The sequence below is a fragment of the Emys orbicularis genome, chromosome 2, assembly GCF_028017835.1.
Source record: "Emys orbicularis isolate rEmyOrb1 chromosome 2, rEmyOrb1.hap1, whole genome shotgun sequence".
NCBI classification, from domain to species: Eukaryota; Metazoa; Chordata; order Testudines; family Emydidae; genus Emys; species Emys orbicularis.
This window is the reverse complement of record NC_088684.1, coordinates 2,529,287-2,651,182: the sequence shown is the minus strand read 5'-3', so window position 1 is coordinate 2,651,182 and position 121,896 is coordinate 2,529,287. Positions and strand designations below refer to the sequence as shown.

Genomic DNA, 121,896 nt, shown 5'->3' with positions numbered 1-121,896 from the left:
TGACTGTCCCGTCTCCAGGGCCGGGGCTGGAACCGTGTTGGGCAATAGCCTCGAAGCAGGTCCTGCCTGCTCATTTCCTCCCGGCGGGGGCAGCTCTGCTGACGATGCTGGAGCGGGCACGGCCTCTGCTCTCCTGGCAGAGCAGAGCCCCGCCACTCCCCGGCGGGACAATGGGCTGGGCTGGGTAACTCGGAGCCACCTTGCCCTGCCCCTATCGCAGGAGGATCTGCAGAGCTGGACGGGTTCTGTGGAATGGTTAACCCGAGGCAATCTCACCCTGAGCCAATCACAGGCGGCAGCAGCAAATACCTGCAGGATTAGAGCCACTGCTCCCCACAGCTCTGGCTCTCTGGCCCCGGGGAGCCTGGCCGGAGCCAGCGTGGGCCTCGAGGACACTGCCATGGCGCTCCTGGTGCCCCTGGTTCTGCTCTGCCTGGGGGGGGCTGTGTGCCCGGGGCGAGGGGCGCCGGCGCCCAGCCAGGAGCAGGTGCTGCAGAGCGTGTGGGCCCTGCTGGCGTCGGGAGAAGGCTCTCTGCCCCACGCTGCCCTGGACTCCCTCTTAAGTATCCTGGCGGCCCGTGTGCAGTGCCCAGCAGTGCCGTGTGAAAAGGTAACGCCGCAGCCAGGCGCGGTCCGCTCCCCTCCTTCCTCTGCGGGTCGGGAGCAAAGACTGGGTCAAACTCCAGCCCGGGCGGGAGGGGCCGAGGCAGCAGGAACGGCAGGTTCCCAGCCGGGGCATCGCGGCCAGGCCGCGGCAGGAGCGCCCCGTCCGGGGGGGAGGACGCGGGGGTGCGACGCAAGGGGGAGATGTTAAGGGAGGGGGCGTGCGGGGATGGCTCCGGCCGGAGGAGCATCTCCCCGAGGGATGGGGGAGCCCTGGCGTAGCCGGTGCATTCAGAACTGGCGCTAGCATGTGCCGGGCAGGGGTGGGAGGGTCTCCTGGCTGCCCCGGCTGGTGGCTGGGATCCAGGCCAGCTCCGGCACTCACACCGGGAGGGGCAGGGAGGCAGCTCCTTTGTTCCTGACAGTTTGCCATCACTTAACCCCGTACTCCCCTGCCGTAAACACAGGGCGTCTCTCCCCAGACACAGAACCGGCCCCTCGGCCCCCGTTTCCCTGGCAGGTTCCTCCCCGGGGCCCCCCCTGCACCAGCCCAGTGTTCGCTAGGAGCAGGCAGGTCAAGCCCCTTGTGAGCAGAATCAGCCCAGACTGGCCGTGGCCGTTCTGCAGGGGTGGGGTGGAGCTGGGGACCTGCACAGGGGGCTGGGGCAAGCGCCAAGGGGCTGCCAGGGCAGAGCCAGCCTGTGGCCTCGATTCTATTGCGAACATCTCAGTGCGCCCGCTGGGCTCTGGCTGTTGTCCAGGGCTGCAGTTACTGAGGTGACTCGGAATATTACCATTGACTAGTTCGAATCCCGGGCAGTCTCTGGTCAGGGAAATCCCCTAGGAAGTCAGTGGGAGTTTGGCCTGCACTGCAAGGGAGCAAGGCTCAGAATTCGCCCCTCCCTGCCGCCAGCGGGAGCCTGGCATGCCTGCTTCGCACGGGTGTCCATGGCCAACCAAGGGGCAAGGGAGGGGGCATCGGGCCTGTGCTCCAGACAGTGTGTGTGTGCGTGCGTTCGTGCACTCTGTGTTTGCATGCTCCCCTTGTGTCCAGCGTGTGTGCACTGGGTACGTGTGGGGTGTGCACTGTTTGCAGGGTGTGTGTATATGTGTGTAGCATATGTGCACTATGTGCGTTTGTATGCAGTGTGGGGTGCGCAGTGGGTACGTGTGTGTGCACGCACATTGTGGGGTGCGCAGTGTGTGTGTGCAGTGTGTACGTGGGGGGTGTGCACCCAGTGGAGGTATGCAGTTTGTACATGCGCAGTGTGGGGTGTGCAGTGTGTCCATGTGTGTGCAGTGGGTGCACAGTGTGTACGTGTGTGCGCCCGCAGTGGGGGTGTGCAGTGTGTAGGTGTGTGCGCCCGCAGTGGGGGTGTGCAGTGTGCGCACGTAGGGGATGTATGCAGTGTGTGTGTGCAGTGTGGAGTGTGCAGTGTGTAGGGGTGTGTGTGTGTGCAGTGGGGGTGCGCAGTGGACGTGGTTGTTATTTTGCAGGGGAGCTGTAGACCCCGGGCGGATCTGCTATCCCCATGCGTCTGGGGAAGGCAGAAGCCCCCTTACTGCAGTAGTGGGACGGCTCTTCCTGGCCCCTCCTCAGGGCTGGGCCTCAGCCGCTGGAGCAGGGGGCTCAATCGCCTGGGACTGGCTGTGAGCTGCAGGCCGGGCACTGCCCTCGGGTCTCTCCCAGGCTCCAGCGCAGACCCAGAGATGCTGGCTGCCTGGGTGAAGCGGTCTCAGCCCAGCTGCCTACGCTCCCCCCTCCATGGTACATCCACACTGCAAAACAAACAAGCAAACCCCGGGCCCGTGGCAGAGGGTCTCAGAGCCCGGGTCTGCAGCCTGGGGCTCACAGCACCATGCTCAAAATAGCCAGAGTTGGGGCTCTGAGACCCACCCCCCTCCCCGGGCCTCAGAGCCCGAGCTCCAGCCAAGCCTGACGCGGCTACAGGGCCATTGCCCGAGGCTGGAGATCTGGCTCTGAGACTGGCTGCCCGGAGGGGGGGGGGGGGCGTGTTTTGCACCGGAGATGAACCCACTGACCCCTGGCTAGAGCATGCAGGGAGCTGGCCGTTCCCTGCTGCCTAGGGCTGGGTGCTTTGCATCCGCACAGGACGCCCGGCCAGCCACGCTCGCCTGAGAAGAGCTGCTGAAGGGTAGATAAGAGGCAAAGGCTCCCCTGGGACAGGGCTACCCTGGGACTGGGTCATCAGTAGGGTCCCTTCCTGGACACCATTGGCCCTGTCCTAGCATCACGTCCCAGGGACGGCCACGCCTGCGTGTCACTGAAGGCCGTGTCAGTGCGTCGGGCCCGCCAAGAGCTTGGTGTGTGAGCTCACCGCCACCTCGCTGGAGCGAGCGAGCCCAGCCTTACCCCCACCTGACATGGGGAAACCGAGGCATGAGGTGGCAAACACAACCGGCCTGCTGGTCACGGGTGCCCGGTGCCCACCTGTGACGGGTTGGATCACAGAAACCCCCTTGGGAGCTGCCACCCAATGTGCAAAGACTACCCCTGCTTCTGTTTTCCCTGCCAGCTCAGGACTCCAGCACCCTGTCTTGCTGAGTCAGACACTCCTGTCTGGCTCCAACACAGACCCAGGGTCTGAATCACTTGTCCCAAAGCTGCAAGTTTACCTGAAAACAGCTCTCAGAAGTGTGCTTGTCTTTAGCACTCAGATGCCCAACTCCCAATGGGGTCTAAACCCAGATAAATCCGTTTTACCCTGCATAAAGCTTATGCAGAGCAAACTCATAAATTGTTCGCCCTCTATAACACTGATAGAGAGATATGCACAGTTGTTTGCTCCCCCAGGTATTAATACATACTCTGAGTAAATTACTAAATAAAAAGTGATTTTATTAAATACAGACAGTAGGATTTAAGTGGTTCAAAGTAGTAACAGACAGAACAAAGTAAGTCACAAGCAAAATAAAATAAAATGCGCAAATCTATGTCTAATCAAACTGAATACAGATAATCTCACCCTCAGAGATGCTTCAGTAAGCTTTTTCTCAGACTGGACACCTTCCAGGCCTGGGCACAATTCTTTCCCCTGGTACAGCTCTTGTTCCAGCTCAGGTGATAGCTAGGGGATTCTTCATGATGGCTTCTCTCCCTCTCTGTTCTCTTCCACCCCTTTATATATCTTTTGCATAAGGCGGGAACCCTTTGTCCCTCTGGCTTTCCACCCCCTCCCCTCACTGAAAAAGCACCAGGTTAAAGATGGATTCCAGTTCAGGTGACATGATCACATGTCACTGCAAGACTTCATTACTCACTTGCCAGCACACACACATACAGGGAGACTCACAGGTAAACAGCCATCTGCAGACAATGGGAGTCATCAAGATTCCAAACCATCATTAATGGCCCACACTTTACATAATTACAATAGGCCCTCAGAGTTGCATTTTATATTTCTAGTTTTAGATACAAGAGTGGTACATTTCTACAAATAGGATGATCACACTCAGTAGATTATGAGCTTTGTAATGATACCTTACAAGAGACCTTTTGCACAAAGCATATCCCATTTGCATTATAGTCACTTATTATCAAATTTTTTATAAAACTATCCCAGTTACATTATATTCACTTATTATCATGTTTTTATAAAACCATGTAGACTGCACAACGTCACACCACCGCCCCCGAGAGCTGCTGGGTGCTCAGCATGTCCCAGAATCCGGCCACACGTCCGGGTGCCAATGTCAGGTGTCCGACTGTGAGACCATCGGCCCAGCTGTCAGCGCCCGTGGTGCAGAACCCTTCTGATGCTTCCGAGTGGGAGCTCAGCCAGGGATGGTGCCCAGGGTCCACCCTGTCCCTCTCAAGGGGGCTGACGGCTCAGGGGAGGGTCCTGGGATGGGAAAGGTTGGAAACCGTTGGCCTAGACCATTCCCCAGCTCTCTGCTGTGACTGGAAGCAGCAGGGCCCGAAGCTCACACAGCAACAGCTCGAAGCCGGGCACTGGCAGGGTAGCCGCTGGGGATCCCAGCTCCTCGGGCCCCAGGCTCACTGCCCCAAGGGCGCCAAGGTCTGATGCTGGGGTAAAATGTCCCCTTTGAGCCCAGTGCCACACGTCACCTCGAGGGGCTCCCCACCCCGCAGATGGATCGGGGTAGTTACCCCAGCACAGCCTAGCCCTGAGCCGAGGCAGGCGTGGCAGGGCACGCCAGGCATCCAGTGGCTCTGCAGGCCCCAGGCCATATTCCCAGCTTGTCACCGATGGCAAGAGGCTGCCGGGTCTCAGTGCGGTGTGGTGTGTGCCAGCTCTGCCCCTCTCCCCACAGTGCATCTCCGTGCCGGATGTCTTCACGCTCGTGGGCAAGGCAGGGACGGGCGACGCCAACCTCACGGCTACGGAGCTCCCGCAGCTCGGTGCCGGCGTGCTGCTCTACCTGACAGACCCCGCGGCCATCTGCGCTGCAGTGAGGGGCGGCCAGTGGGTGGCCGAGGCCGGGGCCTTCCTCACCAGCTTCTCCAGCGGGAATCCCGCTGCGGGGCCCACGGCGGAGAAAGTGGCGGAGCTGCTTGGAGGCATGCGGGAGAATTACAGAGACGCAGACAGGCACCAGGTAAGTGTGTGTGTGTGTGTGTGCGCGTGTGTGACTGCTCCCTGCTGGGGAATCTGGTGTGTGTCACTACTGCCCCCTACATTGGGGTTACAAAACTGTATGGAGGGCTTGGTAGGGAAGGCTGTGCCTCCCCAAATAGCCTGGCCCCTGCCCCCTATCAGCCCCCTCCCACTTCCCGCCCCCCTCAGAACCCCTGACCCATCCACCCCCCGGGCCTTTTAAATCGCCGCCACTACCCCGGGGCCCCCCCAGCTATTTAAAGGGCCCAGGGCTCGGGCTGCAGTAGCGACGGCTGGGAGTCCCGGGTCCTTTTAAGTTGCCGGCCTGGGGAAGCTGCCCCCTGCCGGTGTGGTCGGCTGTGTACTGGCTCTTGCCGGTACGCCGTACCGGACAGGACTGGCTCACTTTCACCTCTGGACTCAGGGCTTTAGCCCCATGGAGTGGGGAGCATGGGCCTGGAGAGGTTGGGTCCGGGACTTTGACTGAGGGGTGTCATTCTGAGTAACGAGGCGAGGCGCTGTTTTCCAGTGCTGTGTCTATAAGAAGCAGCACAGGAATTTGGAGCAGTGACATCACAGATAAGCCCTTCACTATAAATGTGGTGTCACTAGTTACTACCCAGCACCGTCCAGCCGTGCGATGGGCAGTTCTTGCTGCGGGTTGTGGGCAGGAGACAGGAGTCGCCCCCGTCTGGATTGGGCTGGATTTTTGTGGCCACACACTGGAGTCGGGATGTTAACAACATTTTTGGCACAACAAGCTGGGTGCAGTGCTCTGTAGGTTTGCACTGCTCCCTGGTGCACCAGTAGCCGACGTAGACTGAGTTGTGTTTTTGTACAGTCCCATTCTCTGTCCCCCCGAACCCCCTCCCCCAGCACTGACTATTAAGCTCAAGTCATGCAAGCCCTGTGGCATGGCCGGGCTGCCGGCCCTGGCAGAGCTGGGGGGTGAAGTCAGCTTAGAGTCCCTCTCTGAAAACACCAACGCTCACAGCCAGGCCCGAGTGCCCCAGTGGTTCTGTGTGCCGGGATCCTGGCTCATTGCAGGCCCAGTGCCCTCTGCACACGAGGCCTGTGCCAGTCAGTGGAGTGCGGATGGGGCCAGGAGTCTGTCACCCACCCCGATCACCCCTGCTGACTCGAGCCACCGGGTCCCAGCCGAGCTGCCCCCGTCACTCGCCGGTCGCCTTGCCCCAGAGCAGCGCAGGCGGGGCCGTGGGACAGTCCGGGCGGTGCCAAGGGCCACCCGAGAGCTGGAGCGAGGCAGCCGCGTGAGCCGGACCCTTTCCAGCCAAGTGGCGCTGCCGGGGCTGCTGGCGAGAGAGCTGGGACTGCAGCCAAGGAAGAAATTGGCTGGTTCCACCTGTTAGCAAACAGCTCCTGGGACTGAGGCTGGAACTGGCCGGCAGAGCCCAGCGGGTGTGTCCAAACCACCAGCTGTGACCCCCCCTCCTCGAACACTGTGTAGGGAGAGGGGTCAAGGTCCCCCCGGGAGCCTATGGGACACCCTGATCTGTCGCTGTCACGCTAACGCCTTGCCCCCCTCCCCGTATCACCAGATCTCACCTCTAGGGCACGTCTCCTAAAGCTCCAAGCCCTGGAGTCAGGGGATTACGGGAGACTCGCAGCGCAAACGCCCAGCAGCTTCCAGCCCTCCGGGCTGCTGAGAAAAGCAGGAGACAGCCACCCCCCGAGCTCCCGCTTTGGTATTTCTAAGCCCATCCCATTGATGGGTGGGCCTGGATCAGGCATGTCAGCTGCTGCTGTTCCCCAACACCCCTAGCTGGGGAGCTGGTCTTGACCCCCAGGCCTGTGCCCCCCAAGTCACAGGACAGCTCCCAGAGCCTGTTGCAGTGCCTGGACTCATCTCCTTTTGGGGGGCACTTTCTCACTCTCCTTCCCCTGTGTGTCCCACCCCCACGCCATCGAATCCACCCCACACTCTCCCACATGGTGGCTGGGGGAGCCCAGACCCACGGGGCGGAAGTGGGTCTGGTCTGGGACTGGGAGCCGTTCTCATCAGCCCTTTCCCCCCCCCCCCCAGCCGTGCCTGGACGCGGAGCACGTCCTGCAGAAGAGCACTGCGGTCTCCGGCCGGGTGGCGGCCGACGTGGCCGGGCGGGTGCTGGTGACGGTCACGTACCACGTGCTGCTGGGGGACTGCTTCCACGCCCTGCCGCACCCCCACTATTTCCTGGGGTACATCTTCCGTCGCTACGGCAACGAGTCCCAGAACCTGACGCTGGCAGGTGAGTCAGGGCAGCCGTGGCCGGGGGTAACCGAGGGCTCGGTACCCGCCCCCCACCCGGCTCCTCCTCGCAGGGCCCCAGAATCCTTTGCAGCAGGCCACTGGGGGAGGGCTTTGCTGAGCCCCTGCCCCTTGGGAAAGGCTGGCACAGGGCGATGGGTCCTGCGGCCCTACAGCTCCATGGCCAGCGGGCGCTTGGCACGGGTTTCCCTGCCAACGGGGCGTGTGCCACCTGCTGGCTCCAGGTGTGAGCAGGGTGCCCTCCGGTGGCAGGCTCAGGGACGGTGCTGGTTCCGAGAGGCCCCCGGCACAGCCCCGCTCCGCGGAGCCCCCCGCAGGCCGATGGCGTCACGCAGGCTGCAGTGTCCCCATTGCAGGCCAGAGAGCTGGGCTCCCCCGCAGCCTGGCTGGGCTCTCCCCTCGCACCGGGGGAGCCGGGCTCAGAGGGGGAAATTCCTTCAAAGCCCCGTCCCAGCCCCTGCCTCAGGGTGGGGGGGAGCAGCCGGGATGTTCCACTCCTGGAGCTCTGGGCAGCTTGCGCGCCAGCATCCCCGGGCCCCAGCCAACTCTGAGCCCAGGAGGTGAGCCCTGGGGTGGGGGACGGGGCAGGAGGCTGCAGTGATGGAGCTGGGCGGGGGGGCTGCAGGGGAAGGGCCGCTCCTGCCGAGGGGCAACTGGGCTGGGAGCGGGCATGACGGGCTTGGCCTGTGACAGGCCTGACCGCACTGATGGGCCAGCTGGCCTTGGGGCCAGAGGACGAGCACACGGACCATCACCATGATGACGAAGCACACGCCGATCACCACGAGGAGCCCACGTCAGCTCCCCACAACAGCCAGCGCCCCGGCAACCACACAGCCCCCGGCGATCACTTGGACCCGCACCACGGCGACACGCCCAGGCGGCTGAGACGGAGCCTCCCGGGGCAGAGGGAGCCGGACAATGCCGGTCTCGTCTGGGACACGGTAGGCAGCAGGGCTACAGCTGTCCCCATGCCGGCAGTCCGAGGGACCCGGAACCCAGGGCAGGGGCGTCTGGAGAATCATCGGGTTAAAGGCCAGAGGGGCCCAGATCAGAGTCTGACCTCCTGAGTGTCACAGGCCCCCAGCACCCCCAGGCGAACCCCACAGCCGAAATGTGGCAATGCACCACAGCTCACAGGCAGAGCACAGCAGGGACCGCAATGGCAGGGCAATGTCCCAGTGAGCTACACCCAGCTAATCCTGCAAGTGACCCACACGCTGCAGGGGAAGGGGAACCCCCCGAGGTCCCTGCCAGCCTGACTGGGGGAAACTCCTTGCCCACCCCACATGTGGGGGTGTCAGACCCTGGGCATGTGAGCAAGAACTAGCCAGCCAAATGCCAAAGAAAGGGACTGGCCTGGCCCACCCCGCCCAGTGCCCCATCTCCGGCCATGGCCATTCCCAGTGCTTGAGAGTAAGGAGATAAATCCTCCCAGAATACACTGGGGAAGATCCTTCCTGACCCCGCCGGTGGCCGGCTGAAGCCCTGAAGCAGAGACACAAAACCGGAAGTGTCCAGCTCTCTCCTTCCTAACCCCAGTTCACTTGCTCTCCCCACAACCCCTAGTGGGAGGCTGTCCCCAGCCCCAGAACAGAACCCAGGAGTCCCGACTCCCTCGCCTCCCAGGGCTGAGAACAGCCTTTCTCAGGGCCGTTGGTACCGCCTGGCAGCAGCCTGGCTGGGCAGAGGCCTGGGGAATGTTTCCCACCCGCGTTTGAGTTTGGGGCCGGACTCGTGTCCTGCTGTCTGGTTCACAAGGGGCAGCCGCAGCCCTCGGGGCAGGTCCCAGGGCAGGAAGCAAAGAGCCGCCCACCCAGGCAGTGTGGCAGCAAGAGCGTCGTGCTTGGGCCTCGGGCTGGCAGCAAACCTGGGCAGGGCAGGCGGAGAACCAGGAAACCGTCTGGGGGTGGGCTGGATCCATGGCGCTGGAGCCGGCACAAAGCCCTGGAGAGGCCGCTCTCCTGGCTGAGGGCTCTGGGCCGCGGGGGGCTCAGATCCATGGCTTGGGTGCCGCCGACTCCATCAGTAACTCCCCATCTGTGTTTCCAGATATGTCTGAGCCCCGGCGACCTCCTGGAGATTTACAGTCTCGACCCCGACGCAGGGATCTCTGGCCCGGACTTCACCAGTCTCAGCCCGGCTCTGCTCCAGCAGCAGCTCAGCGGGGCCTGCTCTGTCCCTCACCTGAGCGTGCCCGGCGGCCGACTGACCGAGGCAGAGAGTGAGGCCCTGTCTCCTGTGCGGGGGGGGCGGGCGGGCGAGAGAGGCCCCATGGCTGGGCTTGGCGGTGCCCGTGGGTTAGAACAAGGGGCAGCCCCCGGGGCGTGCGGACATCTCTCCATTTCAAAGCATCTGGTGGTGGGGCGGGAGGCGGTGCCCACGGTGCCCCCGTGTCCTCACAGCCCCTAACGGCTCGGGACTGAGGACAGTCCCGTGCCCTGCGGGGGCAGACCCCAGCTCCCTCCTGCCTCAAGTGCCTGGGGAGGAGCTGGACGGGGGCATCTGGCTGCCTGGGATTTCCGCGTCCTGCCCTGTGCAGGGCGGTGCGGGGCTCCGGGCCGGGGTGGGTAACACCCGCTCTCTGCACAGGGTACATCTATGGCTCGCTGGCCACGCTGGTGATCTGCCTGTGCGCGCTGCTTGGCATCGTCCTGCTCCTGTGCACCGCCTGCGCCAGTGCCTACCCGTACGTCATCCAGGGCTTTGTCAGCCTGGCTGTGGGCTCGCTCACTGGGGACGCCCTGCTCCACCTCATCCCCCAGGTGAGCAGCTGGGCCCACTCCCGGGGACTGAGTGCACAGCTCGGAAATGGGCGTGGGTGAGCACCCGGGGGGCTGTGTGCATGGGCACGTGGGCCAGTGCACGTGGGTATACATGTGGGCATGTAGGCGTGTGAGTGGGCACATGGGTGTGCGTGCGGGCATGTGGATGTATGGATGGGCACATGGGTGTGCATATAGGCACGTGCGAGTGAGTGCAGGTGAGTGTGCAGATGGCTGTGTGTGTGCTGGCCAGTGTCGGGGGAGGCGAGCATGCACATGGGTGTGTGGCACTGGCAGGGGCGTGTGCTTACACACAGGGAGTGCGCGGGCAGAGAGGGGGCGTCCCCGCGTGCCCAAGCGAGTCCCCCGCCCCGGCTGAGACTCCCTCGTGCTGTCGTTGCAGTTCCTGGGCCTGCACTCGCACGTGGACGAGGGGCACGCGCACGGGGCTGAGGAGGCCGGGACCAGGGACACCATCTGGAAGCTGCTGGCCGTGCTGGGTGGCATCTATGTCTTCTTCCTCCTGGAGAAGTTCTTCAGCGTCCTGGGGGGCAACGAGCCCGAGGTCTGGGGGCGAGGGAGGCAGGGGGCAGATGGGGGAGGGAGGTGGGGTATTTTGGAGGGGCAGGGGGCACAGAAAAAGCAGGTGCTCTCCCTTGGCAGTCAGCACTGACCCCAATGCCCCAGTGCTGCACTAGGGGGCGCTGTGGTGCAGGGAGCGGGGCAGGGGTGGGGCAGGGGCTCAGTAGGGGGCACTCTCCCCTGGCAGTCAGCAGTGACCCCAATGCCCCAGTGCAGCACTAGGGGGCGCTGTGGTGCGGGGAGCGGGGCGGGGGGCTCGGTAGGGGGCGCTGGGTTGCAGGGAGCAGGGCGGGGGCTCAGCCGGGAGCGCTGTGGTGCGGGGAGCGGGGCGGGGGCTCGGCAGGGGGCGCTGTGGTGCGGGGAGCGGGGCGGGGGCTCAGCGGGGGTCGCTGTGGTGCGGGGAGCGGGGTGGGGGCTCGGCGGGGATCGCTGTGGTGCGGGGAGCGTGGCGGGGGCTCAGCGGGGGCGCTGTGTTGTGGGGAGCGTGGCGGGGGCTCGGCGGAGGGCGCTGTGGTGCGGGGAGCGGGGCGGAGGCTCAGCGGGTGGCGCTGTGGTGCGGGGAGCGGGGCGGGGGGCTCGGCGGGGGGCGCTGTGGTGTGGGGAGTGGGGTGGGGGCCCAGCGGGGGTCGCTGTGGTGCGGGGAGCGGGGCGGGGGCTCAGCGGGGGCGCTGTGTTGTGGGGAGCGTGGCGGGGGCTCGGCGGAGGGCGCTGTGGTGCGGGGAGCGGGGTGGGGGCTTGGCAGGGGGCGCTGTGGTGCGGGGAGCGGGGTGGGGGCTCGGCGAGGGGCGCTGTGGTGCGGGGAGCGGGGCGGGGGCTCAGCGGGGGCGCTGTGTTGTGGGGAGCGGGGCGGGGGCTCGGCGGAGGGCGCTGTGGTGCGGGGAGCGGGGTGGGGGCTTGGCAGGGGGCGCTGTGGTGCGGGGAGCGGGGCGGGGAGCGGGGCAGGGGGCTCGGCGGGGGGCGCTGTGGTGCCGGGAGCGGGGCGGGGGCTCAGCGGGGGGCGCTCTCCCCTGGCAGTCAGCGCTGACCCCCATGCCCCGGGGGCAGGGGTAGTGGGAACTGTGCTGCTGGAATGGGTTAAAGCTCTCCTGGCCCTTCCCCGCGTCTCAGCCAACACCCCGTCAGGCGCTGCCTCCCTGCCGTTCCCTGCAGTGCCTGTTGGGCACAGGTGGCGCGGGCGCTCCGTGCTCTGGGCTGCGGGTGGCTGTTGCATCTGCCACGCCCCCGAGGCAGGTGCCCGTGGGGCCCGTGGGCCACTCCCCATCGGTGCCGTGGGGGGCGCTGGGTGAGCTGTGTGTGTTGCTCCGGCAGGAGGAGGCTGGCGGGGGGCACCCGCACGACCACGCCATGTCCCTGCAAGTCTACCAGGCCGAGCAGAGGAGGAAGAAGCAGGAGAAAGGAGCCTCGCAGGCCGACCTGGTAAAGCCCAGCCCCCAGCCCCCAGCCCCCAGGATGGGGCAGGGAGGGGGATGACGCAGGCTGCAGGGCAGGGCCAGCCAGGTGGGCCTCACCCACTGGGCAGCACCAGGTACAGCCCAGTGGGCACGTCTCTGAATGTCGCCTTGCCCTTGCTACCTTCATGGCTCGGCACAGCTCTGGGGCCGGCCTGGCAGTGAAGGGGTTAAGGGGCAGCTCTAACAGGGGCTGTGCCTGCGTCCTGCTCACAGCTGGATGGAGCGGGGCGCGTGTCCCATGCCAGCTGTGCCTGGTCTTGCGGGGGGCTGTGGCCAGGGGTCCCAGGCTCACTACTCAGGTGAAGGTCTGGGCCCCATGGGGCACCCCCAGGCAGCTGCTGCCAGCAGAGGGCTCCCCGGGGTGAGGGCCAACCCTCATGCTCCCTGTCTGTCCCTCCCTCCTCCAGGTCACCGCGGAGGAAGACAGTCTCAGAAAGACGGGGCAGGGGAGACGCAGCCGGGGTGAGTGACTTAGTGCCTCTGCCCTGCAAGGGGCACCAGCCTTGTGAGCCCCTCGTGCCACTCGCCAGCCCCAGCAACCGCCCCCCCATCCCAGAACCCCTAATCAGCCCCCAACCCCAGACCCCCATCCCAGACCCCCCAATCAACCCAACCCCAGAACCCCTCCACCAGACCTCTGACCCCAACCCCAGACCCAGCGGGGCTAGGCCAGGGAGGAAGGAGTGGCTCAGGTACTGGAAGGCTGGTGCTGAGGAAGGTCTGGGGACCAGGGCAGGTGGGGCCCTACAGCCTGTTACCCGCAGCTCTGGGGCGAGCCAGCCAGGCTTCCCCTTTCTGACTGCTGCTCCTGCCTGGTGCCCTTTGCCCCACCCCGAGACACCTTTCAGCTTCTCCCCCAGCTTAGTGGTTTGGGAAAAGCAGAAATATTTGTTACCCCCCAACCCAGGTGGGACTTGAACCCACAATCTTCAGCTCCGGAGGCTGGTGCCTTATTCATTAGGCCGCTGGGTCTGCAGTGAAGAAATTCCTCTCACACACTGGCATAATGAGAAGGGCTTGGCAGTGTTCTGCCCCAGCAGAGGGACCAGGCCTGGCAGGACTTTCCCGCATGGGGCCGCGTGGCTCCTCGGGGCTTCATGACCCATCCCTAAAGTATCCGCCGTTCACTACTGTCAGAGACGGGAACCAGGGCCACTGGGATGAGCCTGTGCAGGAGGAGGCGGGCATCCTGGAAAGCTGGGCCTGGGGGTCTGGGTGGGTGGGACAGGGGGCCCCAGGCTGGCTGGGGCTGGGGGTCTGTGGCAGGGAGCCCCAGGCTGGCTGGGGCTGGGGGTCTGTGGCAGGGAGCCCCAGGCTGGCTGGGGCTGGGGGGCTGGGGGCCCCAGGCTGGATGGGGCTGGGGCAGGGAGCCCCAGGCTGGATGGGTCTGGGGGGCTGGGTGAGGCAAGGAGGTACCAGGCTGGCTGGGGCTGGGGGTCTGGGGCAGGGGGCCCCAGGCTGGCTGGGGCTGGGGGGCTGGGGGGCTGGGGCAGGGAGCCCCAGGCTGGATGGGGCTGGGGGGCTGGGGCAGGGAGCCCCAGGCTGGATGGGGCTGGGGGTCTGTGGCAGGGAGCCCCAGGCTGGCTGGGGCTGGGGGTCTGGGGCAGGGGGCCCCAGGCTGGATGGGTCTGGGGGTCTGGGGGGCTGGGGCAGGGAGTCCCAGGCTGGCTGGGTCTGGGGGGCTGGGGCAGGGGGCCCCAGGCTGGATGGGGCTGGGGCAGGGAGCCCCAGGCTGGATGGGTCTGGGGGGCTGGGGCCCCCAGGCTGCCTGGGTCTGGGGGGCTGGGTATGTGGGGTAGGGGTCCCCAGGCTGGCGGTGGTCTCTCCATTGGGAGGGGACCGGCCCCTGGCCCAGCCCTGACTGCCCCTCGCTCCGCAGAGCAGCGCATGATCCCCTACATGATCACCATCGGAGACGCCATCCACAACTTCGCCGACGGGCTGGCCGTGGGGGCTGCCTTCTCCACCTCCTGGAAGACGGGGCTGGCCACGTCGCTGGCCGTGCTGTGCCACGAGCTGCCGCATGAGCTCGGTGAGCGGCTGCCCCGGGGGTGGGGAGTCGCCGGAGGCTGGGCCGCCCCGAGGCCGTGCAGGGGGGTTATTCAGCCCAGACCCCATGGGACCCTTCCCAGGGACTCCGGTCCGGGACCGGCTCAGAGCAGCTCTTATCGGGCTAGCTGGGGGGTGACTCCTGGCCCAGCCCAGGCCAGCCAGGCTCCGGCTGGGCCAGCCCAGGGGAGGTGACGCCAGCCCAGGCTGGCTAAGGGCGGCTCCTGCTGGCCTGGCGTAGTGGGGGGTGACCGGCAGCCCAGGCTAATGGCAGCCCCCCCTGACGTGGTCTCGTTCCCGCCCTGCCAGGGGACTTCGCGGCCCTGCTGCATGCGGGGCTGAGCGTCAAGAAGGCCTTGCTGCTGAACTTCAGCAGCGCCCTGACCGCCTTCCTCGGCCTCTACATCGCGCTCTCGGTGACGACGGGCGAGGAGTTCCAGGCCTGGATCTTCACCGTGGCCACGGGCCTCTTCCTCTACGTGGCCCTCTGTGACATGGTGAGTGCCTCGCACGCAGGCGTCCCCGGCTACCGACCCCCGCCCTGCCCCCACGCCCAGCTCGCCAGAGGGGAAAGGTCCGAGCCCTAATCCAAGGGTCCCACTGAGAGCTGAGTCTGGGAGGGGGGGAGCTCTGGGCTGGGCTAGCAGGGGGCTGCGGGTCGGGAGTGAGGGGTGTCGGCGGAGCTGGGGGAGGGGGGAGCCCAGGGGTGGGCTAGCCGGGGCTGTGGGTCGGGAGTGAGGGGTGTCGGCGTAGTGGCATGGGGGAGGGAGCCCAGGGGTGGGCTAGCCGGGGCTGCGGGTCGGGAGTGAGGGGTGTCGGCGGAGCTGCTGGAGGGGGGAACCCAAGGGTGGGCTAGCCGGGGCTGTGGGTCGGGAGTGAGGGGTGTCGGCGTAGTGGCATGGGGGAGGGAGCCCAGGGGTGGGCTAGCCGGGGCTGTGGGTCGGGAGTGAGGGGTGTCGGCGGAGCTGCTGGAGGGGGGAGCCCAGGGGTGGGCTAGCTGGGGCTGCGGGTCGGGAGTGAGGGGTGTCGGCGGAGCTGGGGGAGGGGGGAACCCAGGGGTGGGCTAGCCGGGGCTGTGGGTCGGGAGTGAGGGGTGTCGGCGTAGTGGCATGGGGGAGGGAGCCTAGCACTGGCTCTCTCCTCAGGACTGGGTGCCCCTCGTTTTCATTAGCACAGAGTTCTCCCCTGAATTCAGTGAGGTGACGGGGGCAGAGGGCAGCGGGTGCCAGAGCCTGGCGATGGGGGGCAGGGCCTGCTGCAGAAGGGAACAAAGGGCCCCTCGGCTCAGGGGCCAGGGCTGCGCTCGCTGGGCCCCTTGTAAGCCCTGCTGTCCTGGGGGAGCCCAGAACCCCCCCTGTGTCACTGCAGCCCCCTCCGTGCCCTGTCACCCCCTCTCAGTCCAGCCCACGAGCACCGCCCGCCCGCTCCCGGCCGGGGGGTTCAGCAGAGCTCCCCAGCTCCGCAGGCCGGCAGGGGTGCAGCAAGCCCGCTCCTCAGCCAGGGCGGATCCCAGCACCGCACGCGCAGGGGCTGTGGTGCAGAAAGCGGGGTGGGGACTTGCTAGGGGGTGCTCTCCCTTCAGGGTCCCTAACGGCTGTGGTGTGCCAGCCCAGCGCTAGGGGGCGCTGCCTTTCCAATGAGACGTAAAACGCAGGCCCCTGATCTCGTGCACTCAGCAAAGCTCGCCGGGTACTTTCCCGCTGCTGGGGCCTTAGCCCCCTGTCCTGGCCAGACCCCCATGTGGCTGCTTCCCTTCGGCCCCCCTGCAGTGGGATTTGTCTGGGCAGCGGTGTTGTGGCCGTGAGCCAGCTGCCCTGGCTCACCCCAGAGGTGGCTGCATGTCGGTGGTGGGCGCTGCTGGGAGAGCTGTGGGCCAGGCGGTGCTGTAGCCTCTGACCCAGTCGCCCCCCAGGTCAGAAGGGCAGCCGGGGCCACGCGCCCCAGGCTGGCTCCGGACCGGGCACGGTGGCTGCAGGCCCTGCCCTAACCCCCCGCTTCCTTTCCAGCTGCCGACCATGATGAACGTGAAGGACAAGCGGCCCTGGCTGCTCTTCGCCCTGCACAACCTGGGCCTGCTGGGGGGCTGGGCCATCCTGCTGCTGCTGTCCCTGTATGAGGAGAACCTCACCCTGCTGTGACGCCTGCCCGGCCCCCCATGGCCCTGAGCCCACAGGGGGAGGTGGGGCTGCTTCCAGGGGGCAGGCGGCGCAACAAGCAATGGGCATGACTGAGGGGCCTGCTCATTACTGATGCCCGGGGACCATCTGCCAGCGGTGGGGTCCCTGGTGGGGGAGGGGCGCTGCACAGAGCACCCTGTGCCCGTTTGTGCTATTTATTGGGAAAGCAACACCCCCCGGGCCCTGCGCAGGCACTCAGAGGGCTGGCACCATTCACACCCACCCCCCGGGCCCTGCACGGGCACTCAGAGGGCTGGCACCATTCACACCCACCCCCCGGGCCCTGCACGGGCACTCAGAGGGCTGGCACCATTCACACCCACCCCCCGGGCCCTGCACGGGCACTCAGAGGGCTGGCACCATTCACACCCACCCCCCGGGCCCTGCACGGGCACTCAGAGGGCTGGCACCGTTCACACCCACCCACGGGCTCTGCGCAGGCACTCAGAGGTGAGGCACCGTTCACACCCACCCCCCAGGCCCTGCACGGGCACTCAGAGGTGAGGCACCATTCACACCCACCCCCCGGGCCCTGCACGGGCACTCAGAGGGCTGGCACCATTCACACCCAGCCCCCGAACCCCACACGGGCACTCAGAGGGCTGGCACCATTCACACCCACCCCCGAGCCTTGCACGAGCACTCAGAGGGCTGGCACCGTTCATACCCACCCCCCAGGCCCTGCGCAGGCACTCAGAGGGCTGGCACCGTTCACACCCACCCCCCGGGCCCCGCATGGGCACTCAGAGGGCTGGCACCATTCACGCCCAGCCCCCGGGCCCCGCATGGGCACTCAGAGGTGAGGCACCGTTCACACCCACGCCCCGGGCCCCGCACGGGCACTCAGAGGCCTGGCACCGTTCACACCCACCCCCCGGGCCCTGCGCAGGCACTCAGAGGGCTGGCACCGTTCACACCCAGCCCCCGGGCCCCGCATGGGCACTCAGAGGCCTGGCACTGTTCACACCCAGCCCCCCGCAGCTGAAATAGCCCCCTCCGAGGCTCGCCCAGACTAGCAAGGAGGAGTGGGTCGAGGAAGAGGGTCCCCAGGGCAGGCACCCCAAACACAGATTTCAGGGACACTCCTCCCCCGCCCCAGGGATCGCCCCTCCCGCAGCACTGCTCGCCCAGCGCAGCTCTGCTCCCTGGGGCTTGGCTCAGGTCCTGTGGCCCTGCCCCCTCAAACTGCCCCAAGTGCTCTGCCCCCACGCTGCTGGGGACAGCCCCACTGGACAGGGATGGCCTGGGGCTCCCTGGCAGGCCCATCGCTTGCTCAGCCCCACAGCCCAGCCGTGGACCCCAAACTCCCCCCACAGGGCCCTCTGCCCCACGCCGATCCCATGTGGGAAGGAGCCCAGCCACATGCCGCCCCTGCTCACACTCGGCCCTGCCCTGGGGCTGGGAGGAGGCCACCCGCTTGGTTGTGCCCGGGGATCCGTGACGGCTCGTGCCAGGCCCCAGTCCCCCGGCCGGGCTCCTGCCCATCTGCCCCATGGACAATAAAACAGTGCGTCTCCCAGGTGCTCTCTGCCTTGCTGTGGGCGAGGGTGGGGCTGTGATGGGCCCGGGGCAGGGGGGACTCTTGGCCTGCTAAACCCAGGGTTGTGAGTTCAATCCTTGAGGGGGCCACTTGGGGATCCGAGGCAAAAATCAGTACTTGATCCTGCTAGTGAAGGCAGGGGGCTGGACTCGATGACCTTTCAAGGTCCCTTCCAGTTCTAGGAGATGGGATATCTCCATTATTATTATTATTATAAATAAGCAGGCCTGGCAGTGGGGGTGGGACGTGCCCGGGCACCTGTGCCAATGGGGCCCGTAAGTGGCTGAAGGTTCCAGCCCCCTCTGGCAGCTGCTCAGAGCCGTGCCAGGGGCTGGCAGGTCACCGGGCCAGTCCTCGGGAACGGGCACTACCTAAGCGCTGAGTTTTCTTTTCCCCCGGGGGTGCTGCACCCCTGCTCTGTCCCAAGGCCCCGCCCCTGCTCTGCCTCTTCCTGCCCCCGCTCTGCCCCCTCCCTTGAAGCCCATCGCTCCCTGCTCTCCACCCTCCCTCAAGTGCCGCCCCGAGCCGTCTGTGGCTGCTGGGTGCAGAGCACCTACTGTTTTTTTTCCGTGGGGGCTCCAGCCCCGGAGCACCCATGGAGTCGGCGCATATGGGGCACGGCCCCAAACCCCGGCACCGCAGGCCCTGGGCCAGGAGCCACGTGGGCCAGAGTCTCGGGAAATCTCCCAGGTCAGGGAGGGGCTGGTCACAGGCGGGACAGCTTGGAGACCAGCCCTCAGGTGCCAGACAGCCCTGGCAGCCAACAAGCCATGGCCGAGCACGAATGGTCTCTCTGTGTGCCCCAGGGCAGCTGGGAAACCAAGGCCCCCTCCATGGGCATAGTTTGACATCTATTTGGGGGGTCAAGGGGCTTAATAATATGTAGAGGTCTGATTTCCGGATTTACCGAACGTTAGTGGTAGTTAAATTACAATGGACTTGAAATCACAAAGCCAGTTTACATTCCTTATTTAATCACTTTTTATTTTAATTTAATTATTTGCCATGTTTACCAGCTACCACTCAGAAATCAACATTAACATAAAAACAAATTCTTGACGAAGAGAACCGAGCACTCTCGTGTAATTATGAATCACGTCTCCCTGGTTTGAGAGTTACATAAGCATTGTTTTAATATAGAAATACTGTCTTCATCTTCACGTAGAAGCAATTGGCTTTCCCTTGGGTTCGCTTTTCTTGGTTTTCAAGTAAAATAATTTGACGGGCCTAAATTAAAACAGAGCAATATTTTACTCAAGTTCAAACTTGTAAAGGTCACACAGTCCCGTCTCTGTAGGTGCTTTGCATCATCCTCTAGACTCGAATCGAAAACGTTATCCCTGCCATAGGTTTGTAGAGGAATTTCTCAAGGTGCTATGTTGGTGGGAGAGCTTCTCTCTCCCATTGGCTCCCATCTTCTCCAGACCGCTACAGCAGCGCACCTACAACTGTGAAATTGACCAGAATGGGTGTGAATTTGGCAGGGCCCTACCAGGATGTGTCTAAAGACACCTCTTGATTCCATCTCTATCGATTCTGTACAACTGCTCCATTTGGGTGTCCAGTGAACCTGGGTCTGCTTGTGAGCGAGGACCTGAAATCACAGGAACTTCAGTTGAATTCAGCTTTCAGTTTGTCCCCAGACTCCGGGCAAGCAGGCGGGAGGGACAGAAAAGGGAAAGCAACATCTACAAAACAAGATTTGTACGTCCCACTCCAAACTGAGATCTCTAGCTGCACATACGTTCTCTTTATGGGACTTGTATCTTACCCTTTGCACGAAGTAGATCTGCCTGCATCACTTGCCACAGAGTTAATGGTATTTTTAATAACCACATTGTATTTATTATCCTTACAAAATGGAAATAAAACCCTTATATGACGTATGACCAAATATGTCTTTCAGAAAGACCAGGAGATCAGATTTTCTCTTTGCCTCTGTCACCTTTTTAGAAGGAAGTACACCCCGTTCTCCTGGGGTGGGAGGGCCGCTATCTTTTGTTGCTGTTCAGTAAAACAACAAGTCTAAACTGTTTTCTCAGCCCAAAACAGACCCTGTCCAGTAATTACGCTTTGCTTCAGCACATGCAATGCCCACATCAAACCAATCCATTGCTAAAGCCTGTCTCCTGCCCTCCATGCCAGGCACACCAGGATAGTGAGTGAGAGGGACAGTCTCACACACATGCCCAGCCCTGTCCCCCAATCCAGGTATGGGGCAGGCAGGCTCAGCCTGGCAGGATTCAAGTTTGGAGGGGCTCAGTGTGGGGATCCAGGTGTGGGGGTTGTGTGTGTGGGCTCAGATGTGGGGGGGATGCGGATGCACAGGGGCTCATTGGGGGATTCCGGGTGGGGGGTTCTGTGGGGGGCTCAGATGTGGGGGGGATGCGGATGCACAGGGGCTCATTGGGGGATTCTAGGTGTGGGGTAAGGGGTTCTGTGGGGGGCTCAGATGTGGGGGGATGCAGATGCACAGGGGCTCATTGGGGGATTCTAGATGTGGGGTAAGGGGTTCTGTGGGGGGCTCAGATGTGGGGGGATGCAGATGCACAGGGGCTCATTGGGGGATTCTAGATGTGGGGTAAGGGGTTCTGTGGGGGGCTCAGATGTGGGGGGATGCAGATGCACAGGGGCTCATTGGGGGATTCTAGGTGTGGGGTAAGGGGTTCTGTGGGGGGCTCAGATGTGGGGGGATGCAGATGCACAGGGGCTCATTGGGGGATTCTAGGTGTGGGGTAAGGGGTTCTGTGGGGGGCTCAGATGTGGGGGGATGCAGATGCACAGGGGCTCATTGGGGGATTCTAGGTGTGGGGTAAGGGGTTCTGTGGGGGGCTCAGATGTGGGGGGATGCAGATGCACAGGGGCTCATTGGGGGATTCTAGGTGTGGGGTAAGGGGTTCTGTGGGGGGCTCAGATGTGGGGGGATGCAGATGCACAGGGGCTCATTGGGGGATTCCGGGTGCAGGGGGGATGGGACTCTGCAGGGGTCCAGCTGAAGGTGGTTGGGGCTCAGTGGGCGGGGTGTCCGGGTACTGGGGGGGCTTAGCAGGTGGGGTCCAGCCCTGTGCGACCTCTGCCCCCCGCCCCTGGTCCCGGGCTCAGCCCCCAGCTCCTTCACGGCGCGCGGCCGGCGCGCGTGGAGCCGGGCAGGGAACCCAGGCGCCCTGATGCAGAGGGGCGGGACCGAGCCGGGTACCCGGGTTCGAACCCCGGCAGAGGGGCGGCGCAGGCGCAGTCTACCTCCTCGGGGGGCGTGGCTGGCCCCGGCTCTATGGTCCCAGGTAGCCCCGCCCCCTCGCGGCCGCTCTAGCTCTGACGTCGCTGCTCTCTATGGTGGCCTCAGCCCGGCGGCGGGACCCGGCGCTTCCGGCGGCTGCATGAGGAGAGGCGGGGGGGCCGGGCAGGTGAGGGGCCCGGGTCGAGCGGCGGAGGGGTCTCCGGGGGGCTCCCTGAGGGGGTGGGGGAGCTCTGGGGGGTGAGGGGGTAGCCATGGCTGCGGGTGTGTGTGGGGTGTGTGTGTGTGTGAGGGGGTGTAGGGTCTGTGGGGGGTAGCCATGGCTGCGGGGGGAGGGTGTAGGGTCTGTGGGGGGTAGCCATGGCTGCGGGGGTGTGTGGGGGGGGGAGTGAGGGAGGGTGTAGGGTCTGGGGGGGGTAGCCATGGCTGCGGGTGTGTGGGGTGTGTGGGGGGGGTGAGGGAGGGTGTAGGGTCTGTGGGGGGTAGCCATGGCTGCGCGGGTGTGTGGGGGGGGGAGTGAGGGAGGGTGTAGGGTCTGGGGGGGGTAGCCATGGCTGCGGGTGTGTGGGTGTGTGGGGGGGGTGAGGGAGGGTGTAGGGTCTGTGGGGGGTAGCCATGGCTGCGCGGGTGTGTGGGGGGGGGTGAGGGAGGGTGTAGGGTCTGTGGGGGGTAGCCATGGCTGCGGGGGGGTGTGGAGGAGTCTTGGGGGAGGTGAGGGGATAGCCAGGCCTGTGGAGGAGTCTCTGCCCCCCGTGTTTTGTAGGGGTCAGGCCCCTGGCAGGTGGCTGCGGTGCAGATCCCTGGGTCCCTCCAGGTGACTGGGCTATATTGTTCACACCCAGAGCCGATGGGATCTGCTGTGACTCGGGGGGGGAGGGGAGGTTGCAGGCCAGTATGCCGCCTGGGCCCCAGGGAAGGTGTGTTGTGGGGCTGCGTCCTGGGGATGGTCCCTGCAGCCAGGGGTTAACAGCCCCCCTCGTTCTGCCCCAGCGTCAGGCTCTGATTGGCGCCGGGAGATTCTTTGGCTAAGGTGGTGGGGAGGTTTTCATTCGAAACAAGACTCAAATCTCGCTTGAGGAGTGTGGCCGCCATAATGTCTTCAGCCCAAGAGCCAGTGACTCCCCCAGAGGAGCAGGGTGAAGATGTTCCCTGGGGGAAACGTTTTCCTCATGGTTGGCAGGAGGATCAGGCTGCCAAGGCAGGGCCTATTCTTATGGCCAAGGATCTGGTGTGCCCAGGGGAGAAGGCTTGGTCTCTGGGATGTCACCCTTTTGCAGCGCTAGGCTCTCTCACCGACAGGCTCTCTCACCATCTTGCAGGGCCTGGGACAGCAGTAGTCTCTCTGGGAACCTGGGGTTATCGGTGGTTCTCACAGCCAATTTGTCTTTCTCTTTTCTTTGTGTCCCTGGGCAGGTTGGTGGCCTTGACGTTCCCCAGGGATGTATGCAGTGTACAGACAAGCCCACCCCCCGACGGGGGTGGAGTTCTCCATGTACTGCAACTTCTTCTCCAACGCGGAGCGCAACCTGGTAGTGGCAGGAACGTCTCAGCTCTGTGTGTACAGGCTCAACCATGACTCAGAGGTACCTTGTCCTCTCGCCAAACCATCCAGCAATCCCACCCAGCCCTCTGTGTCTTTCTGTGCTACACATCCCATCTGTGTGTGTCTACGGGGTGCCTGTGATACCAGGGACAGGACTCAATGACTCGGGAGGTCCCTTACAGTCCTGTGTTCCTAACTCAAATCCAATTTGCGTTTTAATCACATTAAAGCATTATATTTTTTGACCCCTGGGACCTCAGAACTAATTCTTCTCTGAGTGGAGGTGCAAAAACATAAAAGCTTTGGATACCTTCCAGGAAATTTCATTCATAAATCACAAAGGAAAGAGGAAATCTGGAACTGTGTTTGTAAATTATTATTATTATTGTTTATTACTTGTATTTCCATAGTGCCTAGGAGCCTTGGTCATGGACCAGGACCCCCCTGTGCTAGGGGCTGTACAGTGGGCCATGCAGGTGTGGGGGGATCTGGATGCACAGGGGCTTGTTGGTGGGGTTGGGGAATCTGGATGCAATGGTAATGGGACTATGCAGCAGGGGGGTCTGGGTGTGGGGGGAATAGAGCTTGGTGGGGGGTTTTGGGTGTGGGGGGCTCAGTGGAGGATCCAGATGCAGCTGGTTGGGGCTCAGTGGGGCAGGGATCCGGGTGTGGGTGGCTTGTCAGGGTGGTCCAGGTGCAGGGGGAGTGGGGCTCATCGGGTGGGGGGAGGTCTGAGTGCGGGGGTATGAAGCTCAGCAGGAGGGTTTGGGTATGAGGGGGTCTGGATGCACAGCGGATGGGGGAGCAGCTCCCTGCACAGGGATCCCACCTCTTGCAGCTGTGGAGCGATGGGTGCAGGAAGTGGGGGAGGGAAGTTTGCAGAGCTTCCTTCAGCCAGGGGAGAAGTCTGGGGATGGGTCTGACCCAGCCCCAGATGCCGTGCAGGGGAAGAGGAAGTCCCGTCCTCTCCAGCCGAGACTAGCAGCTAAGCCCTGCTCAGGGTAGCAGCCACCAGCCGGGTCTTCCCCAGTCCCGCCTCCTGCCTCACAGTGATTTACCTCTCTGCTGGTTGCCCTGGGCCCTCAAAACATACTGCTGGGGAGGGTCACATGACCACTCTTGTGGCTTCTCTTTGCTTCCCTGTCAGAGAGTCATTTTTCTGCGGGGAAGCAAAGAAATCTGTGGGGGACATAAATTCTGCGCATGCGCAGTGGTGCAGAATTCCCCCAGGAGTATCCTCCACACCAGGCGCACCAAGATAGCAAACAAGAGGGACAGAGTCTCACATGCACACCCAGCCCTGGCCCCCGATCCAGGTGTGGGGCAAGCAGGTTCAGCCCAGCAGGTTCCAAGTATAGAGAGGCTTTGTGTGGGGTGAGAGGATTCTGTGTGGGGCAGTCTGGGTGCGGGTGGCTTGGTCGGGGGTCCAGGTGTGTGGGAGATCTGGATGCACAGGGTCTCCTTGCGGAGTTCCAGGTGAAGGGGGAATAGGACTCTGCATGGGGATCCAGGTGAAGGTGGGTGGGGGTCCGGGTCTGGGGAGGGGGGGGGGGCTTGTTGGGGTGGGGTTTTGAGTGCGGGGGACTCAGTGGGGGATGGTCTGGGTGCAGGAATGGGGAACCACATGCAGAGGGGAGGGGTTTGGCATGGGTCTGGATGTAGAGGGGGTGGTGCTTGGAGAGGCGTGGTCGGGGTGCAGGGAGTGGGGTTCAGTGGGGGGTACTCTGGGTGCAAGGGGGCTCCAGATGCAGGGGGTGAAGCTCAGTGGGGTGGAGCTTGGTGTGGGGGCGTTCTAGATGTGGGCAGGGTGAGGCTCGGCAGGGGTTCTGGGTATGGGGGTTCCGAATACACGGGGGTTGGACAAACGGAGGAGCAGCTCCCTGTACAGTGAACCCTCCCCCACGGCTGAGGAGCAATGTGGGCGGGAAGTGGGGGGGCGGAGGTGCAGAGCTTCCTGCAGCTGGGGGAGGATTCTGGGTGTGGGTTGGCCCCGGCTGCTCTTTGCAGGGGAAGAGCAAGTCCCATCCTCCCCAGCCCAGCTGGGACTAGCAGCTGAACCCTGCGTAGAGTAGGAGCCACTGGCCGGGGCATCCCAAGCCCCACAGTGATTACCTCCCCACTGGCTGCTCTGGGCGCCCGAAACAATGCACCCATGCTGCTGGGGAGGGGCGCATGACTGCTCTTGTGGTTTCCCTGTCAGAAAGGCATTTTTCTGCGGGGAAGTGAAAAAATCTGTGGGGGACATGAATTCTGCGCACACGTAGTGGTGCAGAATTCCCCCCAACAGTAAGAGAGAGATCTGGCCCATTCAAAGTGACAGGCTAGGTTATGAGTGGAGCAAGGCCAGAGAGAAGGAGGTTGTGGTAATCAAGATACAAGCTGATGAGAGCCCGCACAAGAGTTTTAGCTGCGTGGATGGATAGGGAAGGGCGGATCTTAGAGAGAGAGAATCTGTGGGACGTAGTCAGAGACTAGATGGAGAACCTAGAGAGGTGCTTGTGTTCGGCTTAGCTCGGTTAGCCTGGGTTACTAGAGTACTTAGAACTTATATCACTTCTTATTTTCAAAGGGGTTTAGATGCATGTGCCTGGGGGCTGGGGCTTGTGGGTCAGGCTTGAGAGGCATGGGCAGAGCCTGGGGGTGGGGGGGAAGCCCAGGAATAACGGGGGGATCTGCAGGCCAAGATTGAGGGGCAGTGGCAGAGCTGTGGGGGGGAGCTTCTACATCCCTTGCCTGCCCCTCTGAGTAGGACCAGACCCCCTCGGCCTCATGTCATTCTGGCATTGAACTGAGAGACGCCTTGGCCAATTGCCCCAGAGGAGGGCAGCAGCTGCCTTGGCTGGGATCGCTGGACCCAGGCTGTCTGATTGCAGCTACTGATGCGGCTCTTTCTCTTCCTTCCAGCCCTCCACTAAAGGAGACAGGAACACAGGTACGTGGGACGGGGGCATGCAGGGGTGGGCCAGTCTGGCTGTGCTGCAGCTCCTGGGATCGCCCCGGGGCGGGATTGGAATGTGGGGGGTGAGAGCAAGGAGGGATGGAACCCAGGACAGCCTCCGTTTCCTGTTGAGATCACGAGCTGGTGGAAATAGAATCCAAGCTGCGCTTGGTGTGACTCTGGAAGGTCTTTGGGTCACAGCTGCTGTGGAAATCCTGGTGCCTCCAGGGTTTTCTCTGGCACTGACTCAATAGCAGCGCCCTCCTCCACTCACCAGGGGCTGGCACTTGCCCTCCCCTGCGTGAGCTGCAGCTGGACTCTGAGAGCTGGGAAATCTTCATGGGCAGCATCTCTTTGGGGCCTTCTTTCCAAAGCCTCCTGCCAGCCACTTACACGTCGGCGTCGGTCACTATTTCCCTGCCAGCTAATCTCTCCAGTGGGGCAGGCCTTGGGACGGGAGTCCCCAGGAATAAGAGCTGTGAGTCGTGCAATTCTGCAGCTCCTGGCTCTCTGCCCCGGGTCTGTCTCTTGGTGCTGACAGACCGGAGGGAGCTGAGAAAAGCAGATGGAGTGATCAGCGGCTGGCAAGGAGAGGAAGTGTGAAATCTGGCCGACTTGGCTAACCCACAGCTAACGTGTGGGGGTGAGGGGAGTGATCCCTGGGGAAGGAGAGAAGTTCCGTGCGGGGGACATGGAGTAATTCCCAGCACTGCAGCAGTCGCTGGGGAGAGGCCGTGGCCCAGCGAGGTGGTCACACTGGGGCTGGAAGGAGGGCTCATGGGTGGATTGAGAGGGGGCAGTGTGCAGTGACTATCTGGGGGTGCTTCGTGCCGGTGAGATGTGTGAGGCCATTGACTCCTCTCCGCAGGGTGGGGTGGAAGTGGGTCAGGCGGAGCCCTGCAGAGCGTGCCGGGCCTGCCCTAAGCCTCGGCCTCTCACTCACGCTCTCTCTTGCTGGCCCATGCAGAGGGCAAAGGTCACAAGGAGAAGTTGGAGCTGGTGGCCTCCTTCTCCTTCTTCGGCAATGTCATGTCCATGGCCAGCGTGCAGCTGGCGGGGGCCAAGAGGGACGCTCTCCTGCTCAGCTTCAAGGATGCCAAGGTAACTTCCGGGGGGGTGGAGAGGGAGAGGCAGCTCCTACAATGGATCAGCAGCTGCATCCATCCCCCCAGCCCAGCGGCGGGAGGGGTTAGATCCAGCCCCAGTTCAGAGGCCTGGGACTGGAGTAGCTGGGGGCTGCAGGCCTGGAGTGAGGGGCAGTGGCGGGTCAGGCCTGGGATGAGGGGCAGAGGCGTGGTGAGCAGCTTGGTGTGCTTCAGGATGGAGCTGGGTAGTGTCTCGGGTGCTGTTCTTTAGTCCGTCCATACCTAGGCAATGCCCCACGGGGTGCTGTCCCATGGGGGGGTGGGGGGGAGGGAGGGCATCTTTCAGCCAGGGCATGACACCAAGGGGCTGGCTGAACTCAGCTGGCCCTGTCCTGTGCTGTGTGCAGGATAGCCATGGCACTCCTCCCAGGAGGTGGCTGCATTTCAGGGCTGGGCGAAGTGCTTCCTGCAGGCCTTTGAAGTCTGTGGAGGTGCCTTATACGTGGATGGTGCCCACCTGAACCGAGGGGCGCTGTTTACCCACTTTCTCCTCCTCCTCCGTAGCTCTCGGTGGTGGAATACGACCCTGGCACCCATGACCTGAAGACCCTCTCCCTCCATTACTTTGAGGAGCCTGAGCTAAAGGTCAGTCCTTGTGTGCTGGCTGTGGAGGTCAGCACCTTCCCGTTCCCACTGCAGCACGGAGGCAGCTTTGGGGCTGGTCTGGTGGCAACCACTAGCCCTGTGGCATAATGCCCACTCAGTGCTGTGAGCTCTGTGCTCCTTCCTGGCCCGACAGCCCTGCCCTCCGCTCCCGAGGGATGGGTGTGAAAAATGGCTGGGAAAGGGCCCAGTCCAGGAGTTGGGGCAGGTGGCGGATCTGCGGGGCCGGCCGAAGGCTGCTGCGTGTCAGGAAGAGGCGGGACCCCAATCTCTGTGCTGGGGTGTCTGTGAAAGGAGGAGGTTGAGCTGTGCTGAGGATATTGGGGCGAGCGCCTCCAGGCCTAACCTCAGAGGAGACGTGGGAGATGGCCCAGCTCCAGGAGGAGGGGCAGGTCCCCTCCCCCAGCACGGCTCTGCCACCATGGCCACCGATGATCCAGTCTGAGTCTGAGCCACCAGTGTGGACTGAGACCCTCTGCCGTGCATCCGAATGGAGACAGCGCGCGTTCCCCAGGCTGAGACCACTGCTTGGGCTTCCCAGAGCTAGAGGGGGAGTGACCCCCCTGTGCCCTGTCCAGCCCCCCTTCTGCACTCGGAGGAGCTCAGTGCCCCGGGGCCCAGCAAGCGCCAGGGCAGGCCTGTGCTGTCTGGCTGGGTTGTCTGAAGGAGACCCGCCATTCAAGGTGGCTGTGGGGGCTCCATCGTGGGCTGCCCTGGGTTGGCATGTTTGCTCCTGGGCCCTGGCGAGGCCGGGATGGCTCATTCCCTGCGCTGTGTGTGCTCCCAGGATGGCTTTGTGCAGAACGTTCACATCCCCAAGGTGCGGGTGGACCCGGACGGGCGCTGCGCGGTCATGCTGATCTACGGCACGCGCCTGGTGGTGCTGCCTTTCCGGAGAGAGACCCTGACGGACGAGCACGAGGGGGTCATGGGAGAGGGGTAAGGCCCCAGAGCTAGCCCTGGCAGGACTCCCCCCTGCACTGGTGGGCACGGGGTGAGAGCCCCTTGTCCCAAAGCTGGCAGCGTCCCCAGCTCCCTGCTGGCTCACGGGATCCCCTCATTCCGCTCGCCACCTGGCTTCCCTGCACTTGAGCTCTGCGACAGCCCGCTCCCAGCTCTCGCCCGCAGGGCGCCTCGGGGTGGACTCTGGCACTTCATGAAGTTGGCCACTGGAGTCACGTTTTCGGGGGTGGAAAAGGCAAGAAGGTGATGGGATCTGAAAGCCCAGGATCTCCCCATGGCGCGAGAGTGGCTACACTTTGGCTGGGCCGGGAAACGTACCAGAACCGGTGTGAGAATAGGCAGGGAACCCTGTGGTGGTGGTGGGGGGGGGACGGGACGCTGCTGCATGAACTGAGCCAGCCCTCTCCTGCAGGGTGCAGGCGCCCAGCAGCGGATATGCCCAGGGGGCCATATTGGCAGGGTGCCGGGGGTCCAGTGTGCATGTAAAGAGCCGATTACCTGCGGGCTGCAGACATCGGTGTGCAATGCTCCGTCTGGAGCGGCGCTGCCACGCCTCTCTGGTCAAGGAGCTGAGACCTGTATTCCCCACAGGCCTCGCTCCTCCTCAGAGAGGGGGAGGTCATGCTCCAGCCACCAGGTCGCAGGCCCCGTCCAAGGGAGCGTGGCCAAGCATGGGGTGCCAAGGGGCCCTGCCGGGAACTGCCTGGAGGCTGTGGGGAAGGTGCCGCGGGGGTAGCTGGGCCGGAGGGGGGCTGCCTGCTAGGCTCGGCCTCCCAGACTCTCTGTGTGACGGTGTTTTCCCTCCTCTCCCCCCCCCCATTGCAGCCAGAAATCGAGTTTCCTGCCCAGCTATATCATTGACGTGCGGGAGCTGGACGAGAAGCTGCTCAACATCATCGACATGCAGTTCCTGTATGGCTACTATGAGCCCACCCTGCTCATCCTGTTCGAGCCCAACCAGACCTGGCCAGGGTACGTCCCTCCCGCTCCCCCGGGCTGCTGCCAGCTTGGAGTCCCGGCCAGCCCACTGCGGGCACCATGCAAGGCGAGGCCTGCTCGGTGCTGAATGGAGGCGCTGGAGGGCACCTCGGCAGGGGGCGCTCTGCTCTGAGTTGGTGCTGCGGGGGATGCTGTGGTGCATCTCGGTGGTGGGGGAAACCATTTCTGTTTGCAGGGGGCTCTGGGCTGCTGGGGGCAGCTGGTGCAGCCCCTGCGGAGCTGGAGTGCGGGTCAATCCCAGCGAGTGCCCGGCATGGACCTGCAGCCCTGGGGTAGCTCTCCTGGGAGGAGGGGCAGCGTGGACGGGCTGGGGCGGTGGGACCCAGCAGGGGAGACCGCGCCGCAGAGGTGAGTTGAGCAGAGCCAGACGCAGTCACTGGGAAAACGGAGGACGTGGGGGCTGGTGGGGAGCACGTGACCAATGATATTGAAGCACAGGGCAGCCAGCTTTCTGGGGGAAACCCCACCCCAAGCGTTCTCTCCTTCCACCCACTTCCCGTGGCATCTCTCCCTGCTCCCTTCTCACGCTGCTGTGGCCTGTCCCGCTCCGGGCTCCCTGAGCAGGCCTGGGGGCGGAGTGTATGCGAGCTGCTGTCTCCTTCCCCTCGGTGCAGGCGGGTGGCCGTGCGCCAGGACACGTGCAGCATCGTGGCCATCTCTCTGAACATCATGCAGAAGGTCCATCCAGTCATCTGGTCCCTCAGCAACCTGCCCTTCGACTGCACGCAGGCCCTGGCTGTGCCCAAGCCAATAGGTGAGACGAGTGTCTGCTTCCCAGGTGTGGGGTGCGAGCTGGTGGCTAGAGCATGAGACTAGCACGACTCATGGGCTCGGTCCCCCCTCTGCTGTGGCCTTGGCCAAGTCGCTCAGCCTTTTCGAGACCCTGTAAGCCGAGTCCAATGGTTGCCTACCCCCGGGGCTTGGGCGGCGGTGTGGGGCTTTGCATGTGGCTCATCGGGTGGCGGGTAAGTGCAGGATTGTAGCATTATTACCGCCTTGCAGGCTTGGCCAGCTCGGAGTCTGCCTAACTTAGGCACTGGCTGATGCTCGTCATCCGTACGGATAGAATGGCACCTGCTTTGCAGGGCATTCATTCCCCTAGAGTGCGATATGGGGGGGCTGAGCCCCATTTCCTCCCAGCTTCCTCTCTGACCATCTGCCGTCCCTGGAGCTCAGACGTGAGCCTGTGTCACCAGCCCCCGCAGCTCTCCCTTGGGTTGGTGCAGAGAGGAAGGGGTCAGACCCAGCCCGTTCCCCAGTAACTGGTGCCGTGAGCTCTGCGAATCCTTCCTTACCCAGCCCCAGGGGAAGGGTTGAAAGCAGGGCGAGGATCTAATTTACCCACCGCCGGAACCCACCCCAGTTCGGCCAGGTGGGAGGGTGCCTGGGGGTGCCTTGTGCAGGGTCCTGTGAGCGAGAGCTCCGGGGCTGTCCCCTGAGCAGTGTCCTTCCCTGGCTCTGCACAGGTCCCAGGGGAGCTGATCCGCTCACGCCGGGGAACATGCACCTGAGTCCCGACAAGCCTTCCCTGAAGAATGGGCTGAACTGCAGGTCTAGTGAGGGGCGCTCGGGGTCCGGGGTCCGGAGCCCTTCGCCTCCAGCTCACTGCACCCGGGCTGGCCCGGAGAGCTGCGTGGGGCCGTGTGTGCAGTGAGTCCCTGGGTCTCACGCCAGCCGCCCACTTCGCAAACTGCCCTCCAGTCAGCACTCACCTGTGGCTAGCATGGAGGAGCTGCCCCGCGCTGGTGTCCACGCCTCTGACGCTCACAGCTGGGCTCATTCTCTCTCCAGGAGGCGTGGTGATCTTCGCCGTTAACTCGCTGCTGTATCTGAACCAGAGCGTCCCGCCGTACGGAGTGTCCCTCAACAGCCTGACCACTGGGACCACAGTGTTCCCCCTGCGTAAGCCGGCGCACCTTTCCTCCTCTCCGCCGCTCTCTGGGCTGCTGCCGGCAGGGGGGCGCTCCCTCTGTCCTGGGCCTGTCAGCGTGGGACGGGCAGCGCTCAGGGGGCTGATGGGCACCCTGGCTGGGCGATCTTGGCCTGAGTGGGAGATGCCAGCTGGGCCGTGGGGCACCGGCACTGAGCGGGCCCCTCTCTCTCCGCAGGCATTCAGGACGGAGTGAAGGTCACGCTGGACTGTGCGCAGGCAGCGTTCATCTCCTACGACAAGATGGTGATCTCGCTGAAAGGAGGGGAGATGTAAGGCCCCAGCGGCGGCCCCGGGAGCTTACCCCGGCTCTCCTGTCCTTGCCTTCAGGAGCTGGGCCCGTCCCAGGGAGCTTTGAGCTGCTGCTCTTCCCTCTAGCTCCTGGTGGGGGGGTGGGGGGGCACGGATTCTAAATAGCCAGGGTTTGAAAGGAGCCTGCCCTCTCTTGCTGGCGGGGACCCCCCCCCCCCAGCAGCTGCAGGTTCGTAGGAGCTGGGGGAGGGAGGGGGTACCGGGGTCTAGGGCTAGAGTGGAAGACTGGGAGGCAGGACTCCTGGGTCTGTTCATTTCTCCTCAGCGGCCCTGGGCCAGTCCCTGCCCTGCGTGTGCGTGAGGCAGGGATGGTGGCATGGGCCCGCTGCGTCGGAGGTGCCACTGGGTGGCGAACCTGTGCACAGTGAGGCAGCCCCTGAGAGGGAAGGGATGGGCGAAGGCCCACGGGTGGGCTCTCGGCGTGGCCTCTGGGGACCCCAGGGGGGCGAGAGACAACACTAGCGGCTAGGAGAACGGCCAGCAGGCGCCTGCGGTTCTGGGGAGCTCATTGTTTGACTCTGACTCGCTCTCCTGCCAGTCTCCACGGAGTTAGAAACTCCCCTGTGTGGAGCTTTCACCCCTGGTGCTCTTGCTGTGACTTCACCAGCATGATCCGTGCCCATGCAGCAGTTCCCCCTCCCCCGTCGATTGCCCCCGTGTGCTTCCCCCGCCTCTGCCACACAGGGCACGAGCTCTGATCTGCTGTGGAGCTCGGCCCCTGGGTGCCCTGCCCTGGCCCCTCCCTGGGCTCCTGAGCCGTGCCCAGCTCCGCGGTGGGGGCTGATCACGGAGGCCGTCTCTCAGAGCTTCCAGCTGGCCCAGAGCAGCCCTGCAGGGCCCAGGACAAACTCCTGGCCTCACCGCTCTCCCTGTCTCTCCTTAGCTATGTCCTGACCCTCATCACAGACGGGATGAGAAGCGTTCGCTCCTTCCATTTCGACAAGGCAGCAGCCAGCGTCCTCACCACCTGTGTAAGCCGCTGGGCCGAGGAGGGGTCTCCCGGGGGGCCTGTCACGGGGGTGCTAGTAATTGCCTGGGGACTCTCCTGGACCTGGCTAGGAGGGATCCCAGCTCTCGCCTTGTGCCAGGCTAGTGCCTTTCTCTCTGCCCGGGTAGCCGGGCTACAGAGACCCTCAGCGGGCAGATGGGGGCCATGGGGCTAGGTGCCGTGCTTCCCAGTGCTCTCGGTCGTGTGCCTGGGGACGAACTGGTGGCCCAATGGGGGGAGCAGGTGGGGGCGTCCCATGTGGGCAGGACACTGGTGCCCAGAGCGATGCCAACCCTGCACGAGGCCCGTCAGCAGGGCTGAGCCCGACTGGGCCGTCAGAGGGGCTGCTGTGGGTCCCTTGTGCACTAGCAGGTGGGTGCTGGGCTGCCAGGCCAGGCCTGGGGGGATCAGTCACTGACCGTGTCAGTGTCCCTGCGAGTGACCCATGTGCTCCGAGGGCTTGGAGGAGCTCATGGCCCCAGGCCTGGTTCCACCGCCCTCTGCAGGGCACGTCTGCACAGCCAGCGGCAGCCTGCGGCAGTGAGGCACCAAGCCTGGCTCCACAGACTGCGGCTTGCGCTGCCGCTCTAAAAAGAGCTGTGTTGGCTTGACAGCCTGAGCCGCAACATCTACATGGCTGCTGGTAGTGTCAGTCCAGACCGGGCAGCCCCCAGGCCGTGTGGCCGGGCTCTGCGTGGCCGGGCTCGGGGGCGGGCTGGCTGGCTGGCGCGGGCCGCGTGGCCGGGCTCTGCGTGGCTGGGCTCGGGGGCGGGCTGGCTGGCTGGCGCGGGCCGCGTGGCTGGGCTCTGCGTGGCCGGGCTCGGGGGCTGGCTGGCTGGCTGGCGCGGGCCGCGTGGCCGGGCTCTGCGTGGCCGGGCTCGGGGGCTGGCTGGCTGGCTGGCGCGGGCCGTGTGGCCGGGCTCTGCGTGGCTGGGCTCGGGGGCGGGCTGGCTGGCTGGCGCGGGCCGCGTGGCTGGGCTTTGCGTGGCCGGGCTCGGGGGCGGGCTGGCTGGCGCGGGCCGCGTGGCTGGGCTTTGCGTGGCTGGGCTCGGGGGCGGGCTGGTTGGCTGGCGCGGGCCGTGTGGCCGGGCTCTGCGTGGCCGGGCTCGGGGGGCTGGCTGGCTGGCTGGCGCGGGCCGCGTGGCCGGGCTCTGCGTGGCCGGGCTCGGGGGGCTGGCTGGCTGGCGCGGGCCGCGTGGCTGGGCTTTGCGTGGCTGGGCTCGGGGGCGGGCTGGCTGGCTGGCGCGGGCCGCGTGGCTGGGCTTTGCGTGGCTGGGCTCGGGGGCGGGCTGGCTGGCTGGCGCGGGCCGTGTGGCCGGGCTTTGCGTGGCTGGGCTCGGGGGCGGGCTGGCTGGCTGGCGCGGGCCGCGTGGCTGGGCTTTGCGTGGCCGGGCTCGGGGGCAGCCTGGCTGGCTGGCTGGCGCGGGCCGCGTGGCTGGGCTTTGCGTGGCTAGGCTCGGGGGCGGGCTGGCTGGCTGGCGCGGGCCGCGTGGCTGGGCTTTGCGTGGCCGGGCTCGGGGGCAGCCTGGCTGGCTGGCTGGCGCGGGCCGCGTGGCTGGGCTTTGCGTGGCTGGGCTCGGGGGCGGGCTGGCTGGCTGGCGCGGGCCGCGTGGCTGGGCTTTGCGTGGCCGGGCTCGGGGGCAGCCTGGCTGGCTGGCGCGGGCCGCGTGGCTGGGCTTTGCGTGGCCGGGCTCGGGGGCTGGCTGGCTGGCTGGCGCGGGCCATGTGGCCGGGCTCGGGGGCTGGCTGGCTGGCGCGGGCCGCGTGGCCATCCCCTTTGTGTCTGAGTCCCAGAGCGGAGCAGGGGCGGATCTGTGAGCGTCAATTTCTCTGCTCCCCTCAGATGATCACAATGGAGCCGGGTTACCTGTTCCTGGGCTCGCGGCTCGGTAACTCCCTCCTCCTCAAGTACACGGAGAAGCTGCAGGAGCCCCCCGTGAATGTCGCCAAGGACCCGGCCGACAAGCAGGTCAGGGCAGCCCAGGGCCTGCGGGCGCTTCCTCCTTCACGTGCTTTTCTCCCCACCCTGCCCCTCCTGGGCTTCTGCTGTGGCCCAAGCCAGCCTGGCTGCATTCCCTGCGTTGCTGCTGCGCCGTCCATCGGGGGATTGGCCTAGCGGCTGCTGCGGGTCAGGCCTGTTAGTTTAACATCTGTAGTATGCAAGGTCTTGGAAAAATTTTTGAAGGAGAAAGTAGTTAAGGACCTTGAGGTCAATGGCAATTGGGACAAATTACAACATGGGTTTACGAAAGGCAGATCGTGCCAAACCAACCTGATCTCCTTCTTTGAGAAAGTAACAGACTTTCTAGATAAAGGAAATGCGGTGGATCTAATTTACCTCGATTTTAGTAAAGCGTTTGATACTGTACCGCATGAGGAATTATTGGTTAAATTGGAAAAGATGGGGATCGATATGAAAATCCAGAGGTGGATAAAGAACTGGTTAAAGGGGAGACTGCAGCGGGTCGTACTGAAAGGTGAACTGTCAGGTTGGAGGGAGGTCACCAGTGGGGTTCCTCAAGGTTCGGTTTTGGGTCCGATTTTATTCAATCTATTTATTACTGACCTCGGAACCGAATGTAGGAGTGGGCTGATAAAGTTTGCGGATGACACAAAGTTGGGAGGTATTGCCAATTCGGAGAAGGATCGGGATATCCTGCAGGGAGACTTGGATGACCTTGTAAATTGGAGTAATAGTAATAGGATGAAATTTAATAGTGAGAAGTGTAAGGTGATGCATTTAGGGATGACTAACAAGAATTTTAGTTATAAGCTGGGGACACATAGGTTGGAAGTAACGGAAGAGGAGAAGGACCTCGGAGTCCTGGTTGACCGCAGGATGACTATGAGTCGGCAATGTGACGTGGCTGTGAAAAAAGCTAATGCGATTTTGGGATGCATTAGGCGAGGTATTTCTAGTAGGGACAAGGAGGTGCTGCTTCCGTTATACAAGGCACTGGTGAGACCTCATTTGGAGTATTGTGTGCAGTTCTGGTCTCCTATGTTTAAAAAGGATGAACTCAAACTGGAACGGGTACAGAGAAGGGCCATTAGGATGATCCGAGGAATGGAAAACCTTTCATATGAAAGGAGACTCGAGGAGCTCGGTTTGTTTAGCCTAACCAAAAGAAGGCTGAGGGGAGATATGATTGCTCTCTTTAAATATATCAGAGGGATAAATACCAGGGAGGGAGAGGAATTATTTCAGCTCAGTACTAATGTGGACACGAGAACAAGTGGATATAAACTGGCCGTGGGGAAGTTTAGGCTTGAAATTAGACGAAGGTTTCTAACCATCAGAGGGGTGAAATTTTGGAACAGCCTTCCGAGGGAAACGGTGGGGGCAAAAGACCTCTCTGGCTTCAAGATTAGGCTAGATAAGTTTATGGAGGGAATGGTTTGATGGGATAACGTGATTTTAGTCAATTAGGCAATAACGTGCCATCGCTGGTAAAATGAGGGTCCGGCTGGAGAATCTTGCCTCATGGGGCAGGGGTCGCAAGCTGGAGGATTCTCTGCGACTTGAAGTCTTTAAATCACGATCTGGAGACTTCAGCAGCTGAGTTAAGGGAAAGTGGGTGGGTCAGCTTTTGTGGCCTGCATCATGCGGGAGGTCAGACTAGATGACCATAATGGTCCCTTCTGACCTTAAAGTCTATGAGTCTATGAGTCTATGGCTCTGAGCTAGTAGCCATTAGCCCCATGGCCTGTGGTCTCCCACTGGACAGCTGGGGAACTGGAGATGACGAAAGCTCCAGAAGAGGTGCCAGGCTCAGCCCTTTGCCAAAGCATGGACAGCCCAGCGGGCAGCAGGGCAGGCGAACCCAGCCTGCCCACCCTTTCTCTGCCCAGGTGTCTGTCTCCAGCTGGTCCCTGGCCTCTCCAGAGGTTGCCAGAGAGGGGTCCGGCTCGTACCCACGTGCTGTGGCTTCCCTTACAGCAGGCCTGAGAGCCCCCAGCTTCTCCCACTGAGTGGCCCCGGGTGCTATTGCTGTGGGTCACTGCTGGCCTGGCCATCAGCACCAAGCGGCAAATGGCCCCATTCTTCCTCCCATTCGCAGAGTGACTGGAACGGTTGGAGCCCCCTGGCTCGGGGCCAGAGGTGGGGGGGGGGGTCAGCCCCTTCACCGCTGACTGCTCTGTTCCCCACAGGAGGAGCCCCCTGTCAAGAAGAAGAGGTCGGAGTCGTCCGGGAACTGGGCTGGTAGGTGGGCGCCTCCTCGGGGTCGGGGGCACGAAGGGGTCTGACCGAGCCAGTTTCTGCGTCCCAGGATTGGCCAGGGGTGCCTGGCAGCGGCTGCCCAGCCCTAGGCTCAGGGCAGGGGAGCTGGGGGTACGGGCTATGCGGGGGACACACGAGGCTGGTGTGATGGTGCTGTCTGTGGGAGCCAGCTGAGGTCACTCAATTAGGGTGAACTGCAAACAAAACGGGGCAGACAAATCGCAAACGCTGGTGGATATTCCGATCCTTAGATTTACCAAGCCAGCACAAAACAGCTTCTATAGTACCTCACTGGTTACTCAGAAGTCCAAATAACACAGTTCCCTTAAAGTGCCCAGCCTCAGGCCTCTGTCCAGACACACACGTCAGATATGATGATGATTACTGAAAATCTGATCTCATCATGTAAAAGAAAAGGTTCTTCCGATCCCAAAGGATCAGCCACATACCCAGGTTCAATTATAACTTAGATCTTACCCACAATACACGCTTATAGCCAATTCTTATGAACTAAACTAAAATTTATTAAAAAAGAAAAGAGAGAGAGTGTTGGTTAAAAGATCAATATACAGACAGACTCAAATTCAATTCTTGAGGTTCAGGTACATAGCAGAGATGAGCTTGTAGTTGCCAAAAGTCCTTTTAGAAATAGTCCAGAGGTTATAGTCCAATGTCCATGCTCAGGGTGGCTCCAGTCAATGACTGGGGAGCTCAATCCTTGTGGCTTAAGGTTTCCCCCTCTTGAAACCCAAAGCAGATCTGAGATGAAGTAGGATCGTGTCCCAGGGTTTTTATACATTTCCAGCAACCTTTCTGCCTGAGAAAACAATAGGCTCAACTCTCCTTCTCCCAAACATCCTGGCAATTAGCACAGGGTAATTTATCCATTACACAGTTCAGATACAGGTACCACAACCTTCAAAGAGACATAGAGACAATAATAGTATTTCCCTCAAGTGTCTTCCTACATGTTAATATTCCTTTTTTTGATCTTTGAATTAAAGCTATAGCAATAGACAAGACTTGTTTGCTTACATCACAAGACCTCAGCAAACACCTCCCCTTCTATCTCTAACAATACAGGCTGCATTTCAAAGCTCTGTTCATTTACAGATCTTCCTAACCAGTCTCTAAAGTTCGGCCCTGGGTCAGGTCAGTCTGTGAGTTAATTAACTCTTTCTGGCCCTGTCACCTTTCAATGACATATTATATCACACTCATAATGTCACAGCTGGTATGGCTCAGGGCGGGGGAGCTGGGGCACATAGTGGGGCGCAGGAGGCTGGCGTGGCTCGGGGCAGGAGTACGGGGGGCACAGCGCTGCCCCGGCTCCGTCCCAGGCTCCGGCTCGCTGTTGTGTTGCAGGGGGGAAGTCGGCCCCACAGGACGAGGTGGATGAGATCGAGGTGTACGGCAGCGAGGCCCAGTCCGGGACCCAGCTGGCCACCTACTCCTTCGAGGTACGCGCTCTGCCTGGAGCTGCCTGAACACCCCGGACCTGCTGTTCTGGCTGGGGGGGGGGGGCAGCTGTGACTCCCTGCCCAGCGGCCTGGGGGGGCTGGAGGCAGCTAGGTGGGACCCAGACCCCTGCTGCCCCAAGGGACTGAGCTCTGCCCCTGAGCCGAGCTGTCCCTAGGCTACTCCGCGTGCTCATCGGTGTCAGCCCAGGGGGTGAGTCCCCCGCACTTCCCCAGCGGCCTGACACGCCCAGGGCCCCGGCCAGGCAATGCAGGGGCTGTTTCCCCTCCCACGCTGACCCCCTGCGGGAGGGGGCGCTCCCTCATGGCCCCTCCCTGCAGATGGCCCCCAGGGGAGCCGGGGCCAGTGACTTGGTGTTGTTGACCCTTGTCACATAGGAACCGGGCTGATCCCCACCAGCTCCGTGGTGGCTGGGGCCAGGCTGGAGCTGGAGCCCTAGGGGGGCACGCCCTGTGTCCCATTCTCCAGGCCGGGCCCTGTGTCCCGTTCTCCAGGCCCCCGGGCCGGGCCCTGTGTCCCGTTCTCCAGGCCCCCGGGCCTGGGGCTGGGCTGGAGCTGCTGTCCCGAGGCTGAAAGCCCCGTTTCCCATTTCCAGTCCCTTGACCCCCCCCGAACTCTCCCGGCCTGGTCTATGCGCAGGGCGCTGACCCCCTCTTATATCTTGCAGGTGTGCGACAGCATCCTCAACATCGGGCCCTGTGCCAATGCAGCCATGGGGGAGCCCGCCTTCCTGTCCGAGGAGGTGCGTACTGCGCCAGAGCCAACGGCGCTCTGCCCCCCTCATGTCCACGTGCCGCCGTCAGCGCGCCCCTGGGACTACGGGTCCCAGCAGGCCGTGCTCCAGGGGGCCTGGCTGTAGTGCATGCTGGGATCTGGAGTCTCCCTGGGCTGCGGCCTGCTCCGGGAGGGCTGTGCTCTGTGCAGCTTGAGCCAGGGTGGCATTTGCCCTGAGCCGACAACGCTTTCCAAGGCCTCCCAGGCCTTCCGAGCCCCATTCTTCTCCCTCTGCCCCCGAGAACAGCCAGTGCTTGGGCTGCTTTGGGAAGGCAAGTCCAGCTGATCCCTCCTGTCCTGTCTGACCCCCTGCAAGGCCAAGTCGCCTGCAATGGCCGTTACCAGCCCACTGCCCACCCGAGTGCCTGTCGCTGCAGGGCAGATGGGCGGGCAGGCGGGATGCTGATAGGATGGGTGCAGGGGCTGGAGTAGGGCTCCCGCAGTGCTCCGCGGAGCCAAGGCAGTGGGGGCCGTGAGGAGAGGTGGGGCAGTGAGGACCAGTGGGGCAAAGGGGGGGGTGGATATGGGGGGCTGGGGTGTGTGGAGCCGTCAGCACACAGGAGCAGCAGCCCCAGGGCTCGGTGCCAGCCCTCCAGCACAGGGCACTTCCCCCTTGTGGCAGCCAGTCCTGGGGGTGGGGACTGGGGGTTTCCGTCCCTAGGGAGGGCGGCTCCTGACATCCGCTGCTTCTCTCCATGGCTGCAGTTTCAGAACAGCCCGGAGCCAGACCTGGAGATTGTGGTTTGTTCAGGCTTCGGGAAGAACGGGGCCCTTTCTGTCCTGCAGGTGAGCACAGCGCCGGCGGGGGGGTGCGGTGGGGGGAGCATCTGTGCTGGGGGGAGCCTGGTGCTAGCAGGGGAAGGGGCCAGCATCTGTGCTGGGGGGGAGCCTGGCGCCAGCGGGGGGGAGGGGTGGGCATCGGTGCCGGGGGAGCCTGGTGCCAGCAGGGGGGTGATATCTGTGCCCCGGAGTGAGCCTGGCACAGGCAGGGGAGGCAGAGTCTGTGCCCAGGGGTGAGGGTGTCGTGTGAGCCCTGGCTGGTCTGAGTGTGGCGTGGGGAGGGCTGTCACCGTGCTAAGGCCCCACATCCGGGCTCTGGGCTTCACGCATCCCCTGCCTGCTCCTCCCCTCCCACGCATTCAGGCAGGGCCCGTCCCTGCCCCGCTGGGGGCTCCCCCTGCAGATCTATGGGAGGGGATCCCTGCAGGGGGAGCCCCCAGCGGGGCAGGGACGGGCCCTGCCTGAGGGAGGGGGTGGGGAGGAGCAGGCAGGGCCAGGGGAGTGAGCTCTGCTACCCCACGTGCTGGCTAGGTGGAAGGGGGCGTCTGGAGCTTGTCACGGCAGGGCTGGCTGGCGCGTGGCCCCTTCTCTCCAGTCTAAAGGCGCAGCCACGTGGCCGCGTGCAATGCTGCAGCTGCTGGGCATGCAGGGCTGCGTGGTCCCTGCAGGCGGCTCCCTGGGCTGTGCACATGGCGAGCGGCGGCTCTCGGCTGGGCAGAGTTTGGGCTCCGCGCCAGTGTTCGGGAGCAATGGGGGTCGTCTCAGTGCGTCTCCCGCCAGGGCTGGGGGGACTGGGAAGCTGCAGTTCTAGCCTCCGCCTCTTCCCAACAGAAAAGCATCCGTCCCCAAGTGGTGACGACCTTTGAGCTGCCCGGCTGCTACGACATGTGGACCGTGATCTCGCCCCAGAAGAAGGAAGAGGTCAGTGGGTGGCTGCCCGCGGTGTGGAGGGGGAGGCTCTGGGTTGGCCCATCAGCCCCCTGCCCCTAGAGCTCCTGGCAGCTCCGCTGGCTTCCGCCGAGCCCCAGTTCCCGCGGGCTGATCCCAGTATGCTCCTTAGCTGTGTCTGGCCTGGCGAGTCAGGAGCTCCCTCTTGGAGGAGCGCCCCGTCCCATCGCTGGGGTAAAGGCCCCTGGCTGGGCTCGGCTCCTAGGGGCGGGGGGTGCCGTGCGCTCCCGGGGCCCGGCTTCATTCTCTTCTCCTGCAGGACGAGAGTGCCAAAGGGGAGAGTGCAGAGAAGGAGCCCAGCCCCCCCGAACCTGAGGACGATGGCAAGAGACACGGCTTCCTGATCCTGAGCCGCGAGGACTCCACCATGGTAAGGGCCCTGGCAGTGTGACGCGGTGCCGGGGGCCCAGCCCAGGCACCTGTCCCCAAGGGACCGCGGCACCGGAGTGCGCATGCAGTCGGTTTGGTCTCTGGGGCGCCCCAGCAGCAAACTGCCTCGCTCCTCAGACCTCACGGGCCAGGCGCAGGGAACCCGGGTGCTGCGGGTGACCCAGGGGCCGTATTCGGGTGAGAGAGAACATAGGCCCTGGCCCTTTTCCCAGCATGTGGGGCGTGAACCTCCCATCCAGCTCGGATCGTTCTGTTCCAGCTCCCTGATTTCCCCCCGGGTTCATCGGGACACAGGGAGCTTCCTCTCCTGCCTTCCCTGGTGTTGCTGGGCGCTGTTAATCAGCTGGCATGCTCCACCTCAGAGGTGGCTGCATTGGGGGGTGAGCGATCCGGTACCTGTCCCATTTGTAAAGGGGCAGGGTTGGCTCCTCGTCTGCCTGCTGAGGCGACAGGCAGGCGGGTTAGTGTAGGGGCTCCGCTCTGACTGTCCTCTGGTCGTGTGCCCCGCAGATCCTGCAGACGGGTCAGGAGATCATGGAGCTGGACACGAGCGGGTTTGCCACGCAGGGGCCCACCGTGTTCGCTGGCAACATCGGAGAGAACCGCTACATCGTGCAGGTGTCGCCCCTGGGCATCCGGCTGCTGGAAGGAGGTGGGCACCGCGGGTGGGCAGAGCTGCCACGTCTCTTCCTGCCAACCCCTCAGGCCTGCCTGCCTGCCCCGGTCACCGCGCTGGGACCGGGTCGCTGGGGCCATCTGCAGTGTCCGGTGCTGGCGGGACTGGTGCATGCCGGGGTCCTCCATGGCCCCCCATTCTGATCTGGAAGCGGGGCCTCCTCAGTCTATTCCCCATGGGGGGATGCAGGGCTGGGGGAACCCGTTGCTCCGATTTGAAGGGGGGTGCTGGGTTGGGCTGGGGCTGAGCCTTGTGGCCCTGGGCATGGCCGTGGCTCAGCTGGGTGGCTCTGTCTTCTAGTGAATCAGCTGCACTTCATCCCTGTGGACCTGGGCTCCCCCATCGTGCACTGCGCCGTGGCCGACCCCTACGTGGTGATCATGAGCGCCGAGGGCCAGGTGACCATGTTCGTGCTGAAGAGCGACACGTACGGGGGCAGGACGCACCGGCTCACCCTGCAGAAGCCCCAGCTGCACCACGTGAGTCTGAGCAGGCAGTGCTGCTGTGGGGGACAGGCTGCATGCCCCCGTCCTGGTGTGTGTGTGTGTGTGTGAGACACGGGGGCTGTCCATCGGGGTGGGGCTGGAGGGACACACCCAGGTGCTGTCGGTTGGGGTGGGCATGTGCGACGTACCAGGGTACAGTCCAGACCAATGGGGAGCTGTGTCAGCCCTGCCCTGCAGCCTTGGCTGCTTCACAATGCCCACAGCCAGCCTGTCAGCATGTGAGCCACCCCCTGAATGTGTGTGTGGGACTGCAGCCTGCCAGCCACACCTGGGTCGCCAGCCTGGGTTACGCTGCAGGGTGACCCCAACACACCCCCAGTCCGAGATCTTCTCCCAGAAATGTACGTCCTGTACTGCCCAGCCCGCTCCTGGGCAGGACAAATGCTTTCCTTTAAGGGCCGAATATGCCAGTTTATCTCAAATAGTTATTCCGACGCTTCGGTTTAAACACACGGGATTAAATAAAACAGTAAAACAAGTTTATTAACGACACAGAGAGAGATTGTGAGTCCAAGTAATGAGGCCTAAAAGTCAGAAATGGTCACAAGAAAATAAAGACCAGACATCATCTAATAACTAACTTAACAAACTAGATTAGATTCGAGCAGAGTTTCTCACCACATGCTCCAGCAGATGACTGACCAACCCCCTCCCCCAGAGTCCAACGCCTGCTTCCCTTGTCTCTTCGGGAGCGGTAAATGCGATGGGCAGGGCGAGGTGGGGGGGACTTGGGGTGTTTGTCCCTCAGTTCTATAGTTTCAGGCCCCCTCTTGAAAAGCAATTCCAGGGGGGCACCAGGAGACACAGAGTCTGTGTGGAAGGATGTTCCCTGCTGCTTTTCCTCACCTATTTGAACTTATTTTGTCTTCCCTCCCTGCTTGATGACTCTGTTTACGCTCCAATGCAAATTAAGCAGGGCACCCATTCCTTGGTGTAGGACAGGCCTGTTTGCCAACTTCTGCCTGGGCAGGGCCGTGGGGTTTGGCACACGTGTTAAGATACCCCTGTCTGGTGTGATTATCAGGTCACACAATGTTGCCACACACATTTTACCAGGCGGATACTGACCAGCACGTGATGAGTTTTCAGTGGTCCCTCACCAGGCGTACCTTGTACAGAGATGGTTACAGTAGCGTGCAGGGTGTGAATGCAGGGGCGTGTGCTGTCACATGCCCACGGGGCTCAGGGGCTGGGGACAGCCTGGGCGTCTCCTCGCTGTGCGAGGTGGTACCTGCAGCCTCTCCCTTGCAGCAATCCAAGGTGATCGCGCTGTGCGTGTACCGCGACGTCAGAGGCATGTTCACCACGGAGAGCAGGACGACCAGCTCCAGGGACGAGCTCTCCCTCAGGAGCCACTCGGAGGTGGAGACCGTCATCCAGGACATCAGGTACGAGAGAGGCTGGGGCCTTTCCCTGGCCATTAGGGACGGGCAGATCGGTGGGGAGAGGCGCACGTGGCAGGGTGGCTTTAGCGCTGCTTGTCCTGGCCCAGCGGCCAGGAGCGGCAGTCGAGCTGTGCCCAGCAGCCCATGGCAGGGGGACAGGAGCCGTGTCTGCATGAGCAGCATAGGGAATGAGGGTGGGTGATCTTTGTGACAGGGCACAGCTGGGGGCAGCCCCCATCCCTCCAGATCGCTGCTTCTGTGCCATGTGAGCCATCGGCAGCGATGCCTATGTTCTGCGCCTGCCACTCCTGGCCGAGAGAGGGTGCACAGGGCGGGGAGGAGCTCCGTGACGGGGCGCCTGGACCCCCCGTAACAGCCTCTCCCTGCTTCCCGGCCGCCCGGCGCAGTAACACGGTGGACGACGAGGAGGAGATGCTCTACGGGGACTCCAGCTTGCTCTTCAGCCCCACCAAGGAGGAGCCGCGCCGCAGCAGCCTCCCGCTGGCTGACAGGGACCCCCACCAGTCCAAAGTAGAGCCCACGCACTGGTGTGTGCTGGTGCGGGAGAACGGAGCCATGGAGGTAAGGCCTGGGCCAGCCCCTCCCGAAGGAGCCTGATCTGGCACTGCTTGGAGAGCAGCCCCTGCCCACCTAGTGCTGAGCCCCTTGGAGCTTGTAAGCTAAGCAAGGTTCAGTCTGGTCGAGGCTTGGATGGGAGACCTCCAGGTTCAAAACGGCCTGCAGGGAGTGGGGTGGGGGGCTTAGTACGAGGTGCCCTCCCCCCAGAGTCAGGGCTGACTAATGCCCCAGTGCAGTACTAGGGGGCGCTGTGGCATTAGTGAGTCTGTGGGGGCGCTGAGCCCAGGGGACCCCCAGAAGGTGCTGTGCTGTGTTGTGCTGTGCTGCTGGTGGGTGAGGTGTGAAACCGAGGCCCTAGTTAGTGGTTACCCCAGAGTTGGGAGGTGAGTCCCAGCCAGATCTCAGCTCTGCTCTGACTCCCCCGAAGAGTCAGCTGGCTACAGCATTCCCACTGAGCCGTGACCCCCTGCTGCTGCTGGGCCTGTTCTAGGGGGTTTCTAGGACTCCTCCCCCTTGCATGAAATCACTCTCTTGGCCCAGTGTGCAGGGGTCCTAAAGGGGAGCAGTTAAACTGAGACAAGGAAATCATGTTGACCCCATGTGTGATTAACCTGTGGAATTCCTGGCCACAAGACTGAATCCAAGAGCGTAGAAAGGCCGTGACGTTCCCATGGCTCATGAGACTAACAGCACCAGCCATCCTACTCCAGGGTCTGAGCCAGGCCGAGGGAGGGGGCTTGGGAGACATTTCTCCAGGGGCTGTTATCTGGGGATGGTCCCTGCAGCTCCTCAGGACAGCTGGGAGTGGGCTAGACAGACCCTGCTCTGACCTCATGTGGGGATTCCTATGAGGAGCCTCCATGGACCCCTGCCTAGGTCAGTTGCTGTCTCTCTCCCTGCAGATCTATCAGCTGCCTGACTGGCGCCTGGTCTTCCTGGTGAAGAACTTCCCCATGGGCCAGCGGGTGCTGGTGGACAGCTCGTTCGGGCAGCCCGCGGCCCAGGGCGATGCCAAGAAGGAGGAGGTGACGCGGCAGGGGGAGATGCCCCTGGTGAAGGAGGTCCTGCTGGTGGCACTGGGCAATCGGCAGAGCCGGCCGTACCTGCTGGTGAGCTGGGTCATGGGCGCTCACTGCTGCACTTGGAGCAGTGCCGCTGCCCGGGCAGGCTTCCCTGGCGCTGTGTGCACGTACCAGGCAGGGGCGCAGCGAGGGGGCGCAGCGAGGGGCGCAGATGGCTGCTTACTGCGGCGGGGGGGTGCATAACTGGTTGGAAAACCGTTCCCAGAGAGTAGCTATCAGTGGCTCACAGTCATGCTGGCAGGACATAACGAGTGGGGTCCCGCAGGGATCAGTTCTGGGTCCGGTTCTGTTCAATATCTTCACCAACGATTTAGACAATGGCACAGATAGTACACTTACAAAGTGTGTGGGCGATACCAAGCTGGGAGAGGCGGCCAGCGTGAGTGTGCTGGGGGGGCACAGTGGGGATGGGGGCTGTAGTGCTCTGGCTGGCCAGCGTGTGGGGGGGGGGGGGCGACGAGCAGGGGATGGAGCAAAGGGCAACGTAGGCTGAATATTAAGATAACGTTCGCTGCACAAGGGAGCGCTGGTTGGGAGTTGACTGCCCAGGGCAGTGGTGGGAGCCCGTCCCTGGGGTGTCTGTCTGAGGGGGACTGGCCTGCCCGTCCCTGGGGTGTCTGTCTGAGGGGGACTGGCCTGCCCGTCCCTGGGGTGTCTGTCTGAGGGGGACTGGCCTGCCCGTCCCTGGGGTGTCTGTCTGAGGGGGACTGGCCTGCCTGTCCCTGGGGTGTCTGTCTGAGGGGGACCGGCCTGCCCTGCCCTGGGGGGTCGGACCCACTGGAGTTACTCCAACCCTGCGATCGCTGGGTAGGTTTCCTTTCACAGCACGGCCTCACAAGCCTCCTGCCACTTCCCCGGCTCCGCTGCCCTGAGCTGGGGCTGAGTGTGACCTGTGGGTATGGGGGGAGGGGTGGGCTCCAGGTGGGCACGGGAGGGGCAGGAGTCTCAGCTCTTCTCATCCCGTCGGCAGGTTCACGTGGACCAGGAGCTGCTGATTTACGAGGCTTTCAGCCACGACTCCCAGCTGGGCCAGAGTAACCTGAAAGTCCGGTTTAAGAAGGTAACGGGGGAGTGTTTGAGGCCGCCCATGTGTCCCCCTGCCGTCAGGCCCAGCTGATACGGAGTGGGGAGCCCAAAGTGCCCCCCAAAGTTCTGCTTCCTAGTCGCCCTCCACGCCAATGGGAGTGTGTCCCCCATGGGGAATTACAGCCCAGTCTGCTCAACTTCTGTACCCGGAAAGATAATGGAGCACATAATTAAGCCATCAATTTGCGAACGCCTAGAAGCTAAGAAGGTGATAAGTAACAGTCAGCATGGATTTGTCAAGAACAACGTGTCAAACCAACCTGATAGCTTTCTGTGACAGGGTAACAAGCCTTGTGGATAGGGGGAAGCGGTAGATGTGGTGTATCTTGACTTTAGTGAGGCTTTTGATACCGTCTTGCATGAGCTTCTCATACACAAACTAGGGAAATGCAACCTAGATGGAGCTGCTATAAGGTGGATGCAAAACTGGTTGGAAAACCGTTCCCAGAGAGTAATCATCAGTGGTTCACAGTCATGCTGGAAGGGTATAACGAGTGGGGTCCCACAGGGATCGGTTCTGGGTCCGGTTCTGTTCAATATCTTCATCAGTGATTTAGCTAATGACACAGATAGTACACTTATAAAGTTTGCGGACAATACCAAGCTGGGAGGGGTTGCAAGTGCTTTGGAGGATAGGATTAAAATTCAAAATGATCTGGACAAACGGGAGAAATGGTCTTAAGTAAATATTGAATTTCAACCTAAGGACAAATACAAAGTGCTCCACTTAGGAAGGAACAATCAGTTGCACACATACAGAATGGGAAATGACTGCCTAGGATGGAGTACTGCGGAAAGGGATCTGGGGTCATAGTGGATCACAAGCTAAATATGAGTCAACAGTGTAACACTATAGCAAAAAAAGCGAACATCATTCTGGGCTGTATTAGCAGGAGTGTTGTAAGCAAGGCACGAGAAGTCATTCTTCTTCTCTGCTCCGCGCTGATTAGGCCTCAACTGGAGTATTGTGTCCAGTTCTGGGTGCCACATTTCAGGAAAGATGTGGACAAATTGGAGAAAGTCCAGAGAAGAGCAACAAAAATTATTAGAGGTCTAGAAAACATGAGCTATGTGGGACAATTGAAAAAACTGGGTTTGTTTAGTCTGGAGAAGAGAAGACTGAGAGGGGACATGATAACAGTTTTCAAGTACATAAAAGGTTGTTACAAGGAGGAGGGAGAAAAATTGTTCTTAACCTCTGAGGACAGGGCCAGAAGCAATGGGCTTAAATTGCAGCAAGGGAGGATTGGGTTGGACGTTAGGAAAAACTTCCCAACTGTCAGGGTGGTTAAGCACTAGAATCAATTGCCTAGGGAGGCTGTGGAATCTCCATCACTGGAGACTTTTAAGAGCAGGTTGGACAAACCCCTGTCAGGGATGGGCTAGATAATACTCAGTCCTGCCAGGAGTGCAGGGGACTGGACTAGACGACCTCTCGAGGTCCCGTCCATATGACTTCAGCTCCCAGCATGCAATGCACCATCTTGACCCAGTGGGAGGTAAAACTCCCAAGCAGCTTGTTCCTTTCTGGGGGGGCTTGTCTGGGGCGAGTGGCCTGGTCTAAAGTGTTAGCGTCCCAGGTGCAAAGCCACTGAATGGCTATCCCCAGCTGCTTCCCCGGGGGCCAGCGCTGGGCGGGGCCAGGGAGAATTGTGGGGGAGGTCTGCAGCGCCCTCCACAGGTGACGTGCCTGTGAGCATGGAAAGGTGGGGACCCCATAGCTGTCGTGCTCGCCCCTCCCAGCTCAGCTGCAGGGCTCCGGTCCCATTGGTGCTTGCGGGCCCTCCCTCATCTGTGACCATCTCTCCTCCCTGTCAGGTCCCCCACAACATCAACTTCCGGGAGAAGAAGCTGAAGCTGTCCAAAAAGAAATCAGAGAGCGCAGGGGGCGAGGAGTCGGGGGGCGCGCGGGGGCGGGTCGCCCGCTTCCGCTTCTTCGAGGACATCTATGGCTACTCGGGGGTGAGCCGCGGGGGCAGGCCTGGCTCAGTCCCTCACTGTTCAGATTGGCCCCAGGCTCAGCTGCTGGTACCATGGGGGCTGGGTGACAGCGGGAGAGAGCCGGTGGGGCAGCCCCATTCGGGCAGGTCCCTGGGGCAGTTAGACCCCTCTGGGTGCCGGTGGGGGGTTGGGCACGTCATGGCGCTTTGGCTGCTGCACTCGGGAGGTGACACCGCAGGATTTCCCGACCTCCTGCTGCAGGCTGCCATCCTGTGAGAGCCCAGAAGCTAAGCGGGGGCTGGCTCGGCCGGCACTTGGAGGGGAGACCTCCTGGGCATGGCCAGGGTCTGTGGGTTGGTGAGTCAGCCCTGCGTTGCAGCTGGCCAGGAAAGAGCCCGTGGAGAGGCCGTGAGGGAGCCCCTGGTCCGAAGCGCCCTGGCAGCGGGCCCTGGGCTCCCCACTCTGATCCCGGCGCTGGCTCTGCTCCCAGGTGTTCATCTGCGGGCCCTCCCCGCACTGGCTGCTGGTGACGGCCCGAGGGGCCCTGCGCCTGCATCCCATGACGATTGACGGCTTGATCGAGTCCTTCGCTCCCTTCCACAACGTCAACTGCCCCAAGGGCTTTCTCTATTTCAACCGGCAGGTATGTGGGGCGTGGCTGGCTTGGGGGCAGAGCCCAGGGCCCCACAAGGGGCAGACAGACGCTGCCTGGGCCCTGTGGAGGTGGGGCGCAGAGGGTCTACAGGTCCCAGCATGCACTGCTCCATCAGGGCATGTCCTTCTGGGCAGCAGCTCTTCTCTCTGGGGCGTGGGGAAAGGCGGGGGCTGAACTGAAGGGAGGGGCTGACGGTGGGCTCTGCTCGCAGGGGGAGCTGCGGATCAGCGTCCTGCCCGCGTACCTGTCCTACGATGCTCCGTGGCCTGTGAGGAAGATCCCGCTGCGCTGCACCACGCACTACGTGGCTTATCACGTGGAGTCCAAGGTACCAGGGTGCTACTGGGGGCAGCCCTGCCGTGTGGGAACGGGCTGTGCTGCGGGGAGTCCCCTTCTGGGGCACAATGTCCCCCGATAGCTCAGCTCTGCCGGCCCAGGCCCCACCACTCTGCAGCAGTGCTGCTCCACCCTCATCCTGGCCAAGGGGCATCTTGCAGGGCACAGCCCCCAAAGGGGGCGCTTCAGACCTGTCCTGCCCTTCCTGCCTGGCTCTGCTCCGTGCCCCATGCTGGCAGCCCGCACGATGCCAGCTGAGGGAGCAGCTGCTCTCTCCTGTGTCCACACTGCATGGCTGGCGGATTGCAGCAGTCAGGGAGGTGGTGGAGGGGCCCCCCGGTCTTTGTGCTGCGTCCTGGCGGCCTGTGAACGGCTGCGTCTCTCTGGCAGGTCTACGCCGTGGCCACCAGTGTCGTCAACCCCTGCACCCGCATCCCCCGTATGACGGGAGAGGAGAAGGAGTTTGAGAGCATCGAGCGGGGTGAGTAGAGACCTGCTCCACTCGGGGAGGGATGTGTGGGGAGCGCACAGGCACTGGGTGTGCAGTGCTGGCAGCGGTTCCTGTGGGCCAGGCTCGGCCCGGCACTCCCTCTCCTGTGCGGGCCCCATGGCCTGGCTCCCTGGGAGCAAGAGCCCCGGTGGCTGTGAAGGTCCCCCCAGCCCACAGAGTCCTGGAGGGTCCCCGGGGCAGAGCTGTGGGATGGGGGGTGCCATCAAACCTTCCTGGGCTGGGTCGGTGTGTGACGCTGGCGGGGGGCTCTGTGTCTGCGCCAGCCCCTCGCCTGTCCTGGGGGGCCGGCTGGGGACTGGAGCTGTGTGGGTCTCTCCCCCAGACGAGCGCTACATCCACCCGCAACAGGAGGCCTTTTCCATCCAGCTGATCTCGCCGGTGAGCTGGGAGACCATCCCCAACACCCGGTAAGGGCCCGCGAGCAGGGCAGGTGGCTGGGCGGGGCTGGGCCCTGGCACTCCTCTCCCAGGGCTCTGCCAGGCGGAGGGACGAGGGCCCGGCCCTGGGAGTGCTGCATGGGTGAGGGCCCAGCCCTGCGCCAGGAGGGCAGAGGGCGAGAAGCAGGTGCTGGCCTCCCCCTGCCCCCCACAGCAGAGGGAGACGTTTGGGGCAGGACGCTGGCCTATGAGTGCTTGTGTCTGGGAGGAGGAGCCTGGCGCCGTGGGCCCTGGGCCAGAAGGGCCAGTTCCTGTCCTGGCCCCGGCTGCTCTGGTGTGGGGCTCCCTGCTGCCCTGACCTGTGCCTGTCTCTCCCGCCTGGCCAGGATCGAGCTGGAGGAATGGGAGCACGTGACTTGCATGAAGACGGTGTCGCTGAAGAGCGAGGAGACGGTGTCGGGGCTGAAGGGTTACATCGCCGCCGGCACATGTCTCATGCAGGGCGAGGAGGTGACCTGCCGTGGCCGGGTGAGTGCGGGCTGGGCCTCCCCGATCCTCTCCCTGCACTTCATCCCGCCCCGCTCCCTGCACCACAGCGCCCTCTGCTGAGCCCATCCCCCTGCCCTCCTGCCTGCCCCCTCTGCCTTGATGGGGACTGGACTGTGCTGCCCCCACCCTCCCCCAGTGGAGCCATCATCTCCACCCAGCGTGTGGCCAGGTCGCCGTGTGGGGGCTGCTGGGCTGTGCCCAAGAGATACCTGCAGGGGGGGGGTGAGGGGGTGTCGCTTCCCAGGCTGTCTCCATGGAACTGGGCTCCTTGTGGGGCACGCTCTCGCCGCGGTGCGCTCTGCCACAGGACCAGTGAGCTCATCTGTTCCTGACAGGGCGCGGGGGTGGGGGGGGGTCGCCCCCTTCCCTCCCTCCCTCAGTCCAGACCGGTGTGTGGATCCCGGCGCGGGGCCGGGCTGGGCTGTCAGGGCAGCCGGGAGGGAGCTGCCCCTTGCTCACAGCCCCCCGCCCCGCCCGTCTCTGCAGATCCTCATCATGGACATCATTGAGGTGGTGCCGGAGCCGGGGCAGCCGCTCACCAAGAACAAGTTCAAGGTGCTGTATGAGAAGGAGCAGAAGGGCCCGGTGACGGCCCTCTGCCACTGCCACGGCTACCTGGTGTCGGCCATCGGCCAGAAGGTGAGGGGCCGTTCCTCAGCTGGGCCAGCAGGGGGCACCAGGAGCCTCTCAGGGTCCTCCCCAGCCGCAGGGAAACGGCACAAAACCATGCCAAGGAGCCTGTCCAGAGGGGGCTGTGGGCAAGAAACGGGCCCTTGGTGCCACCCCGTCCCAGCAGCTGCCCAGCGGCTAGCGGCCCCGATTTAGGGAGGGCACCACCTGGGGAGCAGAGTCCCGTCTCCTCCAGCTGGTCTTGGGGACCAAGCGCCCTGGGCGGTAGGGTCTGAGCGTGAACCAGTGCCAGCCTGAGATACCACAGGGCAGCCGCTGCCTTTAGGGTGGGCTGGCAGGGAGTGGGGTACGAGGCCTGTCCCCTCTGGCAGCGCTGGCTCTGACCCAGCCCCAGGATGTGGGGAATGGCTGGCTCAAGGGGGTGCGGTTATGGGGTATGGGCCCAGTCCCCTCTGGGGAGCGCTGGTTCTGATCCAGCCCTGGGGGGTGTGTATGGGTGGGGCGGGGGTGGGGTTATGGGGTATTCGGCCTGTCCCCGCCCCAGGCTGGGGAATGGCTGGTTTGGGGGAGAGGGGAGGTTATGGGGTACGTGGCCTGTCCCCTCCTGCAGCGCTGGCTCTGACCCAGCCCCGGGATAGAGGCGGGCGCGGGTACTCCCGGGTACTGGTTCCAGTTGGCCCCCGGCTCAGGCACTCTGCCCCCTGCTGCGTTGCCCGTCCATGGCGTGAGCCCGGCGCCCTTGCCCCCTGCAGATTTTCCTGTGGAGCCTGAAGGACAACGACCTGACGGGCATGGCCTTCATTGACACGCAGCTCTACATCCACCAGATGATCAGCGTCAAGAACTTCATCCTGGCGGCCGACGTCATGAAGAGCATCTCGCTGCTGCGCTACCAGGAGGAGAGCAAGACGCTGTCGCTCGTCAGCCGGGTGCGGGCCGGGGCCGTGTCTGCAGGGGAGCTGGGAGGGTGGAGAAGCTCTGCGGGGAGGAGGGGGCTGCCCGGGGCCAAGAGCAGGGCTCAGCCTGGCACCTCAGTCACTCCCTGACGCAGTGCTAGGTCCCCGCCCGCGGCTGTGTGCTTCCCCCTGACCCCTGCTCCCTGCTTCTCCTGCCGCAGGATGCCAAGCCCTTGGAGGTGTACAGCGTGGACTTCATGGTGGACACTGACCAGCTGGGCTTTCTGGGTATGTTCTGCTCCTTCTCCATCCCCCGCACGTAGGGCTCGGCCAGGCCTCCTGCCCGGCGCCGTGGGATCATGGAGGCCAGCAAGGGGGGGGAGACCCCCGTGGGCAGCCCCAGTCCCGGCTGGACGAGCTGGTGGGGCTGGAATTGCTTGGGCCCCCTCTGCTCAGTGTTGTGACTGTGCCGAGGACTGAGAGCTGCTGGGGGTGGGGGGGTGTTGAGGGCAGAGCCTGCAGCCGCAGGCGGATCAGGATGGGGGCTGGAGCCAGGTTTGGACCCAGGGCAGGGGGACTGGAGGTTGCCCACCAGGGCAGGGGGCTCTTGGGTAGCTCTGTGTGTTTGGCGGGGGCTAAAATGCTGCCCAGAGCAACGTTGCTGATCTCTGCTCTCTCCCCGCAGTGTCTGATCGCGATCGCAACCTCATGGTCTATATGTACCTGCCTGAAGGTAAGGCTTTCCGCCCCCTCCACTTCTTAGCCAGGCCCCTGCCTATGGGGGCCGGTGGCTAGCGCGCAGGACCAGGGGTAGCCCCTGCTCTCCCAATGACTCGCTCTGGGACTGAGGGGGCCAGTCCTTTCCCCTCTAGCGTGGACACAATGACACTCGTATTTGTCTGGTGCTTTGGGAGCCCAACCAAAAAGGCTGGAGAAGAGCCAAGTCCGTCAGTGGCTGCTGGCTGAGCCGTGTCAGAGACACAAGGGGGGGAGGGAACAGCTTTAATTGGGCCAACTTCTGTGGGTGAGAGCCAGGCGATCCAGCTACACCGACCTCTCGTTCACCCACCTTGCCTCTGATTAGCCCAGGGTCTAATTAGCCAGGGACACACCCCCGTGAGTCTCCAACTGCCAGAACCAGGGACTGGCTGACGGGCTGGGTCACTGAAATCCCCCCCTTCTGTTCATTCCACCTCAAGCACCGGCCACTGCTGGAAGACAGGTTACTAGGCCAGATGGGCCATTGGTCGGCCCCGCTGTGGCCGTTCCCCGTGTGGCTCTGATTCTGGCCTGCTGCAGCGCCGGATAATAATACTGTAGGGCTGCATGTAAATAAAGACCAGCATGGAACCCACAGGAACATCTAACAACCGGCAGCCCCCTGAACCTGGGGCTGGAAATTCCTTCCTGCCGGCGCAGCCAGAGCCACATCCGTAGCTGGGTGGGAGCCTGAGGACTCCGGCTAGTCCAGCCCCTTCAGGACTGCAGCCCATGGAGACTCCAGTGCCCAGCATGCCATGCTCCTTCGCCTCCAGAGCGGAGCATGCTGGGAGCTGTAGTCTCCATGGGCCACACCTCGCCCTGATGGAGTTGCTCCCGCTCCTTCTCTTAGCCAAGGAGAGCTTTGGTGGGATGCGGCTGCTGCGCAGGGCCGACTTTCATGTGGGCGCCCACGTCAACACCTTCTGGAGGACGCCCTGCCGCTGGGCCACCGACGGCGGTACCAAGAAGTCCAGCGCCTGGGAGAGCAAGCACATCACCTGGTTCGGTAGGTTCGGCTCTGGCCCGCAGAGGGCAGCGCTGCGCCCAGTTCTGACCCCACCCACGCGCTGGGGGAGCAGCCCCTGTTGTGCCGGGGGCTGTACAAACTGAGACGATGCCTGTGCCGAGCAGCTTGCCCTCTGCGGAGGCAGCTGCCACGTGGGTGGGGGAGTGGAGAACGTGGAGACTGTCTCCACGCCTGCCATCCACGTGGGGCTGTGCTCTGGAGGCTTTGCCCCAGAGGCCTCCAGCCAGGCTGCCATGGGCCGGGGAGGCAGGCAAAGCAGGAAGAGACGTGGGTGGGTGGACCAGGTCTGCCGGGGGGGTCGTGGAGGTGGGTGGGAGGAGCTCGTGTTCAGTGCCGGGAAGCGGAGGAGCCGCGTGGTGGCTCGTGGGGGGAGATGGGGTCGGAGTGACGGGCCAAGGAGAGGAAGGGCGGAGTGGGCATCAGGTGCAGCTGTGGGGCCATGGGGCAGTGCACAGCCTGTGTTGGGAGCAGGGGCTTGCCTGGGGCCGGGGGAAGTGCGTCCCAGCACTGGTGTCCAGAGTAGGACACGGTGGGGCTAGTGGGCGGGGAAAGAGCCGGAGCTGCCAGGCTCACTCCAGGTTCTGCCCCCTGCGGCAATGGAAGGTGTTATCTTGCAGGGGGCACCTGGGTCCCGACTGCTGCGCCCAGTCCGTTACCCTGAGCTCCCAGGGCTCGTTGCTGGCCCAGCCCAGGGAGCCTCCCCTCAAAGCGGGGCGTTCCGGGGTTCCCTGACCGGGCCGTTCTCCTCTCCCCAGCCACGCTGGACGGCGGGATCGGCCTCCTCCTGCCCATGCTGGAGAAGACGTACCGGCGCCTGCTGATGCTGCAAAACGCCCTCACCACCATGCTGTCACACCATGCCGGCCTCAACCCCCGAGCCTTCAGGTACCGCCCTGCACCTTGCTCCCCACCTCGGCCTGGCCCAGTCAGCCCCGCTGCCGTTGGCCGGACACCCCCTCCTCTGGTGTGCGCCTGATGGCTGCTCTCCACCCCAGAGGTGGCTGCATCTGGGCCGAGCTCTGTGGGATCCTTCAGGAAAGATGGCATTTAGCCTGTCTGACAGTGGAGGGGCAGGGATCAGCTGCCGGGTGCCAGTACCTGGTACCCTCGACCAGGGGGAAGGGCCCTGAGCTCAGCTGCCCCCTGGCAGTAGCAGGGGAGATGTGGTGAAGTGTCTCCAGGGAGGTGCTGCACGAAGCCCTCTACAGCAAGGGGGGATAGACCTCCAAGCAGGCTGTGGGGCTCCTGGGCCAGGCTAGCCTCTTCCTAGGACACCATGCAGGGCGGGGGGAGGGGGGGTCCTCTGCTAGGGCCCTTGGGGAGAGGAGCTGGGGCTCCGTGTGGTCCCCCATGGCCTCTTGGCCGTAGCACAAACCTGCCATCCCACCAGCCTCACCAAGCTCCCCCAGCTGCTCCCTGCAGGGGGATACCTGGGGCTTTCACCCGGTGCCTTTCCCCAGGCCCTCCTAAGTGCCCTGAGAACACGGGCAGGGCAGCAGTGGGGGGCAGGCCAGCCTGGACCATGGCCTCCCCGGCTGGCTCCCCCAGCCTCCTTGCCGGTAGCTGCAGCTCCTCTCCCGCAGGATGCTGCATGTGGACCGCCGGATCCTGCAGAACGCCGTCCGCAACATCCTGGACGGGGAGCTGCTGAGCCGCTACCTCTACCTCAGCGCCATGGAGCGCAACGAGCTGGCCAAGAAGATCGGCACCACGCCAGACATAGTGAGTAGGGCCCCATCCCAGCGGGGTTAGTCAGGAACCCCAGGGGCGAGGCCCTCCCCTGACCTGCCTGCTTCTTTCCCTGCAGATCCTGGAGGACTTGTTGGAAATCGACCGCGTCACGGCTCATTTCTAATGGACTCGGGGCAGACGGGGCCAGCACCTGGCCCAGCTCTTGTAAATTCCTTGGCGTCCGGGCTAGGAGGCCCGGCCCGGCTTTGTACGAACTGGGAGGGGTTTGTAAAAAAAAAAAAAAAAGCACAACGTGCTCGTGGCTGTGGTGTTTGCTGGGTGAGGGGGTTTGGCTGGGGGCTGCTTACAGGGCAGGGCCTGGCTGGCACGGGGAGAGACGCTGGTGCGGGCCAGGAGGGGCCATGGCCGCATGGGCAGCCTGGCTGGAGAAGTGGGTGTCCCTGCCCCACCGTACAAGCTGCCAGAAAGCCATGGAGCGAGGGGGCCTGGCTCCTCCCGCCCTGCCGCTCCCCTTGCAGCACCACTGACCACCTGCTGTGGGGCGCCCACAGGCACACACGTTTTATTAGTGTAAGATCAGGGTCTGTGCGGCCCCTGGAGCCGATGCAGCCATAGGGAAAGGCCCAGGCTCCCGCTGGCAAGGCGCTGCCCCTGGCGTTCAATCCGGCCAGCCCGCGAGTCCGCAGCAGGCCTGGGTCTGCCTGTCTCCGCAGTGGCTCAGCTAGGCCTGGAGGTACTCGTAGATTTGGTCGCTCTCGGAGAGGAAGCCCACGTAGGCGAGGAAGCGAATGAGGGAGGCCATCAGCCTCATGGAGAACGTCTCGTGCCTGGGGAGGAAGCAAGAGCCAGCATGGAGCGTGTGCCAGCAGCACCCTCTGGGTCGAGTCAGCACCCCAGTGCGGGAGCCCGCACGCCCCCCTACCTGAGGGCAATCTCGAACTTGAGGGTCTCCCACCTCACCCAGAGCCAGCAGAAGAGGCTGCGGATGCCGGAGGATTTGTGGCCAGCGATCCTGCTCCAGCCCTTCACGGCGCTGCGGGGACAGAGGAGCCAGGTCAGGCCCGGGGCATCATCTTCCGTATTGGGCAGAGCCCCACGCCGGCGCAGCCTGCGGCACAGCGGGGCCGGGCAGGGCTGAGCCCCGTTGCTGCAGCCTGTAGCCAGGTGGGCAGCCCCGCTCACCTCTTGCCCATGACGAAGTAGCGGTCGACGGGGGCGCCCAGGGCGATGTTGATGCTGCGCACGGTGTTGATGTTGCGGAAGACGAGTAGCATGGGCCGGGGCAGGTCCTTGAGCACCTGCATGATGCGATCGAAGTGGTGCTGGGCCATGGCCTGCATGTAGAGCGTCTCCTCCTGCGTCAGGATGTTAGCCAGCCTCAGCTGCCCCATGTGGATGGGCCTCTGCATCAGGATCTCGCAGAAGAGGAAATAATCTGGGGCAGGGCGAGGCCAGGCCTGGCTGTCAGGGGAGCCGGGGCGGGGAGCCGGGGCAGAGCCCAGGGGCCCAGGCTAGCAGCCAGAGGGTCTGAGCCACTCAATCCTCCCACCCTCTGTGCCCCCCCCAGGGAGCAAGGTGGAGACAGCCTAGTGTAGTGAACCAGCCTCCCAGCAGGGGAATTGCCTGGGGCCCCCTCACCATGTCCCCTAAGCCCCCACTCACCCTTCACGCCCAGCTCGGCGGAGAAGGCCCTCATGCCTGTGTCATCCCGCAGGATGATGGCTCGCCACAGCTTGCACAGTGCCGTCCGGTCCCTGCCACGGGGAGAGGTTCCGTGTCACCCAGGGCTGCCTGCCCCACGGGGGGTGGAACCACATCCCTGCCCGCAGGGGTGGAGATGGGCCCTGGAGCGCTGCCCCCTGGCCCCCCGCCCGCTCCCTACCTCTCACTGAGGAACTCGTAGAGGCCGTGATCCAGCAGCACCAGCTGGGCCTTCCCGTTGGGGCCCCTCCGCACCAGCACTGCAACACAGAGTGGGTCACTGCACGGTGCCCTGGGCACAGACACCCAACCTGCTTCCAGCACTAGCCGCCTCCCCTCGGCGCTCTGGGCAGGGGGGCCGGGATGGGAGGGAACCCCGGCCCGGCCTGGGGGACACTGAGGCAAAGGCACCCATGGAGGGGAGAGGGCAGTGCCATTATCGCAGCCTCTGTGCTGGGCCTTTCCCTGCTCCCCCAGCCCCCGTACCGTTCCCAGGGTGCGGGTCCGCATGGATGAAGCCCGTGTAGAAGATCTGCTCAGCAAACATCTGGATCAGCTTGTCTGCAGTCTGCAAGAGGGCGAGACGGGGGGTGAGCCGCTGAGCGCCCCAAGGTGGCAGAGGGAGTCTCGCCGAGGGGGCTCGGGGCAGGGTACAGCGATGGCCCCCTCAGCAAGTGCCGTCATTCAGCCATTCCACAGCGCTTGCAGCAGAAGGGGCGTGCTTTGCCTGCTGGTGAATGCAGCTGCCTCTGGGGTGGACTGTCTCCACCTCCCAGCCCACAGGAACGCTACAAGCGGCAGCGTGGGGGTGGGGAGCTTAAACGTGGCAGCCCTATGCCCAGGGGCAGGTTCACAGAATCTGTTGGACCCTACTTCCTGGTCCCCAATCACCCAGGGAGCTGGGCTCCCCGCTTCGCCGAACTGCAGCGCCTCACTCACGTCTTTGAGGTCCAGCCCCTGCGCCCTGATGCTCTCCACATCGTTGATTTTACAGCCTTCGCAGTAATCTGCCGTCAGGACTCTCTGTGGGGAGCAGATGGGGGTCAGGAGGGGCTGGGGCCAGCAGAGAACTAGTGTCGGCCCAGCCGCTCCTCGCCCCCTGCTACGGGCCCGGGGTACAGGCAGGTCCAGTTACCAGGGCGAGGGGGGTCTCCTGTGCCCCCTGGGGGGAAGGAGCTGGTCTGGTGGTGAGGGGGTGACCCCCGATGCCTCCCGGGGCTAAACCCACCCGGCCCCAGGAAAGGGGGGGTCTGTGCAGCTGGCTGCTGGAGACGGGGCTGGGGCCCAGCCGTCCTGCGTCCGCACCTTGCTGCACTTGTCCCAGTGCACAGTGGGGACCACAACGTAGGGGAAGTGGCGCAAGTCCCGGGCACAGCGCTCCGCGTTCCGGCCCTCGTTCTCGAAGTCCAGCTCCTGGGCCAGTGTCCCCTTCAGGTCCTGCGGAGAGAGAGAGGGCAGGGGCATGGCCAGGGGCCCCCGGCAGATGGGCTAGCGAGAGCGTTCCCACGCCAAGGTGGGCACACATCCCACAGCGTAGGGCACCGACTGCCCCCATTTCAACCCTCTGCCAGGGGAGCCACCCAGAGCATGGGGCCGCTCTCCGCTCAGGGCCTCGTCCTGCCGGCACGAAGGGGAGCTCCTGGCCTGGGATGCCTGGGGCAGGGCCCACGGGTGGGCGCTAACAGCCCGAGCCATGGGCAGGAGCCGGCTAGCGGCCAGGGCGAACAGAGCCTGGAGCGCCCACACCCGGGCTGGGGCGGCTGCTGCGGCACTAGCTGGGGATCGGTCCAAGGGGCTCGGGCGGCGCCGGTACCTTCAGGACCCAGCTGAACCCAAAGCTGGGGTGCATGTACTCGATGATGCGCAGGAGCAGCTCCAGCGTGCGGATGTCCCCATCGAACCTGTCCCTCAGGTCGATGTACTGCACCTGGGGAGGTGGAGACCGCCTCAGCCGCTGACTGCCCTCAGAGACTCCCAGCCAGCCGGGGCATCCCAGGGCCCAGCTGAGCTGCCCCATGAGGGGCTGGCACGGCCTGCAGAGACTCCATGTCCCAGAATGCAATTCACCACCCCCACCACATGCTGCCCCATCTGCCTGCAGAGCAGGGGGCCTCGTGTTGGCAGCACCGAAATGTCCCGGTGCTGCCGCAACCCTGGATCCGGCAGCACCCCGTGCAGGCAGGGCTCAGACTGCAGCCCCACGGAGCCGGCAGCATCCTGGCTCCTAGCAGGGATTGGGGCGCTGCACACCGCTGCCTGGGGCAGAGCCCCCATCTCCCTCCCGGTCCCAGGCCCAGCCCTGGGGGAGCAGCTGCTGGAGCTTTCCCATGCAGGGAAGTCCTGGGAGTTGCCTCGGGTCTTGGCCTGTCCTCCACCCTGCAGGCCCCTTCCATCAGCCTGAGCCGCCTGCCCCTGCTCCCGCCCAGCAACGCGGGGCTGCTCTCAGCCCAGGCTGGGGCGCAGAAGAGGGCTGCAGCTGGGCCCCTCTGGCTCCAGGACCCCAGGATGGAGCCAGCCCCAGCGAGGGAGGTCAGCCACACCCACCCTTCTGGCTCACGCACCTTCACAGCCACCAGTTTGCCGTCCGGGAGCCGGGCCTTGTGCACCTGGGCCAGGCTGCCCGCGGCCATGGGCTGGTAGTTGAACTCCAGAAAGAGCGTGTCGGCCGTGGCTTTGAAATCTTCCAGGAACAACTTATCCACCTGCGGCAGGAGATGGGGAGGGCTGGCCGTCAGGGAGCTGCCCTCCGGCACCGGCTCATGCCCAGAGTGGGCAGGGGCAGCCAGAGACGCCACACGTGGGGGCTCTGGTTCTGAGCAGCCCCAAGGCAGCGGAGACCAAACCGGAGTTTCCAGCTGTACCCGGTGTGCTGTGAGGTGGGAGGGTCTGTCGGGCAGGGGTCCCCCTCACCCAGCCTGCAGGAGCAGCCAGCGCCCATGATCCAGAAGGCGGGGGGCCCAGGCGGGTGCCCAGTGGTGTGTAGAAGAGCTCTGCCCAGCCCACCCCCAGTGCAGCTGGGGGAAGCTAGGGGCAGAGGGGGCTCCCAGTCCAGCCCCTTGCCCTGGAGGCAGTGGGGGTGCCTGAGGAGAGGCCCGTCTCCAGGAGCCCCGCAGAGCCCGCCGCTCCGCCCCGGGGAGCCGGCACTCACCTCCCCGCACCCCGTCTCCACGAGCCCCGCAGAGCCCGCCGCTCCGCCCCGGGGAGCCGGCACTCACCTCCCCGCACCCCGTCTCCACGAGCCCCGCAGAGCCCGCCGCTCCGCCCCGGGGAGCCGGCACTCACCTCCCCGCACCCCGTCTCCACGAGCCCCGCAGAGCCCGCCGCTCCGCCCCGGGGAGCCGGCACTCACCTCCCCGCACCCCGTCTCCACGAGCCCCGCAGAGCCCGCCGCTCCGCCCCGGGGAACCGGCACTCACCTCCCCGCAGCCCCTCTTGAGGGCCTGGTCCTCCAGCACGTGCAGGGTGCTGATGTACTCGGGCGGCAGGAGGTGGTTGAAGGCGCACAGGCCCTGGCCCAGCTTGACGTACAGGCCCCCGTTGCGGATGGCGCCCTGCACCAGCCTGTCGGCCGCCCGCTGGTGACAGGCTGACATTGCCTCCTTGTACTTTGAGCTGTTCTGACGACAGGGACACGCAGCGGGGAGCAGCCATTAGCACCGGCAGGACACGGACAGCAGGGGGTGTGGCCAGCAGGGGGCACCTGGGTGTGGGCAGCAGGGGGCATGTCCCAAGCAAAGAGGGGTAACGGGGCTGCGATGGAGGGACACACACACCAGCAGGGGGCGCTGCACCCTGGGGGCTGCACGGCCAGGGAGACGGGACCTGCCCAGGACCCCAGCGGCAGCAAAGGGGCTCCCCCTCTGAAAACCCCTCCACCCCCTCCAGGCAGCATCTGTGCCCCCCAGCACACTGACGCCATGCCCATCACCGTGGGATTGGGGCGCCTGGCAGTGACCCGTCTGGCTTGGGAGGGGACTGGCACCGGCTCACAGTCAAGGGACATGCGGGTCCCCATGCGGCAGGGAACATACCTCGTCCACGCCCTCCAGCGTCCTCTGGGCCGTCCACCAGTAATCCAGTGAGATCCACATGCCCAGGGTCAGGGACCTGCAGGGACAGGGCGGGATGGCTTAGCACGGCCATGGCAAGGAGGGGGGGCGATTGGCCCAGGGGCACGCAGAGCCTGGGGCCGGCAGAGAACCCAGGAGTCCTGATTCCCCCTGCAGTGGGGCCTGGGAGCTTGCGCCTTCCCCAGACCCTAGAGTCACCTGGACGCCCGTGTAGAGGGAGCCCCTTGTACCTGGGCCCGGCCGAAACCCACCTGCCGAAGCGCCCGACGCCCTCCACCAGCAGCCGCATCTTCCTCCGCTCCTGGGTGTCAGCCAGGCCGTAGCGCATCCCGGCCGCCAGGGGCAGCCCCAGCCCCGCAGCCAGCAGCACCTTCCACAGCTGGCGCCAGCTGGGGGGGACAAGGGGACAGCGGTGAGAGCCCCCCATGACCTCCAGCCCCCTGACGTGACTGCCCTGCCCCCCCTGTGGCTACCACTGCCCCTCCCCGCCATGGCCACCATGCCTTCCGTGACTGCCCCACTCTCGTGACCTCCACAGCCCCTGGGACCCCCTCCCCGTCCCCCCAGTGCAGCAGAGCCAGGCCACACCCTCTCCAAACAGGCCTTGGCTGGCGGCACAGCAGGGTGGGCAGCAGGGAGGCTGCCAGGCCTGGGCAGTGCCCAACCCCCCGTGACATGGAGCCTGACAGGGTCACGCGACTAGCAGGCGAAAGGACCCAAATCTCCCTTTCCAGACATATTAGAGAAGTCTGTAAACGGCCATTGGACCAGTCCTTACAAACAGCTCCAGCCACGGCAGAGACCAGACCTGCGTTGGGAGAGAATTAGCGGTGAATCCTAATTGGCTGCGTGCCTGCTCATGTCAGAGATTACCCAGGTAACCAGCCGGGCCCTGTCCCCAAACTTTAACAACCCGCAAACCCCGTTCACGGAAACGTCAAGTCTCACCAACCCCCTCCGAAAAATGAATCTTTCCCGGGACTTTTTCCCTTACCTCAGCATAGGCTATAAAAGCAGTGATCTTGGAAATATCAAATGTGTTTTTATGACATGCTTATTACACACTCTTGATGAATTATTAGTTATCCTTACACTATTTCTATTACATTATGAAAACGGCAACTCTTCCAAGAGCTCACTTTCGTAGCTTGTATCACTTTTGATTAAGCCTGTTATAAGACAAGGCTCCTATCAGAGGCGCCAGTAGAAAAAAGGGGTGCGGGGCGAAGGCCCTGCGTACCCCAGAGCCTTGGGGGGGCACCACCCAAAAAGGGGGGGGCATGGGGGCTGCTGGAAAAAAAGGCGAGGGACCCGCGGGGGAGGGGGGGGGACACACACGGGGACCGCACATGACCCTCGTCGCCCCCCGTACTGGCGCCTCTGGCTCCTATGTTTCATGAAGGAGTATCCGATGTGACTTTACTGCAAAGCCACAATGTTTTTGTGTATACACAACCAATAGGAGGTTTTACTGCAAAGCTCCACCCAAGGAACGCCTGCTGGCCAGAGGCTGTCGCAGCTGGCCGGAGATCTATAAAGGAACTCTAGGGCCCTGATCCTGTAGCTGAGGTCTCCAGCTCCAGTCTGGAGCCCCCTGCTCCTCCTTGTGGCAGAATTAGAACAAACTCTGCACAGGGACTGGAACCCGAGGAACCGATTCTGGAAAGAGCTTTTTGCACTCAGCAGCTCACCATGTCTGCTATGAAACTGATCGACGAGTCTGTTCATATCCGGATGTATAACCAGCTTTTAACCATGATCCTCTCTTGTCTTGTTTAATAAATCTTAGAGTGGTTAATAAGAGCTGGCTGGAAGCGTGTGTTTGGGTAAGAGCTGAGATAGCCATTGAGCTAGGGGAGGACGTGTCCGATCCCTGGCGACTGGTAGAACTTTATACACGATGAACATGATTTTCAACACTCCTCATCGTGTCTGACTGGGCTGTCGGGGGGAGCCCAGGGCTGGGTCACTCTAGGGGAGCTGTGTGTTGGCTCTTGGGTCACCACTAAGGTATTAGAGAAGCTGGTTTGCAGCCGGCTGGGTGAATAACCCACCAGTTTTTGCAGTTTGCCCTGACTGAGCAATCTCAGCGTGGCCCCCCCGTTATTTCACACCTGCCCGGGGTGGGGCATGGGGTGAGCACCGTGGGGAGGAGCGTTTCCCACATACCCAAGTGGGTAACAAGGGGACAGACACCCCCCCCGACCTGGGGCCCTGCCCAAGAAAGGGGCCGGTCTGGAGGGCTCCCCGGCGAAGGGCTTACCGTGGCATCGGAGGGCTGGCCATGTGTCTGCAGTGCAGGGCGGGCGGCTGCCACGGGCACCTCCTCTGCAGCAGGAGGGAGTGAAAATAGCAGAGCTGCACCTGGGGGCCAAGGCACAAAGATCAGCAGGACTCTGACAGTGCAGGGGAGGAACGGCCGCCCCGGGCACTGCCTGCGGAACTCACTGCCACCGGGCAGCGCGGAGCTGCCAGGGCCCGAGACATTCCCGGGGCACCAGCCAGAGCTTCCCCAGCTGCTCCCAGGGAACCCCGGTGAGGCCCAGACCTGGCAGCATGCCCATCCCACCAGGCCCAGCTGCACCCGAGCCGTGCCCTGGCTGCACCGCCGGCCACGCTTCTCGTGAGGGCAGCTCACGGCACTGCTGGTCACAACCACACCCAGAACGTGCCCGACGCCTGCCATCAGAGCCACGGCGTCCCAGAGCGGAGCACCAGCACCCCACGGCACCGGCAACCGCCTGCCGCCTCGACAGCACCGCTGCAGCCAGGGGCTGTCTGCGAACACCACCCACAGCTGTGCAGAGCAGCGCACGAGGACTCACTAGTGCAGCCTCCCCGGGAACCACCTGCATTCTGGAGAGGGGGGGACTAGACGTGACTTGCCCCCGGGCACACGACAAGTGGCAGAGCACGGAACTAGGGTGACCAGCTGTCCTGATTTTATAGGGACAATCCCGAGATTCGTGGCTTTGCCTTACACAGGCTCCTATCACCCCTCACCCCGTCCCCATTTTCCACACTTGCCATCTCGTGACCCTACAGCAGAACCCAGGAGTCCTGCCGAGCAGGCCCGCTTCCCACCAGCTGACTGGGCTGGGGCACGGGAGGTGAAGACGCAGTGAGACCTCGTCCTGCCCCGGGGCAGGCGGAGGCATCGCGTGCAGAGCGAGCGGCCTGCTCGAATTGTTGGGATCAGCACTGCCTTGCTATGCTGTGCGAACGGGTGTTGTGTCACACGCACATGCCTGGGGAGCAGATTGCCTCAACCACTGGGGAAGTGGAAGCAGGCGCAGGCTGGGGTCTGGCTGGGCGTTTGGGTCTGGGCCAGCCGGCCTAGGAGAACGCTTTCCCACCCCTCCGTGGCGGGGGAGCCCGAGCAGCGCAGCCGGACCGAGCCCCATGGGCGCCGAGCCGGCTGCACTCGGTGACGAAGAGGAGCAGCCGACTGGCTGCGCTTGTGGTTCATTCTTCAAAAGGTTCTAGAGACCAAACAGCCGCCGGAGCCAAACGCCGGCACAAAGCCCGAGCAGCACAACAGGGTGGGTGGGCGAAGCCAGGGGAGGGGGGGGTCGGGTCCTGCCCCCAGGGGGTGGGTGGGCATAGCCGGGGGGGGGGGGTCGGGTCCTGTCCCTGGGGTGGGTGGGCGAAGCCGGGAGAGGGGGGGTTGGGTCCTGTCCCCGGGGTGGGTGGGCATAGCCGGGGGGCGGGGGGGGTCCTGCCCCCAGGGTGGTGGGTGATGCCGGGGAAGGAGGAGTCGGGTCCTGTCCCATAGGGTTGGGCCCAGCTCTGGCCACTGTCTCTCGCCACAGCATCATGTGACACAAGCAGGTGGGGGCCTGCCCCCACGGCACCCGCTTTATCCCCTTCCAGGCCCTGGCGCCCCCAGACTGCTGCTCCGCACCGGGCTGTGGAGGGCCAAATAAAATGATCTGGGGACCCGACGTGGCCCTGGGGCTGCCCGCTGCCCATCCCTGGCGTCGGGTCCCCTGGCACAGTGCCCAGCCCAGACAGTCCCTGCCCCCAGCTTCCCCCCGTGGGCGCTGACTGCACACCGCCCTGGCTCCTGCCTTCGCGCCCTCCTCAATGCCATCCAGCGAGAGGAGAGGCAGCAGATCTGCCACCCTGCCTGCTCCCTGCCAGCCCACACCGGGAAGCTCCATGGGGCACCCCCCACCCTGTCTGGGAGCCCGGCAGGGCACTCGCAAGGAGCAGGCGGCTGTTTCCCCATTTCCAGCCTCAGGCCGGATTCACAACTTGTCCTTGAGGGAGGGAGGGAACATGAAATCAAGGGGCCTCCCGCCCGTCCCATGGCAGAGCGGTTCAAGGCTGCAGCCACAGCCCCCTCTCCCCCCCCGGCACAGCCCCCCAGCCGGCCTTGGGAAGTCGCCTTCAGAAAGCTGTTTCCTAATCAGCCTCGTGGTGTTTTTCCAGTGCCAGGCGCGGTGGGCAGATCTGGTGCCCGGGCGCAAACGGCCTCCCCTGTCCCGGGAGCGAGCGCTCCGAGACACCAGCCCTGCCTGGCAAGGGTCCCCGATGCCATGTGGGGCGACGTATGGGGCAGACCAGGCTGCACCGCCCGGGAGCAGACATCCGCCTCCCCTGCCCCGTCCACACTGGCTGGGCACAGGGGCTGCCTGCCACGTGCTAGCACCGGGCAGAGACCGACTCCCGAGGGCATCTAGGCCAGGACGGGGCGGGAGGGAACCTGGCAGCACAGAGCTTGGGGCTCTCGGACTGTGGGCGCCCCGGGCCGGTGCAGAACCTGGCACCATGAGGGGTGTGTACCGTAATGCACATAACAACCAGCACTAGGGAAGGGGGGCGGTACCGTAATGCACACAGTAATGGCTCCAATAACCACCCCTTGGGAAGCAGGGGGCGGGGGTGGTACCGTAATGAGCCCAATAACCAGGCCTCGGAAAGCACGGGTGGGGGTGGGGGGGGGAGAGGTACCATAATGCACCCAATAACGAGCCCGCGGGCAGCACCGGGGCGGTTGGGGGGTACCGTAATCATACAATATACAGCCCTTGGAAGTGGTTGGTGGGGAGGGGGGGTACCGTAATGCACACAATAGCCAGCTCACGAGAAGCACGGGGGGGGGGGGGAGAGGGTGATACCGTAAACACACTAACCACCCCGCGGGAAGCACCGGGGCGGGGGTACCGTAATGCACCCAATATCGAGCCCGCGCGAAGCACCGGGGCGGTACCGTAATGCACCCAATAGCCAGCCCGCGAGAAGCACGCGGGGGCGATACCGCAAACCCAGCAGCCAGCCCGCGGGCGGAGGAGCTGCCAGTCCCAGCCCCGGCCGCCTCCCGCCCCGCAGCCAGGTGGACCCAGGCCCCGGGGTCCGGTCCCGGCAGCCCCCGCCCAGGCGTGGGGCCCGCAGTTCTCCTCACCGTCCGCCGCAGCTCCATGACCGCCGTTGTCAGCGTCCGCCACCGCCGCCACGGGCCGCCGAGACCCCGGCCCGTCACTCACCCGCACGTTGATTGGCCCGCCCGCTCCCAGGCTCCGCCCCCTCAATCAGGGCGAACGCCGATTGGCCCGCCTGGATCGCGGCGCCTCTCTCCTGCCCAGCTCTGACGGCGGATCCATGCCCCGCCCCCTTACCACATAGCGCTCGCTGATTGGCCCGCAGGCCCCGTCGCAGTGGTGGGCAGAATGGGCGGTGCCCTGAGCTGGCCCCGCCCCTGAAGCTGGACGGGGCGGGGCTGGTGGGGAGGGGTGGAGAGGGCGTGTCTGATCCCTCCGCCCCCCGACCTTGTGGCCGGGAGTTCCGCAGGCCGGGCTCCGGCTGCTGCTCAGGGGAGAGCAGAGCAGCCAGAGGCCCGGGAGGTGTGGGCGGGGAGCCGGCCTGGGACACAGACCCTGGCCTCTGTCTGTCAGAGGATGGAGATGGACGGCAGGAGAGAGATCACTTGATCATTGCCTGTTCTGTTCACTCCCTCTGGGGCACCTGCCATTGGCCACTGTCGGCAGACAGGATACTGGGCTAGATGGACCTTTGGTCTGACCCGGTACGGCCGTTCTTATGTTCTTATGGGAGCCGGCATGGGACACACACCCCGGGGGGCCCGGGCGTGCGGGGAGCCGGCGTGGGACACACTCCCCTGGGGGGGCTGGGGCGGATGGGGAGCCGGCGTGGGATACACCCCCCCGGGGGGGCTGGGGTGTGCGGGCAGCCGGCGTGGGATACACCCCCCCGGGGGGGCTGGGGCGTGCGGGGAGCCGGCGTGGGATACACCCCCCCGGGGGGGCTGGGGCGTGCGGGGAGCCGGCGTGGGATACACCCCCCCCGGGGGGGCTGGGGCGGATGGGGAGCTGGCGTGGGAGATGCACCACGGGGGGGCTGGGGCGGACGGGGAGCCGGCGTGGGATACACCCGGGGGGGCTGGGGCGGACGGGGAGCCGGCGTGGGATACACCCCCCTGGGGGGGCTGGGGCATGCGGGGAGCCGGCGTGGGATACACCCCCCCAGGGGGGCTGGGGCGGATGGGGAGCTGGCGTGCGAGATGCACCACGGGGGGGCTGGGGCGGACGGGGAGCCGGCGTGGGATACACCCGGGGGGGCTGGGGCGGATGGGGAGCCGGCGTGGGATACACCCCCCCAGGGGGGCTGGGGCGGATGGGGAGCCAGCGTCAGATACACACACACCCCGGGGGGGCTCGGGCGGACGGGGAGCTGGCGTCGGATACACCCCCCGGGGGGGCTTGGGCGGACAGGGAGCCGGCGTGGGATACACACCCCGGGCAGGCCGGGCGTGCGGGGAGCCGGCGTGGGACACACACCCCCGGGGGGGGGGGGGGGGGGGCTGGGGCAGACTGGGAGCCGTCGTGGGAGTTCCGCAGGCCGGGCTCTGGCTGCTGGAGAGGCTGGGCCCAGCTGCGGCTCATGGGGGAGCAGCCAGAGCCCCGTGGGGTGCGGACGGCCACGCAGGCTCTGACAAGTAGCGGCTCCCCGCACACCCGGGCTCTCCGGGGTGTGTGTCCCACGCCGGCTCCCCGCACGCCCCAGCCCCCCGGGGTGTATCCCACGCCGGCTCCCCGCACGCCCCAGCCCCCCAGGGTGTGTGTCCCACGCCGGCTCCCCGCACACCCCAGCCCCCCGGGGTGTATCCCACGCCGGCTCCCCGCACGTCCCAGCCCCCCAGGGTGTATCCCACGCCGGCTCCCCGCATGCCAAAGCACATGGACACAGCTGCTGGAGCCGTTCCCTTCTGCTGGAGCCTGGGGCGTGTCCCCACGTGTGCTGCCTGCACTCTGCACAGCGCCAGGAGTGCGACTAACCAGCCCCTTTGATTGCTGGCCCCTGGCACAGTGCTGGGGCAGGCGTGACAGGTCGTGTCTGTCCTGGTGCTGATGTAGCTGCTCTCACTGTGATCTATGAACAACTCCCAGTCCCAAGCAGTCCCCCGTCCGCCCTCCGTCCTGGAGTGGAGGTGACAGCGCTGGAGGCGGTCGGAGGGATGGGAAAGCCGTGCGGGAGCTGGTGTCTGTGGCCCAGAGCTGAGCTCCGCACGTGGCACTCAGCGCAGCGAGGCCCAGGGCAGCCTGGGTTGGGCTCCTGGTTAATAGCCAGCTCCTGCGCTCGGCCTCCCCGTCTGTCCCCGTGGGACCTGGCGGGTTTCTTGGGTTACTGGGCCAGGCCAGTGCCAGGGGCTTTGAGGATCGGGAGGAGAGAGCCCATGACCTGGAACTAGGCTCTGCTGCGTGTGGGGTTAGTGCTGAGGCTGGAGCAGCGGGCGATTGCTCTCCCGGTGACCCGTGCTGCTAAACAGACAGGCGGCTGCGCTCGGCCGCAACTGGAGATCTGCCAGGGCGTGCGGCCTTGTTCCCACAGGACATGAATTACAGCAATTCAGCCTGGAGGCCGGGAACGCAGCCATGAGTCACCAGGGCCGTACTTCCACGCTGGGGGCCTCTGTCCCGGGAAGCAGCGACTCCGACCAGGATGGTGGATAATCAGCTGAACGCGAGCGCCTGGTGTTCTGCTGTGTGCCAGAGGCTACTGGGATCCTGCAGCGTAGAAACAGGGGAATCCCGGGAGGAACAGAGAGGTTTTACCTCTGCATTCAGTGCTGGGGCGAGCGCTGCTGGGACCCTGGGTCCAGTTCTGGTGGCCACAATTCAAGAAGGATGTTGGTAAATTGGGGAGGGTCAGAGAAGAGCCCCGAGAATGATTAAAGGGTTAGAAACCTGCCTTAGAGCGAGAGAATCAGGGAGCGCCATCTGTTTAGCTGAACAAAGAGAGGGTTCCGGGTGATTTGATCCCAGTCTGTAAGTACCTGCCGGGGGAACAGAAATGTAAGAATGGACTTTTCAGTCTAGCCGAGGAAGGTCTGTGACGCAGTAGGGAGTAGGGTGGACTGACCTGGGAATGTTGTCTAGTTTTACTGGACTGTCTGCATGGGGGATGGGAGAGCAGGAGACGACTTTATTTGAGGGATACCTGAGCTAGGAGGGGGGTGGGGCCAGGTGACACCTTTGCCTGGAAAACTGGACAAAGGCTAGAGGAGGAGCTGGGGGGAGGGGAGTGAGTCGGCTGGAGGGTTTTTTTTCAGTTTTGGGCTGCTGGGAAGAGGCAGGGAACCCCAAGTCTGGGGTCTAAGATCCTTGCCCCCCAGAGGGACCTGGCAGAGGGGTCCTGGTTGTACCTACAAGCCCTGCTTGGGACTGTGTTCCTGTCGTCTAATAAACCTTCTGTGTTACTGGCTGGCTGAGAGTCCCGGTGAATCGCAGGAATTGGGGGTGCAGGGCCCCGGCTCCCCCACACTCCGTGACAAGGTCCAACACCATCCAGTGGCTGGAAGTTGAAACAAGACAAATTCAGCCTGGAAACAAGGAGTGACGTTTTAGCAGTGACAGTAATTCACCCCTGGACCAACTTGCCCAGGGTCCTGGTGGATTCTCCATCACTGGCCACTTCAAAATCCAGCCTGGCCGTGTTTCTGACAGCTGTGCTCTGGGAATGATCTAGGAGCAGGTCTCTGGCCTGGAGGGTTACACTGGTCCAGTCTGGCCATGGGATCTGGGTCTCTCTGGGGCCAAGTCCGTGTCCACATGACATGTGGCACTGTGATTGCAGCAGGGGCTGAGGAATCTGTTCACTCGTATTCCCACTGAACCAGCCCTGCAGGCTGCTAACCAAGCCGAGGAGGGAAGCCGCTTGCCTGGGCACCCCCCAGCCAGGGACTAGGCTGCACTTGGCTGGAATCCCAGGGGCCATGGCTGGTCTAAGACGTTCACGCCGGGGGCTTGGACTGGAAGCTGAGGACAGAGACCTCGCAGCAAACCCCCCCCCCCCCGCCCCAGGGAATGATTCTGTTACAATGAGTCTGTGTGGTGGGAGCTGGCCCATTTCAAAGGCCAAAGCAGAGCCCTGCAGAAAGAGCCCCACGGCCACAAGGAGCCCCACAGCCAGCCCTACATGTCCTGGATGATTTCGCTGTCTCCAGCAAGCAGCAGGCAGCACCCACTGCTGGAGAGGGGGTCCCAGCTGGAGGCCTGGCCTGGGTCCCTGACTGATCGTCTTGTGTGCCTGCTCACCACGGCCACAGCTCCAAAAATGGGTACTGATTTTGGGTGCTTGACCCCCACCCCTGAGCGGTGCTGAGACCCCCTGGGCCTGACCCCCCCTCAGCAGTGCCACGACCCCGTGGGCCTGACCCCCCCCCCCCCGAGTGGTGCTGAGATCCCCTGGGCCTGACCCCCCCCAGCAGTGCCAAGACCCCATGGGCCTGACCCCCCCCCCAGCAGTGATGAGACCCCCTGGGCCTGACCCCCCCCCCAGCAGTGACGAGACCCCCTGGGCCTGACCCCCCCAGCAGTGCCAAGTGCCTGCAGTGCCCAGTACAAATCGCAGGCACACAGCACCTTGGACACTGAGCCCCACGGCCCATGTCGGGCGCCCGGGCGTCCGTGGGAGCGTAGCTGTGGCCAGGGCCGGCTCCAGGCACCAGGCAACCAAGCTGGTGCTTGGGGCGGCACCTGGAGGGGGGCGGCGCGGTGCTCGGGCCGCTGGGGAGAGCGGGGCCACAGCCGGGCTCGCCGCCCTCCCCCCGGCGCTCTGGCCGCCCTCCCCCCCGCGCCCTCCCCCCGGCGGCCAGAGCGCAGGGCGGCGAGCCCCAGCAGGGGCTCGCCGCTCTCCCCCTGGCAGAGGGCGGCCAGAGCGCCGGGGGGAGGGCGCGGGGGGGAGGGCGGCCAGAGCGCCGGGGGGAGGGCGCGGGGGGGAGGGCGGCCAGAGCGCCGGGGGGAGGGCGGCGAGCCCGGCTGTGGCCCCGCTCTCCCCGGCGGCCCGAGCACTGCGCCGCCCCCCTCCAGGTGCCGCCCCAAGCACCCTCTCGCCGCCCTGCCCCCGGCGCTCTGGCCGCGGGGGGGGGGGGGGGGGGGGGGCGGCGGCGGAGGCTTTTTTGCCTGGGGCGGCAAAAAAGCCAGAGCCGGCCCTGGCTGTGGCCCTCCACAATGCTGCCTGGCCGCTCTCCCCCCATGAAAGGTCCATCCTGGGCCGGCCCGTCACCTCCCCCTCCCGCCCCAGGCCATGGAGCCCTGCCCTGGGCACAGGACGGGCTGATGCCCCCCACAGATACCGCTGCCCCCCGCCCCCCTTTGCTCCCACAGGAGACTGCGCGGGAACCAGGCAGGTCTGTGGGGCTAGGAAGGGGAGAGGAGCCATGGGGGCTCCAGAGCCCGGGGTCTGCCGGACTGACCCGGACTCCTGGGTCCCGTCCCGAGCTCTCCAGCGGCTCGGCTCCCTGCCGAGGCTCAGGCTCGTGGTCCCCTTGGCGATGCTGCCATCTAGTGGAGGAATTGGGGGTAGCGTCCCTAAGCCTCCCCTGCATGGGCTCTCGGGGTGGGTGGGTTTCATCCAGCCCTGTCCCAGAGCGCCCGGCACTGCACCGGCCGGGCAGTGAGTGCCGGGGAGCCCAGCCCTGTCCCAGAGCGCCCGGCACTGCACCGGCCGGGCAGTGAGTGCCCGGGAGCCCAGCCCTGTCCCAGAGCGCCCGGCACTGCACCGGCCGGGCAGTGAGTGCCTGGGAGCCCAGCCCTGTCCCAGAGCGCCCGGCACTGCACCGGCCGGGCAGTGAGTTCCCGGGAGCCCAGCCCTGTCCCAGAGCGCCCGGCACTGCACCGGCCGGGCAGTGAGTGCCCGGGAGCCCAGCCCTGTCCCAGAGCGCCCGGCACTACACCGGCCGGGCAGTGAGTCCCCGGGAGCCCAGCCCTGTCCCAGAGCGCCAGGCACTGCACCGGCCGGGCAGTGAGTGCCGGGGAGCCCAGCCCTGTCCCAGAGCGCCTGGCACTGCACCGGCCGGGCAGTGAGTGCCGGGGAGCCCAGCCCTGTCCCAGAGCGCCCGGCACTGCACCGGCCGGGCAGTGAGTGCCCGGGAGCCCAGCCCTGTCCCAGAGCGCCCGGCACTGCACCGGCCGGGCAGTGAGTTCCCGGGAGCCCAGCCCTGTCCCAGAGCGCCCGGCACTGCACCGGCCGGGCAGTGAGTGCCCGGGAGCCCAGCCCTGTCCCAGAGCGCCCGGCACTACACCGGCCGGGCAGTGAGTCCCCGGGAGCCCAGCCCTGTCCCAGAGCGCCCGGCACTGCACCGGCCGGGCAGTGAGTGCCGGGGAGCCCAGCCCTGTCCCAGAGCGCCCGGCACTGCACCGGCCGGGCAGTGAGTGCCGGGGAGCCCAGCCCTGTCCCAGAGCGCCCGGCACTGCACCGGCCGGGCAGTGAGTGCCCGGGAGCCCAGCCCTGTCCCAGAGCGCCCGGCACTGCACCGGCCGGGCAGTGAGTGCCCGGGAGCCCAGCCCTGTCCCAGAGTGCCTGGCACTGCACCGGCCAGGCAGTGACTGGCTGGGAGCCCAGCCCTGTCCCAGAGCGCCCGGCACTGCACCGGCCTGGCAGTGAGTGCCGGGGAGCCCAGCCCTGTCCCAGAGCGCCCGGCACTGCACCGGCCGGGCAGTGAGTGCCCGGGAGCCCAGCCCTGTCCCAGAGCGCCCGGCACTGCACCGGCCGGGCAGTGAGTGCCGGGGAGCCCAGCCCTGTCCCAGAGCGCCCGGCACTGCACCGGCCGGGCAGTGAGTGCCCGGGAGCCCAGCCCTGTCCCAGAGCGCCCGGCACTGCACCGGCTGGGCAGTGACTGGCTGGGAGCCCAGCCCTGTCCCAGAGCGCCCGGCACTGCACCGGCCGGGCAGTGAGTGCCGGGGAGCCCAGCCCTGTCCCAGAGCGCCCGGCACTGCACCGGCCGGGCAGTGAGTGCCGGGGAGCCCAGCCCTGTCCCAGAGCGCCCGGCACTGCACCGGCCGGGCAGTGAGTGCCCGGGAGCCCAGCCCTGTCCCAGAGCGCCCGGCACTACACCGGCCGGGCAGTGAGTCCCCGGGAGCCCAGCCCTGTCCCAGAGCGCCCGGCACTGCACCGGCCGGGCAGTGAGTGCCGGGGAGCCCAGCCCTGTCCCAGAGCGCCCGGCACTGCACCGGCCGGGCAGTGAGTGCCGGGGAGCCCAGCCCTGTCCCAGAGCGCCCGGCACTGCACCGGCCGGGCAGTGAGTGCCCGGGAGCCCAGCCCTGTCCCAGAGCGCCCGGCACTGCACCGGCCGGGCAGTGAGTGCCCGGGAGCCCAGCCCTGTCCCAGAGTGCCTGGCACTGCACCGGCCAGGCAGTGACTGGCTGGGAGCCCAGCCCTGTCCCAGAGCGCCCGGCACTGCACCGGCCTGGCAGTGAGTGCCGGGGAGCCCAGCCCTGTCCCAGAGCGCCCGGCACTGCACCGGCCGGGCAGTGAGTGCCCGGGAGCCCAGCCCTGTCCCAGAGCGCCCGGCACTGCACCGGCCGGGCAGTGAGTGCCGGGGAGCCCAGCCCTGTCCCAGAGCGCCCGGCACTGCACCGGCCGGGCAGTGAGTGCCCGGGAGCCCAGCCCTGTCCCAGAGCGCCCGGCACTGCACCGGCTGGGCAGTGACTGGCTGGGAGCCCAGCCCTGTCCCAGAGCGCCCGGCACTGCACTGGCCAGGCAGTGACTGGCTGGGAGCCCAGCCCTGTCCCAGAGCGCCCGGCACTGCACCGGCCGGGCAGTGAGTGCCCGGGAGCCCAGCCCTGTCCCAGAGCGCCCGGCACTGCACCGGCCGGGCAGTGAGTGCCGGGGAGCCCAGCCCTGTCCCAGAGCGCCCGGCACTGCACCGGCCGGGCAGTGAGTGCCCGGGAGCCCAGCCCTGTCCCAGAGCGCCCGGCACTGCACCGGCCGGGCAGTGAGTGCCCGGGAGCCCAGCCCTGTCCCAGAGCGCCCGGCACTGCACCGGCCGGGCAGTGAGTGCCGGGGAGCCCAGCCCTGTCCCAGAGCGCCTGGCACTGCACTGGCCGGGCAGTGACTGGCTGGGAGCCCAGCCCTGTCCCAGAGCGCCCGGCACTGCACCGGCCGGGCAGTGACTGGCTGGGAGCCCAGCCCTGTCCTGCACCATCCCCCCATGCCAGTGACCTCTGCCCCTGTTGTACTCAAAGTACTATACAGGATCTTTTCAGGGGGATTAAGGCAAAACGCCACATTTATTAGTAATACAGGTATTAATTAATACTCTACAATATGCATATGAGATATATATCACAGTCATGCATTCACACACACACATATAAACACACTCCGTCTTGCTGTTGTTACCAACTAGTTGCTCCCCTTAACTGCACTGGCCAGGTGAGTTAGATGGGGGAGGGGTGGAGCCGGGCTTCTGCCGATCCGGATCGATGCTCCGATGGTGACAAGACGAGACCCGGGGTCCTCCTGCAAGACACCTCATATTTATAGCAGCTTCCCTCTTATGCAAATCTAGACCAGATTCAAAATCTGGGTCTGTGTCCATTGGTCTGTGTCCGTTGGTCTTTGTGCTGCTTTTCTCTGGGTGTTGTCCCAATGCTGCTCAAAGAGGGTGTTTTCTACAGAAGGTGCTTGCTTCTAATCCCTGAGGCCGTCAATATGTCTGCTCTTCTTTGTGGGGCCCACTTGACAAGTTGTATTGTCCTTTGCTCTGGCTTTCATTCCCTCTGCAACTGTTGTAGCTGTCTGGAGGTGGGTGTCTTCCAAGCCTCACTCATTCACACCTCATTCAGTCAATAGGGCAATTGATTACAGAGTGGAGGGAAGATCTTATTCTACTTCTAGCAAAAAGGCTTTTACTTTAACTATACTATCCTTAGGGGCTATAACATTTGATACAAAGTTTTCTACCAATTTTCTATATAGGGATCTAATACAAAGTTGTATGAAAATAGAGAGGCACAATGCCAAGTCATATGAAATACAAAATAACATCATGCAAGATGCAATGTCATAAAGATACTTAATACAAAATGTCATAAAGAAAGATACTTAATACAAAATAACACAATGCAACATCATAAAGATTTATAGAGATAGTTAATACAGAGATTTCTCTACATTGTCCCCCTTTTGACCTCTCAAGAACAATTCTTGAGTGGTCACCATTTAAAATCTCTGTTTCAAAGTCCGGTTGTTGTTCTGTTTCCAATGCGTGAATTATTATCAAAGTTACTGGAATCCAAATGCTCCATGCCTTGAGCGCCATCTGCTGGTTTGGGTTCGTTAGTGGTGTTGGTATCTGTAGCTTAAGAAAACAATTTTAGTTGCGAGATATGAGCCCATTTTAGCTTGCCCTGTTTATCTATCCGGTACACCAAAGGGCTGAGCCGGTCCACAATAGAATATGGACCTATCCATTTAGATTCCAAATTGTGCTCCCTTCTACCCAATTTTAAATACATAACCAGATCTCCGGGCTCCCAGAGCTGGGAGTTACCAGCTTTTTGCTTATGGAGTCTGTTATTCATTTTATCAATGGCCTCATTGATCCGGTATTGCAAGGTTAATTTGTCCTCCTGTAATTGTTTGAGCCACTGAAAATAATCATGTTGTGGTGTTACCACATCTATTTCCCCTGATCCTAAACCCATCTGTGTGGGATCAATCATCAGTTTCATTGGCTGTCCAAATAAAATTTGAAATGGCTGGATTTTTGTTTTTAGCCGGTTGCTACTGCGGATGGCAGCCAGAATTAGAGGCAGCTTCTCTGGCCAATTTTTCCCAGTATTACTTACCACCTTCCTTAGGGCTTCTTTAATGGTGCGGTTCATGCGCTCTACTTGCCCTGATGATTGAGGGCGATAGGGGATGTGAAATTTTTGTTTAATACCCAAGGCTTGTAATAAGCTAGTAAACATTTCCCCTACAAATGCTCCTCCATTGTCTGAATCTATTATCTCCGGAGTTCCATAACGACAGACCACCTCAGTAAATAATTTTTTTGCAGCTTCTGTGGTGGTGTTTCTTCTAGTGGGGAATGCCTTTACCCACCCAGAGAAAGCATCTATGATTACCAGTAGGTACTGGAATCCCTCTTTGCTCCGTGGCAATTTGTCTATGTAGTTAATTTGTATTCTATGCCAGGGACCTACTCGTCTCTGGTGCATAAGGGGCTGGTAATGTGGTGGCCGGGCTTTATCCTGAGCACACCTGATGCAATTTTGAACCCAAGTTTTAACATCATCTTCCATACCTTTCCACTGGGCTACCTCTCTTAGCCTGCTTAGCGTCCCTTCCACTCCCTCATGCATGAACTGATGTGCAACATTAACCAGTTCCTGTTTTTTTATCTTTCCTGGGGTTCTGTGTGGGGAATGTAAACAGTTATTGTCATCAATAAATTCATCAATTGACTGCGGATCCCCCATTACCTTTCCCTCCTGACTTCTAGTCACTACTGCAGCTATATCATACTGCCGTGCTATACCATCTACTTTATTATTCCAAAGAGCCTCTGGAGTGTTCTGTCTGCTATGTGCCTTTACATGCCTGACCTTTAAACAGCCAGGATGTTGTGTTACCCATTGGTAAATCCATTTCCACTCCTCTACATATGAAATGCTTTTCCCATCTGCTGCCTTCCACCCATTTCTTTTCCAGTTATGCATCCAGTATTGTATTCCCTTGACACAGAAATCACTGTCTGCATAGATAAACACAGGTCTGGGGTTGTTCTGATATTGCTGTAGTACCCGATATATGGCATGGAGTTCAGCATGCTGGGCTGACCCATGATCCAAATAGCCCTGTAGTATTTCCTCTTCTAAGTTAATTGCTGCATATTTAATTTTCCTTATGCCTTTAAGCACCATTGAGCTCCCATCTGTGAACCACACGTGTCCCTCTATCCCAATGGTATCTAGCTCCTCCAAGGGGGGTGCCTGTATCAGGGCTATTCTTTGCTCTAATGTAACGTCGGGGCAGTCATGTTTATTTCCTTTTTCAATCAGAGCGTGAGTCAATAGGTCAGGTTTAGACACGGTCTCGGTGGTGACTCCTCTGTTTATCAGTGTGAGGGTCCACTGAGCCATGCGGGTGTTTGAGACCTTGCCCCCAACCAGTTTCCCAGACAGAATGTACTTTAAAGGGGTGTGGGTACTTTGGATTGTTAGGGGAGCCGTTCCAGTTAGGGGTTCAAAAGACTGGACTGCCCACACCGCTGCCAAACATTCCCTCTCACAGGGATCAAAATTCATTTCTGGCCCCTGTAACTTCCTAGATTCGTAAGCTACCGGGACCAGTTTATCTTCTTCATTTTTTTGGAGGAGAGTAGCTGCTAATGCCAGGTCGTTAGCCGCGAGTCGGATTATAAACGGCTGGGACTCATCTGGGAATCGCAGAGCAGGGGCTGTCAGGGCTTTTTGTTTAAGCACCCTTAGAGCCTCCTCTTGCTCTGACCCCCACTCCCATTTTACCTTTTTCTTAAGCAGTTTCCACAAGGGCAGTGTAATCTCAGCATATTTATAAATATGAGGTCTTAGAAAATTAAACCCTCCCAACAGGACCCGTAGGGAATGTTGGTCGGTAGGAGCCGGCATTTCTATTAGGGCTCTTACTTTTCGTTGATCTACCTGCCTCCCTTCCTTTCCTATAACAATGCCTAGATAAGTCACTTGAGACTGGACCAACTGGGCTTTTTCTAAGCTAACTTTAAAACCAGTCTCTTGAATTAGAGCCAAAACATTTTCAGTTAATCGTTGTACCTGTGCCTCAGTTTCCCCAAAAATTAAAATATCATCTACGTAGGAAAACACAAAGGACCGATCTTGTGGGCTAAGGTGATCCAGCATGTCTATGACATGTTTGTGAGCTATAGCTGGGCTATTGTGAAATCCTTGGGGTAGACGCTGGAATGCCCATTGCTGCCCATTGACCGTGAAGGCAAATCTATCCTGTGAGTCTGGGTGCAATGGGATAGCAAAGAAGCAATTAGCCAAATCAATGACTGAGAAATACTTTGAAGTAGCCTGAACCTTTTGAATTACCTGGGTCATATCGGCTACTATAGGGGCCATAGGGATTGTGCCTTTGTTAACACGCCTATAGTCAATAGTTAAACGCCAAGATTTGCCGTCTGCCTTGAGGACTGGCCAGACAGGAGAGTTAAAAGGGGAGTTAGTTTTTCGAATGACCCCCTGCTGTTCTAAGTCCCGGACTGTTTGCTGTAACTGTGTTTCAGCCTCCTTGGGATAGGGGTATTGTTTTTGAGGGGGTACCAAATCCCCAATGATTTTTACACAAGCCTGTATTTTCCCACAGTCCGTTTTCTTTTGAGTCCAGACAGTGGGGAATTTTGAGCGCCACACCTCAGCTTGCTGAGTTATTGTGGTGGTGGCTACTGGTCCCCCTTTGGTTAGAGGGGTCCTCTGTTTCACTTTTCCCTTATGGGGAGGGGGCATGTCCAGTTTCCATAAAGTGCCCCGTGGTAAATCAATCACTATGCAATTTTTAAATAGCCAGTTTGTGCCAAGAATCATATCATTTGTCATGTCTGGGGTCTGGATCAGATCTCCGTGGGTTCTAAACCCTTGCACGGAGAAAGGCACTTCTGCCCACTCCCATCCTGTACTGGGCTTCCCTTGAAAGGACTGCAGTGTGACTTGTTTGATTCTAGTGCCGGCTGGTGGCTGAGTTCTAATTAGCGAGACTGCAGCTCCTGTGTCAATTAAAGCCAATGTAGGAGCACATGTGCCCTGCTGGATATAAATACATGGTCGACCTTCAGGGTCCCATGCAATTTTACTGATGAACCTCCAACGTGGTGCTCCTACATATGGAGGAGGTTCAATATCCAGAGGGTCTCCCTATACCGTATCTCCTGGGAATGGGAGGGGGTCTGTAAATACAGAAGGAGTAGGGGGAGGGAGAGGAGCTGTCGGTGTTAGTATGCTCGCTACTCTCCCCTCCTTAGAAAGCATCTGAAGTTTAAAAGCTTCTGCCAATAAGTTCTGTGTGGGTGCCCCGTCCCACTTGTCTCTATCTGCCCCGTATTGCATTAACACCTTCCAGGCCATGCGGCGAGCGTCTCTTTCAGTTAACTCTTCCTTGCCTGGAGCTGGGGTGTTTGTTTTAAATTTCTGGAGGTCTGGGTACAAATTATCCCTTTGTCTTCCTCCATAATACCCTCTACCCCGAGATCTACCTCTAGTGTGTGTTCCCCGTGCCCCAGTTATGCCTTTATTGCCGCTTTCATTAGAATAAGTAACTGAGGGCTCTAATGCTGCAACATACGCCACTCGTTCCTTTTTTATGGTAGGGGCAGGACCGGAATATGTAAGTATTTGCCGGACCATTTCTCTTAGTTCCCGTAATGTGGCAGGCTGGCCGGGTTGCCACACTCCCAGTCTCATTGCATAAAACGGTTGTAAGGAGGCAGCACATTCTCTTAAAGAATCTACACTGAAAGGCACCAGGTCCAGTTTAGTGGCCGTATCACGTGTAACTAAGCCAGCCATCATCTGCATGAGACCCCATCGGGTTAAAAACGTTTCGGGGTCCTCATCAGTTTCCTGTGAAATCACAATGGCTTGGGCCACGAAATTACGCCTGCCCATTAGTTCTGCAAATTTTGTCAGAACATCCATTAGGTGGTAATCCTCACCAATCCTGAACCTGTCTAGAAGCCCCCGCATATCTGGGGCTGCACAAATGCTCATTAAGCGGTGCAGCTCTTGTGAGTTGAGATCCTCCCTCTCTCCCAGTAGAAGAGCATTCACACTCCATCTAGAGAAATTTTCCCGTTTTAAAATCCCCAGCCACTTTGCCATGGCCTGGAGATCGGAGGCAGAAACAGGCACTGTGGTTACTGTTTCGCTCCCACCATCCTCCCTCGTGGTGGTGACTGTTCTCTTCGTTATTGTTGAAATGGCATTTTGGCTCTCGGAGGGGGAATCTACCCAAATATCCCCTTCCCAATCTCCAGAGGGGTCTAAAAAGTCTGCCCCACCTGGGGTTTCAAATATCCCTTCTCCTGAAGTTACTGCTGCAACTTGTCTGTTTGCAAATCCCACTTTTTGTTTTAGTTGGTTGATAAGTAATTTACAGTGGCTATGGTCAATAGGGGCTTTCCCCTGTTCTAAAGTTAACTTTTTGACCATTCCCTGTAATACCTGATTTTCTTTTTCAATTCTTTCCTTCTCTTTGGTATGCTCCTGTAAGATTTGAGAGTGTTGTTTTAACTCTCTGTACCCATCCTTAAGGGAGTCTAGCTGGGTTTGGCTGCTAATGGACAAACATTTCCACTTCTCTGCTTCTGCAGCAGAGGTTTGTAAATCTTGCTGCAGTTTCTCCTTTTCATTTTCACATTCAGCCAATCGAAGGAATACCTCATTACAGGTCTTCCATAGAAGCCAAACTGCAGCTGCTTCTTTTTTTATTGGGGTTAAAGGTTTATATATTAACATATATTGAGCCAATTTATCTTCTAGGTCCGAAATCGTATGGACATCAGCTAACACTTGATCAGACCAAGGGCTGTGTCCAAATTTTTGCAAAATTCGTTCAAAAGGGGTAACATTTTTTACAAACGCCAATTTTTCAGTCCCCTCTCTGGGAGCCTTCTTAAAAGACTGCTTAACTTTAAACATTTTCTGGTATACCCAACCTCCTATTGGGATTACAACAGCAATGCTTATCCTTTTTATTAATACCTCTTAGTATACCCAACCTCCTATTGGGATTACAACAGCAATGCTTATCCTCTTCGCCTGGAGCAAGAAATTTAATTCTTCTCCCTTCTTTTCTACTGCCGGCACTCTACGACCGGGGGAGCGAGAAAGCTACTTCTCCTCCTCTCTATACCTGGCCTCCTACCACCGGGGGTGTGCACACCTTAATGATCGATCACTTTTCAATACTTTTCAATACTCAATATCAAAGTTTGTTTCTTTACTCAATAAATGCTCGTGGTACCTTTCCCCCTTTCGCAATTCTCCACCAAAATGTTGTACTCAAAGTACTATACAGGATCTTTTCAGGGGGATTAAGGCAAAACGCCACATTTATTAGTAATACAGGTATTAATTAATACTCTACAATATGCATATGAGATATATATCACAGTCATGCATTCACACACACACATATAAACACACTCCGTCTTGCTGTTGTTACCAACTAGTTGCTCCCCTTAACTGCACTGGCCAGGTGAGTTAGATGGGGGAGGGGTGGAGCCGGGCTTCTGCCGATCCGGATCGATGCTCCGATGGTGACAAGACGAGACCCGGGGTCCTCCTGCAAGACACCTCATATTTATAGCAGCTTCCCTCTTATGCAAATCTAGACCAGATTCAAAATCTGGGTCTGTGTCCATTGGTCTGTGTCCGTTGGTCTTTGTGCTGCTTTTCTCTGGGTGTTGTCCCAATGCTGCTCAAAGAGGGTGTTTTCTACAGAAGGTGCTTGCTTCTAATCCCTGAGGCCGTCAATATGTCTGCTCTTCTTTGTGGGGCCCACTTGACAAGTTGTATTGTCCTTTGCTCTGGCTCTCATTCCCTCTGCAACTGTTGTAGCTGTCTGGAGGTGGGTGTCTTCCAAGCCTCACTCATTCACACCTCATTCAGTCAATAGGGCAATTGATTACAGAGTGGAGGGAAGATCTTATTCTACTTCTAGCAAAAAGGCTTTTACTTTAACTATACTATCCTTAGGGGCTATAACATTTGATACAAAGTTTTCTACCAATTTTCTATATAGGGATCTAATACAAAGTTGTATGAAAATAGAGAGGCACAATGCCAAGTCATATGAAATACAAAATAACATCATGCAAGATGCAATGTCATAAAGATACTTAATACAAAATGTCATAAAGAAAGATACTTAATACAAAATAACACAATGCAACATCATAAAGATTTATAGAGATAGTTAATACAGAGATTTCTCTACACCCCGTGGTGTCATTTCACCCCAGCAAAGGAGCTTTCCGTATGCCCCAGTCAGTCACCTGAGCAGTGGCCAATGCCTCAGGTTTTGGGGAGTCTCTGGGGCTCTGTGCCCAGTGGGGGGGTCTCTGCCCCACAGAGGGCAGGAATGGGTCTGACCTGTGGGACTTAGGACGGGAATGCTGTGGGGCCTGTTGTGGTGACAGGTTCCATGTCCCATTGGCCCTGCCCCGAGCCATTCCTGCCTTGGGGGTGAAGGTCTCATGCCAAGGACACCCCCCTCCCCAGCACTGCAGGGCCCGCCTGGGCTGGAGGTGGATCCGGCAGGTGGGCGATGGTCCTGCAGCCGAGCTGCACTCTAGTCGCTCTCCCCCTTGCCTGGCTGCCCCTCGCCCCTGCACAGGAGGGGGCGTGCTTGTGGCTGGAGATGGTTGACGGGGCTGCTTTGTGTTTCTCTAGGGTCTCCCACGCTGAGCGGCTGAACCGCTCTCCGCTCCTGCCCCACCTGGCGGGCCCCCGCAGGCTCCCCCTCCCTCATATGTCATCCCCCCTCCCAGGGCCGGCTCCAGCTTTTCAGCCGCCCCAAGTGGCAAAAAAAAACCAAAGGCCGAGCGGCGGCACTTCAGCGGCAGCTCACTCGCGCCGCTTCTTCTGCGGCGCTTCGGCAGCGGATCCTCCCTCTCAATTCAGCAGCAGCTCAAAGAGGAAGAGAGAGAATGAGGGACCCTCCGCTGAAGACCCGGACGTGCCGCCCCGATACCGGACGGAGGGCTGCCCCTTTGAATTGGCCGCCCCAAGCACCTGCTTCCTACGCTGGTGCCTGGAGCCGGCCCTGCCCCCTCCCCCACCTCTGGCTGAAGACACTGACCGCGCCCTGCGGACGTGGGCAGGTCCCTGTTACCTGCATACCCTAGGGCACCCCACCTTTACCCTTCCGTGGGCTCAAGGCGTAACCTGGTTCATTTAGGCCCCACCCCCCTGTTACCCAGTTCCTAGGGCTCAGGGCGTAATCTTCTGTGGGTTTTGTGGGGCTTTTCCCCAGTGATAGCGCCTCACACAGCAATAGCCTTCACCTCTAGTTATTCACAGTTACCAAACCCGATGAGCACACAGTGCTCACCGCTTGCCAGGAGACACAGGAACTTTCCCTGCTGGCCAGGCAGGCTCAGGTCACCCGGGGACTCCAGTCTCTGCCCGGTGTCATGGGCAGGGTGCTGAGGTCTGGCAGCTCTGATCCTGGGCTAGGTCCTGCGGTTGGTTCCCAAAGAACTTCCTTTTGGATCCCGGTTTATACAGTGAAACCAGAGTCCTGCTTAGCTGTGCCGTAACCAGTCATTTAAAAGCACAACACAATATTTCTCACCAGTCCTACCCCCTTCAGACCCCACCACCTCAGCTGATTTTCACCTTGCAAGATTAGCCACGCAACAGGCAGAACCAGCCAGCCCCCACAGCTAACCACTGGAGAAGTGGGGCCCGAAGAGGCAAAACAATAGAAGTGGAGGTTTGGCAATCACAACTGGGGAGCCGGGGTTCCTTGCCAGACAAGGTTTTCTGTAACCATCTTCAGAGCTGGTTCTCTCTCTGGCGGCGCCGGCGGTGCGTGCTGCTTGGACACCGCTTTCATGTACGTTAGAGGGAATGTGAGGATGTGGCTTCCTGCTTCTTAGCTCCTGGCTGCTGCTACTTAGGGAAAAGGCCTCCGACCTCCCAGCCCCCAGACATGCGTGGGTGAGAGCGGGAGGCGAGGCGGATTCTTGGGCTCTGGGTGCCACCTGCTCCCTGGGCGCCACGCAAAGGCGTAGCTGGGGGGGGAGCAGGGGGAGCGCCCGCTCCCCCTGAGCACATTCCCCCAAAGTGGCGCCTTTTTAACTCACGCACAGAAAAAGGTGCCACCTTCTTTGGCGCTTTTACTGACGGGGCGGCGCTCCGGGTCCTCAGCAGCAGGCCCTTCACTCGCTCCGGGTGACTTCGGCGGCACTGAAGGACCCGCTGCCAAAGCCCCGCGGAGCGAGTGAAGGTCCCGCCGCCGAGGTGCCGCCGAAGACCCGGGTGAGTACAAGCACCACAGTGGGTGGTGCCTTTTTTTCTGATCGCTCCCCTTGTTCCCACCACCTGGCTACGCCCCGCCCCACAGGACCCCCTCACCTGCTGCCAGGCCACGTCTGGGCCGCTTACGTCTGCCCCTTAGATCCCTGTAGGGGAAGGGGAGCCGGGTCTCTTCAGGCAGAGTCGCCCCCAAAGCCTTCGCACTGGCTTCCCTCGCTTCCTGTGACACACTGTACCTCCGAATGACAGCCTGTGACCCCACATTCATCACGCCCATGGGGCTGTGCTAGGCCATACAAAGCATGCCATGAAAAGTCCTAAACTGCTGAAACCCGCACGTCTGCTCCCAATGGGTATATGTCTGAAGTGATGAGATCGTGCTGGAGGAGTGTTACTAAAACATGCTGTACGTTTCCTAGTGGCATGCAAAGGATCCCTGCCCAGGTGGGTGTTGGCCAATGACCACCTGCTAATCAACTGTGTGACTCAACTAAGCAAGCACCACACAATGGGAACTGATCAGTCACTGTGACTCGGGGCCCACCAGGACATGCCTGGGCTAGCGTCTGCCAGGCACACGAGCCAAGGGTATAAAATAAGGAACAGTTGCAGCGTAAGGGGCCTTTCTCCTCCCCCACCTACACTGGAAACAACCGGGATGCCGAGAAGATGAAGATCATTGGAGGACACTGGTTCAGACGTCAGGAGGGAAGTCTGTGTATTAAGGACTGTAACCCGCAGTGGGGTGAGGACATTGCTTGATTCAAATCCTCTTTAGTTTATAGAATTTACACTGGGCCCTTATTTTCTTTTCTTTGGTAACCATCTCTGTCCTGTTCTGCCTATCACTTATAACCACTTAAAATCGATCTTTCTGGAGTTAATAAACGTGTTTTATATTTTAACTAAAACTGTTTATTTTGCTTGAAATGCTGGGCAAACTTCTGCTTAGTATGCAGAAGCTGGTGCATGTCCTCTCCCCATTGAGGGAGGGGCGGCCTGGGTTATAAACCGACACTGGTCAGGCTTGTGATCAGGGCAGGATGGTACAGCTCTGGGGTCTCTCTGCTGTTAGCCCAGGAGTGGCTGGGAGAAGCAGTCATGTAACTCAGCTGCGTGTGTCCCCGCCTGTGGATGGCTGGGTGAGTGCAGGACCTGGAGGGGTTTGCAGCTTGCCACAGCCTCGCTCTGTGAGAGGGTGCCCCGGCTGGTAAGCCAGAGGGGGCAGTGGCACCACAGTGCCAGGTTGCAGCACCCCAGGGAACCCCCTTTGAATCACGCCCCTCCCCCAGCCAGAACATTGGCCTCGGGGAGCTTGTTTGGGGACTGTGACGAAGTGGGACTGTTCTTAATGTTTCCTCTGAATACTGTGTGGGTGCCTCAGTTTCCCCTATGCATTTCTTAAGTCTCTAGGTGGTGGGGAAAGGCCAGTGTGCATAAATCACTGACACTCTGTCTCCCTGGCAACAAATGGCTGGGCCCCTTCCCCCCCTGCAAGGAAATAGCTAAAGGTGAACAAAGAGATCAGGTGACCTCCTGGCTCAGGAAAGAGACAAAGCCAAGAGAAGGAGGGGCTGGAGGGGGTTTGGGAGTTGGAGCTACCTGGGGACTAGGAGTGAGGGCAGACGTGGGTGTCTGGCTCTCTGAACCCCATAATGGACCCGGCCGAGGGGTCCCGTTCGCTGCTGTACCTACAAGCTCTGTTTTAGACGTGTTCCTGTCATCTAATAAACCTCTGTTTTAGTGGCTGGCTGAGAGTCACGTCTGACTGCGAAGTGGGGGGTGCAGAACCCTTTGGCTTCCCCAGGACCCCGCCTGGGCGGACTCGCTGTGGGAAGCGCACGGAGGGGCATATGCTGAATGCTCCCAGGAAAGACCCAGGAGGTGAAGCCGTGTGAGCTTCTTGCCCTGAAGACAGACTGCTCCATGGGAGAGGAGGCTCCCCAAAGTCCTGACTGGCTTTGTGGGGAGCAGTTCCAGAGCATCGCCCAGGGACTCCGTGACAACTGGTGGCAGGGGTGGGATGTATGGCACCCCGTGAATGGTGCTTCTTGCAGTAAGTGACTGGGGAGCAGTAAAACAGAGGGGGGATGGTTTCAGGGGGTGATTAACCCCTAGGAGTGTGTGACCAGCGAGAAGGACTGTTGGAGTAACGGGGTCCCCCTGGGGATTGCAGCGAGCAGTCTCAGGGGCGGAGGAGCTTGCCGCTCGACCCTGGGAGAGAGAAGGACATTTGCAGTAACAGGGTTCCCCTGGGGATTGCAGCGAGCGGTCCCAGGGGCAGAGGAGTCTGAAGCTCGACCCTGGCAAAGAGGTGGTGACCACGAGAAGGGCTGGCACACTAGGGGTCTTCCTGGAAACCGTGGGGGAGCTGAGAGCACACAGGCCTGTGAGTCCAAAGCAACTTGGGAACAGTGAAGTGATGGCCTATCACCATCTCCTCAAGAAGGACACTGTAATCCTGTGCAAAAAGAGAGGGTTACGCATTGGGAAGTTCACCAAGGCCCAGTTAATCGTGCAGCTGGAGGACGAGGACCGCTCTAAGGAGCAGACTCCTGACCCAGATGGGGCTACAAGAGGATCTGGGAGCAGCTGGAGCAGTAGCCAGGCATCCCCGAGAGTCTGGTCCCCAACCAGACGGGGGTCTTCACGATCGGGTTCCCCATCAGGGGATCGGAGACGGATGGGATTGGAGCTGAGTCCGAGAGAGCGAGAGGACTGTGAGAGACAGCGAGAGCCCGAGGAAAAGCTGCAGGAGAAGCAGCGGCAGCATGGACTGGCGCTGGTGGAGCGGAGAGGCATAGGGGGCTTCCCAGGGGTGAGTGGGGATAGACCCCGGGCTGCCAGTTCCGCAAGGAACCTCGACACTAAATTGCTGCCCCTGGTTAAGGAGGGGGGGGATGTGGATGCCCACCACACGGCCTTCAAGCAGGCTGGCGATTTGAACCAGGGGGACCCTGCGGAAAAGCCCCGGTATCTAGCCCCCTTGCTGGGTCCCAAGGCCATAAATGCTGGCAGCCAGATGGGTGGGGTGGTGGACAGGCTCCCTCTCCTGGCCCCGGCCTATATGTCTGCGTGGAGTCTCCTGGGCTCAGGCCCCTCGGACCCCCAGTGGGAGCAGAAGGTGGGGGTCAATGGGGAGACATGCCTGGGGTGGCGAGACCCTGGGACAGAGAGAACTGTTGTCGGGCCCCGGGTGGTGCAGCCGCAGATGCTGAGGGGCTGGGTGACCTGGGTGAAGGTCCCCGGGATGAAGGCCCTAACCCTGCCTACGGCCCGGATCCCTGTGCAGACCCAGGAGGGGTCGGGCTGGCTGGTCGTTGGGGTTCTCCAGGATATCGGCTGTGAGGTCCTGTTGGGGGGTGACTGTGTCTCTTTGGGACAGGATCCAGGCCCTGCCCCTGTAACGGCCGAGGATTTGAATTTGAATCCAGGGAACCAATTGGCTAAGAGGGAAATGGTCAGTGAAAATGCAAATGACCTGGCTGGCAGGAGCGAGGGGCTGCTGGGCTCAGGATACCTGCCTACCTGTAACCAGACCCCTGGGGCTGAGTGGGACAGAGAGATGCTCCCCACCCCCCTGCACACCGGAGAGAGGGCTCACGCTGGCTCTGATGCTGTGACCAGAGCAGAGAGCTCGCTGCCTGCCCCCACTGGGACAGCAAGGACAGTGCTGGGCATGGTGGGAGCTGAGACCCCAGCTGAGTGGGGGGACACACAGGCAGGGCAGGTCGGCTGCCAACCAGGTTTGCCTGGTCCAGACGTGCTGCTGGGAAGTGATTACACAGCAGGGAGGGAGCTACCAGGGACAGGGCTCAGGGGGGCTGTGACCCCAGGCCCAGCCAGCGAGAGGGTACAGGTCCCACTCCCTCCCCCAGCAGCTGAATTCCAGACCGAGCTGCAGAAGGAGCCCTCCTTGGAGAAGCTGAGGGAACTTGCTGGCCACAGCGCTGCAAACCCCTTTGGGGAAGGCTGCAGGGACACAGTCCTGTGGGAGAAGGGATTCCTGTACCAGGAATGGGCTCCCCAAGGGGAAGTAGAACTGTGGGGAATCGGGAGGCAGCTGGTGGTGCCCCAGGAATCCACAGGGTTCTTCCCGTTCGAGCTGCTGTATGGGAGGAGAAGGGGGAAGACCCCTGGTGGATCTCTTCCCTGAGGTGGGAGCCAATCTCCCCATCAGGTGTTCCCCGTTCAGAGTCACTGGGAAAGTAGCCCAGAACCTGGAGAGAGAGGTCAAGGACATGCTGGCTTTAGATGTGATCCAGCCGTTCAACAGCCCATGGGCCTCACCCGTGGGGCTGGTCCCCAAGGGAGACAGGATGATCTGGTTTTGTGGGGACTATTGGAAGCTTAAAGTCATCACAGTGTCCGATGCCCACCCCACGCCTAGGCCTGGGGAGATTCTAGACAAGCTGAGGGGGATAGAGGACTTGGCCCTGGCGTACATCGATGACATGTGTGTCTTTAGCCAGATCTGGGAGGAACAGGTGTCCCAGGTGAAGAGGGGGCTGGGCTGCCTCAAGGAGGCAGGACTGACGGTAAAAGCTGAAAAGTGCAAGGTGGAGATGATCAGAGATTGGCCCATTCCCCAGACCAAGAAACAAGTCCAGGCCTTTATCAGGATGGCGGGGTGCTACCAGAGGTTTGTACCCCACGTTAGATCCCTAGTTGCCCCATCCCTGAGCTATGTGAGAGGGGTAAGCCAGACGAGGTGGTCTGGACCGAGCAGGGCCAGAGGGCTCTCTGTATACTGAAGGAGGCTCTAATCCAGGGCCCAGTAAATCTGGTAAACCCAGACTTTGCCAAGCCTTTTGCAGTGTTCACCAACGCCTCAGACGCAGGGCTGGGCACGGTGCTGATGCAAGCCGATGCTAAGGGCGGGAGACACCCCACCGGGTACCTGAGCAAGAAACGGCTGCCCTGGGAGCAGAACTATGCGGCCTCAGAGAAGAAATGCCTGGCCATGGTGCAGGCCCTTAGAAAGCTGCAGCTGTATTGTTTTGGGCGGCGTCACATGCAAGGGGCTGATGCCGAGCTGCTGGAGACAGACACACCTGTTCAGAGGGTGGCAAAGGTCAAGATGGGGGCTCTTAACCGAGAGAGCTCGAATTGCAGCCCTCCAAACTGGAGCGCTGGGAAAAGACCCAATCTCAGTTTAGACTCCAGGGGTATTGGGGTGGCAAAAGGGTACAGGCCGCATAAACCTTCCCACATGCAGCCTGCAAGCGCCATCAAGCACAACATACCCACGGGAGGGCCTGAAACTGGAATGTCCTGGTGTAACTCCCACCAAGGAATGGGAGAGATGATGGGGCATCCATGAGAACGGTTGGTGGGTTCAAACTTCCCCAGGTCACTGGCTAAAGTGACCTCGCTCAGTTCAGTCTCGAAGGGGGGAGAGATGTGACGAAGTGGGACTGTTCTTAATGTTTCCTCTGAATACTGTGTGGGTGCCTCAGTTTCCCCTATGCATTTCTTAAGTCTCTAGGTGGTGGGAAAAGGCCAGTGTGCATAAATCACTGACACTCTGTCTCCCTGGCAACAAATGGCCAGGGCCCCTTCCCCCGCTGCAAGGAAATAGCTAAAGGTGAACAAAGAGATCAGGTGACCTCCTGGCTCAGGAAAGAGACAAAGCCAAGAGAAGGAGGGGCTGGAGGGGGTTTGGGAGTTGGAGCTACCTGGGGACTAGGAGTGAGGGCAGACGTGGGTGTCTGGCTCTCTGAACCCCATAATGGACCCGGCCGAGGGGTCCCGTTCGCTGCTGTACCTACAAGCTCTGTTTTAGACCGTGTTCCTGTCATCTAATAAACCTCTGTTTTACTGGCTGGCTGAGAGTCACGTCTGACTGCGAAGTGGGGGTGCAGGACCCTCTGGCTTCCCCAGGACCCCGCCTGGGCGGACTCGCTGTGGGAAGCGCACGGAGGGGCATATGCTGAATGCTCCCAGGAGAGACCCAGGAGGTGAAGCCGTGTGAGCTTCTTGCCCTGAAGACAGTCTGCTCCGAGGGAGAGGAGGCTCCCCAAAGTCCTGACTGGCTTTGTGGGGAGCAGTTCCAGAGCATCGCCTGGGGACTCCGTGACAACGACCTGTGGCTGGACTGCAGGCAAGACACAGAATGGGAGCCAAACCTCCACCCAGGGATTAATGCACCTCCCAGGGCCACACCTGGGGGCTGTTGGGGTCCCCCACCCCACCCCTTTCTCCTACCAGGGAATGTTTCATGCACATGTAGGCAGCAGGATTAGAACGGGGGCCCTTCGGGTTCACGGCACAGACTTGTGCTGTTTGAGCTAGAGGAGTCACTCTGGTCACGTACTGCGGCGGCAGCAGTAGGCTCTTATCCTCTGTGGCCCAGCCGCTAGAGGGGACAAACACCATGACCAATGGGTTTCATACACATCACTCCTGGTGACCTTTAGTCTAAGCAGGGAGGCCGTGCCACACTGTCCCCCCACTGGCCATTCAGGACAGGCTGAGCGAGGACAGCTGGCCGGGGAGCAGCGTCCAGCCCACCCTGGCTCTGATGTTTCACACCCCCGGGGGGGGAGGGGGAGTTGTTCCCTGGAGCAGCTTTTACCGAGCGCAGCCCAGGTGATGGGGATCTCTGAAGGCACTGGGCTGCTCCTGTCAGCCTGCACAGCAGCGGGTGGCAGGACGCCTGGGTTCTATTCCCATCTCAGCCACTGACTTGCTGGGTGACCTTGGGCAAGTCCCTTCCCCTCCCAGTGCCTCAGTTTCCCCATGTGTAAAATGGGCATAATCCTGATCTACCAGGGGGTTACTGGAGAGGTTCTTGCTCAGTGCTTAGAATTGTCCCCAGGGGCCAGGATGCCGGGGTGGTGGGCACAGTGTAATAACCTGAGGGGAACAAACACATCTGTGGCCTTCTAGGCCATGCGAGTTAGCTCTGCACTGCACACTGGCCACTCCCTGCATCACAGTGACAGCAAGTACAAAGGTCAAAACCTCCAGCTCCTCGGCCCAGGCGCACCTACTCGAGCTAAGGGAGAATCCCCGGTAGCTGACAGCAGTACAGGGCTGATGATGCTGGCTGGCGCAGTTCTGATTTCATCCAGCAGAGGGCGGCGGTGCTGGGCCAGTGGGACTAGTGGTCCAAGGGCTGAGCTGGGAGCCCCGGGGAAGCCCGGAGTCCCCCAGGCTGGAGGCCGCGGTGGGTCTGCGCGGCTCAGCTGGGGCAGCGGGTGGTGCAGGGGTCTCCGGAGCGGAAGAGGCTGTAGACGCTGACCAGTGGGAACATGGTGAGGGCCCCCAGCATGGAGCCCAGCTGCACCACGGCCCCGCACCACACCAGGGCACTGTGCCCCTCGTCCCGCAGGATCATGCCGATCATCAGCTTCACGTAGGACAGCGAGCCCACGAAGAGAACCCAGCACAGCACCTGGGCAGGGGAGAGCGCGGCACGTCAGGCAGCCCCAGCCCTGGCCTCCCACCGCGGCCCCTACAGAGGGCAGCAAGCAGGGACCTCACCCAGGGCCTGGGGAGGGGGGGGCGGAGGCAGTGGGACGCCAGGGACCCGGGCGGAGTCGGGCATCCCTTGGCCGAAGGGCAGAGGGCCGGGGCCCGGGGCTTGCGCTTGACTTACGATGAGCGTCACCCCGGCGTAGCTGTGCAGCAGGGGCGGGCACGGGCTGAGCGCCGCCATGGCCATGATGTAGCAGCCGAACGCGGAGCCCGCCGCAGCCAGGAGCCCGAGCGTCAGCAAACACCTGGGGCAAAGCACCGGATGGTGAAGGGAGACGAGGCATTTAGCCCCAGTGACCCCAGCTCCTGCCCCCCCCCCCCCGTGATACCCGCCTGCCCCAGCTCCCCCAGGCCCTGACCCCCGGCTCCCCCAGCCTGCCCCAGACCCCCACGCCCTGACCCCCCACGATACCCACCTGCCTCAGCTCCCCCAGACCCCCAGGCCCTGAGCCCCAGCTCCTCCAGCCTGCCCCAGCTCCCCCAGACCCCCAGGCCCTGAGCCCCAGCTCCCCCAGGCCCTGACCCCCAGCTCCTCCAGCCTGCCCCAGACCCCCAGGCCCTGAGCCCCGGCTCCTCTAGCCTGCCCCAGACCCCCACGCCCTGACCCCCAGCTCCCCCAGCCTGCCCCAGACCCCCAGGCCCTGAGCCCCGGCTCCTCCAGCCTGCCCCAGACCCCCACGCCCTGACCCCCCACGATACCCACCTGCCTCAGCTCCCCCAGGCCCCATGATATCCACCTGCCCCAGCTCCTCCAGCCTGCCTCAACCCCCACGCCCTGACCCCCCACGATACCCACCTGCCTCAGCTCCCCCAGACCCCCAGGCCCTGACCCCCAGCTCCTCCAGCCTGCCCCCACGCCCTGACCCCCAGCTCCCCCAGCCTACCCCAGACCCCCACGCCCTGACCCCCAGCTCCTCCAGCCTGCCCCCACGCCCTGACCCCCAGCTCCCCCAGCCTACCCCAGACCCCCACGCCCTGACCCCCAGCTCCTCCAGCCTGCCCCCACGCCCTGACCCCCAGCTCCCCCAGCCTACCCCAGCTCCCCCAGGCCCTGACCCCCAGCTCCTCCAGCCTGCCCCCACGCCCTGACCCCCAGCTCCCCCAGCCTACCCCAGACCCCCACGCCCTGACCCCCAGTGACCCCAGCCTGCCCCAGACCCCCACGCCCTGACCCCCCATGATATCCACCTGCCCCAGCTCCTCCAGCCTGCCTCAACCCCCACGCCCTGACCCCCAGCTCCCTCAGTCTGCCCCAGCCTCCCACGCCCTGACCCCCAGTGACCCCAGCCCCTAACCCCAGCCCCCCAGGCCCTGCCCCCCCGTGATACCTGCCTGCCCCAGCTCCCCCAGCCTGCTCCCACCCCCATGCCCTGACCCCCCAGTGACCCCAGCCCCTACCCCCCAGCCCCCCCGTGATACCCGCCTGTCCCAGCTCCCCCAGAGACACCAGCCTGCCCCAACCCCCAGCCCCAGTGGTGCCAGTCTTCCCCCAGCTCCCTCGGTGACCCTGGACCATCCTGGCCCCCTCTGCAGCAGGGGCATTAAACTCAGCTCCTGCAGCTGCCCGGCCCGATGCTCCTGGTGCCATTGGAGGGCAGCTCCGTTGGCCGGAGGCCTGCCCGGGATGTGGGGCGGCCCCCAGCGCATGGCTGCCGGGATGCCCACCTGTTGGGCAGGAACATGCCGATGAAGCAGGCCAGCGGGTTGGCCATGGCGGCCAGCGTGGCTGAGAGGTGGTAGGCCGAGTTGCCGTAGGGCAGGCAGGAGTAGGACTGCACCGCGGGCAGCACGGCGTTGGTCAGCGCATTGACCCAGGCCAGGACCAGGAAGATGTAGGCCACCTGGGGCCAGGAGTACGTGCCAGTGCCGAAGTAGCTGCTGAGCCGGCGGCTCTCGGTGGGGCTGATCATGGGCCGCTCCTCCACCACGGCCTGCAGGCCCAAGCCGGCCTCCACCCGGGCCTGGGCCTGGAACCGCTCCTTGGCCCGCTCCTGCCGGGCGGCCGGGAGGTGGTTGAGCAGGACGAAGGCGGCGAGGCACAGGCCCATCATGCCGCCAAGGAAGAGGAAGAAGAGGCGAACGGAGAACCGGGCCGGCTGGTACTCCACCTGCAGCCCCGGGCCCGAGGCGTTCCCCGCCAGGCTGCCATTCACGCACCGGGCCACCCCCACCCCCTGGGCCAGGGCCACCAGGCCGGGCACCAGGCCGCTCAGCCCCTCGCCCACGAAGTAGGTGGTCAGGTACTGGGCCCGGAACCGCAGCATGAAGGGCAGGAAGGTGACGGAGGAGGTGCAGTCCACCAGGGAGAGGAAGAAGAGGAGGACGAGGAGGGCGGTGCTGCGGGCAGTGCCCCCCACCACGCTGGTCTCCTGCCAGAAGAAGGCCAGCAGGACGCAGGCCAGCGCCCCGAGGCTGACGATGGTGTAGATGGTGCCGGGCTCGCTGAGCCGCCCGGGCCGGAAGTGGTGCATGAGGGTGACGAAGAGCGGCCCCACGTTGGCGAACTGGATCAGCACCGTCAGGTAGGACGGCAGGTACCAGCCCTCCGGGACCCGGGGCACAATGAGGGGCAGCTCCACCCACATGCCGTTGATGGCCACCCACGAGCCTGTGCCCAGGAGGCAGGCGAGGACGTGAACCACCAGCACCATGGCTTCCGTTGGCGCGCCGGGCCTGAGAGCCAAACAGAGAGGGGGGCATTAAACCAGAGCGGCGGGCCCAGCACGGGGGCAGGCCGGGTTCTCCCTGGAAAGCCAGCGCAGCAGCCTGGATGTGACCCCAAAGCCGGGGTAACCCCCACCACCACCTCCTCCCATCTGTGCGCCACACCCTGCCCCCCCAAAGCCGGGGTTACCCCCACCATCACCTCCTCCCATCTGTGCGCCACGCCCTGCCCCCCCAAAGCCGGGGTAACCCCCACCATCACCTCCTCCCATCTGTGCGCCACGCCCTGCCCCCCCCCAAGCCGGGGTAACCCCCACCATCACCTCCTCCCATCTGTGCGCCACACCCTGCCGCCCCCAAAGCCGGGGTAACCCTCACCATCACCTCCTCCCATCTGTGCGCCACGCCCTGCCGCCCCCAAAGCCGGGGTAACCCCCACCATCACCTCCTCCCATCTGTGCGTCACGCCCTGCCCCCCCCAAAGCCGGGGTAACCCCCACCATCACCTCCTCCCATCTGTGCGCCACGCCCTGCCCCCCCCAAAGCCGGGGTAACCCCCACCATCACCTCCTCCCATCTGTGCGCCACGCCCTGCCGCCCCCAAAGCCGGGGTAACCCCCACCATCACCTCCTCCCATCTGTGCGTCACGCCCTGCCGCCCCCAAAGCCGGGGTAACCCCCACCATCACCTCCTCCCATCTGTGCGCCACGCCCTGCCGCCCCCAAAGCCGGGGTAACCCCCACCATCACCTCCTCCCATCTGTGCGCCACGCCCTGCCCCCCCCCAAGCCGGGGTAACCCCCACCATCACCTCCTCCCATCTGTGCGCCACGCCCTGCCGCCCCCAAAGCCGGGGTAACCCCCACCATCACCTCCTCCCATCTGTGCGCCACGCCCTGCCCCCCCGAAGCTGGGGTAACCCCCAGCACCACCTCCTCCTGCCTGCGTGCCATGCTCTACCTCCCCCCGCTCCCCCAAAGCAGCAACAAGCAGCGAGCGTCCGAGTGGGAACAGCCTTGGGAAGCCCAGTCCCAGGGATGCATGCACACCCCAACACAGGGACACACACAGCATGTGCAGCGCACACACACACACACACACACAGGGAAACATGCAAGTACACACACAGCCAGACACGTGTGCATGCACACACCCAGAGGCACACACACACGTGCACACACACACACACACGTGCACACACACACACTTGCTGGTACAGGACGCGGATGGGCCCTTTGCTGAGCAGCAGACCAGGCCTCAGGCCCCTCTGCCCGCCTGGCCAGGTTCTTAACTGCCCAGCCTGCTGCATCCTGGGGCAGGCCCACGGCGGTCAGCAGCGGGACCCTCGGCACTAGGCTGTCCCCACCACGAGCCCTTTTCTCCTGCTGTGAAACATCCCGCAGCAGCAGCCCGGCCTGCAGGGACTGGGCCTGGGCCTCTCCTTTGGCACTTACGACACCTGCCCAGAGAGGCTGTGAGGTCTAGTGGGCACAGCACTGGATTCGGCAGCAGGACACCTGGCGTCTAAGCCTGTCTCTGCTGGTGACTCCCTGTGTGACTCTGGGCATGGTCCTGTCTTGTTCTGTGCCTCAGTTTCCTCCTCTACAGCGTCACCAGTCAGTGAGGAACATGGAGCCTGGCTTAGGAGCCAGCCATGGTCAGCGAGCTGTCTGTGCTCCCAACGCCCCGGCTGGCGCTGGAGCCGGGGGCGGGAGGGGGAACCCAAAGCTCCAGTATGCGGCTGAAGCTCAGTTCTGACCAAGCTGCATTGTAAGAGTGATCCCTGGTGGTAGCATAGCCGGAGCCAGAGCCGCTCCCCGTGGTGGGGCTGGGCAGGGAGCTGGGCTCAGACCACGCCAGCTGCCCCTCTCCTGCGGCTCTCAGGGCCTAGCAGAGTTTCCTGGCCCAGCTGAGCTGTTGGCTCTCCCAGGGGCGTCCCGGCAGGACCCTCCCAGCGCAGCTGGCCCTGGAGGAGGCTCTGCCCGCCTCGCCCCACTCGTCTCCATCTCCAGAGCTCGTCCCCCTCACCCTCCCTGGGAGCCAGCCAGCAGGCACAGCAGGGAGCCGCCCCCCAGGCCTGGCCCTTGCCCACAAGCCCCGCCGCCAGCTCAGGGCTCGGTGCCGCGGGCTGGGAGCTGTGGGCGAAGGACCCGGCCTGGCCCAGCACACAGGGGGCAGATGCTGCTGAGACTGCGCCGGCCAGACGGACTGGGTGAAGCTTGGACCCTGCCCTGGTGCCAGTCCCTTCAGGCCCGCTGCTCGGGGCCAGGCGCCAGGCACAGGAGGGAGCATCAGGGGCTGGGGTGCGAGGGCCGGGGAGGGTGGAGGTGACGCGTCTCTGGAGAAGGATCTGGGAGGTGTGGGGGGCAGCTGAGAGAGGCGAGAGGGAAGGATCCTGGGGGGACGGGCAGATGGGGACGGAGGAGCTGCAGGAGGGCTGAGGGGAGGAGGCAGAGGGGTAGGGGGTCACGGGCCCCTCTAGAGCCCCGGCTCTGTCAGGGCACTAACCCCCCCGCAGGCCGCAGCAGGGGGCTGCGCTGGCAGCAGCTTCGGGGAAGGTTTGTACCTGAGAGGCTCTGGTGCGAGACCCAGAGCGAGGCCCCGGTGCGGCCAGGCCTGTTTGGCTGTCCATGGACCACTGAGCCAAGGCACCGGCAAACGGCTCTGACACCCAACGAAGCCTTCCCGGGGATGCTGAGGGTTACGGGGCTGCAGGTCACCCGACGCAGGGAGAGAGGCAGCAGATCTGCACAGGAATCCTTTGCCTCCCGTGGGGCGTCTGTGCCCCCGCCATTGACACCCAAGGCTGTGTGTGTGTGGGGGGGGGGCAGCACAACGCAGAGCAGGGCTGAGCAGTATCACCCACAGCAAGGAGCCAGCAGGCCTGGCCAGGCTGCCCCCTGCCCTTTGCACCCGCGGCGTCCCCAGCGGATCAGAAAGACTTGTGCAGCGTCGCCAACTGGAGAGTTTCTTGGCAGTCTCGCGCTGTTTTCCTTAAAGCGCCAGCTCCTGGAGTCACGGGGTTCGGGGAGACCCGCAGCCTCCACGGAGCACACGGGGCTCTGGAGAAAAGCTGGAGATGGCTCCCGAGTGCCTCCCTAGAGGCCCAGCCTGTGTCTGCACTACAGCCGTCTCTGGCACAGCCGTGCCCAGCGGGGCGTGGTGGGGTGTGAGCCCCGATGGGCAGCGCCATGACGGGGACCCTCTAGTGCGAATGCGCGTATCCCAGCAACGCTGCCGCTGGCGTCATTCGGTGGAATAGCCAGCGGTAAAAGCGCAGCTTGGCCGGTACAGGACCCCAGCGCTGCTGGAGTCCCAGTAGGGCCAGCGCGGAGCTGGGACACTGGGCGGCCCCGAGCCTCGTCTCTGTGGTGCTTGGCTACCTGATCCTTGCTCCTGTGCCCAGGGTCTGCCCTGAACTCCACACGGGGGCTTGGGAAGGAGTTTCCCCCGGTTAGGGGTTCGCCTTCCCCTGCAGCGTGCGGGTCACGTGCCAGGGTGTAGCTCACTGGGACATTCCCTGCCATTGGGGAGCCTCGGGGGACCGGTGCCCCGGGTCCCTGCTGTTCTCTGCCTGTGGCACACACCAGGCCAGGCTGCCGTGATCTCCTCTCCACAGCTGGGTTTGCTGTGCGGGTGCTGACTGGCTGAGAGGCTGCTTGGGCAGAAATGGGCTTTGCAGGGGCCAGGTCCCGGCGGAGCTGTTCTCGGAGCCGTGTGGGGAGCTCCCGGCAGCGCTCGCTGGGCCAGGGCACCCAGCGCCCGGGAGGGGCCTCTCTAGCTAGTATTTCCATCAACCCCCAGCCTGGGACTGGAAGGGGTGCTGGGGCCAGCCCAGCCCGGCCCTGCCCTGGGGACACGGAGCTGGGACCGCTGGTTTCCCAGCTGCCTGGCAGCGCCCCGGGGGGATCTCCAAGCGCTCGGACTGGGCTGTGCTTTGGAGCCGCGGTGGAGCCAGGAGACACTTCACTGCTCTGCGCTGTAATAAGTGACCACGGCCAGGTTAGGCTTTAACTCCAGCTCAGGGGCTCCAGGCAGCTCCCCAGGGAATCGCTACGCTCAGCACCGGATGCCTAGGGCAAGGTCCGGCCTTTGGCTCGACCTGCTCACGGGGCTGACCGAAGCCAGCGGCCGGGACTGGCCGAGATTAACCCTCCTTTCCGGCCTGCTCCCGCGCTCTGGGAAGGGGCACGAAGGGATTCCAGTGACGCCCGGCACGGCCCTGGGGCTGCGAGTCTGTTACTGGGGGTTAGGAGCGGCCGAGTGACCCGCTGGACTCGAACGATCAATGAACCCTTATTGTAACGCTGGCCGAGGCCGCAGCTGCCCAGTCTCCGTGGGCTGCCCCAGGGCTCGGTCTGTCTCCAGCTCTTGTCTTACACCCCGGCTGGCGGCTTTGATCTGTGTTTCTGCAGCGCCTCGCACGAGGGGCTGGGCCAGGAGTGAGGGCTGTCTTGAGCCCCTCTCCCCGTGGAGGGAGCCAGGGTGCGTGTGGGAAGCCCTCCCCCAGGCAGCACATGACTGCCAGCTTCCGCCTGCCCCCCGCAAGCCCCCCCACTGAGCCAGCCTGGGATGTGACCCAAGGGGGGGCAAGATCTCCCCTCCCCACCGTGCACCCCCCGTTCTCTGCCTGCTCGGTCTGATCCTGCACACGACGGACATAGCTGGGTCCCTGGGGGGGGCTGGGCCCCAGGATCTGACTGGCCCGAGGCCGAGTCCAGCCCCTGGGCCAGCTGGGGCAATGCATGGGGCCAGCAGTACAGTCCTGTCACTCAGCTGCCCTGGCCTGGGGGGTGGAGCTAAACCCTGCTGGGTAACTGATCTGCAGAGCCAGAGCTCAGAGGTGGCGGCTCATCTCTTCCTCCCCCGGGGCGGGCCGGGCTTCCTGGGGTCACTTAAGGCCCCAAGCAATGCAGGTCTCCCCTTCCCCGGGGGACGAATCCCCACGGACGTGTCCGGCTATCAGCCCCAGTGTCCGTCCCCCAGGGGTGTGTGCGGCGGCGTGAGCACGAGGGGGTCCCCGTGCAGGAAGGCTCTGCCAGGCTCCTCCTGGCACCTTGTGCCCTGTGCACTCACACGGATCCCCACACAGGGCTGGTGTCCTGCTGTGACCTGGGGCTCTGCCCATGGGACAAATGGCTGCAATGCCGGTCCTCTGACAGGCATCACCACACACACCCTAGGTCACCCGACAGGCGTCATCACACACCCACGCACGCACACACACACCCCATATCACCTGACAGGCATCATCACACACACACCCACACCCACACCCACACCCACCATATCACCTGACAGGCATCATCATCACACACACACACACACACACACACACACACACACACACACACACACACACCATGTCACTCAGCAGGTGTCATCACACTCACACACTCACACACATATCATGTCAGCTGACAGGCGTCATCACACACACACATACAGACGCACATGCACACGCACACACCATGTCACCCGACAGGCATCATCATCACACACACACACACATGCGCACACACACCATATCACCTGACAGGCATCATCATCATACACACACACACACACACACACACACACACACCATGTCACTCGACAGGCATCATCATCACACACACACACACACACACACACACACACACACACACACACACACACACACACACCATGTCACTCAGCAGGCATCATCCCACTCACACACACAGACACACATGCACACGCACACACCATGTCACCCGACAGGCATCATCATCACACATACACACATGCACACACCCACCATATCACCTGACAGGCATCATCATCATTACACACACACAATGTCACTCGACAGGCGTCATCACACACACACCATGTCACTCGACAGGCATCATCTCACACTCACACACGCACACACCATGTCACCCAACAGGCATCATCTCTCTCTCTCTCTCTCTCTCTCTCTCTCTCACACACACACACACACACACACACACCATGTCACTCATCTGGCATAATCACACAGACACACACGCATGCACACCACCCCCGTGTCACTTGACAGGTGTCATCACACACACACACATGTGCGCGCACCCCCCCACACCATGTCACTTGACAGGCATCACACACACATGCACACACATGCATGCACACACACACCATGTCACCCGACAGGCATTTTCATACACACACACCCCCATGTCACTCAACAGGCATCATCAAACACGCACACATCACGTCACTCGACAGGCATAATCACACACACACACACACACACACACACACACACACACACACACACACACACACCATGTCACCCGACGGGCATAATCACACACACACACTATGTCACCCGACGGGCATAATCACACACACATCCACACACCCACACACCCACACCATCTCACTTGACAGGCATCATCTCTCTCTCTCACACACACTCACTCTCACACACCCACGTCACTTGACAGGCATCATCTCACACACGCACACACACCCCGTTGTCACTCGACAGGTGTCATCACGCACATACAGAGGCACACTCACGTACATGCACATGCACACACACGCACACACCATGTCACTCGATAGGCATCATCACACACACACACACACACACACTCACACACACACCTATGCGCACAGGCAGATGCCACCTGTTACACATTCCCCCAAAGCTCCCCCCACCTTGGCAGCCTGGCCCCCGGGCAAGGGCAGCCGCTTTCCAGCCCTCTCCTACCTCGCAGGGCTGGTCTGTTCTCTCTCTGCCTGCTCCGAGCCCAGCCGCTCTGGAAGTGCAGCGCTCAGGGCCCCTCCCTGCTGCCTGGGCCGGTCCTGGCTGCTCTGCCTGCGTAATGTGCTGCCTGGGGCAGTGGCAGGGGCAGCGATTGGCCGCCTGTTGGGCCGGGCTGCTGCCCTGGAGGTGGGCAGGGGAGCTCGGGCTGCCCTGGCACGTGTAGCTGCCTGGCCCGGCTGGTTTATGGATCAGCGCCTCTGGCGCCGAGCCGCAGCCGGGGTGAGCAGGGACGGAGTCCAGCCGGGGGCTGGCACGAAGCCGCGTCGCTCGGCAGAGCTGGAGGAGCCGCGGAGGCACCTGGCTCAGCTGGTGACCCTGCGATGGGTGAAATTGCCCGGGCGCAGGGCGCCTGACGCACCCACGGGTCTGCCTGTGTCCTGCTGGAGTCTCTCCTCCTGGCCTTGGGCTGGAACCTCTTTGGGGGCAGGGACGGGCTCTTTGTTCTGGGTTTGTGCAGCACCAAACGCAGCGGGGGCCTGGGCTCCCAGGCGGTGCCATAATCCACAGAATGACGTGTGGACGGAATGGGGCCAGGGTGGCAAAATGGGCACGGGCAGAATGAAGCTGCCTGTATCTGAGCACGACCTTGGCCCCCTTGGGCAGACGTCCTGTGATACTGGCTGTAATGCCAGTGCTCAGCCCCCCCGGAGCCCTGCCTCATTCAGAGCTCAGCCCCCCCCTGGAGCCCTGCCTCATTCAGAGCTCAGCCCCCCCCCCAGAGCCCTGCCTCATTCAGTGCTCAGCCCCCCCCCCTGGAGTCCTGCCTCATTCAGAGCTCAGCCCCCCCCCCCACCCCGGAGTCCTGCCTCATTCAGTGCTCAGCCCCCCCCCCGAGTCCTGCCTCACTCAGAGCTCAGCCCCCCCCCCCGGAGTCCTGCCTCACTCAGAGCTCAGCCCCCCCCCCCGGAGTCCTGCCTCATTCAGAGCTCAGCCCCCCCCCAGAGCCCTGCCTCATTCAGAGCTCAGCCCCCCCCCAGAGCCCTGCCTCATTCAGAGCTCAGCCCCCCCCCCCCGGAGTCCTGCCTCATTCAGTGCTCAGCCCCCCCCAGAGCCCTGCCTCATTCAGTGCTCAGCCCCCCCCCCCGGAGCCCTGCCTCATTCAGAGCTCAGCCCCCCCCCCCCTGGAGTCCTGCCTCATTCAGAGCTCAGCCCCCCCCAGAGCCCTGCCTCATTCAGTGCTCAGCCCCCCCCCCGAGTCCTGCCTCACTCAGAGCTCAGCCCCCCCCCCCGGAGTCCTGCCTCATTCAGTGCTCAGCCCCCCCCCCCCGGAGCCCTGCCTCATTCAGAGCTCAGCCCCCCGCAGAGCCCTGCCTCATTCAGAGCTCAGCCCCCCCCAGAGCCCTGCCTCATTCAGAGCTCAGCCCCCCCCCCAGAGCCCTGCCTCATTCAGAGCTCAGCCCCCCCCCCCGGAGTCCTGCCTCATTCAGTGCTCAGCCCCCCCCAGAGCCCTGCCTCATTCAGTGCTCAGCCCCCCCCCCCGGAGCCCTGCCTCATTCAGAGCTCAGCCCCCCCCCCCCCCCGGAGTCCTGCCTCATTCAGAGCTCAGCCCCCCCCCCACCCCGGAGTCCTGCCTCATTCAGAGCTCAGCCCCCCCCCAGAGCCCTGCCTCATTCAGAGCTCAGCCCCCCCCCCCCCGGAGTCCTGCCTCATTCAGAGCTCAGCCCCCCCCCAGAGCCCTGCCTCATTCAGACCTCAGCCCCCCCAAGCCCTGCCTCATTCAGAGCTCAGACCCCCCCAGAGCCCTGCCTCATTCAGACCTCAGCCCCCCCAAGTCCTGCCTCATTCAGAGCTCAGCCCCCCCCCCGGAGTCCTGCCTCATTCAGAGCTCAGCCCCCCCCCGAGCCCTGCCTCATTCAGAGCTCAGCCCCCCCCCAGAGTCCTGCCTCATTCAGAGCTCAGCCCCCCCCCCCCCCCCCGGAGTCCTGCCTCATTCAGAGCTCAGCCCCCCCCAGAGCCCTGCCTCATTCAGTGCTCAGCCCCCCCCCGAGTCCTGCCTCACTCAGAGCTCAGCCCCCCCCCCGGAGTCCTGCCTCATTCAGAGCTCAGCCCCCCCCCCCAGAGCCCTGCCTCATTCAGAGCTCAGCCCCCCCCAGAGCCCTGCCTCATTCAGAGCTCAGCCCCCCCCCAGAGCCCTGCCTCATTCAGAGCTCAGCCCCCCCCCCCGAGTCCTGCCTCATTCAGTGCTCAGCCCCCCCCAGAGCCCTGCCTCATTCAGTGCACAGGCCGCTGGGGCAGGGTAACCCCTGGAAGCAGCCAATGCCCCAAACCAAAGACATGAGCAGGGGCCAGTTTACATTCTGTACATAGACATCCTGCCGCTGCTGTGGGGAGCCGGGCCGGGGAATGCGCTGCAGGGAGCCGGGCCGGGGATTGGAGCCAGGCGCTGCAGGGAGCCGGGCCGGGGATTGTGCTGTGTGAGCCAGGCCGGGGATTGGGGAATGTGCTGCAGGGAGCCGGGCCGGGAATGCGCTGCAGGGAGCCGGGCCGGGGATTGGGGAATGTGCTGCAGGGAGCCGGGCCGGGAATGCGCTGCAGGGAGCCGGGCCGGGGATTGGAGCCAGGCACTGCAGGGAGCCGGGCCGGGGATTGTGCTGTGTGAGCCAGGCCGGGGATTGGGGAATGTGCTGCAGGGAGCCGGGCCGGGAATGCGCTGCAGGGAGCCGGGCCGGGGATTGGGGAATGTGCTGCAGGGAGCCGGGCCGGGAATGCGCTGCAGGGAGCCGGGCCGGGGATTGGAGCCAGGCACTGCAGGGAGCCGGGCCGGGGATTGGGGAATGTGCTGCAGGGAGCCAGGCCGGGGAATGTGCTGCAGGGAGCCGGGCCGGGGATTGGAGCCAGGCACTGCAGGGAGCCGGGCCGGGGATTGTGCTGCGGGAGCCGGCCTGGGGATTGGGGATTGTGCTGCGGGAGCCGGGCTGGGGATTGGGGATTGTGCTGCGGGAGCCGGGCTGGGGATTGGGGAATGTGCTGCAGGGAGCCAGGCCGGGGAATGTGCTGCAGGGAGCCGGGCCGGGGATTGGAGCCAGGCACTGCAGGGAGCTGGGCCGGGGATTGTGCTGCGGGAGCCGGGCTGGGGATTGGGGATTGTGCTGCGGGAGCCGGGCTGGGGATTGGGGAATGTGCTGCAGGGAGCCGGGCCGGGGATTGGGGAATGTGCTGCAGGGAGCCGGGCCGGGGATTGGGGAATGTGCTGCAGGGAGCCAGGCCAGGGATTGGAGCCAGGCACTGCAGGGAGCCGGGCCGGGGATTGTGCTGCGGGAGCCGGGCCGGGGATTGGGGATTGCGCTGCGGGAGCCGGGCTGGGGATTGGGGATTGTGCTGCGGGAGCCGGGCCGGGGATTGGGGATTGTGCTGCGGGAGCCGGGCTGGGGATTGGGGATTGTGCTGCGGGAGCCGGGCCGGGGATTGGGGATTGTGCTGCGGGAGCCGGGCTGGGGATTGGGGATTGTGCTGCGGGAGCCGGGCCGGGGATTGGGGATTGTGCTGCGGGAGCCGAGCCGGGGATTGGGGATTGTGCTGCGGGAGCCGGGCTGGGGATTGGGGATTGTGCTGCGGGAGCCGGGCTGGGGATTGGGGATTGTGCTGCGGGAGCCGGGCTGGGGATTGGGGAATGCGCTGCAGGGAGCCGGGCCGGGGATTGTGCTGCGGGAGCCGGGCTGGGGATTGGGGAATGCGCTGCAGGGAGCCGGGCCGGGGAATGTGCTGCGGGAGCCGGGCTGGGGATTGGGGAATGCGCTGCAGGGAGCCGGGCCGGGGAATGTGCTGCAGGGAGCCGGGCCGGGGATTGGGGAATGCGCTGCAGGGAGCCAGGCCGGGGAATGCGCTGCAGGGAGCCGGGCCGGGGATTGGAGCCAGGCGCTGCAGGGAGCCGGGCCGGGGAATGCGCTGCAGGGAGCCGGGCCGGGGATTGGAGCCAGGCGCTGCAGGGAGCCGGGCCGGGGAATGTGCTGTGGGAGCCAGGCCGGGGATTGGGGAATGCGCTGCAGGGAGCTGGCTAGGGGGATGGGTGCTGCAGGGGGCTGCCCGTCCCCGGCACTGCAGCACCTGTAGGAGGCCCTGTGCATGCAGCGGCATGGGGAGGGCTAACACTGTCGCTCTGGTGCTCTCTGGCCAGCAGACTCGAGACGCGCCTGTCCAGTCCTGACGGCCTAGCTTGGCTGTTTGCTGCCCCGCGGGGGGTCCCACAGAGACTAGCCCCGTTCCTCAGAGCTGGAGACAGGCCCTGGGGTGGGGTGGCTTTACTTGCTGGGTTCCTGGCTTTACTTGCTGGGTTCCTCGCCCATGGGACACAGCAGTGAGTCCCTGTTGGGGGGGCCCTGTGCCCATAGGCGCTAAGGCAGGAAGAGGTGCCCAGCCTGGCATTGCAGAGCGGCCGTGCATGCGGAGGGCGGTGCTCACGCAGGACAGGCTGGGCAGGAGTCGGCGGATAAGCAGTGTCCAGTTTGGAGCGTCTGTGTCTTGATTTCCAGTTCCCAGCCGCGGGATATTCCAGGGACTGTCAGACCACGATGCTGGAAGGACCGTAGAGACACCCCGGCGACAGCGCGTGTCAAACTCCCCCGTGCCCAGCCTGCAGCCGCAGGCTCCCACCTTCTCGAGCGCGGCTGGCCATTGCCAGGGTCACCCAGGGAAATACTCTCCCCTCGCTTCACGCCTGCGCAGCGCAACTAAACCGGAGCCTCCCCCGCCTGGGAGAGCAGGCGGCTGCAGCCCCCCCTGCCCCAGAGCACAGGCCCGTGGGAGCCGTGAGAGCCAGGCTGGCCCTGTGCCCGGGAAGGCCCTGCAGGGAAACGGAAGCTCTCGCCCACCCCCGCCTGGCACAGGTGGAAGCTGAGCTGGGATGAGTCAGCAAAGCAGCAGCTCAGCCCCACGGGTCCCGCTGTGCCCTCCCAGCCCCACCCCACTGGCCCAGCCCCGTCCCCGCACTTGCCCTCTGAGTCCCTTTCACAGCCCGCCCCCCTCGGCGTTAACGGGGGGGCACTGGGGGTGTGTGTCATACTGTTCTCCACTGAGCGCCCTCCTACCGGGTGAGCGGGGCTGGCACAGAGCGGCCCAGCCTAGGGAGAGCTCCATGCAGACGCCAGGAATAGACACCCCAGGCAACAGAAACGGGCACAGCCCCAGAGCCCCTCCCCAGTCTGCCCACGGAGCTGGGCCGAGATGCCTAGTTCTTTTCTGAGCCCTGCTGTAGTCTTGGCCTTCACAACATCCCCTGGCAGCGAGTTCCACAGGTTGATGGTGCGTTGGGTGAAAAAATCCTTCCTTTGGTTTCTTTTAAAACTGCTGCCTGTTAATTTCACTGGGTGATCCCTGGGTCTTGTTATGAGGAGTAAATAACACTTCCCTATTCATTATAGACCTCTACCACATCCCCCTTAGCCGTCTCTTTTCCCAGCTGAAATGTCCCAGTCTTATTAATCTCTCCTCATACGGAAGCCGTTCCAGACCCCAAATCATTTTCATTGCCCTTCTCTGCCCCTTTCCCCATTCTAACGGAGCTCTTTGGAGCTGGGGCGACCAGACCTGCGCGCTGTACCCAAGGCCTGGGCACACCATGGCTTTGTATAGTGGCATTATGGTCGGAGTGTCCAGGAGACCCAGCCCTAGCCCCCACCCTGGCATGGACGGGGCACATCTGAACTTGCAGGACGTGAGAGCTTCACACAGGATCTCCCTGCACGGAGCAGCACCCTCAGGCACCAGGCTGGCACCTCCCGAGGGCCTCGACCATGCTCGCTGTGACACGAGCGTGCAGGTCTCAGGGGGTACCAGGCAGCCAGCCCAGCTCGGGGCAGCCTCTTTTCAAAGGGAGGGTTGGCGTTGCCCCACGCAGCATGGGCACCATCAGTGCCCGCTTCCACGGCCAGGGCTCCTGTTCTGCCCCCCCCCCCCCCGCTCTCCCCAGAGACAGCCCGAGCACCTCGCTCGATTGCACTAGCTCTGCTGGTGACTCAGGGGTGGGGCGCTCCCCTCTGAGTCCGAGCAGAACCGACTGCGCTCTGCCCACAGGCCGGTCCTGGCGCCTGCGAGCCGCTGTTATTCCCAGGGCCTCAGCCAAATCCCAGCAGAGGTTTTCCTGTTTGGCTTATTTAACATCCCCGGTCGTTTCCAAGGATGTGGGATTCTTCCTTGGGCCCTGTTCTACACCAGTGCTGGGCCCTGCCCTGCTCCACCCCAGAGCTGGCTGGGTGTCAGCCCTGCGGCTGGAGGGGGGTGATTGCTCCCCCGTCCCCCTCCAGGCCGGAGAAGCCACTAGCCCAGCTGGGCACACCGCAGTGGGGGAGCACGGCCAGCTGCGTGGGGGAGGGCGGTGGGAGGATGGAGCCGGCCGGGCTCCCTCAGCCTGAGGTGCTATAGGCGGGGGAAGCAGGTGGAGCTCTAGGCAGGCGTCTCAATGCGCAGCAGTTATGAAACTGGCCTACCCCTGACCCCCAGCTCCCACGGAGAGGGGCAGTGATGGGAGCGTTACCTACGCCCCAGGGCCCAAGCCCAGCGCACACCACTCACACCGAGGCAGCGCTTCTCCAGGCCCAGCACCAGGGCGTCCGGATGCCACCAACCTCTTTAAACTGTGCCCAGCCGAGAGGAGAAAGGGCAGTGATCTGTCGGCTGGGGCTGAGAGAAGAGCCCACAGAGGAAGAGTCAAGGCCCAAAGCTAAACCCTGCCTGTGGCTCTGAGCACAGAGAGGCCCCGGATCTCTTCTCTTGTGGCAGTGAGTTCCCCAGGCCAGAGCCAGCTGTGGGGAAAGTTCCATCTCCCGCACGCACCAGCCTGGGCCCCTGGCATGGTGGGATGCAGCCCTGCCGGAAGTCATGGTCTCTCCACCCGATGCAAGCCAAGGCCTCCAGCTGGCCCATGTTCAGCAGGGAACCAGTGCAGCGTGGGGCAGCAGGGACTGCGCCCACAGGGACCTGGGGCACTGCGCTGAGCGCCAGGGGAACATCAAGGCAGCTCCCTCACCAGCTGGAATGAGCTGCGGGAACCAAGCCCAGCAGCCCCAGATGTGTGGGGCACCCTGGCCAGCTCTGGGTCTGCAAGATGGGGCACAATCTTCTCCCCAGCCATGGAGGGGAGGAGCAGACAGATTCCTCCCCGGTTGGCCTCCAAGGAGAACATCCAGGCTCCCATAGTACCCAGAGTCCTAGGCAAGGGGATGGGGCAGGCCCAGCCGGGAGCTCACACAAAGGGACTTTGGGCCCGGCCCAGCCCTGCCCTATGCCGTGCAGAGTACAGTGCAGACCCCAGGGCAGGGCTAGTCACGTGCTGGCACTTCCTGAACTGCCCGACAATCAACCCTTCCAGGCATCCTTCCCCGTGCAGCAGGCAGGGACCAAGGCGGAGCTGCCTGCCTCCCCCCAGCACAGACACCCCTCGCCGCTGTCCTGCAGCCTCCCTTCCCTCTGGAGCCAGCCCAGCTCCCCGCCACCGGCCAGCATCCCCAGGAGCTCCTGTGATGAAGTGGGGGGGTTTCTTGTTTTCTGTGGAGTTTTCAATGGTTTGCATGCGGAGGGGGTGGGACTCAGTTTCCCTGGGTGTTACTGGTTTAATGAGGGGAGGGGAGAGGGAACGTGGGACCCCAGCCAATGGCCGGGAGGATGGATACCCCAGCAACCGGTGACCCGGCGGCCCAGCTGAGGAGACACAGCCGCTTCTGGCCAGTGGGCGGACAATGGGCTGCAGAGAGAGGACCCAGTGACCTGACCAGCCGGTTCCAGCCAGAGGACAGAAGCGAGGAGAGGAGGCCCCAGTTTACGACCCTGTTTACCTGGAGAGAAGACAATGGACAGAGGGGGCTCGGGGCCGGGGAGCTCAGATGCCCAGCTGGGAAGCAGGGGGGCTCTGGGCTGGAGAGGGGGAGCAGGCAGAGCCCACCTGGATGCAGGGAGACTGGGATGTGCTGGGCTGAGGGAGGCCAGGCCTGAGGGTCAGAGAGTTTCCTGTGCTGGGTTCAACTCTCAATAAATCCTCCTGTTTTATGCTGGCTGAGAGTCACTCCGGTCTAGAGAACAGGGTTGCATCAACCCCTTTGGGGGTGGAGGCCCTGGGGGTCCAGAGCGAGGGGACTCCCTGAGGGGGCCCACGGCAGAGACAGACGTGCTAAGGCTCAGAGAGGTGCGGCTCCAGGAGGTGGAGGGGCCTGACCCCGAGAGAGAGTGGACCCCCGAGAAGGGCTGTCTCACTAAAAGGGGCACCCCCCCATGGACCGCACAGGGCCAAGAGTGGGCATGATCTGTGAGTCTGTGACAGCTCCTCTCTACGGCACTGCACCCCAGCGCTAGCTCTCCAGGACATGCAGCCCCCGCCACGTGTCCTCCCTGTGCCCCTGCTGCCTGGCTCCAGGCCCGGCAGGGCTCCGTGTGCTCCCAAGATCACGCGGGCTTGTGGAGAGCAGCTGCGGTTTGGCCAGAGGCTGTAGCAATCTGAAGGCCGCGGAGTGTTCCAGTGGCCGGCCCCAGGCCCACACGCCCTCGTGGTGCGGCACGGCTGCTGCCTGCAGCTCCATCCATTGCACGGACAAAAGGAGCCCTGTTCTGCACGGACAGCTCCTGACACTCAGCAGCCAGACCGGGCCACGGCGCTGCCCCTGGGCATCACTAACCAGGGAGCACTCGGACCTGCATGGGCCACTGCACCCCCCTGCCTGCACGGGGCCCACACACAACTGCAGCCCTCCCTGGGCCAGGAGCCCTCTGGCTGGGAGCCACCTCGCCGGGGCTGGCGCACACAGGGCTGTCCAGGGCAGGTTTACGCCCCTGTAGCCGCATGAGAACGGCCAGACTGGGTCAGAGCAAAGGTCCATCTAGCCCAGTGTCCTGTCTGCCGACAGGGGCCAGTGCCAGCTGCCCCGGGGGGAACGAACAGAACAGGGAATCACCAGCTGATCCATCCCGTTGCCCGTTCCCAGAATGGCGCCATGACTCGCTATCTGTGCAGCCCCGCAGCTGGCTCCGTCCCTCCCAGGGGGACGCGTCGGCCCCAGGCCCCCCCAGCCCAGGGACACCAGCGCCGAGCCCCAGTGATTGGGATAAGAAGATTTATTCCTGCTGCACCCCTCCTTGGCCCATGGGGGAGGGGAGTCAGCGTCTACACAAAATCTCCATCTTTCTACTGCTGCGGAGACAGATCGCCGCCTGCCCGCCCGCCAAGCCACGTGGAGCCCGGCAGGAGCCAGTGAGACGCAGCAGCATGAGCCACCGGGCAGGCGACAGGGCCCGCGGAGGTGACACGGCCAATCACCCTGCACCAGACCTGCGACTATGGGCCTGGCTTAGGACACCCCCCAAGGCTGGGGGCTCCCTGCTGGCTTTGGTCCCAGGCTGCTCAGGGAGCAGAGTGCCCCCCCACCCCATGCAGTGAGGAACCCCCGCCCCCCCATCGCCCCAGCCTGGGCCCCCCCTGTTTTTGGGGGGCAGGAGCCATGCAGACCCGCAGAGGGGCAGGCAGCTGTTTGCCCCTTGTCCTGCCAAGATAAACACCCTGGGCTGAGAGGCTGCTGGGAGTGAAACATGGGGCCGGCTGGGCATCAGGGACCCCCCCCCCCCCCCAGGAGGTGGCCGGGGAACACCCTCCTGAAGGCGGGGCACAGACCCCAGCTCTGGGGGGAGCAGGCTGCACTGGCTGGGATCAGAGACCAGCCCCTCCTTGGGCTCCCCGGGATCCCCCTGCTAAGTGTTGGCTCTTCAGTGAGCAGGGGGCAGGGTTCCCCGGGGGCTAGCACAGCACAGGGCAGCCCCAGCCCCCAGGCAGGCAGGTTAACCCGCCAGATCCCCAGGCTCAACGCCTGCCCAGGTGCCAGGTGTGCCGTGCTTGGCGAGCTCAGTCCGTGACTGGAGCGCTGGGGGCGGGGCGGGGGCAGGGACGCCCAGGACGGGGGCAGCTCAGGGTTAACGTGTACTGAGAGCACTGGGCGGGGGCTGGGACGGCTGGGGGAGGCCGCGCAGCGAGTGGAACGGCGCTGGAGAAGGGCGCACAGCGGCTCATCCAGTCAGCGGCCATTGCAGTGGGAGCCCTGCGGGGGGACGACCCCGTGGAGCCTGGTCCTGCGCCACAGGGGCCCCCAGCTCTGGCAGCAGTGCCAGCAAAGGGGGCCCTCCCCCACCCCAGCCCCAGCTCAGTGCATCTTAAAACCTGCCGGAGAAGCAGCGAGTGCAGCAGCTGCCAGCCCCTGGGAACCAGGCCGCAAGGCAGGGCTGCTCCCCCTCTCCCCACTCAGCAGGGCTGGGCAGGCCGCCTAGCGCCTGGTCTGTACGGTAGTGTGACCGGCCCATGGCCCTGCTTCGAGCAGCAGGGGAGAGCAGAGACTCCCAGCTGGCCAGGGACACCACGGGCTTCTCCTCTGAAGCATCAGCTACTGGCCAGGAGCCGCGGGACGAGATGCCCAGAGCTCTGACTCTCTACAGCAATTCTTACGTCCCTAAGGCGGAGGTCAGCTGGTGCTAGCTCCAGCCGGGCAGAGCCCCCCATGGGGCTGCTGTGTCCTGCCCCCAGCTCATGCCCCACAGTTGTCGGCACAGTCCTGCCCGCTCTGGAAGAGGTGATAGATGCTGACGATGGGGAACATGGCCAGGGCGCCCACCAGGGAGCCCGCCTGGATGACCGCTCCACACCACACCAGCGCTGCGTGGCCGGCCTCGTGCAGCAGGCTGCCGATCACCACCTTGAGGTAGGAGAAGAGCCCCAGGAACAGGATCCAGGCCAGCACCTGTCGGGGAGAGACATGGCCTCAGCCACGGGGGCCGACCACAGCGACCCACGGGAACCCACGGGTCACGACCAACACAGCCACCCCCGCCTCGTGGGCCAGAAACCCTCTGGGAGCAAACTGGCCTGGGTGGCCGGCCGGGAACCAGGGGGCACCCGCCAGCCCCTGGGGATCCCGGGCATTGCCTGGACTCCCAGACACTTCTCCAGCCCTGGGAGCCTCGTATCAGACCAGGGCCGGCTCCAGGCACCAGCGAAGGAAGCAGGTGCTTGGGGCGGCCAATGGAAAGGGGTGGCACATCTCTCAGTCCCTCTCTTCCTCTTTGAGCTGCCGCCGAAGTGCTGCTTAAAAGAAAGAGAGGGAGCGAGGGACCCGCCGCCAAAGTGCCACCGATCGGCTTTATCTTTTTTTTTTTTTCCTTTCGCTTCGCCGCTAGGGGCGGCAAAAAAGCTGGAGCCGGCCCTGTGTCAGACACCCGGAGACTGAACCCCGAGCAGCAGCACAGGGCAGGCGGGGCAGAACCGGGAGCCACGGGAGGAGACCGGAGGGACGTTTGCCAAGGGCCCTGGGAAGCCCCGTCATTTAGAGGCTGCCTGGACGGTACCCCCGAAAACAGCCCCTGGAGCGAAGCCTCAGCCCACCAGCAGGGGACGCTGTGATGGCTCCTTTGCAGCCAGGTGCAGGGGCCCCCAGAGAGACCGGGGCCCGGACTCCACCTTACTCACCACCAGGGCGACTCCCGCGGCACTGCCCAGCAGGGGAGGGCAGGGGCTGAGCGCGGCCAGCACCATCAGATAGGCCGCAAAGACGCCTCCCAGCACAGAGATGACGCCCAAGCCCACCGCTGACCTGGGGGTAGAGAGAAGGCAAACAAGGGTCAGTCGCGGGCCCGGGGGCCGATGGGGCGAGTGGGGGCAGGGGATAGGAGCACTGCCCCGCTGTCTGAGTAGCACCGGGCACTGCCGGGGTCAGAGCGGCGCATCCGCTCCGTATGCGTTAGATTGGGCAGCACTTCCTGGGGGCGCTAAGTGCTGTGCTCTGTGGGGTGCCAGGGAGAGCTCATGAGCAAGATTTGGGGTGATTTGAGAAAGGGGCTCCCATGATAAGGCCCCTGCTGATTTAGTAACATGCTGGGTTTGGGGGGGGAGGGGGTTAAGTTATTTTGTGCACATCTGGGGCTCAAAGCAGAGCTCTGTAGGGGAGGGATTGAGCTCAGTCCGTTCCCATCGCTGTCGTGAGCGTCTACACTGAAGTGGGGCAGCGGCACAACTGTAGCGCTTTAGGTGTAGATGTACCTGACATGGGTGTGTATACGTGTGTGTGTGTGTGTGTGTGTGTGTGTGTGTGTGTGTGTGTGTGAGAACACTTGCCCAGCTGGAGCAATTCACACCTCCCCAAGCTGATGGATCAGGCTGTATCATCTCCATGGGACCTCCTCTTTCAGCTGAGAACACCTCATTGAGATGAATGGGACACATCACACCTCTCTAAGCCTGCTCTGCGAAGAGCCTCTTCCCCATAGGCTAGGCCAGATTTAGAGCTGTGGGGACATATAGGGAGGGAGAGCACAGCAGTGGGAACGTGTGGGGAGAGGGGCCTCGGAGCAGCGGGGGCGTGCGGGGAGGGGGGCTCGGAGCAGCGGGGGCGTGCGGGGAGGGGGGATCGGAGCAGCGGGGGCGTACGGGGAGGGGGGCTCGGAGCAGCGGGGGCGTACGGGGAGAGGGGCTCGGAGCAGCGGGGGCGTGCGGGGAGGGGGGATCGGAGCAGCGGGGGCGTGCGGGGAGAGGGGCTCGGAGCAGCGGGGGCGTGCGGGGAGAGGGGCTCGGAGCAGCGGGGGCGTGCGGGGAGGGGGACTCGGAGCAGCGGGGGCGTACGGGGAGGGGGGCTCGGAGCAGCGGGGGCGTACGGGGAGAGGAGCTCGGAGCAGCGGGGGCGTACGGGGAGGGGGGCTCGGAGCAGCGGGGGCGTACGGGGAGGGGGGCTCGGAGCAGCGGGGGCGTACGGGGAGAGGAGCTCGGAGCAGCGGGGGCGTACGGGGAGAGGAGCTCGGAGCAGCGGGGGCGTACGGGGAGGGGGGCTCGGAGCAGCGGGGGCGTACGGGGAGAGGAGCTCGGAGCAGCGGGGGCGTACGGGGAGGGGGGCTCGGAGCAGCGGGGGCGTACGGGGAGGGGGGCTCGGAGCAGCGGGGGCGTACGGGGAGGGGGGCTCGGAGCAGCGGGGGCGTACGGGGAGGGGGGATCGGAGCAGTGGGTGTGCTGGAGGAGTCGCAGCAGCGGTAGGGGCGTCTGAGCGGCAAGGGGGTGTTGGACCAATGCAGGGGAAAGTGGGGCTGAAAGGAAGGGGCATAGTTGTGCAATAGGGGCTCTGTCCCCGCCTCCCAGAGTCAACAGGTAGCATTGATATGTCCCCATCCCTGTAGTATCTGAGCACCTCAAACCTTCCCAGCGTTTATCCTCACAGCACCCAGGGGAGGCGCAAAGTGGGGAATGGAGACACAGAGAGATTAAGGAACGTGCCCAAGGTCACCCATTGTGTTTGTTGCGGAGCAGGGAACTGAACTCAGCTCTCCCAAGTCCCAGGGCCTAGCCGCTGGGCCAGCCTTCCTCTCAGCCCCCACTTTCCATGAATATCCCCCGACTCCCACGGGCCCCTGCCCCATCAGTCTGAGCTCGCCCCCTCCCCATCTGGCGGCTGGACGGCGGGGGGAGCCTGGCAAGCCCAGAGGCACCTGGCAGGCTCGGAGCGGGAGGTGGGGACGTGGTCTCAGTTTTACAAACGTTTAACGTGCAAAGCCCTGGACCCGGCTCGGCTGCTCACTAGGGACATCACTGGGAATGACTCAGGTACGTGCCGGGCACCCAACTCCGACCACAGGGCCACCATGCCGCTGTGACCCGCGGCTCCCCTTGCTGGCCCAGTCCAGGGCCCCCCCAGCTGCGCCAACGCCCCTCAATCCTGCCCCGCACACGGCCCCTCTCAGGCAGAGGGTAACGGAGGAGGCTGGGCCATGCGCCCGGCCCTACCTGCACAGCACAAACATGGCGACGAAGCAGGCCACGGGGTTGGCGATGTTGCTGAGCACCACGGAGAGGTGGTAGGCCATGCTCCCGTAGGGCAGGCAGGAGTAGCTCTGCACCGCAGGCAGCACGCCGTTGGTCAGCGCGTTGGAGACGCCCAGCAGCACCAGCAGGTAGATGTTCCGGCCTGTCCAGAAGGAGGTGGCCTGGGCCGGGGGGTGGGCGCCCTGGGCGATCTCCGTGGCGCTGTCCGACGTGGGGGTGCCGTCCCGCAGTGGGAAGGACTCCTCCGTCTCCACGCTGCCCTTGGAAGAGCTCTCCTGGCGGGCGGCGGAGCGGCTGGCGCGGCGGCGCTGCAGGATGAGCCCCAGGAAGGAGAGTGCCGAGACAGCGAGCATGGCGGACATCAGCCAGAAGTAGGTGGCCGCGGGAAAGTTCTCCTCCAGGTAGTGGGGCTGGGAGCCGTTGCCGGAGGTGGTGTTGCGGCACTCCAGCTTGCCCACCCCTTGGGCCAGCGCCACCACGCAGGGGAAGAGGGCGCTCAGGCCCTGGCCCACGAAGAAGGTGCGGATGAACTGCTGGGGGAACTGGTACATGAAGGGCAGGAAGGTGACGTTGGAGGTGCAGCAGACGAAGGCCAGGAGGAAGGCCAGGAGCAGGAAGGCCAGGCTGTGGGACTCCCCTGCCACTGTCGCCGTCCGGTGCCAGAAGAGAGCCAGAAAGAGGGCTGCCACCACGCCCAGCACCTGGATGGCGTGGATGACCCAGCGCTCCTTCAGCCGCCCAGGGGCCAGCCTGTGAGCCAGGGTGACGGCGATGGGGCCCACGTTCCCCAGGGCGATGAGGACTGAGAGGTAGGCAGGGAGATTCCAGCCTGGAGGGGGAGAGATGCAGCGCTAGTGACACCCTGCCACCCCCAGCCCTTTGCCCTGCTGCCGTGCAGGGCAGCCGGAGAGGGCCAGAGAGGGAAGCAGAGGCTGCAAACAGACTTCAGGACAGCACCCCGAAGGGGCCAGTGCCTGGCTTTCGCGTCGTCCCGGCTCTGGCTTGGGGGGAGATAAGGCAGCGTTCCCATGGGGCTGCTGCAGCCTTCTGTGGGATTCGCACAGCGCAGCCCTACCTAGGAGAAAGAAGCCCAGGGGCTGATCTCCCCGCAGATAGCGAGCGGGGGTGGGGGGCAGGGCTGACGCTGGCCCTTCTGCAGCTAATGAAACGCTGCTAGCAAAGCAACTCGCACAGCTCTGCTGCTGCCCCTCAATCCGGACCCACGGCCCCCTCCCCCCAGCGCTGGGTCTGCGTGGAGACCGCCCGAGAACCGAGCTCCAGCCAGCCCTAGTGGCAGGGGCCAGGCGAGGGCATGCGTGGGGAGGCTGCAGGGGAATTCCACCGAGGGAATCCAGCTGAGAGGCGGGGAGGCTCAGGCACGCAGTGCCGGGAACAGGACCTGCCCTCCCTTGGCACGGCCGGGTAACAACTCCAGCCCCTGGCAGTGCTTAGCCGGGAACACCATGTGCCCGCAGCAGGTGCAGAGGCAGCCTTCAGGTGGGCAGCCCTGGCACAACGGCGAGATCTCCAGCACCCTCAATAACCCCCCAGGGGAAGCACAGCTGCCTGCCCCCTCCCCAGGACCCTGCCTGTGCAGAGCGTGGGGCTGGCCTGACAGCCTCCTGCAGCTAGGGCCCCTCCAGCCCCAGGGCTCCCTTGCCATGGCCTGAGGAGCACTTGTGGGTGGGCTGCGGAGGGCTGGCTGCCAGCAATGCAGGCTCTGCGGGACAGGGAGGGAGCATGCCGGAGCAGCGGGGATCCTCCACAGAGGAGGAGGAGAAGCAGCTGCCCCCAGGGGGTGGAGGCACCACGGGAAGCAGGGGAAGGGGAGAAGAGGGCCCCCAGGAGGCTGGGTAGCGTGTGTGCGGGGGACCAAATGTGGGCATGACGGGGGGGGGGGGGGGGCAGGTGGCTGGCATGTGTGTGCAGAGTGGCAGAGAAGGGCAGACAGGAGGGGAGTTAAACCAGGAACAAAAGGAGCCTGGAAATCCCCCAGCTCCTCCTCCGCTGTCTCTGCCAGAATCACCAAGGTGTGGCCCACCCCATGGGAGCGCTTGGAACCCCCGAGGCCGGCTCCTCCTAGCCAACCCGGCTATGGAAGAGGCGAGTGGGCCCCTCTCTGCCCGGGGGATCAGATCCTGCTGTCGGATTGAGCAAAGGGCGAAGAGCTGCCTCCCTGTGCTCATGGCGTGGCTGTGGCAGGGCCGTGCGTGGGGCCGGTGCAGATCACTGCAGCGCTATGGGCTACCCAGCACAATCCCCTCCCCCCCCCCCCGAGCATGAACAGAGCCTCACCCGTTTGGGGGGCGGAACTGGAACAGCCCTAACACTAACTTACTGGGTCGGAGCCTCCCGGCCCTGCCTACGGCTCTTTATCCCGCTAACGAGCCAGCCCCAGCACTCCGGAAACGCCCAGTCAGCCCGCCCCGATGGCCTTCCCCAGCGCACAGCCTGCACCCCCGAGAGACGGGCTAAGAGCTGCTCTCCTCTGGGAAGCGCGGGCAGAAGGCCAAGGCCAGGCAGCACCTGCTGGCTCCCAGCACGGAGACCGGGATACCCCAACCATCCCCCAGGCAGGGCTCCCCTCGGGGAGAAGTTCTGCTGGACCCCCAGGGACTCCACAGCGTTTCTTCACTAGGCCGGCCGAGCCCCCCGGCACGGCCGCCCAGCAGCCCGGGAGCAGAACAAAGCTCCCTTGGGGCCTGTGTTCCCAGCTCCTACAGCAACCCTGCACTCAGGGCCCCGGCTAGCAATCCAGAGCCCAGAGGGCTGCTGCCCGTGTTCACACCAGCGGTGTTCCTGCTGCCTCCCTCTCCACCAAGGGCCTGCCAATGACTCTTCCTTCGCCCTGGGCCCTGGAAGCCGGAGGAGCTCGGCCCTTCCTGCCTTTGTTCTCCGCCCGGTCGGCTGGACCGTGCTGTTTGTTGCCTGGGGCTCTGGGCTGGAGCTAGTGCATCCTCGTGCTCAGCTAGCACAACACGTTCCGCACGCTTCCAGGGCAGCACATCTCTGCGCAGCCAGCTCCGGACACCGGCCCCCTCTGAGTCCAGGACACCGCCGGCAGCCAGAGCCAGCAGGGTTCCAGCTGCTCTTCTGGGGCCTTGCTCGGGCGGGGTGGCAGGCCAGCAGCTGGGTTAGTCACGATCTGCAGGAGCGTGCCCAGCTTTGGCTCCCATTCTGAGCCTTCGTGACCTGGGCGGTCGGAGCCACGCAGGCTAACGCAGCATTCGGAGGCCTTACACCGCTGGGGAGGGGCTCAGTGAGAACCCCCCACGCCCCAGAACCCCTAGTCGCTGAGCCCCGGACGAGCAGCTTTGCAGCTATTTCTCCAGGACGGGGATTGTTTGAGCCCCACCCACCCCCGTTCACGATCACAGGGATGTTACCGGGTAACGACAGCAATTCCCCATTCAACACTTTCCTCCTCTCCGCTGGCTCCGGGGCGCTGGGGCAGCTAGAAAGGAAGATGAACGGCACAGCAGAAGGCAAGACACCTGACCCCCCCACTGCGGCTGCTCCTACGTGCCAGGCGAAGCCAGGGGCATTACCCATGCCGGGCCCACAGGCTGCGCTTTATCACCACCCATCAGCGCCTCACCTTCTGGAAGCCACTTCACCACCACGGGGAGCTCCACCCACAAGGAGTTCACGGAGACCCAGGAGCCCATCCCGAAAAGGGCCACCAGCACGTGGGTGACCATGGTCTGGCCCATCACGGAGGCAGCCATCCTCTCAGCCCTGGCAAGAGAAGAGAGCAAGGTCCAGGTCAGCTAATGCACTGGTGAATAGCGCCAGCTCTGAAGGGATTGCAGACGGGGCCCTGGTTCCCGGGGCAGGCGTGCTGCAGCAGAGAGGGCAGCGCAGAGCCAGGGAGAATGGGGCGGGAAGGAGAACCTGGCATAGGAAGCAGCAGAGCCCCCTCCCAGCGACGGACAGGTACTGAGGTACATGCACAGAGCCGGGCCGGCTTCCTACACACAGCGCCATCCGTCCAGCCTGCCTCACGCCTGTCCCAGAGGCTCAGTCTGTCAGTCTCCATGGCCCAGCCAGTCCCTTGTCTGCAGGGGCCTGACAGCAAAGAGCTGCTCACGGTGGCAATCTCTGGTCTGAGCATTTGGCCACTAGGAACAGGGCACGACCAGTGAGTCAGGGTCTGTCTGTGACTAAGGGGGAAGACCCAATTGATTCCTATAAGGCAGCAGGGGCTGTCTCCGCCCCACCCGTGTCCCCTCTCGCTGGGCAGCTGGGAAGCGGAGGGATGGGGAGAACAGGGGGTTTGTACCTGGGGTTACCTCATAGGCCGGTGGATCCAAAACCGAATCGCTCCCAACAGCCCGAGCTATGCCAGGCGAAGGGCAATGAGGAGTCCAGAGCTGCTGGAGCAGGGATCCCCACAGCCAGCCATCGCTGAAAGAGACAACATCTGTTACCAGCGAGCTGGCAGCCTGGTGTGCTGGGTGGAACTGTCCTAGCAGGGCCCAGCGCCGAGCTCCAGCGGCCAGGGCTCGAGCAGGGGCGGTGCGGCGGGACAATACACGGAGCGAGCCCGTCCGAATGCTCCCATTCAACGTCTCAGCACGGTTATAAGCCAGTGAGCTGAATGCAACAAGCCAATGGTCAATTCCTATTTGCGCTGTCAGAGCCCAGGGCAGAGCTGCAGGCAGGATCCAGGGGTGCTGACAGCTGGGCAAGGCCCTCAGGAGTGGGGGAGCTGTCTTCAGACCCTCTATTCAGACTTTCGACCCAGGCTCAAGAGCAGCTGTGGGACCCACTCCCTGCACCTTTCTGTGCCCTGTGTCAGTTCTGACCAGACCTGCTGTGGGGCAGAGCCCAGGGTCCCCCAGTAGCACATGGACTGACCACCCCACACGTGCTAAATCACAGCCAGGGCACAGGGTAGGAGCCTGCTATGGAGCAGGCAGCTGGGGGAGGCTGAGTGATTAGACCCGCTGGAAGGCCAGGGTGAGTCCGGGCTCTACACAGATCCCCCCATACAAACGACAACACAAAGAGTGGCCCGGCCCATCCCCCATGGCCCAGCGGGGGGCCAGAGCCCATGTGCTCACCCCTGGGCGGGGGGGGGACCTCAGACTGCTCTGCAGTGCCTCCTCCAGCTGACCCAGGAATGATGCCGATGGTTCCCTGTCCAGCCCTCACTGGCTAATAGGAGAGGGCACCCAGCATAGGCCTGGCAGAGAGACTGGCTCCGGGAGGCGCTGAGCGGCGTTCTGCCCATGCTCGCAGTTACAGGGCCCTGAGGAGGGGTGACAAGTCGCTGCAGTTGAGGTGAGAGGAGATGGAGGTGCTGGGAAGTGACACCAGCAGCCCTCCAGGGGCGGAAATGGGCAGGGGGGGACGTGGAGAATCAGAGGATGTCAGAGCTCTGGGCAATGAGAGACCTGAGCAGAGGCGGAGATGAGCTGTGTGTAGGGAGGCTCCCCAGCAAGGCAGAGCGGACCGGAGGCGTATCTATGGGAGTGTGATTGGCTTAAGACTAGGAGCTAAGGCTGAGAGATCCAGTGACTGGGGAGCAAGAGGGAACCTGCTGAGTCTTGTTCTTCCCAAGCCCCTGGGGAAAGGGTCTCTGCAGCCTCCAGCCACATCACCTGGTGTGTTACAACTACAGCATTAGCTCCCCGAGCTGGGACCACTGCAGAACCCATCCATTGCCCAATGGGCAGAACGCGAGGGCAAGCCACTGGAGCTTGGCCTGGATTCCTACGTAACAGTACAGCCCCCTGGATGCCCCACACCCTCGTAGTGACCTTACCCGCCCCCCAAGCACCTCCCTGCCACCACCCGGTCCCAGATCTAGCTCTCTAGCCACCCGCCTCCCCACTGACCCTCGCCTGTCATCACCCTGCTCCATAGCCACATCATCTCAGCGTCAGGCTGGGACGGAACGCACCCTGTATTCACACCCTACAAACCCCGTAATCGGCTGTGGGCAAAATAGGCCTGGTCAGGTAGCATCTGAAAAATAACTCCTCGCTGGCCAATAACATCCTGGCAGAATGTGGGTAGCAACAGTCCATGTAAAGTTACAAATCCCTTCACAATGACATTGGTGGCACATGTTCAAACCCATGTAGCCCCGCCTGGGCAGGTCCTAAACAACAGGATGTGTGTTCATCTCAATTTATAACAGGATCCTCAGACAGCGAGAGGGGGGAAAACAGGAGACAAGGAA

At 63.2% G+C, this 121,896-nt stretch overlaps 5 protein-coding genes across 5 annotated transcripts; 2 read left to right on the top strand and 3 right to left on the bottom strand.

Moving 5' to 3' along the window:
* Positions 1–400: 400 nt before the first annotated feature.
* SLC39A4 (solute carrier family 39 member 4) lies at positions 401–16,437 on the top strand. The gene is made up of 12 exons (XM_065399834.1): positions 401–610; positions 4,900–5,184; positions 7,228–7,432; positions 8,146–8,396; positions 9,505–9,676; positions 10,045–10,217; positions 10,621–10,782; positions 12,108–12,215; positions 12,658–12,712; positions 14,130–14,282; positions 14,609–14,796; positions 16,306–16,437. The coding sequence occupies exons 1-12, from the start codon at positions 401–403 to the stop codon at positions 16,435–16,437; spliced, it is 2,094 nt and encodes a 697-aa protein (XP_065255906.1).
* Positions 16,438–22,679: 6,242 nt separating this feature from the next.
* CPSF1 (cleavage and polyadenylation specific factor 1) lies at positions 22,680–56,218 on the top strand. The gene is made up of 37 exons (XM_065398115.1): positions 22,680–22,834; positions 25,699–25,726; positions 26,700–26,833; positions 27,382–27,462; positions 28,268–28,419; positions 29,269–29,415; positions 30,057–30,196; positions 31,234–31,344; positions 31,551–31,644; positions 32,568–32,655; positions 34,516–34,641; positions 36,828–36,876; positions 38,260–38,354; positions 39,041–39,115; positions 39,853–39,933; positions 40,759–40,848; positions 41,135–41,245; positions 41,776–41,917; positions 42,242–42,420; positions 43,699–43,835; positions 44,240–44,414; positions 45,314–45,520; positions 46,464–46,553; positions 48,398–48,541; positions 49,011–49,163; positions 49,387–49,503; positions 49,902–49,992; positions 50,345–50,429; positions 50,786–50,927; positions 51,435–51,587; positions 52,331–52,507; positions 52,696–52,762; positions 53,160–53,207; positions 54,087–54,242; positions 55,019–55,148; positions 55,847–55,985; positions 56,071–56,218. The coding sequence occupies exons 1-37, from the start codon at positions 22,691–22,693 to the stop codon at positions 56,116–56,118; spliced, it is 4,326 nt and encodes a 1,441-aa protein (XP_065254187.1). The 5' UTR covers positions 22,680–22,690; the 3' UTR covers positions 56,119–56,218.
* Positions 56,219–56,521: 303 nt separating this feature from the next.
* ADCK5 (aarF domain containing kinase 5) lies at positions 56,522–67,198 on the bottom strand. The gene is made up of 15 exons (XM_065399599.1): positions 67,134–67,198; positions 63,990–64,090; positions 61,978–62,115; positions 61,688–61,763; positions 61,073–61,273; positions 60,218–60,358; positions 59,470–59,583; positions 58,962–59,093; positions 58,596–58,679; positions 58,143–58,224; positions 57,838–57,916; positions 57,618–57,709; positions 57,138–57,390; positions 56,878–56,988; positions 56,522–56,782 (listed from the first exon to the last, which is right to left on the bottom strand). Exons 1-15 carry the CDS (start codon positions 67,149–67,151, stop codon positions 56,677–56,679), a joined length of 1,728 nt encoding a protein of 575 aa, XP_065255671.1. The 5' UTR covers positions 67,152–67,198; the 3' UTR covers positions 56,522–56,676.
* Positions 67,199–92,203: 25,005 nt separating this feature from the next.
* LOC135874861 (riboflavin transporter 2-like) lies at positions 92,204–95,159 on the bottom strand. The gene is made up of 3 exons (XM_065399804.1): positions 94,165–95,159; positions 92,621–92,744; positions 92,204–92,416 (listed from the first exon to the last, which is right to left on the bottom strand). The coding sequence occupies exons 1-3, from the start codon at positions 95,148–95,150 to the stop codon at positions 92,204–92,206; spliced, it is 1,323 nt and encodes a 440-aa protein (XP_065255876.1). The 5' UTR covers positions 95,151–95,159.
* Positions 95,160–112,431: 17,272 nt separating this feature from the next.
* On the bottom strand, positions 112,432–119,444 carry SLC52A2 (solute carrier family 52 member 2). The gene is made up of 4 exons (XM_065399555.1): positions 119,305–119,444; positions 115,668–116,535; positions 113,370–113,493; positions 112,432–112,644 (listed from the first exon to the last, which is right to left on the bottom strand). Exons 1-4 carry the CDS (start codon positions 119,432–119,434, stop codon positions 112,432–112,434), a joined length of 1,335 nt encoding a protein of 444 aa, XP_065255627.1. The 5' UTR covers positions 119,435–119,444.
* Positions 119,445–121,896: the final 2,452 nt, after the last annotated feature.

Coding starts and splice junctions, on each gene's coding strand:
- SLC52A2 (XM_065399555.1), bottom strand. CDS start 119,434: ATGGCTGCCTCCGTGATGGGCCAGACCATGGTCACCCACGTGCTGGTG. Junction 116,536..119,304: donor GGTGAAGTGGCTTCCAGAAG/GTGAGGCGCTGA, acceptor CTCCCCCTCCAG/GCTGGAATCTCCCTGCCTAC. Junction 113,494..115,667: donor GCCATGTTTGTGCTGTGCAG/GTAGGGCCGGGC, acceptor CTCTACCCCCAG/GTCAGCGGTGGGCTTGGGCG.
- CPSF1 (XM_065398115.1), top strand. CDS start 22,691: ATGTATGCAGTGTACAGACAAGCCCACCCCCCGACGGGGGTGGAGTTC. Junction 41,246..41,775: donor GCCGCGAGGACTCCACCATG/GTAAGGGCCCTG, acceptor TGTGCCCCGCAG/ATCCTGCAGACGGGTCAGGA. Junction 52,763..53,159: donor TGACCAGCTGGGCTTTCTGG/GTATGTTCTGCT, acceptor CTCTCCCCGCAG/TGTCTGATCGCGATCGCAAC.
- ADCK5 (XM_065399599.1), bottom strand. Junction 59,094..59,469: donor GGTTCAGCTGGGTCCTGAAG/GTACCGGCGCCG, acceptor CTCTCTCCGCAG/GACCTGAAGGGGACACTGGC. Junction 56,783..56,877: donor AAGTTCGAGATTGCCCTCAG/GTAGGGGGGCGT, acceptor CTTCCTCCCCAG/GCACGAGACGTTCTCCATGA.
- LOC135874861 (XM_065399804.1), bottom strand. CDS start 95,150: ATGGTGCTGGTGGTTCACGTCCTCGCCTGCCTCCTGGGCACAGGCTCG. Junction 92,745..94,164: donor GGCATGTTCCTGCCCAACAG/GTGGGCATCCCG, acceptor GCTTTGCCCCAG/GTGTTTGCTGACGCTCGGGC. Junction 92,417..92,620: donor ACGCCGGGGTGACGCTCATC/GTAAGTCAAGCG, acceptor TCCCCTGCCCAG/GTGCTGTGCTGGGTTCTCTT.
- SLC39A4 (XM_065399834.1), top strand. CDS start 401: ATGGCGCTCCTGGTGCCCCTGGTTCTGCTCTGCCTGGGGGGGGCTGTG. Junction 7,433..8,145: donor CCAGAACCTGACGCTGGCAG/GTGAGTCAGGGC, acceptor GGCCTGTGACAG/GCCTGACCGCACTGATGGGC. Junction 9,677..10,044: donor CCGACTGACCGAGGCAGAGA/GTGAGGCCCTGT, acceptor CTCTCTGCACAG/GGTACATCTATGGCTCGCTG.